Source organism: Oncorhynchus nerka, linkage group LG13, assembly GCF_034236695.1.
Source record: "Oncorhynchus nerka isolate Pitt River linkage group LG13, Oner_Uvic_2.0, whole genome shotgun sequence".
NCBI lineage: Eukaryota > Metazoa > Chordata > Actinopteri > Salmoniformes > Salmonidae > Oncorhynchus > Oncorhynchus nerka.
The window spans coordinates 55,293,867-55,438,045 of record NC_088408.1 but is presented as its reverse complement, the minus strand read 5'-3'; the positions used below and the strand labels follow the sequence as shown (position 1 = coordinate 55,438,045).

At 43.2% G+C, this 144,179-nt stretch overlaps 4 protein-coding genes and 1 long non-coding RNA gene across 8 annotated transcripts; 2 read left to right on the top strand and 3 right to left on the bottom strand.

Moving 5' to 3' along the window:
• The first annotated feature begins 31,489 nt into the window (after positions 1-31,489).
• LOC115139714 (rhotekin-like) lies at positions 31,490-119,938 on the top strand. Of its 2 annotated transcripts, none has more exons than XM_029677406.2 (12): positions 31,490-32,223; positions 97,401-97,615; positions 97,793-97,854; positions 98,519-98,572; positions 104,291-104,408; positions 106,017-106,241; positions 106,518-106,612; positions 107,058-107,164; positions 111,994-112,125; positions 114,126-114,291; positions 114,601-114,705; positions 115,742-119,938. In XM_029677406.2, the coding sequence occupies exons 1-12, from the start codon at positions 32,128-32,130 to the stop codon at positions 116,383-116,385; spliced, it is 2,019 nt and encodes a 672-aa protein (XP_029533266.2). In that variant the 5' UTR covers positions 31,490-32,127; the 3' UTR covers positions 116,386-119,938. The 2 variants fall into 2 exon arrangements, with proteins under 2 accessions (XP_029533266.2, XP_029533267.2); XM_029677407.2 differs by lacking the exon at positions 31,490-32,223 and adding an exon at positions 58,486-58,676.
• On the bottom strand, positions 54,146-58,303 carry LOC115139715 (uncharacterized). Its single transcript, XR_003865146.2, has 3 exons — positions 58,217-58,303; positions 54,529-54,628; positions 54,146-54,366 (listed from the first exon to the last, which is right to left on the bottom strand). It is a non-coding gene; the product is annotated as an uncharacterized LOC115139715 (long non-coding RNA).
• A 913-nt stretch (positions 119,939-120,851) lies between the features above and the next one.
• mblac2 (metallo-beta-lactamase domain containing 2) lies at positions 120,852-126,965 on the bottom strand. The gene is made up of 2 exons (XM_029678864.2): positions 126,389-126,965; positions 120,852-124,044 (listed from the first exon to the last, which is right to left on the bottom strand). Exons 1-2 carry the CDS (start codon positions 126,828-126,830, stop codon positions 123,635-123,637), a joined length of 852 nt encoding a protein of 283 aa, XP_029534724.1. The 5' UTR covers positions 126,831-126,965; the 3' UTR covers positions 120,852-123,634.
• Positions 126,966-127,085: 120 nt separating this feature from the next.
• On the top strand, positions 127,086-135,800 carry polr3g (polymerase (RNA) III (DNA directed) polypeptide G). Of its 3 annotated transcripts, none has more exons than XM_029677405.2 (8): positions 127,086-127,146; positions 128,466-128,621; positions 129,021-129,150; positions 129,587-129,649; positions 130,690-130,749; positions 130,856-130,923; positions 131,158-131,274; positions 135,413-135,800. In XM_029677405.2, exons 2-8 carry the CDS (start codon positions 128,508-128,510, stop codon positions 135,500-135,502), a joined length of 642 nt encoding a protein of 213 aa, XP_029533265.2. In that variant the 5' UTR covers positions 127,086-127,146; positions 128,466-128,507; the 3' UTR covers positions 135,503-135,800. The 3 variants fall into 3 exon arrangements, with proteins under 3 accessions (XP_029533265.2, XP_029533263.2, XP_029533264.2); XM_029677403.2 differs by having other exon boundaries at positions 128,466-128,693; XM_029677404.2 differs by lacking the exon at positions 130,690-130,749 and having other exon boundaries at positions 128,466-128,693.
• Positions 134,890-139,884, bottom strand: LOC115139711 (lysM and putative peptidoglycan-binding domain-containing protein 3-like). The gene is made up of 4 exons (XM_029677402.2): positions 139,759-139,884; positions 137,390-137,653; positions 136,560-137,245; positions 134,890-136,376 (listed from the first exon to the last, which is right to left on the bottom strand). Exons 2-3 carry the CDS (start codon positions 137,645-137,647, stop codon positions 136,565-136,567), a joined length of 939 nt encoding a protein of 312 aa, XP_029533262.2. The 5' UTR covers positions 137,648-137,653; positions 139,759-139,884; the 3' UTR covers positions 134,890-136,376; positions 136,560-136,564.
• Between the last annotated feature and the right edge of the window lie 4,295 nt (positions 139,885-144,179).

The window sequence follows — 144,179 nt, the reverse complement described above, 5'->3', positions numbered from 1 at the left end:
GCACTGTTGCCCATGGAGAGGAAGCACCTTGAGTCATGAATATGGGGAGTCGTATCAAGGAATACAAAAACTTCCCCTGTGCTCTTCTCAAGGCAGCCCATGGCCTGGAGAACAATGGGTTATCTATCACTGAGTGCTCAGGCCCAAAACAAGACTCTTGTCTGGATAAAAAAATGCCAGGCTTAGGGCCGTAAGGGCCTTGAGGGGGTCCAGAAGGACAAAGGACCCCTCTTAGTTTTCCCTGGCATAATGCATGTGTCAGCAGTGACAGGGGTACATTAGAGATGACAGGAGGGCTTTGCCCTCCTCTCAGGCTGTCTCTCTGAAACAAAGCACTGGGCGAAAAGGGTAAATATCAGGGGATATCTTTATCTACAATATATGCGGATATCTGACATTTTATTCGATATAAGGAGTAGACATGCTGCAGATACACATGTCCTTAATTTAATATACGGAGCTAGGATATTCCACGTAATTGGACAGATTTCTACATGCAATCCGGACCGCAGAAATCTACCTGCTACTGTATGAGTCCAGGAAGATATCTGGGGTGTGATGCCTTCAAGATATGCCCCTGATGCAAGTGCATTGCTTACATATTTGTTGAATATTTTAACTTCAGAAATGGTATGTGTCAACATGCTGACATATCTAAGCCTTTATACCTTGGCATGAACGAATCCATATACTTTCAGAAATGTATCATATATGTATGTAGTCCTTACCTGATGTTGTGTCTGGATTATCATTAAATGTGAAGACTGTATATTATCAAATCAATTCTCTAGGTTTAATTATAACGTGATTAAACTCATCATGTTACCATGAATTAACTAGGAAGTCGGGGCACCACGGGAAAATGTTTAGAGTTAGAGTTATAATTCCCCATATATAAATCAATTAGTCTTATATTAAAGATTATAAATTGTTACCTTCGTTAGTCTCATTCTAAATGTCGTAAAATTATTGGTTATCTGCACGAATCCTAGTTTCCATAATGAATCAGAAATATACAAATTGGCTTAATTATTTATTTACTAACTAACTAAACATAGAGTCTGATGAACTGATTAACTTCCCCAGAAGTCACAATGTCCTTCGTGGTTGTAGGTGGTTAGAATGTATACTTCAGAGTACCATTTGGAAATGTTCTCAAAGAATAGATGCTTCGGCGGTTGTCGGTATTCTCATTCTAGATTTATGTCATTTCTAGCTCAGACTAGTAATTATACGTCTAAGATTTGCTCTTATTCTGTAGTGAATCGATTGTCTCAGAGTTGAACCATTTCTAGCCATGTAGCCAAAACTACAGCTGTATGGTCTCCGTGGTCTATAGAATTGTAGCCATTCTGTCCCGGCGTTCTCTGACTTAATGTACATTTTGTATAAAGTGGGTTTTATACTCTGTGGAAAAAGGGGCAGTTCTATGACGCCCAATGTGATGTTTGGGTTTACAGGGGTGTGGCCACTGACTAGTTCATCTTTATATGAAAATCCATACTCACATTTAGAAGGTTAACATCACATTACATCTTTTCACAAAAGGTTTCATGTTTAATTTAGATGTCAACCTGACAGCTGGGAAATGTACACTTTAGGAGATACAGTTATGTGTGTTTCCTGTCCTTCATGAGGTGAGCAAATGAAACACACTCGTCATGACAGTGTCCACGGACCATTCCCACATTCTCAAAAGCAGAAATGACATTTACATTACATTTAAGTCATTTAGCAGACGCTCTTATCCAGAGCGACTTACAAATTGGTGCGTTCACCTTAAGACATCCAGTGGAACAGCCACTTTACAATAGTGCATCTAAATCTTTTAAGGGGGGTGAGAAGGATTACTTTATCCTATCCTAGGTATTCCTGAAAGAGGTGGGGTTTCAGGTGTCTCCGGAAGGTGGTGATTGACTCCGCTGTCCTGGCGTCGTGAGGGAGTTTGTTCCAACATTGGGGGGCCAGAGCAGCGAACAGTTTTGACTGGGCTGCGCGGGAACTGTACTTCCTCAGTGGTAGGGAGGCCAGCAAATACTCGAAAGAAATACTGTTTAATTCTCACATTTTGGGGATTAGGAGTTTGACCAAGTCTCTCTCTGTGTCCCACAGTCACACATTCCAATCTCAATACTACAGACCCAGAAGCAGAGTTTTTACGACTGTCATAAACAGTGGAGGGAGAGAGAAGTGGGGGGATATGACCCTCCCCCCAGGGCACTTTATGAAACTGATTTATGGATTCGTATTTCTCCAATTTCAATAGATATCCTTACATGATAAGTAATATTCATCATCATATGTCTGATGGAAAATGTACTAAATCTAACTCCTGACCAATGTCCAGTGCCCAAATTATTTGACCTGTTCAAGGCATCGAAAATCATTGTGCTTCTTCACATGGTGACATATCTGAGCATACATTTGCACCATATTCAGTAGTAGGCTACAAGGCACGGATACATTTTCAATTTGTCAAAAAGCTTTATGGTGCGTATTGCATTTTTGTATTATTTTTTTTTATCAATTTCAAAACAATATTTCCATTCTATCTTAAATAATGTGAAGAGGGGTTTTTTCTCCGCCCACTTCATTTTATGGATAAAGAATTTTCCATGAAAAATAAACAATCATATAATTGTCCATCATTATTCAATAATTGTTTAACCCAGATAATGCTGTTGTCAAACCAGTTCTGGAAAAACAAAGACTTGTTTTTGTATTTTATGTCTTTATTATTCCAGATTGTATACCTATGTGGGGGAAAATTTTGTCTATACATAAGGTTCCCACTTAGAAGTACTTGTTTATGAAAGTTAGCAAGCTTAATCGGGATCTTACCCACATCGAAGTTGCGTAAGAATTCTAGACCAATCTGTTGGAATATTAAATGATGGATTATATTCCAAATACAATATTTTTAAATAGTTTTGTATATATTTATTAGAGGTGTTAAAATCCAGAGCATTCAACCCTCCCTCACTTTGGGTGCTACATATTACCGCTTTTCTTTAATAATGAGGTTCATTCCTCCATATAAAGTTAAATAATTCAGTATCAACCATTTTAGTTACTTGACAGAGGAATTTCCAAGGAAATTGGAGGTATAATCTAATCTGGACAGACCTTCAGCTTTTGACAAAAGTACACGTGCAGATAAAGAAAGATCTCTTAATAACCAGGAGTTAAATCTCTTTCCAATTTTCTCTACAATAGGAGAGACATTTAAGGTGGCCCTTTTCCTTCTGATCTTTCATTCCAAGATATCTGATCACATCTTGTGATTACATACTGAGTTTAAGTCACTTTTTTGTGTTTTTTTCACCTTCCTCCAACCATCTCATTCTTGATCTTACAAAGTGCCCCTTTTTCTCTCTCTTCATACATTCGGTCCATTTCTTGTTGTAAAGAAAATAACTGACCGTTTCCTTCTTCATCCAAGGTCCTCCATAGAGATTAGAGAAAGTATTTCCTTAACAAGTTTATCTTCCCTCAATCTTTTAAGTTCAGCAATTTCTTTACCTCTCTTAATGGCTGTTTGTCTTATTTCCTACTTCCTTAATTCACAATATTTCCCATCTAGACTTAAATAGTTGGGCTTTCCTCCAAATTTCTTGTATAATATCTTTGGCAACATTCTTGAAATTATCATCTTCCAACAGTCTACTATTGAGTTTCCAATTACTCTGATTCGGGTTTATTAACTTCAGATCCATTCATATTTAAAGATAAGAATATAACTTTATGATCAGTAAGAATTTAAGTTTCATTGGATACCTTGACTACAGTGTTATCTAATGAATTAGAAATCAACTAGAAGCCAATTCTTGACTGTCTGGACATGTCCCTGTTACTCCAAGTGAAGTCCTTTTTATGAAGACATTGAGATCTCCAAATATCGACTAATCCAAGACCAAGACATAGGTTATTAAACTCAGGATTAACAATGCTGGATCTGTTAGGAGGGGGATATCTGTCAATCATCACATTAGATACAGAATTAAAATCTCCACTTAATAAGATCATTTTGATATCCTGAAATACACCTATAACTCTATTAATCTCTTCAAATTCTTGAAACAATATCCTGTTGTTTTGTTTGTTGTTGGAGGCATAAATATTCCTTAATAAAAACATTTCACTGTTGAAATTCACTGTTAAAATGAACCAACATCCAGAGTGGTGATTCTTACTACTGATGACCTTCCCTTTAAATGCACCTCTTAAAACTGCTACACCTGCAGAGTGGTTGTTGCCATGTGATAACCAGATATTGTTACCCCATTGTTTTTTTTCTTCGAAAAAGCTAGATCAGAAGAACAAAGCATGAGTCTCTTGTAGAAAGTAAAAGTCTGCATTAAACCATATGCAACACAGGAAAATAGCCTTTGAGTAAATTACGAATACCCCTGACATTAATTGAACAAAGAGATAAAGACAAACTTCAACCAACAACCTTGTTATGCTAATATAAGCTTTTCCTAAGGAAATGTAACTCAAAAGGATTTCCATCCCATTATTAACCTCTCCAACAAAAAACAAATAAATATCTGTCTCTCTCTCAAATGTTCTGATTTGTCCACATTTCTTTCCCGTCGATGATCCCTCTTGACAATGCAGTTTTCCTGCCTTTCGAGCTGCAGCCACCATCAGCCACATTTCTTTCCCGTCGATGATCCCTCTTGACAATGCAGTTTTCCTGCCTTTCGAGCTGCAGCCACCATCAGCCACATTTCTTTCCCGTCGATGATCCCTCTTGACAATGCAGTTTCCCTGCCTTTCGAGCTGCAGCCACCATCAGCCACATTTCTTTCCCGTCGATGATCCCTCTTGACAATGCAGTTTTCCTGCCTTTCGAGCTGCAGCCACCATCAGCCACATTTCTTTCCCGTCGATGATCCATCTTGACAATGCAGTTTTCCCTGCCTTTCGAGCTGCAGCCACCATCAGCCACATTTTTTCTCTTGTCACTTTGTCTGATGAGGTCAGAACCTCCGTGACCCTTAATTTTTGCTTGATGAGGAATTCACAATTCTTTGCCCGCCTCCAAAGAAGATCCCGTGTAGATCTGTTGGTGAACCGGATGATGTTTGTCCTCGGTCTCTTGTCTTGATCCTTGAGTCTTCCCAAATGATGGACGATGTCTACATTTTCCTGACGTTTGGCTTTTGATTTTGATTTGGGAATGACAGCTCCACAGATGTCAACAACTCTGCATTTGATGTCCTCACCCGCCTGCTTTGGAATTCCATGGAGCCTCAGGTTCCACCTGCGCTGGTATGTCTCCGCCTCGTTCACCTTTTGCTCGAGTTCAATCTCCTTCTTTTCATTTTCCACGTTCTTTATGTCACTTTTGAAGGTTTCAACTTCTCCTTAGATAAAGTCCACAGATTTTTTTAGGGCCTCAATTTTCATCGTATTCTCCCTAACCATGACCTCCAAGCCATTTGCCATTTCACCCATCTTTGCTGTCAAAAGCACAACAATATTGTTTTGCATTTCAAGAAGTGACATACCCTCTTGCTCTCTCATATTTTTCCTCTGGGACTTGACTGGAGTGCCGGGGTCGTAAACTAACGGCCTGAGCCGGGGACTGGATGGGCACAAGTTGTGAGCATTGTTGCTCACCAAATTTCCATCACCTATAGCAGTATTTCCCCCCACAGGTACATTCTGAAGAGAAGTACCCAAAACCATACCATCTTTTGCTGATAATTGTCCATCTGATGATTTCTCCATTTATTTTCTTTTGGTTCTGGTCATACACCTGTTTAGCAGGTGTTATTGCAGGTGTAGCGAAATGCTTATGCTTCTAGTTCCGGCAGTGCAGCATTAAGGAAATAGAAGTCTGTCTCAAATAAGCGCCTGTTGTGTTCAGTGATTTAAGCAAAGTAACACTGTTACTTGAAGTTTACGGTATTCACATATGTTGTAGCTTAGACTCTATTTGACATCATCTGAGGTTTTTGTGTTGTGCCCGCCATGGGTTGAGACACAACATGCTCTTGAATACAGGGTGAGTGACATGTTTTGGCTGATAAATGTACTAATGGGAATAAAATGGAAATGTAGATTTTCAAATGGTACCAAAAAGATGGTTGGAGGTCCACAGATCAGAGAATGTTGACTTGAATGGGAATATCTGTTTAAAAGGATTCTGTAAATCCCCACAGGAAACCTATTTAAATCATAGAAATATAGATAATAGAACAGACTTCCATTTAAGTTTACATTCGACGGTGGGTGGCCCCTCGGACATCTTTATTGTAGTAATTAGAAGAAACATTTTTAAATGTTGATTTTAATGTCGTACTTACTCAATTGCAGTGGTCTGAAGGGATAGGTCCATTCTAGTAATTCCATTTCTAGGCTTGACTCCCGCCCTGTATTCAAGAGCATGTTGTGTCTGAAATGGGTACAACACAAAAACCTTAGATGTAAAGTGGAGTCTAAGCTATAACATATGAGAATATGAAAAGTATCTGAGGTTATGCGTTTTTAGGATATTGACGTTAAAGGTTAAATGTAATTTGTATAAAAAAATAAAAAATGAAATAGTTTGACAACCCTCTGTGTGTGCTTTGTGTGCTTTTAAATCAAACTGAACCATTTGATATTTTCCAGTGATGAAGACATGGATGTCTCATGGTAGGGTAGGGTATGCAAAATGGGTCAACTTTGAGCACCTCTGTCTCCTGAATGTTTTGGCATTCAGGTTCAAAAAGTAACTTCATGACCACTTCTTCCACGGGCAAACCTGCATGGAAAGTTTTCTTTAAATCAGAAGGGATTCTGTCACTTCTTAGAGGCAGGTAGCGCAGTGTTTAAGAGCGTTGGGCCAGTAACCAAAATGTTTTTGATACGAATCCCTAAGCCGACTAGGTGAAAAATCTGTCTGTGCCGTCGAGCAAGCCACTTAACCCTAATTGCTACTGTAAATCGCTCTAGATAAGAGTGTCTGCTAAATGACTAAGATGTACAATTGTCGAATTCAACAAATCAAAATGGCACCGGCATAGTTATAGGGCCAGTTTACCGGACAAAGATTAAGCCTAGTCCTGGACTAAAAAAAAAAACTCCATTGAAAATGACTTTTAGTGCAAGGCTTATTCTGTGTCTGGGAAACTGCTCCATAGAGTCCCGCATAGACTGAAAATAATATAACATAGAGGTTACTTCACTTCGAGGATTTGTCTTGTTATTTGACAAAAATTCAGATAGTCATTCTCAACTCCATTTTCTTCTAAATTGACTGTCTCTGTCCCAACCCCTTGAGAGACATTTTGTGTATCAATGAGCCACAGTGTGTTTTTGGATCATCGGGACTAGTTTATGAAAATGTGTTGTTTTCATAGTTTCTACGCGGTATTCTAATGTCCTGATTTCCTGGTAGTGTGAACTCCTTTGTCTAACTAGCCCAGTTGAGAGAAGGATAGGAAAATACATGGTTGTGCGTCTGCCTCTTAAACGCACACATGCACACTCACAGGCATGCGCGCACAGGCATGCGCGCACAGGAGTATGCCTGGATGGTAGAGATGGAATGTCTGGCATTTATTCATGTTTAATGTCCTTGTGCCTGATGAGCATGTACATAAGAGCTGCTCAACACAACATTCATGTGCTTAGTCCACCAGTTTACCAGGATTAATGTGCTTCATTGTAAGAAGTTATTTGGCCGCTTTAGTTGTGATTACAAACCTTATTAAAACATTTAGGCCTATAGGCAAGGCTACATGAGGTGTGCGACTGTGATTCGAAAAAGTCACAAAAAAAAGGCATTGTTTCTTATAAGTAATAGGCTGATATTGTCACCCATCAGACTACTCTTTATTTAATCGTGTCTTTACATATACTAAATCGTATGTGTGTGAAATGAGTCTTTGATTTAGAATGGATCGTTATCATGCACCTGTATCAAAACAGGGTCAGCGGAGGAAAAATACGTCATCTATGCACTTAAATAGCAAATGGAGGACACTTTCCCCCCGTGGTTTATTTCCACACCAGCCAGGTAGAAACACCGTCGCAACTGTGTTTCTAAGCCTCTAAAGACCTCTATTGTCTTGCCAGAGAGACCGACTGACTGACACTGGTCTAGTCAGGGATGACATGGCAATTCTTGACAGTTTTCTTTTCACCAGTTTCTTTTTGTTGAATATACTAGGATGTCGGGAGCCACTAAATACGGCATTTGTTTGTGCCTCACATATGGTTACTTCCCTGGCATCACAAAGAATATTGACTTTGTGTGGGAGTGTTTGGTTATGTTCTTTTGTTGAGCAAAGTCATTCATTCAAAGTCATTTCGAGTTATCATTGTGTCATTAACCAATGATTATTATTATTATCGGGGTGGCAGGTAGCCTAGTGGTTAGAGCATTGGGTCAGTAACTAAAAGGTTGCTAGATCAAATCCCCGAGCTGACAAGGTAAAAATCTGTCATTCTGCCCCTGAACAAGGCACTTTAACCCACTGTTCCTAGGTCGTCATTGTAAATAAGAATTTGCTCCTAACTGACTTGCCTATTTAAATGAAGGTTAAAAAAAATTATATCCAAGAATCCATTACACATGGTTGTATTCTCTTTGTGTTGCTGCTATCCCCCCCCCCCCCCTGACATAGCATTCTACAGGGACGCTGGCCCATGTGTTGACTCCAATGCTTCCCACAGATGTGTCAAGTTGGCTGGATGTCCTTTGGGTGGTGGACCATTCTTCATACATCTGTTGAGCATGAAAAATCTAGCAAGGTTGCAGTTCTTTACACATTCACCCCCTGAATGGCGCACATACACAATCCTTGTCTCTAGGTTTAGAAATCCGTCTTTAAGATGTCCCCTCCCCTTCATCTACACTGATTTTGAAGTGGATTTAACAAGTGACATCAATAAGGGATCATAGCTTTCACCTGGTCGGTCTGTCATGGAAAGAGCAGGTTTTCTTCATGTTTTCTGCACTTAGTGTATATAAGGTGCCATTTAGGATGCTACCCAATCCTCTGGAACAGGGGAACCAGAGCCCAGTCCATGTCAGTCACTTATATCACCTCTTCTCTCCACCCCCCTCTCCTCGCCTTTGGACAAAGGATCTGTTCATCTCGCTCTCTCCCACAAACATCACATCAGCACCTGACCATTGTGAGAGGACGGAGCCTGGGCCCCCCTCATAGAGAAACCTGTCCAAGTGTACTCGCTGCCTCTGTGTGTTTGTGTACATGTACAGTGCCTTCAGAAATGATTCACACCACTTGACTTTTTCCACATTTTGTTGTTACAGACTGAATTTAAAATGGATTCAATTGAGATTTTGTGTCACTGGCCGACACATACAATAGCCCATAATGTCAGAGTGGAATTATGTTTTTAGAAATGTTTACAAATGAATTAAAAATGAAAAGCTGAAATGTCTTTAGTCAATAAGGATTCAACGCCTTTAAATAATTTCAGGAGTTAATTAACATTTTCTGAACAAGTCACCTAATACATTGCATGGACTCTGTGTGCACTAATAGTGTTAACATGAATTTTGAATGACTACTTCATCTCTATACCCCACACATACAATTATCTGTAAGGCCCCTCAGTCGAGCAGTGAATTTCAAACACAGATTCAACCACAAAGACCAGGGAGGTTTTTTAATGCCTAGCAAATAAGGGCACCTATTGGTAGATGGGTAAACATGCATATCTATTTGAGCATGGTAAAGTTATTAATTATACTTTGGAAGGTGTATAAATACATCCAGTCACTACAAAGGTATAGGCATCTTTCCTAACTCAGTTGCCAGAGAGGAAGGAAACCGCTCAGGGATTTCACCATGAGGCCAATGGTGACTTTAAAACAGTTACAGAGTTTAATGGCTGTGATAGAACTGAGGATGGATCAACATTGTAGTTACTCCTTTATACTAACTTTATTGACAGAATGAAAAGAAGAAAGCCTGTACATAATATAAATATTCCAAAACATGCATCCTGTTTGCAACAAGGTACTAAAGTAATACTGCAAAAACTGTGGCTAAGCAATGAACTTTTAGTCCTAAATACAAAGTGTTATGTTTGGGAAAAATCCAATACAACACATTACTGAGTATCAATCTTCATATTTTCAAGTGCAGCGGTGGTTGCATCATGTTATGGGTATTTACATTTGTATTTTTACTCACCTTTATTTAACCAGATAGGCCAGTTGAGAACAAATTCTCATTTACAACTGCGACCTGGCCAAGATAAAGCAAAGCAGTGCGACACAAACAACAACACAGAGTTACACATGGAATAAATAAACGTACAGTCAATAACAGAATAACAGAACCACTATTTTAATCGTTCCGCTCCACTTTTCAGACCAGCAAAATAAAGTTCTGAAGCAGTTCTGCCCTAAAAAAAAAAAGCCAGTTTACCAGGTAGCCTACACACGCTGGCAAAGATTTTAAGCTTGCAGGCAGACACTGGAATATGTTTCCGAGTGACACACTGAGTGCTTTGCATAGGCGCTTTGTTGCGTTTTTTGTTGTTTCCTGGAACGTAAAAGAACGTTATGAACTGGTTCCCATGCTCTTAAAATAATGGTTCTGTTCCAGAACAATATGGATCACTTTCGTTTCCGATTCCATTTCTGTTCCTTCTTTTCCGTTTTTGGTTCTGCCCCCTGAACTGGTACCAACCCCTGCTGTGTATAGTTATGTAAATGAAATATTTCTGTATTTCATTTTCAATAAATGTACAAAACATTCCCAAAACATGTTTTCACTTTGTCATTATGGGGTATTGTGGCAAAAAATATATTTAATCCATTTTGAATTCAGGCTGTATCACAACAAAATGTGGAATATGTCAAGGGGTATGAATACTTTCTGAAGGCACTGTATGCTTGGGGCAGATTTATAGTTTATAGTGTGTATGTGTGTGTGTGTGTGTGTGTGTGTGTGTGTAGGTGGGTGACTGATTGAAGTCAGTGTTGTGTTTAGAACTGCGCTCCTCCAGGCAGTGTGTGGGATGTTTTAACCCCGTAGGAGGTCAGGGGGGGGGGCAAACAGAAAACAGTGATGTCACTCGCTATTGTGAAATTGGCTTTTTAATGCTTGACAGGTGTTGATTGCTTGACAGGTGCTGAGGTCAGTAGTGATTGTCAGCTTGGAAGAGTGAGAGTGTGGTTGTGCTAGGGGTGTAAAGTACGTAAGTAAAAATACTTTCGCTCACCGTTGCCGCTTGTTATAGACCCCCCTCTGCCCCCAGTTGTGCCCTGGACACCATATGTGAATTGATCGCCCCCATCTATCTTCAGAGTTCATACTGTTTGGTGACCTAAACGGGGACAAGCTTAACACCCCGGCCGTACTACAATCTACGCTAGATGCCCTCAATCTCACACAAATCATCAAGGAACCTACCAGGTACAACCCTAAATCTGTAACCATGGGCCCCCTCTTAGATATCCTCCTGACCAACCTGCCCTCCAAATACACCTCTGTTGTCTTCAACCAGGATCTCAGCGATCACTGCCTCATTGCCTACATCCGTAATGGGTCTGCAGTCAAACGACCACCCCTCATCACTGTCAAACGCTCCTTAAAACACTTCAGCGAGCAGGCCTTTCTAATCGACCTGGCCCGGGTATCCTGGAAGTAGAGGATGCCTGGTTGCTCTTCAAAAGTGCCTTCCTCACCATCTTAAATAAGCATGCCCCATTCAAAAAATGTAGAACTAAGAACAGATATAGCCCTTGGTTCACCCCAGACTTGACTGCCCTTGACCAGCACAAAAACATCATGTGGCATTCTGCATTAGCATCGAATAGCCCCCGTGATATACAACTTTTCAGGGAAGTCAGGAACCAATATACTCAGTCAGTTAGGAAAGCTAAGGTTTTGGGACACTGTAAAGTCCATGGAGAATAAGACCACCTCCTCCCAGCTGCCCATTGCACTGAGGGTAGGAAACACTGTCACCACCGATAGATCTACGATAATAGCTCATTTCAATAAGCATTTTTCCATCTCTGAAGCTGGAGTCTTATATCGCCCTCTAACTTTAAACATCAGCTGTCTGAGCAGCTTACCGATCACTGTACCTGTGCACAGCCAATCTGTAAATAGCACACCCAACTACCTCATCCCCATAGTATTACTTACCCTCTTGCTCTTTTGCACCCCAGTATCTCTACTTGCACATCATCATCTGCACATCTATCACTCCAGTATTAATGCTCAATTGTAATTATTTTCCCTTCTTGGGCCTATTTATTGCCTACCTCCCTACTCTTCTACAATTGCACACACTGTACATGGATTTAAAAAATATATATATATATTGTTATTCTTTTTGTGTTTGTTTATGTGTAACCCTGTGTGGTTGTTTTTGTTGCACAGCTTTGCTTTGTCTTGGCGAGGTCGCAGTTGTAAATGAGAACTTGGTCTCAACTGGCCTACCTGGTTAAATAAAGGTGAAATAAAAATAAATTTAAAAAAAACCTTTTAGTACTACATAAGTCATTTTTACTATTTACTATTTTTTTGACAACTTTTCCTTCACTACATTCCTAAAGACAATTGTGCTTTTTACTCCATAAAGTACTTGTTACATTTTGAAAGCTTAACAGGACAGAAAAATTGTAAATTCACACACTTACCAAGAGAACATCCCTTTTGTAAATGATGTCTGAGTGTTGGAGTGTGCCCCTTGGCCCTGGCTATCTGTAAATAAAAAACAGAAAAGAAATGGTGTTGCCTGGTTTGCTTAATATAAGGAACTTGAAAAGATTTAACTTGTGCTTTTGATACTTAGGTATATTTGAGTAATTATATCTACTTTAATACTTAAGTATGTTAAAAACCAAATGCTTTTAGACTTTTACTCAAGTGGTATTTTACTGGGTGACTCACTTTTACTTGAGTAAATTTCTATGAAGGTATCATTACTTTTACTCAAGTATGACAATTAGGTAGTTTTTCCACCACTGGTTTGCGCACCAATGCATGTACCTAACTGTCTATTTTCAGTTGTCTTTGGATACCCTTTTAGCCCGTAGTTGCTATTGAGTTTCTGTCTCTTTATTGTTCTCTTAATGCCCATTGCTCATTCATTTCCACCCCTCTTCAGGTAATAGCTACAGATAGGATATTTTCACAGTGCACTGACCCCTTTCCCAGGCCTACTGCCTCCGTGGGAACACTGAGTGGCCTCGGAGGCAGTTAGTGACAGTCAGAGGTCTGTGGTAGTGCCAGTAATAAGTATGTGGCATTCCTCTGCTGTGGTTGTCTTTCCCTTCCTGAAGAAGGAAACAAGACCAAAAAGAGCCACTGAACACTGTCTTTCAGCAGTGCTGTGCTCAGCCTCTCCGCCCTCAATCAAGTTGTCAATTCTTGATTGCTTTGTTTGGACAAACACATTGATTCATGGTTTGTTGTGGATTCACTTACTACTTACAGCCTCTGTGTATGCTAAGAGTTCACTTCATTGTGAAATGAGAGTTTCACACCAGCACCAGTATGGAAAGGGAATGCGCTGTTTGCAGTTTTTCCTGTAGAGGGAGCCATTGCGCCATTGTATGATGTCCTGATGTAGCGCACAGCAAAAACTTCTCATTCAGCCTAACCATTGTCTTTGTAACTAAGGAATGTATAATGTGTATACATGCCAATATAGGATAGATCTCTCTTAGTTTCCATCAAAATTAGTCACTAGAGACCAAATGATGAGCCATTGAATTCCAGTTTTATCAAAAAGAGCCAAAACAATGAATTGTCCCAATATAGATGATACCTTCATGAAAGTCAAATCACATTTTATTGGTTGCATAGACATATTTAGCAGATGCTGTTGTGGGTGTAGCAAAATGCTTGTGTTCCTAGCTCCAACAGTGCTGTAATATCTAACCATTCACAACAATACACACATCTAAAAGTAGAAGAATGGAATGAAGAAATATATAAATATTAGGACCAGCAATGTTGGAGTCCGGAGTACATATATATATATATATACACTACATACACTACCGTTCGAAAGTTTAGAGTCACTTAGAAATGTCCTTGTTTTTTAAAGAAAACCACATTTTTTTGTCCATTAAAATAACATCAAATTGATCAGAAATACAGTGTAGACATTGTTAATGTTGTAAATGACTATTGTAGTTGGAAACGGCTGATTTTTAACTTCTGTACGAGGTTAAAAAGAAGCCCATTATCAGCAACTATCACTCCTGTGTTCCAATGGCACGTTGTGTTAGCTAATCCAAGTTTATAATTTTAAAAGGCTAATTGATCATTAGAAAACCCTTATGCGATTATGTTAGCACAGCTGAAAACTGTTCTGATTAAAGAAGCAATAAAACTGGCCTTCTTTAGACTAGTTGAAGTCCACGATCAGTTCCTTTGTTTTGTTGGCGTTGGGGGAGAGTTTATTTTCCTGGGACCACTCCACCAGGGTCCTCACTTCCTCCATGTGGGCTGTCTCGTCATTGTTGGTAATCAGGCCTACTACTGTTGTGTCATCTGCAGACTTGATTGAGATGGAGGCCACTCAGTGTGGCCACGCAGTCATGGGTGAACAGGGAGTACAGGAGGGGCCTGAACACGCACCCCTGTGGGTGGAGGTGTTGTTTCCTACCTTCACCACCTGGTGGCAGCCTGTCAGGAAGTCCAGGACCCAGTTGGGGTTCAGTCCCAGGGCCCCTGAGCTTAATGATGAGTTTGGAGGGTACTATGGTGTTGAAGGCTGAAGAAGATGGAAATCAATAAAGTTGAATTGGCTAATGTGCTCATAAAGATTTAATTGAGGTGCAGAGTGATGAGATCATACCAGATAGTGTATGTGATTGTGCAGAGGCTAAGGGGAGTTGCTGGGAGACTGCCAGAACGTTCCGTCAAGCTCCAGCTGACGTGGTGTTGAAGTGTCTCCAGAGAGATGAGTGTAGAGGAAATGCCTGTGTCAGTGAATATGTGCAGCCTTTTAGCTCAGTGGTGCAAGCTGTGTGTGTGTGTGTGTGTGTGTGTGTGTGTGTGTGTGTGTGTGTGTGTGTGTGTGTGTGTGTGTGTGTGTGTGTGTGTGTGTGTGTGTGTGTGTGTGTGTGTTTTTCTCTATTTCTCTCCTAGTTCTCAGCCAAGAATGTTGCTGCTATGTTACTCTCCTTATGTTACTGATGCTGGGAAAACAGGACATAGGCTACAACTACACACTAAGAGTATTCCTCAAGGGGTCTTTGGGAAGTTAGATGGTTCTATGTGGAACCATAATGACTCAAAGAATCCTTTGAGCCCTTCAATAGTTCTTTGCAGTTCAGAAAAGTGTTTTTTTCTTCTTTTGGTGATAATTAAAATGTGGGGCAGTGGCTCATTAGAATATTTTGCGGCGTGGTTTGCTCACGGTTCTTTTTGGGCAACCGCGTGTGAGACCCGCTGGGCGAAACTGGTTGAATCAATGTTATTTTCATGTAATTTCAACAACAACAAAAATGTCAGCGTTTACGTTGGATCAACGTGGAAAACTGATTGGATTTGCAAACAGTCATCAACATAAAGGAATTTTGTCTTTTTTTCACCAAACTTTTAACCTGAGTCAAATGTCATGGTGACCTTTTTTGTTGATTTTACGTTGAATTCACTTCTAAACTAGACGTTGAACTGACATCTAAGCCCAGTGGGGAGTGTCCTTTCAGTTTCTCTAATCTGTTGTTTTATGTGATTACATGTTAAATACGACTATGCCCAGTGGGGAGTGTCCTTTCAGTTTCTCTAATCTGTTGTTTTATGTGATTACATGTTAAATACGACTAAGCCCAGTGATGGTGTCTTGTGAAAGACTCACGTATGGCCTTCTGTGAATTGAGAGAAGTTGACTAAATCAGTGGTTCTGAATTCTCTCCTCATGGACCCCCAGCAATTCCAGTTAGCACACCTAATTCAACTTGTCAATTAAAACAATAATAACACCTCTGGAATTTTGGCAAACCAGAATTGCAAACTGGCAAACCAGAATAAAAAAACTCTATGGTTATTTATCATAGCAGAACCCTTTTTTGGTGCTATATAGAAGTTTTTATTAATGGTTCTTTATAGCACCAGAAAGGTTCAGTTTAGAACCATATGTGCATGGTTCTTTCTTTCTTTCTTTCTTTTTTATTGGACCTTTATTTAACTAGGCAAGTCAGTTAAGAACAAATTCTTATTTTCAATGACGGCCTAGGAACAGTGGGTTAACTGCCTTGTTCAGGGCAGAACGACAGATTTGTACCTTGTCAGCTCGGGTTATAAAAAAAGGTTAGATGTAAGCACCAAAAGGTATCCGCTATGGTTACAAGCCAAATGAACCTTATTTGGGACTATATATAGCTGTTTGTGTGTGTACTCCCCAGTACCTCTCCAAGTGTGTGGCTCACTGTACTCACTCTAACCGCACACTGATGAGAGAAAACAATGTCCCATGTCTACAGTATTCAAGTCTGCTATGAAGTCATGTACGGGAAGAGAACAGAGAACGAATCCGACCCGACTGAATGTGCTCTGGCATCTGTCTGTCTGTGTGTGTGTGTGTGTTTTCCTCCAGGGCTCTTCTGTATGACTGCCGTCTGGTTTTACAGCTCATCAGGTGAAACGGGTGTGTTGCGTTGATAAGCCTGCCGACGGACTCTCACCAGAACAACAACACACTGAATCACAGCAGACGGTGCACCATACCTGTGTGAAATGGTTTCTCGGGTTGTATTTGTCACGTGCACAAGTACAGTGAAATGCTTAACAAACGTGCAGTATTCAGTATAACTAATCCAATTTAAACCACAGTCCCTGGGTAGGTTATTGAAAACAATTAAAATAACAATACAGACAAACAAAGAGCAGTGAGCAACACGCAGAGCAACATAGGACAAGCACCACGTAGGACATAAATCTACAAAGCAAAAAATACATAAAAGCAACCAAGTCTTTTCACACCTCACAAGCTACAGACAACGGATAACATGGAAAGCGGCAATACACAGCTAGGCATTATGTTCACGAGTCTGTTTGTCCTTTAGGCATGACCTTGTTTTTTGTGAAGGTGCGATAGGTGGGTCAATGAGTGTTCAACCCTTTTGTTATGGCAAGCCTAAATAGGTTCAGGAGTAATAGTGTGTTTAACAAGTCTCATAATAAGTTGTATGGACTCACACTGTGTGCAATAGTGTTTATCATGATTTTTGAATGACTACCTCATCTCTGTACCCAACACTAAGGTCGACTAAGGTCTCTCAGTCGAGCAGTTCATTTCAAATACAGATTCAACCACAAAGATCAGGCAGGTTTTGTAATGCCTCTCAAAGAAGGGCACCTTATTGGTAGATGGGTAAAACATTTTTTTTAAACGAGACATGGAGTATCTCTTTGAGCATGGTAAAGTTATTCATTACACTTTGGATGGTGTATAAACACCCAGTCACTACAAGATAGAGGCGTCCTTCCTAACTCAGTTGCCGGAGAGGAAGGAAACCTTTCAGGGATTTCACTATGAGGCAAATGGTGACTTTAAAAATTAGAGTTCAATGGCTATGATAGGAGAACTGAGGATGGATCAACAACATTGTAGTTACTCCACAATACTAACCTAAATTACAGTGTGGAAAAAGGAAGCCTGTACAGAATACAAATATTCAAAAAAATGCATCCTGTTTTCAATAAGGCATTAAAGTAAAATTGCCAAACAATTGCCAAAGAAATGTACTTTTTGTCCTGAATACAAATTGTTATGTTTGGGGCAAATCCAACTGAACACACCACTGAGTAGCACTCTTCATATTTTCAAGCAAGGTGGTGGCTGCGTCATGTTATGGGTATGCTTGTCACCGGCAAGGACTAGGGAGTTTTTTTTTGTTAAAAATAAACAAAATAGAGCTAAGCACAGGCAAAAACCTGGTTCAGTCTGCTTTCCAACAGACATTGGGAGACAAATTCACCTTTCAGCAGGACAATAACCTAAAACACAAGGCCAAATATACACTGGAGTTGCTTACCAAGATGACATTGAATGTTCCTAAGTAGCCCAGTTACCATTTTGACTTGAAAATCCATGGCAAGACTTGAAAATGGCTGTCTAGCAATGATCAACAACCAACTTTTCAGACCCCTTGACTTTTTCCACATTTGTTACGTTACAGGCTTATTCTGAAATAGTTTAAATGACATTTTCTCCTCATCAATCTACATACAATACCCCATAATGACAAAGAGAAAAACAGGTTTTTAGCAAATGTATAAAATAAAATAAAACTTAACTTATTTACACAAGTATTCAGACCCTTTGCTATGAGACACGAAATTGAGCTCAGGTCCATCCTGTTTCCATTGATCATCCGTGAGAGCTTTCTACAACTTGAATGGAGTCCACCTGTGGTAAATTCAATTGATTGAATTGATCAGATCTTTATGGGAGTGTGGCCAGACGGAAGCCACTCCCCAGTAAAAGGCAAATGACAGCCCGCTTGGAGTTTTCCAAGATGCACCTAAAGACTATCAGACCATGCGAAACAAGATTCTCTGGTCTGATGAAACCAAGATTGAACAATTTTTGGCCTGAATGCCAAATGTCAAGTCTGTAGGAAACCTGTCACCATCCCTCCGGTGAAGCATGTTGGTGGCAGCATCATGCTGTGGGGATGTTTTTCAGCGGAAGGGACTGGGACACTAGTCAGGATCATGGGAAAGATGAACAAAGCAAAGAACAGAGATCCTTGATGAAAACCTTCTCCAGAGCACTCAGGACCTCAGACTGGGTCGAAGGTTCACCTTCCAGGACAACGACTTTCAGGACAACGACTTTAAGCACATAGCCAAGACAACACAAGTGACTTCGGGACAATTTTCTGAATGTCCTTAAGTGGCCCAACCAGAGCCCAGACTTGAACCCGAACATCTCTGGAGAGACATGAAAATAGCTGTGCAGCGACGCTCCCCATCCAACCTGACAGAGCTTGAGATGATCTGCAGAGAAGAACAAAAAACTCCCCAAATACAGGTGTGCAAATCTTGTAGCGTCATACTCAAGAAGACTGGAGGCTGTTATCGCTGCAAAGGTGCTTCAACAAAGTACTGTGTAAAGGGTCTGAATACTTACACTACCGGTCAAAAGTTTGGGGTCACTTAGAAATGTCCTTGCTTTTTAAAGAAAAGCACAGACTGTCTCTCCCTCTCTCTTTCCCTGCCCATCCCACCCTGGGACATTGTCATCATATTTTCCACATGTTCTCCTATTTGATCAAAGATGGGGAACGTAGATGCAGGTATAATAGAAGGGTTCTATAAAGATGAAACAGAATGGTTCTACTGCCACAATTCTAGAAAGGTTATTGGCTCTGTGTTGGCCTACTACCTCAACAAAGCAGAGTCAATATATCTCACTGCCTCATAGCCCTAGAATCACATTATTCCAGGATAAGGCCTTACGCTAATGCCTGATTGGGTAATGGAATGACTTCACACACACCTCCCGTTAGCTGATTAGCATATCGGGCGACACTACAGTCAGCATTACGCCACCAGCTAATTTTCACTCCCTAAATACCTGAGCTCTGTGGCGTCACTGGTGTGTCCAGGTATAATTATAACACTGTACTGGCTGCCAACTAGCTGCCCCCTAGCGCACACTATCATTTAGCTCAGGGGTAGGCAACTAGATTCAGCCGCGGGACGATTTTGGCTGGAGCGGCTCGTCGGGGTCCGGAACATAGTTACGATAATTTGTACAATTATACAACTAAGCCCATAAAGAGATTTGTTATTTTCATAATATATAATAATTTCATACCATGATTACTTGAGACACGTTCAAATATATATATATATATTTTTGTTGTTGTTGTTATTGTTGAAATTATAAATTGCAGGACGGTTTTGGTAGTTGTCTTTTGGTAGTTCCCCTGGCTCTACCTTCAGTCTATTGTAGCTGACCTAATAGGTAGTTGTGGATGTGTTTACACTGGAACTCTAGTGCATTGTTCAGTCCAATGACAGTCCAACCTGGTCTCAGAGCATTTCGTATAATTCATAAGACAGTCCAATCTGTCTTATGTAACCATACCAAACGTAACATATCATACTAAATAGAGTGTCTTGTGTTTACGTACAGAATAACACGAAATGCTCTTAGTCCGGAATGGGACCAGATTGTTCTCCAACCTGGTTTCACAGTCCGTTGTCTGGCTGCAGTTGGTTTGGTAATGGAGACGGGATTGTTGGAAGTGTTTGAATTGGATGTAGATTCATGAAAAATATATGGTCCGATTGACATGGGGGAAACCAGCATTGCTCTGTGTGTGGCTCATTTCATATAAACGCAGAATCCACCATGGTTCTCTTCTCAGCAGAAAGAAGCAGTGCGAGATGAGAATAGCTGTTCTTTCCTGCTTTGGATATCCCTATGTATTTTTGTTTTAACATTGTAATGTTCAGTAGTTTTGATTAAGTGGCACAAGGAGTAGCCTTCACTGTGATTTGTATGAATATATTTATTGTGTATCTATTTATGTAGGATCTTAAATGATCCATTGCTTCCAGACCACCTTCCAGTGAATTGTTTGAATGTTAGAATGAGTGAGCTGACCTCTTGCAAGTCTAAGCTGATTGTTCACCTGTGGCCTCCGGCCTGAAGCCCTTCAGTTTGTTTAAATGGAGGATGACATTCAGTGTGTGAGGGACAGCTGGTATGTCTGCAAGTTTGAACAAAATCAAGCTATCACCATCTGTCTCAACAATGTGCGAGGACATCAGCCAGCTATCTCACAGGGGATTTTCCCCGTCCTGTCGCGGAGTTCCACATGTCAGAGACTTTCAGAGGGGACTGCTGGGGTTTGGGGAGGCTGAACCTCTGAATCTCTGAACCAGTCAGACTGTTTTCATAAACACTGAACACCATCCCAGAGAGCATTCCCCTCCATTATTTGTCTTTACACCTCCACTAGAACAATGCGTCTGTTTTCTTACTGTGTGCAGGCTAACCCAGTGTCTGAGGCCGATTAGTTGGGTAATTCAAACTTCAGGACGGAGGCTTTTCTTGGGGGAAATGACTCGGTGAGCTACTTCTCTCCCTTGTCCTGTTCCTGTGCTCTGTGTGGGGAGGGCTTTGTTCATTTTCTTTTTTTTATGTGGTATGTTAGGAATTCTGCAATTTCATATGATGTCACACAAGTTTTGCAATTCCTGTAAAATGTTACAAATCTGATTGTGCAATATGCTACAGATTTGTCGTGCTTAAGATCCCCGGTGTGTGCATCTTTTAAACCCAGAAGTTTTTCAGAGGAAAGCGAGAGGAACCTTTGGCATGAAGTAGACACTAGAGCGCTTAGCTTTGGGATTGTCTCTGTCCCGGGACTCTGAAGAGCCACTGGTGAAGAGGAAACACACAATACAATAAATAACTAGAAATGGCAAGTTAGAGAGCCAGCGCTTTGAGAGTTGAAGAGTGGGGACCAACATTTGGCTGTGTCAACTGAGACAACGTTGGAAAGTTAAACTGTTTAGCCTACTGTTGATACATTCAGTGATGCTTGGAAAACAGCATTTTTTGTTGAAAACATATAGGCTTAGCATCTTTATTAGGCTACAACTTGGGAATATCCTCCCTTTGATTGCAAGCTCTAAATTGTAGCCTATTTTCAGAGTTTTAAAAACAGTAATAGGCCGAATAGTTTTCAGAATTCTATACTGATAGTCGCTTATTTTCTGTTTTACTTCAATTGGAGAACTCTATCCATTAGAAGAACTGGGACATTTTCAGCTTCCAGGAATTGTATACAGAACCTTGCGACATGGGGGCTGTGCATTATCATGCTGAAACGTGAGGTGATGGCGGCGGATGAATGGCACGACAATGGGCCTTGAAATCTCGTCACGGTATCTGTGCATTCAAATTGCCATTGATCAAATGCAATTGTGATTGTTGTCCCTAGCTTATGCCTGCCCATACCATTACCCCACCGCCACCATCAGGCACTCTGTTTACAATGTTCATATCAGCACACTGCTCATCCACACAACGCCATACACGTGGTCTGCGGTTGTGAGGCTGGTTGGACTTACTGCCATATTCTCTAAAATTATGTTGGAGGCGGTTTATGGTAGATAAATTAACAGCTTTGGTGGACTGTCCATGCTCCCTCAATACTTGAGACATCTGTTTTATTGTGTTGTGTGACAAAACTGCACATTTTACATTTACATTTACATTTAAGTCATTTAGCAGACGCTCTTATCCAGAGCGACTTACAAATTGGTGCTTTCACCTTATGACATCCAGTGGAACAGCCACTTTACAATAGTGCATCTAAGTCTTTTAAGGGGGGTGAGAAGGATTACTTTATCCTATCCTAGGTATTCCTTAAAGAGGTGGGGTTTCAGGTGTCTCCGGAAGGTGGTGATTGACTCCGCTGTCCTGGCGTCGTGAGGGAGTTTGTTCCACCATTGGGGGGCCAGAGCAGCGAACAGTTTTGACTGGGCTGAGCGGGAACTGTACTTCAAATCAAATCAAATCAAATCAAATCTATTTATATAGCCCTTCGTACATCAGCTGATATCTCAAAGTGCTGTACAGAAACCCAGCCTAAAACCCCAAACAGCAAACAATGCAGGTGTAAAAGCACGGTGGCTAGGAAAAACTCCCTAGAAAGGCCAAAACCTAGGAAGAAACCTAGAGAGGAACCAGGCTATGTGGGGTGGCCAGTCCTCTTCTGGCTGTGCCGGGTAGAGATTATAACAGAACATGACCAAGATATTCAAATGTTCATAAAATGACCAGCATGGTCGAATAATAATAAGGCAGAACAGTTGAAACTGGAGCAGCAGCACAGTCAGGTGGACTGGGGACAGCAAGGAGTCATCATGTCAGGTAGTCCTGGGGCACGGTCCAAGGGCTCAGGTCCTCCGAGAGAGAGAAAGAAAGAGAGAATTAGAGAGAGCATATGTGGGGTGGCCAGTCCTCTTCTGGCTGTGCCGGGTGGAGATTATAACAGAACGTGCCAAGATGTTCAAATGTTCATAAATGACCAGCATGGTTGAATAATAGTAAGGCAGAACAGTTGAAACTGGAGCAGCAGCATGGCCAGGTGGACTGGGGACAGCAAGGAGTCATCATGTCAGGTAGTCCTGGGACATGGTCCTAGGGCCCAGGCCAGTTGAAACTGGAGCAGCAGCATGGCCAGGTGGACTGGGGACAGCAAGGAGTCATCATGTCAGGTAGTCCTGGGGCATGGTCCTAGGGCTCAGGTCCTCCGAGAGAGAGAAAGAAAGAGAGAAGGAGAGAATTAGAGAACGCACACTTAGATTCACACAGGACACCGAATAGGACAGGAGAAGTACTCCAGATATAACAAACTGACCCTAGCCCCCGACACATAAACTAATGCAGCATAAATACTGGAGGCTGAGACAGGAGGGGTCAGGAGACACTGTGGCCCCATCCGAGGACACCCCGGACAGGGCCAAACAGGAAGGATATAACCCCACCCACTTTGCCAAAGCACAGCCCCCACACCACTAGAGGGATATCTTCAACCACCAACTTACCATCCTGAGACAAGGCCGAGTATAGCCCACAAAGATCTCCGCCACGGCACAACCCAAGGGGGGCGCCAACCCAGACAGGCCGACCACAACAGTGAATCAACCCACCCAGGTGACGCACCAGGGACGGCATGAGAGAGCCCCAGTAAGCCAGTGACTCAGCCCCGTAACAGGGTAGAGGCAGAGAATCCCAGTGGAAAGAGGGGAATCGGCCAGGCAGAGACAGCAAGGGCGGTTCGTTGCTCCAGAGCCTTTCCGTTCACCTTCCCACTCCTGGGCCAGACTACACTCAATCATATGACCCACTGAAGAGATGAGTCTTCAGTAAAGACTTAAAGGTTGAGACCGAGTTTGCGTCTCTGACATGGGTAGGCAGACCGTTCCATAAAAATGGAGCTCTATAGTGCCTCCAGCTGTTTGCTTAGAAATTCTAGGGACAATTAGAGGCCTGCGTCTTGTGACCGTAGCGTACGTGTAGGTATGTACGGCAGGACCAAATCAGAGAGATAGGTAGGAGCAAGCCCATGTAATGCTTTGTAGGTTAGCAGTAAAACCTTGAAATCAGCCCTTGCTTTGACAGGAAGCCAGTGTAGAGAGGCTAGCACTGGAGTAATATGATCAAATTTTTTGGTTCTAGTCAGGATTCTAGCAGCCGTATTCAGCACTAACTGAAGTTTATTTAGTGCTTTATCCGGGTAGCCGGAAAATAGAGCATTGCAGTAGTCTAACCTAGAAGTGACAAAAGCATGGATTAATTTTTCTGCATCATTTTTGGACAGAAAGTTTCTGATTTTTGCAATGTTACGTAGATGGAAAAAAGCTGTCCTCGAAATGGTCTTGATATGTTCTTCAAAAGAGAGATCAGGGTCCAGAGTAACGCCGAGGTCCTTCACAGTTTTATTTGAGACGACTGTACAACCATTAAGATTAATTGTCAGATTCAACAGAAGATCTCTTTGTTTCTTGGGACCTAGAACAAGCATCTCTGTTTTGTCCGAGTTTAATAGTAGAAAGTTTGCAGCCATCCACTTCCTTATGTCTGAAACACATGGCGAGGGCAATTTTGGGGCTTCACCATGTTTCATTGAAATGTACAGCTGTGTGTCATCCGCATAGCAGTGAAAGTTTACATTATGTTTTCGAATAACATCCCCAAGAGGTAAAATATATAGTGAAAACAATAGTGGTCCTAAAACAGAACCTTGAGGAACACCGAAATTTACAGTTGATTTGTCAGAGGACAAACCATTCACAGAGACAAACTGATATCTTTCCGACAGATAAGATCTAAACCAGGCCAGAACATGTCCGTGTAGACCAATTTGGGTTTCAATCTCTCCAAAAGAATGTGGTGATCGATGGTATCAAAAGCAGCACTAAGGTCTAGGAGCACGAGGACAGATGCAGAGCTCGGTCCGTTGCCATTAAAATGTCATTTACCACCTTCACAAGTGCCGTCTCAGTGCTATGATGGGGTCTAAAACCAGACTGAAGCATTTCGTATACATTGTTTGTCTTCAGGAAGGCAGTGAGTTGTTGCGCAACAGCCTTCTCTAAAATTTTTGAGAGGAATGGAAGATTCGATATAGGCCGATAGTTTTTTATATTTTCTGGGTCAAGGTTTGGCTTTTTCAAGAGAGGCTTTATTACTGCCACTTTTAGTGAGTTTGGTACACATCCAGTGGATAGAGAGCCGTTTATTATGTTCAACATAGGAGGGCCAAGCACAGGAAGCAGCTCTTTCAGTAGTTTAGTTGGAATAGGGTCCAGTATGCAGCTTGAAGGTTTAGAGGCCATGATTATTTTCATCATTGTGTCAAGAGATATAGTACTAAAAGACTTGAGCGTCTCTCTTGATCCTAGGTCCTGGCAGAGTTGTGCAGACTCAGGACAACTGAGGTTTGGAGGAATACGCAGGTTTAAAGAGGAGTCCGTAATTTGCTTTCTAATAATCATAATCTTTTCCTCAAAGAAGTTCATGAATTTATCACTGCTAAAGTGAAAGTCATCCTCTCTTGGGGAATGCTGCTTTTTAGTTAGCTTTGCGACAGTATCAAAAAGGAATTTCGGATTGTTCTTATTTTCCTCAATTAAGTTAGAAAATAGGATGATCGAGCAGCAGTAAGGGCTCTTCGGTACTGCACGGTACCGTCCTTCCAAGCTAGTCGGAAGACTTCCAGTTTGGTGTGGCGCCATTTCCGTTCCAATTTTCTGGAAGCTTGCTTCAGAGCTCGGGTATTTTCTGTATACCAGGGAGCTAGTTTCTTATGAGACATTTTTTTAGTTTTTAGGGGTGCAACTGCATCTAGGGTATTGCGCAAGGTTAAATTGAGATACTCAGTTAGGTGGTTAACGGATTTTTGTCCTCTGGCGTCCTTGGGTAGGCAGAGGGAGTCTGGAAGGGCATCAAGGAATCTTTGTGTTGTCTGTGAATTTATAGCACGACTTTTGATGTTCCTTGGTTGGGGTCTGAGCAGATTATTTGTTGCAATTGCAAACGTAATAAAATGGTGGTCCGATAGTCCAGGATTATGAGGAAAAACATTAAGATCCACAACATTTATTCCATGGGACAAAACTAGGTCCAGCGTATGACTGTGACAGTGAGTGGGTCCAGAGACATGTTGGACAAAACCCACTGAGTCGATGATGGCTCCGAAAGCCTTTTGGAGTGGGTCTGTGGACTTTTCCATGTGAATATTAAAGTCACCAAAGATTAGAATATTATCTGCTATGACTACAAGGTCCGATAGGAATTCAGGAAACTCAGTGAGAAACGCTGTATATGGCCCAGGAGGCCTGTAAACAGTAGCTATAAAAAGTGATTGAGTAGGCTGCATAGATTTCATGACTAGAAGCTCAAAAGACGAAAAACGTCATTTTTTTTTTTTTTGTAAATTGAAATTTGCTATCGTAAATGTTAGCAACACCTCCGCCTTTGCGGGATGCACGGGGGATATGGTCACTAGTGTAGCCAGGAGGTGAGGCCTCATTTAACACAGTAAATTCATCAGGCTTAAGCCATGTTTCAGTCAGGCCAATCACATCAAGATTATGATCAGTGATTAGTTCATTGACTATAATTGCCTTTGAAGTAAGGGATCTAACATTAAGTAGCCCTATTTTGAGAAGTGAGGTATCATGATCTCTTTCAGTAATGACAGGAATGGAGGTGGTCTTTATCCTAGTGAGATTGCTAAGGCGAACACCGCCATGTTTAGTTTTGCCCAACCTAGGTCGAGGCACAGACACGGTCTCAATGGTGATAGCTGAGCTGACTACACTGACTATGCTAGTGGCAGACTCCACTATGCTGGCAGGCTGGCTAATAGCCTGCTGCCTGGCCTGCACCCTATTTCATTGTGGAGCTAGAGGAGTTAGAGCCCTGTCTATGTTGGTAGATAAGATGAGAGCACCCTCCAGCTAGGATGGAGTCCGTCACTCCTCAGCAGGTCAGGCTTGGTCCTGTTTGTGGGTGAGTCCCAGAAAGAGGGCCAATTATCTACAAATTCTATCTTTTGGGAGGGGCAGAAAACAGTTTTCAACCAGCGATTGAGTTGTGAGACTCTGCTGTAGAGCTCATCACTCCCCTAACTGGGAGGGGGCCAGAGACAATTACTCGATGCCGACACATCTTTCTAGCTGATATGCACGCAGAAGCTATGTTGCGCTTGGTGATCTCTGACTGTTTCATCCTAACATCGTTGGTGCCGACGTGGATAACAATATCTCTATACTCTACACTCGCCAGTTTTAGCTTTAGCCAGCACCATCTTTAGATTAGCCTTAACGTGGTAGCCCTGCCCCGGTAAACAGTGTATGATCGCTGGATGATTCGCTTTAAGTCTAATACTGCGGTAATGGAGTCGCCAATGACTAGAGTTTTCAATTTGTCAGAGCTAATGGTGGGAAGCTTCTCAGACCCCGTAACGGGAGGAGTAGAGACCAGAGAAGGCTCGGCCCTCTGACACCGGCCCGCTTTAATGGGGAAAACCGGGAAAGTTTCTGTCGGCTGAATGAGCGACACCGGTTGAGCGTTCCTACAGCATTTCCTTCCAGAAACCGTGAGAAAATTGTCCGACTGTGCCAGGGGATTTATACTACTATCTGTACTTACTGGTGGCACAGACGCTGTTTCATCCTTTCCTACACTAAAATTACCCTTGCCTAACGATTGCGTCTGAAGCTGGGCTTGAGTACAGCTATCCTCGCCGAGGCGAGGCGGCTGCAATTAGAAGGCATCATGTTAATGTTACTACTTAGCTTCGGCTGTTGGAGGTCCTGACGAATCGTGTCCAGATAAAGCGTCCGGTGGTAGGGAGGCGAGCAGGCCAGAGGTGGATGAACGCAGTGCCCTTGTTTGGGTGTAGGGCCTGATCAGAGCCTGGAGGTACCCGTCCCCTCACAGCTCCGTGAGGCAAGCACCATGGTCTTAGAGCGGATGCGAGCTTCAACTGGAAGCCAGTGGAGAGAGCGAGGAGCGGGGTGACGGAGAACTTGGGAAGGTTGAACACCAGACGGGCTGCGGCGTTCTGGATGAGTTGTAGGGGCTTAATGGCACAGGCAGGGAGCCCAGCCAACAGCGAGTTGCAGTAATCCAGACGGGAGATGACAAGTGCCTGGATTAGACCTGCGCCGCTTCCTGTGTGAGGCAGGGTCGTACTCTGATGTTGTAGAGCATGAACCTACAGGAACGGGCCACCGCCTTGATGTTAGTTGAGAAACGACAGGGTGTTGTCCAGGATCACGCCAAGGTTCTTAGCGCTCTGGGAGGAGGACACGATGGAGTTGTCAACCGTGATGGCGAGATCATGGAACGGGCAGTCCTTCCCGGGAGGAAGAGCAGCCCGTCTTGCCGAGGTTCAGCTTGAGGTGGTGATCCGTCATCCACACTGATATGTCTGCCAGACATGCAGAGATGCGATTCGCCACCTGGTCATCAGAGGGGGAAAGGAGAAGATTAATTGTGTGTCGTCTGCATAGCAATGATAGGAGAGACCATGTGAGGTTATGACCGAGCCAAGTGACTTGGTGTATAGCGAGAATAGGAGAGGGCCTAGAACAGAGCCCTGGGGGACACCAGTGGTGAGAGCGCGTGGTGAGGAGACAGATTCTCGCCACGCCACCTGGTAGGAGCGACCTGTCAGGTAGGACGCAATCAAGCATGGGCCGCGCCGAGATGCCCAACTCGGAGAGGGTGGAGAGGAGGATCTGATGGTTCACAGTATCGAAGGCAGCCGATAGGTCTAGAAGGATGAGAGCAGAGGAGAGAGAGTTAGCTTTAGCAGTGCGGAGCGCCTCCGTGATACAGAGAAGAGCAGTCTCAGTTGAATGACTAGTCTTGAAACCTGACTGATTTGGATCAAGAAGGTCATTCTGAGAGAGATAGCGGGAGAGCTGGCCAAGGACGGCACGTTCAAGAGTTTTGGAGAGAAAAGAAAGAAGGGATACTGGTCTGTAGTTGTTGACATCGGAGGGATCGAGTGTAGGTTTTTTCAGAAGGGGTGCAACTCTCGCTCTCTTGAAGACGGAAGGGACGTAGCCAGCGGTCAGGGATGAGTTGATGAGCGAGGTGAGGTAAGGGAGAAGGTCACCGAAATGGTCTGGAGAAGAGAGGAGGGGATAGGGTCAAGCGGGCAGGTTGTTGGGCGGCCGGCCGTCACAAGACGCGAGATTTCATCTGGAGAGAGAGGGAGAAAGAGGTCAGAGCACAGGGTAGGGCAGTGTGAGCAGAACCAGCGGTGTCGTTTGACTTAGCAAACGAGGATTGGATGTCGTCGACCTTCTTTTCAAAATGGTTGACGAAGTCATCTGCAGAGAGGGAGGAGGGGGAGGGGGAGGAGGATTCTGGAGGGAGGAGAAGGTTGCAAAGAGCTTCCTAGGGTTAGAGGCAGATGCTTGGAATTTAGAGTGGTAGAAAGTGGCTTTAGCAGCAGAGAGAGAAGAGGAAAATGTAGAGAGGAGGGAGTGAAAGGATGTCAGGTCCGCAGGGAGGCGGTTTTCCTCCATTTCCGCTCGGCTGCCCGGAGCCCTGTTCTGTGAGCTCACAATGAGTCGTCGAGCCACGGAGCGGGAGGGGAGGACCGAGCCGGCCTGGAGGATAGGGGACATAGAGAGTCAAAGGATGCAGAAAGGGAGGAGAGGAGGGTTGAGGAGGCAGAATCAGGAGATAGGTTGGAGAAGGTTTGAGCAGAGGGAAGAGATGATAGGATGGAAGAGGAGAGAGTAGCGGGGGAGAGAGAGCGAAGGTTGGGACGGCGCGATACCATCCGAGTAGGGGCAGTGTGGGAGGTGTTGGATGAGAGCGAGAGGGAAAAGGATACAAGGTAGTGGTCGGAGACTTGCAATGAGGTTAGTGGAAGAACAGCATCTAGTAAAGATGAGGTCGAGCGTATTTCCTGCCTTGTGAGTAGGGGGGGAAGGTGAGAGGGTGAGGTCAAAAGAGGAGAGGAGTGGAAAGAAGGAGGCAGAGAGGAATGAGTCAAAGGTAGACGTGGGGAGGTTAAAGTCGCCCAGAACTGTGAGAGGTGAGCCGTCCTCAGGAAAGGAGCTTATCAAGGCATCAAGCTCATTGATGAACTCTCCGAGGGAACCAGGAGGGCGATAAATGATAAGGATGTTAAGCTTGAAAGGGCTGGTAACTGTGACAGCATGGAATTCAAAGGATGCGATAGACAGATGGGTAAGGGAGAAAGAGAGAATGACCACTTGGGAGAGATGAGGATCCCGGTGCCACCACCCCGCTGACCAGAAGCTCTCGGGTGTGCGAGAACACGTGGGCAGACGAAGAGAGAGCAGTAGGAGTAGCAGTGTTGTCTGTGGTGATCCATGTTTCCGTCAGTGCCAAGAAGTCGAGGGACTGGAGGGAGGCATAGGCTGAGATGAACTCTGCCTTGTTGGCCGCAGATCGGCAGTTCCAGAGGCTACCGGAGACCTGGAACTCCACGTGGGTCGTGCGCGCTGGGACCACCAGATTAGGGTGGCCGCGGCCACGCGGTGTGGAGCGTTTGTATGGTCTGTGCAGAGAGGAGAGAACAGGGATAGACAGACACATAGTTGACAGGCTACACAAGAGGCTACGCTAATGCAAAGGGGATTGGAATGACAAGTGGACTACACGTCTCGAGTGTTCAGAAAGTTAAGCTTACGTAGCAAGAATCTTATTGACTAAAATGATTAAAATGATACAGTACTGCTGAAGTAGGCTAGCTGGCAGAGGCTGCGTTGTTGACTATGTAGGCTAGCTGGCAGTGTCTGCGTTGTTGACACTACAGAGTGGCATTTTATTGTCCCCAGCACAAGGTGCACCTGTGTAGTGATCGTGCTGCATATCAAGAACCAGCTTCTTGATATGCACCTGTCAAGTGGATGGATTATCTTGGCAAATGAAAAATGCTCACTAACAGGGATGTAAACAAATTTGTGCACAACATTTTTCAGAAATAAGCTTTTTTATGTGGGTATGGAACATTTCATGGATATTTTATTTCAGCTCATGAAACATGAGACCAGCACTTTAAATATTGCATTTATTTTTTTATTCGGTGTATTAATTAAGATTGTGTTCTGATCTCATTCCGTTGTCAGCGTTTTGCTTTGTTGGGCCGAGGTTTTCGAGGTTCATCTTTAATTTGCTGTTAGGTTAGGCATCTTTTCAAACCGTGATAATGCGCTGTCTGGTACAGTTTTAATTTCGTCATTTGTTATCAAGTGTCTGAATAGATCAATGCTTTCTGACCCGCCACAATCCCTTTTTAAATGCCCTTTTTATCTGCTATTTCGTAGAACTATAATTTATTGTTTAAGGACATGGAGACAACAATATTCTCCCCTTTGCGTACTTTGTATTTTTATTTTATATGTAATGCTCGGTTGCGAGAGGAGCATTGTATGGGTTAATTTAGCGTAACGTCCCTCGGCTACCGTGGCAAGTACTGCGCACATTTGAGTTGTTGTGGTGTTCGCTCCCGCGGAGGCAATGCCCTTTTGTGGAGAGGTCTTATCACAGCCGACAGACAGCACTCTCAATCAGGACGCAAAGAGAAGAATTGCATTTAAAAAAGGACCATTCTTTCCCATACTGCCAAGGAGGGGTGTTCACTGTGGGTGTTTGAGAAGCCCTTTGTTGCTTGAAAAAAAAAAAAAGGTAGCCAAGAATATGCACTGTGGACTAGCTGTATGTTTTATGAACAGTGTTACTGTATGCTGTTAGGGCTCTCACACACGTCTCTTCTTGCGTTCGGAGAAGTCAGTGTATTGTGGACTTTGGAAGTTTTAACACAGCGAAACTGGTCTGGATATACTTCAGAAGACGAAAAGGTTACGGTGTACGCTATTTTGCGCATTGTTTTTGGAGACTTGTGCGTAACGCGCCACCTGTACTTTATCTACCAGCAAATTATCGAAACGGATCTACAGTACTGTCTCTTCATGTTTGTTTTCATCTGCTACCATGAGCGTTCTTGGAATTTTTTCATGAGGAATTTGAGTTCGCAGCTCCCATAAACGCTTTTAATTTGCAACAAATTAAATTTAATTTGAGGGGTGGAAGTGAACATTTTCAAGCATATGCTACCTCAATTTGTGGATACTACTTCGTGGGATGCCAATGGACAGATACGCAGACATGGAGGACAAACTGCGCATTTTGGAGGACCTGAACATGATGTACATCCGACAGATCGCCCTCAGTTTACAGGTAATGTACCTTATGGAAGCTCTGTCAGTCATCATTAAGTCCCTCCACAGACTCTCTCACTGGCTTTGTCTGATATCCTCTCTTCTTTCACCGGCCATTCAATGTGCAGTTTTGTCATGTCATATCTTTGCAGTGCATGTCAGTGAAGTGACATTTTCAAGCTTAAGTGTACAAATCATAGGGTGTCAAAAGTCGGGGAGAGCTGTAAAAGCTGTTTGGCACGCCGTCTGAGTGTATGATGTGGCAGGAACCAGGTAAGGTGTACAGGCTCTCACTTCCCCCTGAGCTGTTACAACTGCGTGAGCCGGTTTACTGAGTGAGTTCACTGCTTTTTTACAGGTTATGTTAAAAGTTGAGCGGGTGTGGCTGAAGAATGTCTCTGACAAAGGGGTTATGCATACTCCGTTGTGGTCTCCTTATGGCCGAGCTAGCTCTCAGTGAGAGAAAATAGAAAACACGCCATCTACAGTAAGTAAAGTCGGGTTGGAGAATAACTAAGATTGTCTCCAGCTGCACATGTGGGACTCGCAAGTCCCCAAAGGGGCAAACGTGTGTGTGTGTGTGTGTGTGTCAGAGGGAGGAAGAAATAATAATGATGCAATGCTTATATCAATACCTAACAAAGTGTGGTGTCATTGACGTGAACACTATGCATAACAGTCCACGTCTCTGTTCCTTTGACAAGCGGAGGAAATAGCTAGAGCATCTCAATGTCTTAGTCTGGGGAGAGAGGCAGGAGACGCATGGTCATTGGAAGTGATACGGGAAATATGTCAAAAGGACATTTTAATGCTTACTTTCTTGGGCTTTTGGCTGCTCTGTTGTAAAACTATGTTGGCTCTGCAGCTGTTGTGTGTTAGGATGTTGGGGGTGTGTTATCTAAGTGACAATGGGAGTGCCAGCCTCTGCCACTGCTGGGCACTGTGTTGGGCACTGTGTTGGACAGTCCTATCACCATAGCACAGGTTGGCAGCTCACTTCCAGTGTCTTAGTTCATCTGTTCCAAACAGACAGCCAGGTGGTCCATGTGGCTGTCTAATGGGCACATGATGGGCAACTTGGCTTGGTAATAGAGCAATGAATGTCTAATGGATGCACGCATATACACACACACACACAATGTGCCAACCCCTTTTCAGACCCCATACATATACTCAGTGGAGCTGGCTAGAATAAAGACACCAGCTAGCGGGTTGTACCAGCTAGCACTCTGGCATTTAGACAGAAACTAGATGTGTCTCCACTGTGTGTTTTTCATTTAACTAAGCAAGTCAGTTAAGAACATTTTTTTTTATTTTTACAATGACTGCCTACCCCGGCCAAACCTTCTCCTAACCCGGACAATGCTGGGCCAAGTCGGACTCCCGAACACGGCCGGTTGTGGTACAGTCCGGGATCAAACCAGGGTCTGTAGTGACGCCTCGAGCACTGAGATGCAGTGCCTTAGATCGCTGCGCCACTCGGGAGCTATAGTACCCCTAACCAGAACAGAGTTTAGAACGCTGTCTTTCCCCCTGGCGTTCCCTGTTGAACCCCTAACCTATCAACCGCTCAGATATTACCAAATCATCATTGACACTCTCATGAGTTGTAACCTTTTTAATTCCAGCCACCAAACCATTCAATTATTCAATTATACTCTAGGAAAGAACTTGCTTTAAGACACTGACATGTTTACTGACAAACTGGAAGCAGCCAGTCAATGTACATGCTGAATCTGTGTTCTATGCTGGCAGAGAACGGTGGCAGATACTCTCTCAACGAAGAGATCCTAATTGGGTTGTCAGTCTGTGTAATATCTCAGTAAACAGTATTGCTTGGACAGGCTTGTTTCTCTTCAGTGCCCCCCCCTCCTTCCCTGCCTGTGTGGGTTGCTGGAACAGCGATTCTTTGTATGTGATGGGGCTGTGCAACCCACTGGAGATCCAGGATGACGACTTCTCTGTCTGCTGCAGAGAGGCCTCCATTCAGCCGTAGCATCATTTGTCTTTTGCCCTAAAGGTCATTTAGAAGAGTGCTGTGGATGATCCAGTTGCTATGATCTAAAAACACTGCCAACTTCCCCTTTGTTGTCACTGTTGCTGACGGGGAGGACTGTGCCTGTCTAGTGTGCAAACGTGAGTTCTACAGGTAAGACATCTGTTTGCTCATAGAGGGGCAGCTGTTCTGAGCTTATGTGGTTACATAGAATAACCATGGCGGGGAAGCAGCAAAGCCAGCATTCCAGACAACAAACAAGTGTCAGTGCACCACTCGCAGAATTTTAGTCTCTCAGTATTTCCCTTCTATTCATTTAGTGAGGGTCACCGCCACCCCAAAAGATGCGAGTACATACAGTACCAGTCAAAGTTTGGACACACCTATTCATTCCATGGTTTTTCTTTATTTTTACTATTTTCTACATTGTAGAATAATGGTGAAGACATCAACACTATGAAATAACACATATGGAATCATATAGTAACCAAAAAAAGTGTTAAACAAATAAAAATATATTTTTGATTTTTGATTCTTCAAAGTAGCCACTCTTTGCCTTGACAGCTTTGCACACATTTTTATTATAAGGTAAAGTCCTCCCAGATTGCAGATCCTTGGGCTTCCACAAGATGTCAACAGTCTTTAGAAAGAGTTTCAGGCTGTTTTTTGGAAAAATGAGCCAGAGATTGTAGTTTTTCTAGGTGGCTCCCATTTTGGCTGTAGTGTTTCCATGCGTGTGGATGAGAGCGTGTTCTTTGGTATTTTTCTCCAGTAAAGACTAACGATTCTCCATCTTAAATTTTTCAATGTATTTACGTACTAGCTAAACTGAGTTTTTATAGATATAAAGGACATTATCGAACAAGAGGACCATTTGTGATGTATCTGGGACCTTTTGGAATGCCAACCGAAGATCATCAAAGATAAGGCATTTATTTTATCGGTATTTCTGACTTTCGTGGCGCAACTGCCTGGTTGAAATATGTTTTTCATGCTTTTGTATGCGGTGCTCTGCCTCAGATAATCGCATGGTGTGCTTTCGCCGTAAAGCCTTTTTAAAAATCTGACACAGCAGCTGTATTAACAAGAAGTTAAGCTTTATTTTGATGTACTACACTTGTGATTTTATGAAAGTTATAAATATTTAATTCTGTAGTTTGAATTTCGCGCACTGCAATTTCACTGGCTGTTGTCAAAGCGGGTCGCTAGCGGAACGCCTGCGCTAGAAAGGTTAATGTTGTAAATAACTATTGTAGCTAGAAACGGCAGATTTATCTACATAGGTGTACGGAGGCCCATTATCAGCAGCCATCACTCATGCCTGTAATCAAACCCACAAATACTGATGCTCCAGATACTCAACTAGTCTAATGAAGGCCAGTTTTATTGCTTCTTTAATCAGGACAACAGTTTTCAGCTGTGCTAACATAATTGCAAAGGGGTTTTCTAATGACCAATTAGCCTTTCAAAATGATAAACTTGTATTAGCTAACACAATGTGCAATTGGAACACAGGAGTGATGGTTGCTGATAATGTAGATATTCCATAAAAAAATCAGCTGTTTCCAGCAACAGTAGTCATTTACAACATTAACAATGTCTACACTGTATTTCTGATGAATTTGATGTTATTTTAACGGCCAAAACATTTGGTTTCCTTTCAAAAACAAGGACATTTCTAAGTGACCCCAAACGTTTGAATGGTAGTGTAGAGTATACAGTTGAAGTCGGAAGTTAACATACACTTAGGTCATTAAAACTCGTTTTTAAACCACTCCACAAATTTCTTGTTAACAAACTTTAGTTTTGGCAAGTCAGTTAGGACATCTACTTTGCAAGACACAAGTAATTTTTCCAACAATTGTTTACAGACAGATTATTTAACTTATAATTCACTGTATTCTAATTCCAGTGGGTCAGAAGTGTACATACACTAAGTTGACTGTGCCTTTAAACAGCTTGCAAATTACAGAAAATTATGTCATGGCTTTAGAAGCTTCTGATGGGCTAATTTACATCATTTGAGTCAATTGGAGGTGTACCTGTGGATGTATTTCAAGGCCTACCTTCAAACTCAGTGCCTTTTTGCTTGACATCATGGGAAAATCAAAAGAAATCAGCCAAGACCTCAGAAAATAAATTGTAGACCTCCACAAGTCTGGTTCATCCTTGGGAGCAATTTCCAAATGCCTCAAGGTACCACGTTTATCTGTACAAACAATGGCACACAAGTATAAACACCATGGGATCACGCAGCCATCATACCGTTCAGGAAGGAGACGCGTTTTGTCTCCTAGAGATGAACGTACTTTGGTGCGAAAAGTGCAAATCAATCCCAGAACAACAGCAGAGGACCTTGTGAAGATGCTGGAGGAAACGGGTACAAACGTATCTATATCCACTGTAAAACAAGTCCTATATCGACATAACCTGAAAGGCCGCTCAGCAAGGAAGAAGCCACTGCTCATGGGGACAAAGATCGTACTTTTTGGAGAAATGTCCTCTGGTCCGATGAAACAAACAGAACTGTTTGACCATCGTTATGTTTGGAGGGAAAGGGTCAGGCTTGCAAGCTGAAGAACACCATCACAACTGTGATGCACGGGGGTGGCAGCATCATGTTGTGGGTGTGCTTTGCTGCAGGAGGGACTGGTGAACTTCACAAAATAGATGGCATCATGAGGTAAGAAAATTGTGTGGATATATTGAAGCAACATAGCAAGACCTCAGTCAGTCAGGAAGTTAAATATTGGTCGCTGATGTGTCTTCCAAATGGACAATGACCCCAAGCATACTTTCAAAGTTATGGCAAAATGGCCTAAGGACGACAACAGTCAAGGTATTGGAGTGGCCATCACAAAGCCCTGACCTCAACCCTATAGAAGGTTTTGTGGGCAGAACTTAGTGTGTGTGTGTGCAAGGAGGCCTACAAACCTGACTCAGTTACACCAGCTCTGTCAGGAGGAATGGGACAAAATTCACCCAACTTATTGTGGGAAGCTTGTGGAAGGCTACCTGAAATGTTTGACCCAAGTTAAACAATTTAAAGGCAATGCTACCATGTGCTAATTGAGTGCATGTAAACTTCTGACCCACTGGGAATGTGATGAAAGAAATAAAAGCTGAAAAAAATCATACTCTCTACTATTATTCTGACATTTTACATTCTTAAAATTAAGTGGTGATCCTAACTGACCTAAGACTGGGAATTTGTACTCTTAAATGTCAGGAATTGTGGAAAAACTGAGTAGAAATGTATTTGGCTATGTAAACTTATGACTTTGTGTATTTTATTTATTTATAGTTTGATTTTCAATCAATTTTTATTTTGATGATTGTTAGGTCTCAAAGAAATTTTCTCTCAGCCCCATGACAAAATGTCACTGCTGCTGAACAAAAACATCCGAGAGGAAACACTGGTCCCTAACTCCTTGGTTTGTTTTCAGTCATCTAGAAAGACTTTCTTCTACTCCTCCTAACTTCCCCGTTTTGTTCAGGTTTTAACACGTCCCTTTTTGAACAGTCGTGACCACATTCTCGGCTCCTCTTTGAGCTGTGTTTCTTGCTTCCCTTTATTTCATGGCTGCCACTCACCTCCGTTACGACGCCCATTATGGCCACAGTAAAACGCCTCATCAGTGACAGCGCTGTGAAACACTCTGGAATGCAGGGATTCCGAGCCCACGCTGCTGCTGGCTGATGGGAACAGGAAACAGTCCAGTGAAATGCGTGGTTCCCAATAGAGGGTCAGCATAATGTCATAGCACAGCCTGGACGGGCACACGCACGAGCACACGCACATACACTACTTAACTGTATATTATTGACCTATATAGTAGATATGCCTCATGTCTGAGTGACTAAGTAGTGCTCTCCAGTCTCCAGGGTCTGTCCAACATGTCCTATGCTCCCTGTCCGCTTACTGAGAGATCACAGGCAGAAGGGAGGGCCCTAGATGACCACTCTCTCCCATGGCTATAATTAGTCTGGAGGCTGTGTGTTCTGGAGAGTGGCCCAGAGGGCAGTCTAAGATTGTGTACCAATGTGCATTGGTCATGTATTGATGAAGCTACAGTAACAATAGTGTTTCTTACCACCGGAGTGAGGAGAGGAGCGTGCCCAATTTGACTGAAGCTCGGAGCGAGATTCCCCAGGGCTGTAGCCTTGGCCTTCTTGGCCGCTACCAATTTTGCTTCAGTAGCGCTCACTTAATGAGCTCAGGGCATGCCCGGCCCAGCATGCATTTGTTGTCTACTTGTGTGCTGCTATAGCCCCTTGCTACTGTCATGGAGGTGGCACAATATTTTCATGAAGAAACCGATAAAACACACCGGTGCAAAAGATGAGTAAGCAAGGGAATGCGGTGATATAGTGTCCACAGCTGAAGAACATTGTGGAATCTGAAAAGACATGTATCCCGAAAGCATGAAGGTGTACTTACTAGGTGCCTATGCTAAAAGAAAGGAACGAGGTGGGTAGTTAAGTGTGTCATTGTAGCAAAGTACTTACAGTGGGGCAAAAAAAGTATTTAGTCAGCCACCAATTGTGCAAGTTCTCCCACTTAGAAAGATGAGGCCTGTAATTTTCATCATAGGTACACTTCAACTATGACAGACAAAATGAGAAAAAAACAATTCAGAGAATCACATTGTAGGATTTTTAATGAATTTATTTGCAAATTATGGTGGAAAATAAGTATTTGGTCAATAACAAGTGTTTATCTCAATACTCTGTTATATACCCTTTGTTGGCAATGACAGAGGTCAAACGTTTTCTGTAAGTCTTCACAAGGTTTTCACACACTGTTGCTGGTATTTTGGCCCCTTCCTCCATGCAGATCTCCTCTAGAGCAGTGATGTTTTGGGGCTGTTGCTGGGCAACACGGACTTTCAACTCCCTCCAAAGATTTTCTATGGGGTTGAGATCTGGAGACTGGCTAGGCCACTCCAGGACCTTGAAATGCTTCTCACGAAGCCACTCCTTTGTTGCCCGGGCGGTGTGTTTGGGATCATTGTCATGCTGAAAGACCCAGCCACGTTTCATCTTCAATGCCCTTGCTGATGGAAGGAGGTTTTCACTCAAAATCTCACAATACATGGCCCCATTCTTTCCTTTACACGGATCAGTCGTCCTGGTCCCTTTGCAGAAAAACAGCCCCAAAGCATGATGTTTCCACCCCCATGCTTCACAGTAGGTATGGTGTTCTTTGGATGCAACTCAGCATTCTTTGTCCTCCAAACACGACGAGTTGAGTTTTTACCAAAAAGTTCTATTTTGGTTTCTCATCTGACCATATGACATTCTCCCAATCTTCTTCTGGATCATCCAAATGCTCTCTAGCAAACTTCGGACGGGCCTGGTCATGTACTGGCTTAAGCAGGGGGACACGTCTGGCACTGCAGGATTTGAGTCCCTGGCGGCGTAGTGTGTTACTGATGGTAGGCTTTGTTACTTTGGTCCCAGCTCTCTGCAGGTCATTCACTAGGTCCCCCCCCGTGTGGTTCTGGGATTTTTGCTCACCGTTCTTGTGATCATTTTGAGATCTTGCGTGGAGCCCCAGATCGAGGGAGATTATCAGTGGTCTTGTATGTCGTCCATTTCCTAATAATTGCTCCCTCAGTTGATTTCTTCAAACCAAGCTGCTTACCTATTGCAGATTCAGTCTTCCCAGCCTGGTGCAGGTCTACAATTTTGTTTCTGGTGTCCTTTGACAGCTCTTTGGTCTTGGCCATAGTGGAGTTTGGAGTGTGACTGTTTGAGGTTGTGGACAGGTGTCTTTTATACTGATAAGTTCAAACAGGTGCCATTAATACAGGTAACGAGTGGAGGACAGAGGAGCCTCTTAAAGAAGAAGTTACAGGTCTGTGAGAGCCAGAAATCTTTCTTGTTTGTAGATGACCAAATACTTATTTTCCACCAAAATTTGCAAATAAATTCATTAAAAATCCTAGTGTGATTTTCTGGATTCCCCCCCCCCCTAATTTTGTCTGTCATAGTTGACGTGTACAAGTGTACAATAGGCCATAATTGTTTTTAGCCCAATATTCCTGGCATTATCCAACTTTCAAGGAGCTTTCCGTTTTCATTGGGTTATTTTGCCTAAACCTTTAGGCCTACTTTTAGAAAAAACAACTCTGCATCCCTGACCAGCCTGGCAAGAGTGGCCAAAAGGGTGTTTAGCATCTCCAGTGGCTCGGCAAGCGCTCTCCAGGCACCATCACATGAGCCTGAAGCTACAGACTCGTTTCTAAAAAATGTTTTCAAAGGCACTGTTTAATTTGTCTTTCATTCTAAGTCACGGCGTATATGCACAATTTATAGACTAACAATGATTTACAACAAAACGTTGTTTAAATGTTGAGAGCTTAATGTCCCTGACTCCCTGTGTGTCGCACTCGCAAATGCTTCACAATGTATATCTCTGTAGATTGTAGCCTAAATAAATCATTTGCTTTCTTTAGACTCTGTCTGGCTCCTGACCTACACTACATGACCAAAAGTATGTGGACATCTGATCGTCAAACATCTCATTCCAAAATCATGAGCATTAATATAAATTGGTCCACCCCCCCCCCCCCCCCCCTGCTGCTGTAACAGCCCCCACACCACTAGATGTTGGAACATTGCTGTAGGGATTTGCTTCCATTCAGCCACCGGAGCATTAGTGAGTCGGGCACTGATGTTGGGCGATTAGGCTTGTCTTGCAGTTGGCGTTCCAATTCATCCCAAAGGTGTTCAATGGGGTTGAGATCAGGGCTTGGTGCAGGCCAGTCAAGTTCTTCCACACTTTCGACAAACCATTTCTGCATGGACCTCGCTTTGTGCACAGGGGCATTGTCATGCTGAAACAGGAAAGGGTCTTCCCCCAAACTGTTGTCACAAAGTTGTAAACATTGTCTAGAATGTCATTGTATGCTATGCTTTAAGATTTCCCTTCACTGGAACTAAGGAACCTAGCCCAAACCATGAAAAAACAGCCACAGACCATTATTCATCCTCTATCAGACTTTATAGTTGACACTATACATTATACACTATTCTACTGACAGTGTGTCTATGGAGATTGCATGGATGTGTGCTCAATTTTATACACCTGTCAGCAACACGTATGGCTGAAATGGCTGAATCCCCTATTTGAAGGGGTGTCCATGTACTTTTGTGTATATAGAGTTTATATGCTGTTTAAGATAACGTGGCCTATTTTTGAAATGATAAGAGCTTCTTACAATACTTTTTCATGTTTATTAAAATACTTTCATTCAAATCATATGGTTTGGTTTCAATACTTCAAAACCAAGTGGTAAGTCATTAAAAAAAAGATGGTTGTTGGTTGAATTGTGATTTTTTAAAAATAATAAATGGAGCTAATTTGGAGGCAGTTTATTTTTCTGCCTGTGAGCACGAAGCATTTTTTTAGCAGAGTGGTTGGAAAGGATGTGAGCGATGAGCGGGATTTCCGACTCCACTCGCATATTCTCTCTGTGTGTGCGTGATACTACACCCAGCTCTCACACCGGGGGTGCCCTTCCCCACTCAGCAGGGGTCCAGACTGGAGCATGGCAGGATGCTACCGGGCTGCTGAACCCCTCCCCTCTTGTTGCTCCTGACGCCGCCGGCGCGCTGCTGCCTCTGATTGGCAAGTGATTAGACAGATCACAGATCATCTGCTCAGGATTAGTTAACCCAACAAGTAACACCCTAGTAAGACCCAGCCAGCCCTACCCAGGCTGAACAACACTGGCATGGCTTCTTTTATATCCACAGTGACGATACTGACAACTGTTGTGTGCAACAAAAGCATCAAAGGGATTGAAGACTCAATTTATTTCAATGATATTTTTGGGTTTGAATGTGTGGTCGTGAAAGGAATGTAGGCTCCTTATTGTACCTGTACAGTAATGTAGACTAACAAGGCAGATGTGAATGCCATCACTGCTTGAGTAACTTGCTGCTGATCCTGGCACGCTTTTTGCCATGGTAACTGAGCTTCTGACCCCCCGGCCATGACCTCCATAGGGTCAATGTTTGGATGCTGCCAGGGCGGTCTAGTTTGACCTTTCGCACAACCCTAAACTAGCCATGGCCAGAGTCAGTTTTAGTTCCACTGACCTGCTCTGGGTCTTGAAAGGTGACTGGAACAAGTTAAACTGCCTGAGTACCTACTGCCTACTTCAGACAGGCTGCCATCACATACTTAGCTCAATTCTGATTTTGTTCATTTACTTGTTTAAGGCACAGATGACCAGAAGAAATAGTGTACATTCAAAGGTACTGCAAGGGTCCATCCACCCATTCATTGAGTCAGCAGGGAGATCCAGGGTCTCCTCTCCCACTGTTGGTTCAGCAGTAAGGTTGTTGAAGTAGACTAACTGATCACAGACCTGCCTTCCACAGAGAAGGTGTGCAAGCCAACCCAGATAGGCCTGTTGAGTAGCTGAATATACAGTCCTACATGAGGCCAAAACATTCCTACACAACGGGTCACTCCACTCCTCCCATGTATGTTTTTGAAGAGTAGTAGCTATGTCAGTAAGCCTTTATACAGAATCATGTTGTTTCGGTGAGGGACACTACATGTCTGTATCCTCATCCTGATCTCTCTGGGTTCTATCGTAAATGGGACTCTGTCTTTGCATCTGTCTCTTTGTAACTGTGCCACCAATATTCCCTGCAGTTGTGGAGAGGGAGTGGGCATGGGGGAGGTGGTGGGGAAAAAGGGGGCATTGTATATGGTCGCCCAGCCCTCCACTGGCCCCAGCTTGGGTCCTGGTTTGGTTAGGACTAGGAGCAGGCCTCGCCTCAATGGGCACTCTGTGTGTGCAGGAACCGGTGAAATGCCTCGGCTTGAGCCAGCTTCCTTTGATCAACACTAGCCAGGAGGGTGCAGGAGGAGCCTGCCAGCCCAGCAACAGTAGCTGGGCCCGACCCAGCCTCTCCAACCCCTCTTTCTCTCCCCTCTTTTGCCTTGCTGCCCACTCTCTCCTTCCACTCGAATGTCCTGCTCTGGCCTTCCCATGCACTCTCTAACAAGTGTAATTCCCTCTATTCTCATCCACACTCCTTTTGGAAAATCTCTATCATGACCTTGCTTTCACTCTTCTTTCTCTATTTTCTTCCTAGCCTAGCACTCCTCACACAAACCTAGCACTATGGCATGATAAGATATACATCAATACAGTGATAAAGCAAATCAAATCAACCTGATTCAAATTGGCACTGAGTAGAAAGTTGTACATTCAATCCCTCCAAAAAAAAGCAAAAACGGAAAAATCACACTTTTATAGTGTCAACAACCTCATAAGTAACTGGATTGCTCAAGCGGTGAAATTTAAAACACAAGCCATAAACTCAAAAGTTACTCTGGAGATGCAGCTGGCTGTGGATGTTGTTTTTACAGATGGTGGCGATCTTTGAATGTATATAAATGTACTGCTTGTGTGTGGAAAAAGCTTTTAATGTTTTTTTTTGTTTTTTTTTGCTCTTAGATGTTTGCTTTTCTATTTGTACATGTCATTTACATATGTGTTAATTCTGTTTGTGTACTTTGAGATTACAGTATGCACATTAATGTGTTTTATCTTTTGTGATTATATAAGTGAATTTTGGCATAGAACAGAAATCCATGCCCATGTTATTATTTGTGTATTTCTATCTGTGTGGGAATGTATACATTGGGGAAGGCATCAGCCAGGGGACCAAGAACCACCGGCCTGAGGAGAGAGAAGTGAAAAGAGGGTGAGATCCGGTAGTTATTGGGAAGCAGTAAGTTACCTCATCCTCTTCGGAGGACTTTGAATGGTCCCACAAACTGGGGGCTCAGCTTCCGACAGGGCAGGCGGGAGGTTCCTGGTGGAGAGCCAGACGCAATCACCAGGAAGGAAAACGGGTGCCTCACTGCGGTGGTAGTCCGCCTTCTCCTTCTGGTGACAGGCGGCATGTTGGAGCCTCACGTGGGCAGCTTCCCAAACATCCTCTGCGCGCCGGGACCACTCATCCACCACAGGGGCTTCGGTCTGGCTCGGGTTCCACGGGGCCAGGGCCGGCTGGTACCCCAGGACGCACTGGGAGACAACCCGGTGGAGGAGTGATGAAGTGAGTTCTGTGCATGCTCTGCCCAGGGAAGGAACCGGGTCCACTCCCTCTGCTGGTCCTGGCAGTAACTTCTCAGGAACCTCCCCAGCTCCTGGTTGGTCCTCTCCACCTGCCTGTTGGACTGAGGCTGGTACCCGGATGTCAGGCGTGACCCCCCCAGGTTCTCCATGAAGGCTCTCCATACATGCAACGTGAATTGGGGACCACAGTCTCCGACCATGTCCTCCGGAAGGCCATAGTGCCGGAAGACCTGCTGAAACAGTGACCTCAGCGACCTGGAGAGTGGTAGGGAGACCAGAGAGAGGGATAAAACGGCTTAATTTAGAGAAGCAGGTAGCAGCACTTGGTGGTGATTTTGCATTGAGACCTCTGGAGTCAATACACTGATGAAGACCCCCTCCCCTCCTCCTTGGCCACACAGAAGAAACCTGCCGATACAGGGGAGGTGGATGGGCGGATGAAAACCTGTTGGAGAGCCTCCTGGATAAACTCCTCCATCGCCTCTGCTTCAGCCACCAACGGGGTAGATGTGGAGGCACATTGTCTCTTAGCAGGTCGATGGCACAGTCCCAGGGACGATGAGGGAGACGGGTGGCGCGACCCTTGGAGAAAACCTCCCGGAGATCCTGGTAAACCTCCGGGATGTTGGCCTGAATGGTAACCACAGGACTCTCAACCGACGTGGAACAGGGTTAGGGAAAGCAGGTCTTCCGGGTGCCCAGGCTGTAATCTCCATCCTCGGCCAGGAGATGTTTGGGTCATGGCTTTGGAGCCATGTGAAGCTGAGGACAACATTTTTCTACGGGTGCCTGGATGATAAGGAAGGAGAGGCTTTCTTGGTGTGTGTGACTGTGCCAGATCCCAGTGGTCGGTTATCCAGTGCTTGAACCGGAAACGGAGAGGAGAAAGGGTATGATGTTGTCTTCAGGGAGGAGGCAAAGGCCTGGTCAATAAAATTCCCTGCGGCACCTTAATCCACTAGAGCTGGATGGAATTCCGTCATTTATCTGTAAGGGACACATGGGCATCGCTGACCTGGGCAGACTGCTGAATGGGCTGGGGTGCTAGGTCGACTCATGGTAGAGGATTATCCGCTCGTTGGGGGAGACTCCCCTTGAGAAGATCTAGACATTGAAGAACGCGAAGGACCTCATCCTTCGACGTCCCCAGTTGCGCCAGCTGATCGTGGAGTGGGCAAAGAACAGTACCAGTCAAAGGTTTGGACACACCTACTCATTCTAGTTTTAATTTGTATTTTTTTTACTATTTTCTACACTGTGGAATAATAGTGAAGACAAACTGAAATAACACATTGAATTATGTAGTAACCAAAAAAAGTGTTCAACATCAATATATTTTAGATTCTGCAAAGTAGCCACCCTTTGCCTTGATGCCAGCTTTGCACACTCTTGGCATTCTCTCAACCAGCTTCACCTGGAATGCTTTTCCAACAGTCTTGAAGGAGTCCCCACATATGCTGAGCACTTGTTGGCTGCTTTTTCTTCACTCTGCGGTCCAACTCACCCCAAACCATCTCAATTGAGTTGTCAGGTGATTGTGGAGGCCAGGTCATCTGATGCAGCACTCATCACTCTCCTTCTTGGTCAAATAGCCCTTACGCAGCCTGGAGGTATGTTGAGTCATTGTCCTGTTAAAAAACAAATGATAGTCCCACTTAGCGCAAATCAGATGTGATGGCATATCGCTGCAGAATGCTGTGGTAGCCATTCTGGGTCAGTGTGCCTTGAATTCTAAATAAATCATTGACATTGTCACCTGCAAAGCACCATCAAACCATCACACCACCACCTCCGTGGTTCACGGTGGGAACTACACATGCGGTGATCATCCGTTCACCTACTCTGCGTCTCACAAAGACACGGCGGTTGGAACCAAAAATCTAAAAGTTGTACTCATCAGACCAAAGGACAGATTTCCACCGGTCTAATGTCCATTGCTCGTGTTTCTTGGCCCAAGCAAGTCTCTTATTGGTGTCCTTTAGTAGTGGTTTCTTTGCAACAATTCGACCATGAAGGTCTGATTTCACAGTCTCCTCTGAACAATTGATGTTGTCTGTTTCTTGAACTCTGAATCACTGATTTGGTCTGCAAATTCTGAGGCCTGTAACTCTCTAATGAACTTATCCTCTGCAGCAGAGGTAACTCTGGGTCTTCCTTTCCTGTGGTGGTCCTCATGAGAGCCAGTTTCATCATAGTATTTGATGTTTTTTGCAACTGCACTTTTAGAAACTTTCAAAGTTATTGAAATGTTCCGTATTGACTGACCTTCATATCTTAAAGTAATGATGGACTGTCATTTCTCTCTGCCTATTTGAACTGTTCTTGCCATAATATGGTCTTTTAGCCCTATTTGGTATCTGCCTGGTGGGTGATAACAACAGAGTGCTAGATAAAGGGAAGTAATCAGGGAGGTGATGATGTCCAGGTGTGCCTAATGATGAGGCGCAGGTGTATGTTAGGAAGGTTGCCAGGTTTGAGTAAAGATGGGTTGCCAGGACCGATGGTTAGTAGACCGGCGACATCGAGCGCTGGAGAAGGAGAACGGGAGTAGATGTGACGTGTGTGCACACGGCTATTTTGTGTTGAGTGGTTAACAAAGAAACCTGTCGTCCTATATGCTTAGTTGAGTTATTTTTGTAACTTTAGTTGTGATACAAATGTTGGGCTATCATTTTTTTTAGACATTAAGGCTGTATGATCAAATACCATTTTATTTGTCACATGTGCCGAATACAACAGGTGAAATGCTTACTTGCAAGCCCTCAACCAACAATGCTTTAAGAAGTTAAGAGGACAAATGTGTAAAGTAAAAAATAAACGTAACAAATAATTAAACAGCAGCAGTAAAATAACAATAGCGAGGCTATATACAGGGGATACAGGTACAGAGTCAATGTGGAGGCTATATACAGGGGGTACAGGTACAGAGTCAATGTGGAGGCTATATACAGGGGGTACCGGTACAGAGTCAATGTGGAGACTATATACAGGGGGTACCGGTACAGAGTCAATGTGCGGTGGCACAGGTTAGTGAAGGTAAATGAGGTAATATGTACAAGTAGGTGGAGTTAAAGTGATCATGCATAGATAAACAGAGTAGCAGCAGTGTAAAAGAGGGGTCTGGGTAGCCCTTTGATTAGCTGTTCAGGATTCTTATGGCTTGGGGGTAGAAGCTGATAAGAAGCCTTTTGGACCTCGACATGGTGCTCCGGTACCGCTTGCCGTGCGGTAGCAGGGAGAACAGTCAGGATTGTAGGCCTCCTTGCTCGCACACACTTTTTCAGTTCTGCCCACATATCTTCTATAGGATTGAGGTCAGGGCTTTGTCATGGCCACTCCAATATCTTGACTTTGTTGCCCTTATGCCATTTTGCCATAACTTTGGAAGTATGGGGTCATTGTCCATTTGGAAGACCCATTTGTGACCAAGCTTTATCTTCCTGACTGATGTCTTGAGAAGTTGCTTTAATATATCCACAATATATTTTCCTACCTCCATGATGCCATCTATTTTGTGAAGTGCACCAGTCTCTCCTGCAGCAAAGCACACCCGCAACATGATGCTGCCACCCCCGTGCTTCACAGTTGTGATGGTGTTCTTTGGGCTTGCACGCCTCCCCCTTTTCCCTCCAAACATAACGATGGTCATTATGGCCAAACTGTTCTATTTTTGTTTCATCAGACCAGAGGACGTTTTCCCGAAAAGTACGATCTTTGTCCCCATGTGTAGTTGCAAACCGTAGTCTGGCTTTTTTATGGCGGTTTTGGAGCAGTGGCTTCTTCCTTGCTGAGCGGCCTTTCAGGTTATGTCGATATAGGACTCGTTTTACTGTGGATTTAAGACATGAAGGTTATTCGATCTGGAAAATACACTGCTCAAAAAAAAAGGGAACACTTAAACAACACAATGTAACTCCTAGTCAATCACACTTCTGTGAAATCAAACTGTACACTTAGGAAGAAACCCTGACAATAAATGTCACATGGAATAGACAACAGGTGGAAATTATAGGCAATTGGCAAGACACCCCCAATAAAGGAGTGGTTCTGCAGGTGGGGACCACAGACCACTTCTCAGTTCCTATGCTTCCTGGCTGATGTTTTGGTCACTTTTGAATGCTGGCGGTGCTTTCACTCTAGTGGTAGCATGAGACGGAGTCTACAACCCACACAAGTGGCTCAGGTAGTGCAGCTCATCCAGGATGGCACATCAATGCGAGCTTTGGCAAGAATGTTTGCTGTGTCTGTCAGCGTAGTGTCCAGAGCATGGAGGCGCTACCAGGAGACAGGCCAGTACATCAGGAGACGTGGAGGAGGCCGTAGGAGGGCAACAACCCAGCAGCAGGACCGCTACCTCCACCTTTGTGCAAGGAGGAGCAGGAGGAGCACTGCCAGAGCCCTGCAAAATGACCTCCAGCATGCCACAAATGTGCACGTGTCTGCTCAAACGGTCAGAAACAGACTCCATGAGGGTGGTATGAGGGCCCGACGTCCACAGGTGGGGGTTGTGCTTACAGCCCAACACCGTGCAGGATGTTTGGCATTTGCCAGAGAACACCAAGATGCCAGAGAACACCAAGATTGGCAAATTACGCCACTGGTGACCATATGCTGATGCTCTTCCTCCTAATGCAAGACAATGCTAGACCTTATGTGGCTGGAGGTTCACAGTTCTGAAAGAGGAAGGCATTGATGCTATGGGCTGGCCCGCCTGCTCCCACAGTCTGGGACATCATGTCTCGCCGCCATGGAGACTGTCCAGGATTTGTGCTCTTGGGAGGAGATCCTGCCTGTATCAGGAGCATCCCAGGCGTCCAGCATGACCAGTTTTTGACGGTTACATCAAAGGGTCAGCCTCATGGTGTGACTCCAAATCCAGGGGTGGATTTCATTGATCATTTTTGTGTTTTTGTTGTCAGCACATTAACTTTTTGAATATTTCATTCATTCAGCAGTGTATTTTAGTTTTTAATTTTTTTGAGCAGTGTGTTTAACACTTTTGGTTACTACATGATTCCAAATGTGTTATTTCATAGTTTTGATGTCTTCACTATTATTCTACAATGTAGAAAATAGTCAAAATAAAGAAAAACCTTTGAGTAGGTGTGTCCAAACCTTTTGTGTTTGTATTAAATTACACAGGCATAGTACAAAAACGAAGAAGCTCATCGCTCAGGTCTTCAGTTGTGAGGATAGACTAAAATAAGTAGGCTAAGCGGGAAGATGCTAATCTTGGCAAATGATTTCATTGGCGTGTACATTGTGGGTGTTAACTTCAGATGCTTTGAATTTGATTCCCTTTTTGGCTCTGTTGGGCGTCAACCAGCCGAAGTATGTGGCTTTTAACGTCCATGTCCTTTTTCACTGGCCAGTAAATTCACACTCTGAAACGTTGACCTCTGGACCTCTTGCTGCTGCATAAAAAATATGTATTTCAGTATTTTCAGTATTTGTATTGGTACTGTTCAATTAATGACATACCAGTAGATGTATACATGTCTCAGCACAATTTCCCTAGGTAATAGCAAAAATAGTACACTGCTCTCTGTGGTTCTCAATCTATTGCAGTTGTAGAAGACCTGGTGAGTCCCCTTAACCCTTTATACTTGTACCCATATATGGGTTGAAAATAGCATAAGGCGCCTAAATTGGAACGCAGAGACTATACAGTAACATGCTATAAATGACATCAGAGCTCAGGTTCTGTGCATCGCAGCGCTGTATGGGTCTGGCTGACGGACGTTTTGAACTTGAGCACTGCACGTGACAAGACATTGCCTCTTCCCTCCCGCTACTTGGGCAACTTTTGCACATTTGTGGCTGTCCGAGCGAGGGGAAATGCTGTAAATTAAGAAGACTATGTATTTTGAAAGATGTGACATTGAGGATTATAATAAATACCGCTTTGATGTCATACAAGCAAGCCGAACACACGTACACGTAAGGCGCTTCACTTGTTTGTTGCTGCGGCGGCACACGTACCTGAATGCACATGACTCCTTTCTATGCACTCGGATAATTCGGATTCTCTGAATTGCCCTGTGAATGCATAACACTGTAAGATCGTATTTGATAATTTAGCTAGTCCTGTTAGCAATAGAACAAGCTTTCAAATGATGCCCACCTGATCCAGATTGCGATCTATAATGGTCCGTTTTTGGATTGCGTAAACAACATTGTGTGACGGCGGGGATGGATGCAGGGTTGGGTTCCAAACAAACAAAAAAACTACAAGTGTGCTTGCTCTAGTTCCTCAACGGCTCATCTAGGAGAGCTAATAAAAGCACCTTTATAGTTGAGAACTCTTCTTTGAGTCATACAAGTGCATTGAAATGAATTAGGAACAGTCCACACTTTCGGAGATTGCATGCGACTTCTATCAGAATACAAAGATCACATTGAAAAGACTGGTCTAGATGGACCACTTCAGGGACGTGGTCAGGGATGCATCGTATGTGGATCTCTTCTCAATCTGGACGCAATCAGGCTACCGAAAAGTGGATACAGTGTGCGACGTCATCAGCACTCCTCCCACAAGTCTCCAGAAAACCCGAGAGGCACCTTTTCATTATAATGTTGGAGGAAATGCGTTCCTAGCGTAATATTTATAATCATTTTTTTGTTTTTTGTTTTTGGCTAGAGTTTTTCTAACCTGTTTGCAATTTATTTTTTGTGTTGCTTGCTGGCTATCTACAGAGGTTTGCTGGCTTGTTAGCTACAGTAGTTAGCTACAGGCATCAGTTGTTGCTGTGTGATCATATTTAGCCAATTCCACAGTTTGTAGAATGCATACTTTTTATTTATATATTTATTTATATGAATGAGCACAAATGGTAGACGCAGGACGAGTTCAGAACTCTATGATCAGAATACTAAAGCTGCATGAACTGTAAAGTCTAGACATGGGCCATCGGACGATGTCACACAAACCCTTGTCATTTTTTTGTTGTCTTATGTTGCACCTTCCCCACGTTTTCATAACATCATGTTTTGGATTCAGTATTGTGTCAGGTGAACTGTTGTCATCAACTTTGGACTAAATAATTTCCCCATATTCTCCAAACTGTTGCCTTTCAATTGCTACCATGCTTATGCATAGCATATTTCTTCTGTAAGAAACATTTTAAATGTAGCATTATCCATATAGGACAACTCCCACAAGTGCAAAGGATTAAGGTTATACTGGAGGTTCTGGCTGATTCCTGTTGATGGCTGTGTGAATACCTATTGGTGTAAATTCCCCAGAGAAGACTGTGGGAGCTGAGACTGTCAGAGGCTCTGGGCTGGCAGGACTGGACTGGACTGGACTGAGGTTGGCCGGGCCGGCTGTTGAAAGGGGCCTCTGTTGCTGAGAGAGGTACTGAAAGGCCTGGACAGCCTGTTCTCCCCTCTGCCTCCTGACGATGATGTCAGTGGAACAAACCCTCAGACAGGGTGATGTCACGCTACCCCTTACCCACCAGCTCGTGATTAGGGGTCACTAGCACAGGGTCACAGAAGGAGTGGGGGTCTGGGGTGTTGAAACGGTGCCCTTTTTTTAAGTTGGCTGACTTTGACTCTGGGACTGCTTCCCATAAGGCTGCCTGTCTGCCTGTTGTGTTGTGAAACTCTTATCCTGCACCTGCTGCATGCAGGCACATTTTTCTCTCTTTCTCGCTCTCCCACTCTCTCTTGTGGATCATACCTCTAAAAGCTGTGAAAAAGCTATTGGAATCTCCCCCTTTTGGCTCCTGGACAATTTTTCACTTTCAAATTAAATTTGCTGCTTTTGGGCTGCCGATGGACGACAGCCCAGTTAACACTCGGCTGGAGAGGGAGGGGAAGAGGGAGATGGAGAAAATAGGAAATTGGAGAGGGAGGGTCAGAGGGAGATGTGCAGAATGTACAGCAGAGGAGAGGAAAAGTACCCCACAAAGCACTGCACAAAAGTCTTCCTTGTGTGAAGAAGCAGATTGCCATAGCCTTCCTCCAGCAGGGGAACCGTATGGGCGTCTAATCTCTTAGTCACTGAGAGACAAAGGTTAAGCCCGTTTTACTGTAGTGCTGGAGGAAAGAAGCAGCGGGGCAGAGGAAGGAGCGCAGCAGACCTTTTTCATTGGCTCTGGGAAGCACACAGCTCAGTCCCCATTGGCTGAGCAGGACACTTGTCTGTCACAAAGACCCCTTGTTAACCCCTGCTCAGCCAAGACCCTCTCAAAGTGTCATTGGTCAGTGTGTCAGGTCACCGGTCGTGTTCCTTAGATAATGTGTCAGGGACACTTAGTCTGAATTTAAGCCCCCTTGAATCCACAGTTGTTGACCACGGCTGTCTAATGCCTGTTGCTGAGAGAATCTAGAAGGATCCATTTAGGATTCCATGTACTACAATAGTTGAATAATATGAGATCCAGTGTGTGTCATTATGTATAATGTCATTCACTTCTTGCAGTCCAAGCGGTTTACTGTTCGTACACTCACAATGAGTGTTGTTAAAAAATTTAAACCACTTTTCCTGACTGAAATGTGCCCTTGCCACTAGGAAGGAAATAGGCCACGTCATGTCTCATTAATAAAATTGACTATCAAAGACGAAATCCATCAAAAGTTGCACAAGCACAGAGCGTTGGAGAACGATGGATGGATGGATGGGCGGACAGAAAGCAGGACGGAGAGAACTAAGACGGGAGACTTGGCTCTTGATGTGTATGATGATGAGGAAGGAAGGAAGGGAACTCTAGGGACTAACTGCTTAGAAAGGAAGAGAGATGGTTGTTTGTTTGGAAAGCATTTTTGCCAGTGAGAGAGTAAATAGGAAGGAAGAGGTCTCAGTGGGACACAGCTAGAGAGTTTAGGCAGACCAATGGAATTGCCCACAGTGGAATGCAAGGCATCAGACTATGATTTGCGTCCCAAATGGTACCCTATTTCTTTTATAGTGCACTAGGGCTGATCAAATGTAGTGCCCTGTATAGGGTTCCATTTGGTATGAAACTTAAGTCCTCTGTTGGCATTTGAGCACATCAAACGTGACCATTTATTCAGTATTGACGTAGTATGGTGTCATTTGAGGACCACAACTCATTCGTGGTCCTTTTGGTTAGACTCTCCATTTTATCACTTACTGTATGCTGTCAGTGTGCAGTTATTTGTTTTATGTTTAGTTTGTGTGTGTGTGTGACCATACACGGTTTGTCTGGTTGTTGTTATTTAGTGTGTATGGCAGTGTAGTCTGCTTTCCAGTACCTCAGTGTTCCGAGGGTAAAGGGAAGTGGGGCAGGGAACGCTTGGTAGGTTGTCCTCTCTGGCCATGTGCCCACTGCTTCCTGGAACTCTAATCCTATTAACTGCAAGATATTTACTGCTCTAACTCAGTTGTCCTGGCCTATCTACGCGCGCGTGTACACAGAGTAACAATGTTTCTTTTCTTTTTCTCCCCATTTCGATGTTGTCTCATCACTGCAACTCCCCAACGGGCACGGGAGGCAAAGGTCGAGTCATATGCGCCCTCTGAAACATGACCCTCCAAATAGCGCCTCTTAACACTTGCCCGCTTAACCCGGAAGTCAGCCGCACCAATGTGTCGGAGGAGGAAACGCCGTTCAACTGACGACCGAGGTCAGCCTGCCGGCGCCTGGCCTGTCACAAGAAGTCGCTAGAGCGCAATGAGTCATGTAAAGCCCCCCCCCCCCCGGCCAAACCCTCCCCTAACCCGGACGATGCTGGGCCAATTGTGCGCCGCCCCAATGGGACTCCAGATCACTCCCGGTTGTGATACAGCTCGGGATCGAACCTGTGTCTGTAGCCTTAGACCGCTGGGAGGTAGGTTTCAAGCTTTTTATAAACAGTCTTCTGTCTCTTGTTGTTAACTGTCTTTAATCCTACATGCAATCCAAAAGCATCCTTCTGTGTTGTTGATGATGCTACAGTAGACTCGTTGTCGACGGCTGTTTGACCATGCTGCCCCTGGCTCTTAGCTGTGTGTGGGAGTCGTCATAGTACTCAAAGTGAAGAGGTTACCATAACAAACCGTCACAGGACAGCCTCCTCCGCAGTCCTTAGCCAGAGGTGAAGAGCTCTGTTGACAGAATAGATGTGGAGATGGGTTATGCGTGAGTTTATTTGTGTAGAAGCAAAGCCAAAACAGACCCACTCTTGTTCTGTCCTATCCTTTCTACACCTCATCATTAATATCTTCATCTGTTCTTCATTCCCTTTCGTTGCTCAACCATATACTTACTCAACCACGGCTCTCCTCTCCGTCACCCATCCTATCCCACCCCATCCATCCAGGTTGCCATCCTTCGACCTCTCCTCCCAGTGCCATTTTGTTTGTCTGTCTGGGTAAAGAAGGAAGGAACAGTGTGACTGACAGGAGGAAGTCAGGCCAGGCCTCCCCTGTAGTAATTAAGACCTGTTGGATTGGCTATAAAAATAGAACCTCTGATTCACTTAATAGCTGCTTAAATCTGATGGTAATACTTGACTTAAAGGCTGCAGGTAGGCTATAATGCAGTTATAAAGCATTGTACGACTTGTCTTTAGCATGTATGACGATCATAAGTTTTATCTCATAATGATCCTGAATTTACAGCCTATTATAAGCCATATAATGTATGCTTATAACAAGTTATATAACATTATTATATAGGCAATACCTAAAGTATTGTATTGATGGAATGTTTTTTGTCTTCAGGGCACCATTTGCAAATGAGACACTGGTCACAATTGGGTTCCCCTGAAATATATAAAAGTTGATAAAAATAAATAAAATAAATGACCAATCTGATATGCTTCCTGACTGATCCAATAGTTAACCAGTGCCCATAATCAACTAGAAATATTGCTAGTTGATGATGGGCATTGGAGACGCCATTGCCTTTAGGTGTGTATAGGCTCATAGACATTCATTTATGATTAGGCCTAAACAGGGCTGTCCCCTATTATTAAAAAAAAAATAATAATAATAATCTTGGTCGACCAAGAGTCTTTCGACCAATCGACTGGTCGAAATTCTTAAACGTATATTTTTCCATATACTGTAGACACACCGTATGTGTTTTAATGAAATCAGCTATATGTAAGCTACTGAGCTTGTCTGATGCTTTAAGCACACTGATTAAATTATTAAGACACACCCATTACTCGAGGGAGCCAGAGATAGCCTAACCAGAAGAACAAAAACTTGTCCCAAACCACCACCTCCCACTGCTGCTGGCCTTCACAGATTTTGCCATTACACTCCCGAAGTTGTCGGTTTTAGACTACACCAGGGGTCAGCAACCTTTTCCATTTGGAGTGTCAATTTATCTTGCCATTTCTACCAGTCTACGTGCCAGTTATGATTTTCATATGCACATTTTCATGGAGCAGTTTAATTTATTTTATAATAAATTTGTCATGTCTCAAAATGATAAATTATACAAATCTAAAAGTAACTTATATTGCCATTGCCAACTATGCCATTGCCAACTAGCCTACATAAAGCCAACAAATAAAAGAAATTGCAGCCTACAGGTAGAAAATAAGTCACATTGGATTTTGCATGGCCAGGTTGCCATACCTCCAAAATCGCATTGTTGTCACAATCCTGCAATAAGGAGGGGAAGGGGTTCTGTCTATGATGTTTCTGTATTGTGTTCTCAAATGAACATTTTCCTTTTTGTCTAGTTGTAAGCTCTCCAATGTGTTTTATTTGATTGTCACTCTCTCAGTATACAGTGCATTCGGAAATTATTCAGACCCCTTGACCAACCGGCTCGATTCGGACTTATGTAGCAAATTATGAAACTTATTATTTTTTTTATTGGATAAAAGTACAGACTCGAGCTAGAAAATGATATGTACACTACAGTTGAGGAACAAAAAGGATTCACATGTGAGGCTGTGTACTAAAAACCAAAGATTAAGACTTAAGGCTGGTTTAATCTACATGTGTTTTGTACATTTTAATCTGGAGTGCCAGAGTGCACTGTACAGACTCGAGCTAGAAAATGATATGTACACTACAGTTGAGGAACAATGGGAAAGTAATTATGCTTTGAAAATTTATTTAATTTGTAGCCTCAATTTTGAGAAAATGGCATCTCTTTAAGGATTCACATGTGAGGCTGTGTACTAAAAAACCAAAGATTAAGACTTAAGGCTGGTTTAATCTACATGTGTTTTGTACATTTTAATCTGGAGTGCCAGAGCTAGCTAACATTACACTTTTACTGGAAATGAAAATGACTTACTGGCATGGTTGCCCTTAGTTTGAAAATCTATCCGAAGACAGTTTTATTTATACAACAGACTGTTCAACTCCCTCCGTGTATTTGCAATCAAACACCAGAATTTTCTCCTTAGCTGTCATACTCTGCTTCCGCCGGGCATTCCACTGATGTCAAAACTCGGTCCTCCAGAAAATGGAGAGCATTATCAACACTTTTGCAGTTCTTCGTGATATCTTTTTTTTTAAAGCCACATTAGAAATTATTACCTACATCTACTGGGCAGCTCATCTTATAGACAGAAGCGCACTACATGGCAGACCAATCCGAACTCCTCTCTCGGCATGTCCAGCCCATCCATTATTTCAGCCAATCATGGCTAGCAAGGAAGGTTCCTGGCTTTTCCCTTGGCTAAACCAACTAGGCTCGTAATTTAACAATTGTTTTCATATTAACAGATGGCATACAAGTTTGTTATTAAGGCACATGAAAGTTCACATGTTGCAGAAGGCATTTCTGTCAAACACATTTTGATAAAAATACATGTTTACGATCAAATGCCTCCCCTGTGAAGTAGTAATGGCTGAGCGATTTCTGCATATTGCACCTTTTTTTTAAAGGTTTAAAAATGTAATATTTGTTCTAAAAGATTAAGAAATAATACAATTGTTTGATAACTTTAAGGTTTTAAATTGTATCATACTCATCTGTTTTATCTTTTCTGGTGAAGACATGGATTTCCTATGGTGGGTTATGCAAAATGTGTCAACTTTGAGCACTTTTTAGCTTCTTGTTGGCATTCAGGTCCAGAAAGTCAGTGTCTGACCACTTCTTCCATGGGTAAACATGTATTGAAAGTTTTATTTAAATCGAAAGGGATGCTGTCAAAAAGTGATTGAATTCAAATGGATTTGCTCTAAACGTATGTCAGCGCATGCAGTCGCTGTATTTGAAGCTTGTTTGTTCTCACATTTAATTATGTAGTGCTCATCCGTTTACGCTGTTCTCATTTCCAGCAGGCTGCAAAACGCGTCCGTCCATCCATCACCAGCCACCGCGCGATGTGCATCAGCGCACACCAACTTCCCAGTGCACCCACAGGGCCATGCAATTTAGCAAAGACCAGGGAATTCAGGCGGATGTTTTATTTCTAGAGTAGGGTTGGTTTAAATATAGTTATTTGTTTGAAATGTCAAACAACTATTTAGATGTTTTTATTTGCATATTTCGCATGGTATTGAGGTGAAATGTCACAGTGCCTGATTTTAAATACGGATTTTGATTTGGATATATTATAGTAAGTGTCATACTTTCCAAACAACCTACAACAGGTTGATCATTTTTAGACACATTCCAGGCAATGACGGGTCCAGAAACTCACACAACTGCCACACCAAGTCTCCAAATCGCAAACAGGCGATGGAATCTCGAAATGTATTTGATTGAGCGATAGAAATTTTGGCGAGAGATTTCAGGGATTTACGGTACTGTGGTGGCAGTAGTTTAGCTGTGGACTAATGCGCCGTAAGAAAACAATGCAAACCTACCTTTTTAACACATATACGATTTGAGTTATTTGGTATTGCTCGGGAAAAGTGACTGTTTCATGTGTCACTATTTCGAAAACTGCACACGCAGTCTCTTATTTAGGATGTCATTTTCCATAGGTGGACGGATATAGGCACAGTCAGCAACGGATTTGACATACACGCTTACCTTATTTTCAAACCTTGCCCACGCTCCAGCCTTCTTTGCCGGTGTGCGCACACAGCACACCCGCCTCCTCAGCCGCCTCTCCGGTTAGACCTCCCGGCAGTCAGTCTTTACTCGTCCGGTGCTGAAGAGCGAGTCGGAGGGGCTTCGGATGACAGCGCCGAGATGAGGTCGGGCAGATGACCGCCACATTCTCCGCTGGTCCTGCGCAAGCCAGGGGTATCCGTTTTTTGGGAACGGACGACAATAATACAAAAACAGGTTGTAGCCTAGGCTACTACAGTTTCCCCCAAAAAACTGATTGATTTATTATTTCCTGAGGAATCAGAGTTCTGGATGTGCGAGCTGTTTGGGACGTTGCTTGTAACCTGGTATTGCATAAGTGTGTTGCTTGTTTGGATATTAGGAGAGTCTTCGTCTTTGAACTACCATGGCCAGCGTGAATAACTCAAAGAATCTGCGGGTAAGTGTAGTGGCTTTATGTTAACCTAAGTAGTTAGGCAACATAATAACCATATATGGTTATAATTTCATAGGTGTTTCTAGAGGAAATGTTGCAATGCTTTGATTTAGAATAATTGACAGAGGCTACACCATTGTCTGTCCTTCTGCCATAAAATCAATGACAACAGTCCGTCATTACATAAATACAAGTGGCAAGTACAATTGTTGTAGCTCATTGTACAGCAGTGAAAGCCCATTAAGTATTTTTTTATGGAGAAACCCCATTGCGACTAGGACGTGCGTCTCTCATAAGGCATAGAGACTCATTCAGAACATGCACCACCATGCCCCATTGGCGATTGTTCTTGGAGGTGACATTAATAGCAGAGTAGATCATTTTCTATGAATGATATATACACACACACAGAGAGTGTCTGGCTGTGGCATAGCTCTCATGTGGTTGGGTCACAGGGTATATGGGTTGTCATTGGGATACTCTGGTGTTCAGTGGGACATTGTCTGACATTCTTTCAAGTGGAACAATGCAGCTACTATGCTTTTTTTTTTTTTTTTTTTAACTACATTTGTCATCAATGCATTTCCGGACTGTGGAGAGCTTCTCTAGATGCCTTGAGCTTCCGGAAAAGGCAAAGGCTTGTAGCTGTGGCAGAATCTCTCACTATTTCTCATTGACCACACTGTGATAAAGGACATGGTCATCTGTATTCTGGACCTGTCTAGTCATATCTCAATGTTAACTTGTGGTGTCTGATGATCTGCTAGGTTGTCTGGGCTCCAGGCACATGCCAGCATCACTGGAGAGCTACAGCAGCATACAACTGTCTAGGGTTGCTGAAACACATCTGATGCCTTATTAGCCAAATACCCTATTACAGATCATTTTGGGATTGCACCTTTTCCTCAATGACAGACTCCTTCCTGCAGTGTGTGTGTGTGACATAAGCACATTTCTTTGTGTGCGCTTGCATGTGTGTGCGCGCGACCATACTTGTGTGTGTGTCCGGGATGTCTTGTACTTTAATATGGAAAGGTCACTTGCGTTCTGATACACAGAGGCTGCGACGGCGAGTCTGCTCTTTTCATCTTGTCATTCTAGCAATCTCTCTACATCTCCATTTCCTGTTCTTGAGAGAGGGAGGCGATCATCTCTCACAGAAAATAGCACTGTTCCCTGAGATGCATCCCTGACTCCCATGGCACATCTTCCTTAGGACGGAAAGCACTATCTTGTAGAAGTGGACAATCATTCTGGTTGTTTTTTTCCTGGGCTGCAGAGTGCCATACAGGCAGTGTGATGGATGTGTGAGAACCTGCAGGGGGATAGATTGATGTGTATGTAGATAATGACTCCATCAGCCAGTGGTATACTGTAGACAGACAGGTAATGCAGTGTTGGCATGCATCTCTGCTAGCAGACATGACTTGTGTTACACAGATCTGTGTCTGTTTTGAAAGCTGCTTTCCTTTCTCCTGCCATTAGATTGTATGTGTGTTAATGAAGTTACTCCTGTGTTACTGTTGTTTTTGAGTAGTGGTGAGAACATATGCGCGCGCGCGCGCACACACACACACACACACACACTCTGGTGTAGACTGAATTAGGTCAGCACACACGAACATCATACCAAAGTCGTCATTGGTGTCCCTGACCCAGCAAGCACACTGGGTCTATTAAGGTTCAGAGATATGATAGGAATCTGGAGAGGTTTAATAGTGCACGCCTTCAGCACTATGTCTCCCTGATATTAAAAGCCTGGCCACACTGAATCAATACTAATATTATCACAGGCTGTTCTACACACACACACACACACACACACACAGCACTGACCATACATATATACTCATACACTTTTACAGAGTACATAGGAGGTATTCAAGTTCGAGAGTGGGGCTGTGTGTGTGTGTGTGCACGCACATCGGTGATTCTGAAGGAGAGCGACCCAGAGGGACCCTCCAAGCCAGCCTCGCCGCCTGCTCCAATGCGGAGAATGTGAATCAGCCATGGCCACACACATTCTGTTAGGCATCCGAGCCAGTGGTCATCTACTGTTACAACAGGCGGCAGTAGGACATTACCTAATTTTTGCCTGCATAGGCCTTTTATACCTCCAGTGCGCATGCCGGTCACAAGTGGTTGTAGTGGTTTGCAGATGTGGGTGGGCATCTATTTTAATAAGTCAATTGAGAATATACACCATCAAAAATAAATCCATTACTAATTAGTTTAGGCAGGTCATGAGAAACATAAGACTAATAAAATGTATTTTCCAAAAAATAGACTAGCATATTTTGAGTTTAATTAGGCGTATGTTACTGGTCTGTGCAGCCATGTCTGTGCCATCCAAATTAAATCAATAATTTATTTTGTTCATTAAACAGACGACACGCCTACCTGATCAGTCAACACACAGCCTATATTTTATAGTAAGAATATAACAGAATATAACAAATAAATATATATACAGTACCTGTCAAAGTTTGGACACACCTACTCATTCAAGGGTTTTTCTTTACTTTTACTATTTTCTATATAGAAGAATAATCGTGAAGACATCAACTATGAAATAACACATATGGAATCAAAAAAGTGTTAAACAAATAAAAATGTTTTATATTTGAGATTCTTGAAAGTATCCACCTGCCTTAATTGCAGCTTTCACACTCTTGGCATTCTCTCAACCAGCTTCACCTGGAATGCTTTCCCTACAGTCTTGAAGGAGTTCCCACACATGATGAGCACTTGTTGGCTGCTTTTCCTTCATTCTGCGGTCCAACTCATCCCAAACCATCTCAATTGAGTTTAGGTCGGGTTATTGTGGAGGCCAGGTCATCTGATGCAGCACTCCATCAATCGTCTTCTTGGTCAAATAGCCCTTATACAGCCTGGCGGTGTGTTGGGTCATTGTCCTCTTGAAAACAAATGATAGTCCCACTTAGCACAAACCAGATGGGATGGTGTTTCGCTGCATAATGCTGTGGTAGTCATGCTGGTTAAGTGTGCCTTGAATTCTAAATAAATCGCTGACAGTGTCAACAGCAAAGCACTCCACACCATCACACCTCCTTTTCCCATGCTTCACTGTGGGAAAAACACATGCGGAGATCATCAGTTCACCTACTCTGCATCATTCTAACACTGTGGTTAGAACCAAAAATCTCCAATTTGGACTAAAGGACATATTTAAACCGGTTTAATGTCTATTGCTCGTGTTTCTAGGCCCAATCAAGTCTTCTTCTTATTGGTGTCCTTTAGTAGTGGTTTCTTTGCAGCAATTTGATCATGAAGGCCTGATTCATGCAGTCTCTGAACAGTTGATGTTGAGATGTCTGTTACTTGAATTTTGTGAAGCATTTATTTGGGCTGCAATTTCTGAGGCTGGTAACTCTAATGAACTTGTCCTCTGCAGCACAGGTAACTCTGGGTCTTTTCCTGTGATGGTCCTCATGAGAGCCAGTTTCATCATAGCGCTTGATGGTTTTTGCAACTGCACTTGAAGAAACTTCATGTCTTAAAGTAATGGACTGTCTCTTTGCTTATTTGAGCTGTGCTTACCATAATATGAACTTGCTCTTTTACCAAATAGGGCTATCTTCTGTATACCCTCCCTACCTTGTCACAACGCAACTGATTGGCTCAAACGCATTAAGGAGGAAAGAAATTCCACAAATTAACTTAACAAGGCACACCTGCTAATTGAAATGCATTCTAGTTGACTACCTCATGAAGTTGGTTGAGAGAATGCAAAGAGTGTGCAAAGCTGTCGTCAAGGCAAAGGGTGGCTACTTTGAACAATCTCAAATATATTTTGATTTGTTTAACACTTTTTTTTGTTGGTTACTACATGATTTGATATGTGTTATTTCATAGTTTTGATGTCTTCACTATTATTCTACAATGTAGAAAATAGGAAACATAAAAGAAAAACCCTTGAATGAGTAGCTGTGTCCAAACATGACTGCTACTGTACAATGGATTTATTGTGATTGCGTGTATTACATTTATTTATTTGATTTTAAATTTAGATGTTCGAACGGCACACATCAGCAGCTTGTATGCGGTTTGTATGCATTGAGACCTAGAGATGCTAAATGTGTTTGTTAATTAACTGTAGATTACCATGAGACCGGCAGTCTTTTGCATGACAATAACCGGCTGAGAAAATGTCATGACCACCACAGCCCTAGGCAGAACTTTACCGAAATGATTACTAGGACATTTGGCAGCAATACAAGTTTTGACTTTGATACCAGCAATACCTTTCAGATATAAAGGTGTGAAAAAGTTGGATGTATGGTTAAAGTTGGTGGAAAAGGGGTTAAGACAGACTCACATGACCCAATTTATTTTATTTTCTCTCTCGATCTTCACACACACGTAAACAAAAAGAGACGCAGACTCTGACAGACAGAATACAAATGTGTTTGTATGCATGCCTTCAAGTTTGCATATGTATTTTCTGCAAGGATGTGAAATGTGTAATTGAGAGATGAGTAGGAAAAAGAGGACAAAAGAGGAGACTGATTGGTTTGCAAGTGCAGACACACACACACTTAAGAGTGTGGGCCATTAGTAACTAGAGAGGTTCCTGAGTGCTCTGAAGTGCCACGGAGTAATAGATACTTGGAGCTCATTTTGCAACTATATACTTCTGCAATATTTGACCTAAAACACTTGTCATGCCCTGACCTTAGTTATCTCTGTTTTCTTTCTTATTTTGGTCAGGTCAAGGTGTGACTAGGGTGGGTATGTTAGTTTAGTTTTGTCTAGTGTTTTTTTGTATATCTAAGGGTTTTGTAAATCTAGGGATATGTATGTCTATGGTGGCCTGAATTGGTTCCCAATCAGAGGCAGCTGTTTATCGTTGTCTCTGATTGGGGACCATATTTAGGTAGCCATTTCCATAGGGTATTTGTGGGTTCTTATTCTATGTTTAGTTGCCTGTCTGCACTACTCATATTTGCTTCACGGTTAGTTTTGTTAGTTTATTCAGTGTTCTTTCTTTATTAACGAAGTATGTACGCTTACCACGCTGCGCCTTGGTCTCCTCCTTACAACGACCGTGACAACACTGATGTGAATGTTGACCTTTTATTGGTGATGGATACAGTTCTATATATATCTTACATTTTTTGTTACTGGAAGTAGTGTTAACTAGCGCTAGTCTGCTGTACATGCCCCAACACTCCGGTATTTTTCATCCTAGTGTTTGTTCTGCATCTTCTTTTTAAAGGTGCGCTATGCAGAAATCACTCAGCCATTTACTGGTTGCTTAAATTCTAATAGTTTGGCAAGTTTATGTGACATAACAATCAAGTATAATGTAGAGAATCATTGTACCATTAAATATTTTCCCGTAACATAACCAAAAAATGTGTATTTTCAGCTGTTTTGATGCTGCTGTAAAAAATAAAGTAAGACGTAAAAAAGAAACTTAAGAACGGAAAGCATAGAAATAGTGCACATAGAACCGATCAGAAGTTTTGAGATTATGCTGCGGGACTTAGAGGTAATTTGTGGTTTAGTACGGTACCCTGTGTCACTGCTTCCTTGCTTCAGACCACTGTAAGTGGGAGTTAGAGCACTGATTATGCTTTTGGGTCCCAAGGCGGAGAGCCATATAGATTGCAAAATAGTTGTGAAGAGATTTTCGATGGCACGTGGTCTATGTATTGACAGGCAATTTTTCGTTCCTCTTGAAAATAGTGTAAGAATTGCTATTCCTCTGTCCTGCATGCACACCCCCAAAAAACACTTTGTTTTGTTTCTACTTGATCAGAACAAGCTGTAACTGGACTGTAGCATATTACTTACTAAAACTGTTGTTACACTGAGGTTTTTATTCTAAGAGAAACTAAAATGACTGGGACCTGGATGCCACGTACAGTATTAAAGTCTCTAAAAGGAAAAATATTACCACCGTTTTCTGCGCATGTCACTTTCCTTTCAGAATTTATCCTTACAAAGTTATTATTATTTATTTTTAATGTTCTCAAAGTGCACATCTGTAAATCCCAAACTCTAAAAGTAATTGGAAAGGTAGATGCTGTGTTTTTTGAAATGTTTATTTACAGTTGTGATGGACAGATTTTCACAAGTGTACTGTAGCAGCTGTAGCCCATCATGCAAACAATGTTTCCTATTAGCAGGATAATAGACTCGTCATAGCCTGTTGGTGTGAAAATCCCCAGTTTGCAATGTATTCGATGCTTAAGTCTCTAAAGTGTTAGTGCCTTGCAAAAGTATTCATCCTCCTTGGTATTTTTTCCTATTTTGTTGCATTTCAACCTGCAATTTAAATAGATTTTTATTTGGATTTCATGTAATGGGCACACACAATAAATAATGAATAAAAACATTAAACGTATTTTTTTTTTAAATTAAAAAAAACGGAAAAGTGGTGCGTGTATATGTATTCACCCCCATTGCTATGAAGCCGCTAAATAAGATCTGGTGCAACCAATTACCTTCAGAAGTCACACAATTAGTTAGATTGCACACAGGTGGACTTTAAGTGTCACATGATCTCAGTATACAGTGGGGCAAAAAAGTATTTAGTCAGCCACCAATTGTGCAAGTTATCCCACTTAAAAAGATGAGGCCTGTAATTTTCATCATGGGTACACTTCAACTATGACAGACAAAATGAGAAAAAAAATCCAGAAAATCACATTGTAGGATTTTTTATGAATTTATTTGCAAATTATGGTGGAAAATAAGTATACAGGGGATCTGAGGACCCATGCCAAATATTTTTCAGTGGGATGTGGGAGAATAGGTTATGTAGTTTCTCAATACTTTGTTATATACCCTTTGTTGGCAATGACAGAGGTCAAACGTTTTCTGTAAGTCTTCGCAAGGTTTTGACACACTGTTGCTGGTATTTTGGCCCATTCCTCCATGCAGATCTCTTCTAGAGCAGTGATGTTTTGGGGCTGTTGCTGGGCAACACAGACTTTAAACTCAAATATTTTCTATGGGGTTGAGATCTGGAGACTGGCTAGGCCACTCCAGGACCTTGAAATGCTTCTTACGAAGCCACTCCTTCGTTTCCCGGGCGGTGTGTTTGGGATCATTGTCATGCTGAAAGACCCAGTCACGTTTCATCTTCAATGCCCTTGCTGATGGAAGGAGGTTTTCACTCAAAATCTCACGATACATGGCCCCATTCATTCTTTCCTTTACACGGATCAGTCGTCCTGGTCCATTTGCATAAAAACAGCCCCAAAGCATGATGTTTCCACCCCCATGCTTCACAGTAGGTATGGTGTTCTTTGGATGCAACTCAGCATTCTTTGTCCTCCAAACATGACGAGTTGAGTTTTTACAAAAAGTTATATTTTGGTTTCATCTGACCATGTGACATTCTCCCAATCTTCTTCTGGATCATCCAAATGCTCTCTAGCAAACTTCAGACAGGCCTGGACATGTATTGGCTTAAGCAGGGGGACACGTCTGGCACTGCAGGATTTGAGTCCCTGGCGGCATAGTGTGTTACTGATGGTAGGCTTTGTTACTTTGGTCCCAGCTCTCTGCAGGTCATTCACTAGGTCCCCCCGTGTAGTTCTGGGATTTGTTTTGTACCTATGATAAATATTAGAGACCTCTACGTGCTTTGTAAGTAGGATACACTGCCGATTTTGCAGGTTATCAAATACTTGTTCTCCCCACTGTATGTGAGAATGCTATTCATTGACTTCAGCTCAGCGTTCAACACCATAGTGCCCTCAAAGCTCATCAATAAGCTAAGGACCCTGGGAGTAAACACCTCCCTCTGCAACTGGATCCTGGACTTGACGGGCTACCTGATGGGCTGCCCCCAGGCGGTAAGGGTAGGTAACAACACATCTGCCATGCTGATTCTCAACACAGGCCCCTCAGGGGTGCGTGCTCAGTCCCATCCTGTACTCCCTGTTCACTCATGACTGCACGGCCAGGCATGACTCCAACACCATCATTAAGTTTGCCGATGACACAACAGTGGTAGGCCTGATCACCGACAACGACGAGGCAGCCTATAGGGAGGAGGTCAGAGACCTGGCCGTGTGGTGCCAGGACAATAACCTCTCCCTCAACATGATCAAGCCTAAGGAGATGATTGTGGAGTACAGGAAAAGGAGAACTGAGCACGCCCCCATTCTCATCGACAGGACTGTAGTGGAGCATGTCGAGAGCTTCAAGTTCTCTGGTGTCCACATCACTAACATGGTCCAAGCACACCAAGACGGTTGTGAAGAGGGCACTACATAACCTATTCTCCCACATCCCACTGAAAAATATTTGGCATGGGTCCTCAGATCCCCTGTATAATTTCTCGCTATTGTTATTTTACTGCTTACTTTTATTTCTTTATCTTATTCATGATTTTTAAACTGCATTGTTGGTTAGGGGCTTGTAAGTAAGCATTTCACTATAAGGTCTACCTGTTGTATTCAGCCCATGTGACTAAAATTAGATTTGATTTGCCTACCGCAGGTGATGTCTTTTTTAATTTGTTTATATTTATTTTACTACATGAAGGTCTTCTTACTCTGCTGGCATCTTGACCCAGTTTATGCCCTTATTTGCAATGCAAACCTGGGCGGCAGTGTGTTTTGGTTCATTGTCTACATTTGGAGAAGAATAAAATACATTTAGCCTAACAGCCAACATTAGGTACAATACTAGAAATATACATGTAAATAGGACTGAACATAATGAAATATTGCTATAATCCTACCTCGAAAAAAACACCTTTCTGACATAGGGTCCAGCATATCTCTTGATTTCTTCCTCAAAAAAATCTCGAGCCATGATACCTGAAAAAGGAGGCAAGAGTGAACTATTGTTCAACACATAACGGTCCGTGAGGTGTAGGCTACAATATTTTATGTAGCTTTTGCTTTGTAAATAGCTAAACTTACCATTTTAAAAATCAAATATGGGCCTGGTACTTGGTGAGAAATCTTCTTCCTTTTTTTCTGTAGCAATTTTAAGCAAATTGCTCAAGGGCCATTGTTGATTCATCTTGGAAGATGGTATCGTTGAATGTCTCGCCAGCTTTGATCCATGCCTGGGCCTGCAGGACGCAAAGTTCTTTGTTAGTCAGACGAATCATTGGGTCGAAACTACAGAACCGTACAAAACAAGAGGACACACACATGGTTAATGCTCTGAAAAAAATGATATGTCTTACTGAGCCTTTCCATAAGTCTACGCATGTTTCTTCAACTGTCTCTTGACTGTGATTAGAGCGATGTGGATGTTGTGCTGTGATGCCAGCAGATTACAGATGGCCTTTGCCGAGTGCTCTTCATCCTTTAGTGAGTCGGTCTCTTGAATAGTCTTGCTGGAAATGGAATACAATGTAAAAATGTGTAGCATTCAGTAAAGACCAGCAGTCAATTTATTTAAACATTATTTTTGGCATTATTAGGCCTACTTTACAGTATTGTAGTCTACTGTACCTGTTAATTTCCCCTGTCTTTTGCGTTCGGCGTAACACAGGCATCTGATGATGGTGTTTGCGAATAGCACTGTCCGTGACCCAAATCCCCAAGTCTCCCAGTATTTTTGAAATGTCTCCAGTAGATGTTCCATTCCTCCTGAAAGCCCTAATCTGCTCACTGAAATGAATAGAGATCCTAGTCATGGTGCTACATTGTTGTTACAGCATAATCAAAGTGAGGACAATCGGCAATCTGCTGTATACTTATGGCCTATTGTAACCTGAAAGTCACACCTTTCCAGTACTCCTCACGCAACCCCAAACTTCACCCTAGACACAGTTACAATTAAAAAGCAAGCTGTTTATCTAAATTTAAAATGACACTGCAACCAAAGAGAACAGACGAAATGGACATCGTTTTCTTCAAGCCAGCTTCTTTCTATGGTGCTACCCAATCGCCCACTTTCGGGTATTTAAAAACAAAATCATCTCAAAAATATCCTCTTTTTTTTAAAAACAAGCCATAGAAAGTTGGTTGCAATTTCAGTTTAATCCACCAGAAAATATAGAACAAGTAATACAACAAATATTGTGGTTAAACTGAAATATACTAATTGATCAAAAAAACGATCAATTGGAACCTTTTAACAAGTGGGAGGTGGAAAAATAATAATTATTATTAACCTTGCATTATAATATTATAAAAGCCCTTAGATATTCTTTGTTTTTATTTACAGTGATTATGGACAGCTGGAGGCATTTTTTGTTTTTCACAAGCGTAGCAGGCTGTGAATTCTACAAACAGGCTGGGCTGGGCTATTAGCAGGACAATATATTTTGGTCATGGCTCCTGAGTGGCGCAGTGGTCTAAGGCACATCATCTCATTGCAAGAGGCATCACTACAGTCTCTGGTTCGAATCCAGGCTGTATCACATCCGACCGTGATTGGGGGTCCCATAGGGCGGCTCACAATTGGCCCAGCGTCATCCTGGGTAGGCCGTCATTGTAAATAAGAATTTGTTCTTAATTTGTTCTTAACTGACTTGCCTAGTTAAAGGTTAAATCCACCAAATCTGGTGGATAATTTGTCCCTTAGCTGTTTGATGAAATCTTCCATCACCTCTGTGACGATGCTGCGGCCTGGTCCCTCTGCCCGTCGTTTCTTCAGTGTGCTGAAGTGCGGTAGTCTTCCCGATGACAAGTCCACAACTGTTTCCCTCTTCCTTGTAACTGCAGATTTTAACCCGTTTAAGTTACAGAATATGTCCGCAAAACAAACTGTGTGCAGCTTGCAGTTAACGATTCAATGTTTCTGCGTCGGGCCTCTATATGAGGCGGGAAGGCCACTGAATGTTCTGTGCTTAGATTCATAATTAGTCTGAGATTTGAATTATTTGCCAACAGCGACATTTTCATTGCAAATAAGACACACTGGCTTGGCATTGGGAAAAGATGGAGAGATGAACGCATATCTCTCTGTACATTCTTCTCTGAAACTTCGATTTTCATTATCCACCTTCCTATCTTGATACTTTTTAAGAGTGACATTTTATCTTGCTATCAAGCAAATTGTTCTGAACCAATGTTGATGTTTAAAAAAGCAGTGTAGCCTACAGTAGGCTACGTAGACCTGTTTTTTCCCCATCAATCAACGCACAGAGAAATGGACAAAAATAATCATTGAAAAGAGACAGTGATTTTATGAGCGTAATCAGATAAAAATGATCTGATTGTCACTGAATTTATTATGTACTAATATGTGTTAAACATATTAAATTGGTAGTTTAATTGCACTAATATTGTATACTTATGATGTTCTGGCCCGCTGTCATCCAGTTGTTTATAATAGGATTTGAAGCAATACCTTACCAGGGTGTGGTCAACTATTTCAGCACCGTTTCGCGCTGCTCTGAGACGAGTATGGCGACTGGTTTTGGTAAATCAATGAGATTTTATTTTGGTATTGGTTATCCGATAATTAGGTGGGGAAACGGTCACATTGTACAGTGTCATGTTTTTTACGGTTTTGTTTTTCATTTTACTTGAAATAGAAACACCGTAATATTAATCAAATTAATTAAGCTACATTTAAAATCAATCCAATATACTATGTTCTTACAAAAAAAAGGTTTTAAATTCTCTCGTATAGCCAAAGTTACAAAAAGTAAAATGCTTCTCAAAGATCCCCTCTGGTGGTCAAACTTGCATTAACTAGCATTAATGGCAACAATGGCTGACAATTAAATAACGTGCCATATAATTCTGCGGCAGCTCGCAAGTTGTGCTGCAGTATGACGCAAATTTTACAGGAAGAACTACTGTATCTATAACACTTCTTTGTGAAATTAGTTGGGTCGCCCGAAAAGTTGTTTTCAGCACTTTTATTTCCCTGGGTGATCAAAAGACGTTTTCTGGTGCTCACACGTCTCTCTACAGCAGTGAGCAATATGTTTGGAACATTAAATTGCCTTAAAATCGCAGTAAGTATTGTGACGTCCCTGGCAATTCCCAGCCCTACCTATTATCATAATGGGCATTCACTAAAACAAATAAGTTAAATTCTGAAAGAAAGAAGAATGGAGAGATGAAGAGGGTGCAGTGATGGTAAAGATGATGAAGAGATGTACAAGACTGTGCTGAACTATTGTCCTAGATGTCAAATCTACTCTGGACTTCAGTAAGGATACTCTCTCCCTCTATTTTCCATGCCTCTTCCATACCGTTAGTCTTTATCAGTGTTTTTACCCAGCAGGCTGAGGGTGTGACTGACGAGTGATGCTGTAAAATCAGAGGTAGAGCTCTGGGCTCACTGGTCCTGCTGCTGCCGGCTCATAGATATGATGATGAACCCTAACCCTAAGGGCCAGTTAGGCCGGCTCATCTGATTAGACCTGATTTCCTCATCCAGATTCCAACACAGAGAAAAGTGTTGTTCAAGAGGTTACAAAGACCTGTCTTAACAGTTCCTCTCTTTTCTCCCACCTGCCGTTAGCTTCCAGGAAAGTCCAGCTAACGAGCCAGCGCTCTGAACATGTGTAGTAGTCAAATCAAATAACATTATATTTGTCACATGCACCGAATACAACAGGTGTAGACTTCACCGTGAAATGCTTACTTACGAGCCCTTTCCCAACTATGCAAAGTTTAAAAGTATGAGAATTTGCGAATAAAAATAGAAAATAGGAACACAATGGATAACAATAACAAGGCTATATACAAGGAGTACCGCTACCGAGTCAATGTGCAGGGGTACGAGGTAGTTGAGGTAATATGTACATGTAGGTAGGGGTAAAAGTGGCTAGGCAATCAGGATAGATAATGAACACAGTAACAGCAGCATACACTACATGACCAAAAGTATTGTCTAACATCTCATTCCAAAATCATGGACATTAATATGGAGTTGGTCCACCCCCCCCCCTTTGCTGCTATAACAGCTTCCACTCTTCTGGGAAGGCTTTCCACTAGATGTTGGGACATTGCTGCTGAGACTTGCTTCCATGAACTTCTTTCGGATCAGTGGGACGCTAGCATCCAGTGAAATTGCAGAGCGCCAAATTCAAAGTAATTTACTATAAATATTTAACTTTCATAAAATCACAAGTGCAATACATCAAAATAAAGCTTATCTTGTTTTTAATCCTGCCGCCATGTCAGATTTCAAAAACACTTTACGGCAAAAGCATACCATGCGATTTATCTGAGGACAGCGCTCAGCACACACATTACAAACAGTAACGAGCCAAGTAGAGGAGTAACAAAAGTCAGAAATGGCGATTAAAATTAATCACTTACCTTTTGATCTTCATATGGTTGCACTCACAAGACTCCCAGTTACCCAATAAATGTTTGTTTTGTTCGATAATGTCCCTCTTTATATCCAAAAACCTCCATTTCGTTAGCGTGTTTTGTTCAGTAATCCACTGTCTCAAACCACATCAGGTGACATTGCAGAACGTGGAACTCAACAAAACAGAAATTCTCATAATAAACATACATAAAAGATACAAGTGTTATACATCAGCTTAAAGATAAACTTCCTGTTAATCCAACCGCTGTGTCAGAATTCAAAAAGGCTTTACAGCGAAAGCAAACCGTGCGATTATCTGAGAACAGCACCCAGCAGACATCATTACAAACAGAAACCAGCCAAATAGGAGTAACAACAGTCAGAAATAGCGATAAAAATGTATCACTTTGATCTTCATATGGTTGCACTCCCAAGACTCCATGTTACACAATACATGTTTGTTTTGTTCGATAAAACCCCTCTTTATATCCGAAAACCTCCATTTTGTTGGTGCGTTTTGTTCAGTAATCCATTGGAACAAAGCGCGGTCACAGCAGGCAGACGACAAATCTAAGAAGTACCATAAAGATTTGTAGAAACATGTCAAACAATGTTTTTAATCAATCCTCGGGTTGTTTTTGTCATAAATAATCGATCATGTATCAACCGGACAATAGCTTCGTCAATAGAAAAGGAAAAACAAGAATGGCGCGCTTCCGGTCACACGCAGGACTCATGTCTGGAAATTTCCACTGTCCTCTCATTGAAAGTGGTGTTTCTCCCTCATTCTTCAGAGTAAAAGCTTGAAATAATGCCTAAAGACTGGCCACATGTAGTGGAAGCCATAGGGATCGTGAACTGGGTCATAAGTCTTTGTATATTGGATAGGCTTTCAATGGAAAAACAGCCATTTCAAAATAATAGCATTTCCTGGATGGATTTTCCTCAGGTTTTCACCTGCCACATCAGTTCTGTTATACTCAGACATTATTTTAACAGTTTTGGAAACTTTAGAGTGTTTTGTATCCAAATCTACCAATTATATGCATAGCCTAGTTTCTGGGCCTGAGTAGCAGGCAGTTTACTTTGGACATGCTTTTCATCCAATATTCCGAATGCTGCCCCCTATCCCCCCAAACGTTTTTAAGCCACGAGTATTAAGGTCAGGCACTCGCAGTTGGGGTTCCAATTCATCCCGAAGGTGTTCGATGGGGTTGCGGTCAGGGCTCTGTGCAGGCCAATCGAGTAATTCCACACCACACATCTCAACAAACCATTTCTGTATGGACTTCTCTTTGTACACGGGGGCATTGTCATGCTGAAACAGGAAAGGGCCTTCCGCAAACTGTTGCCACAAAGTTGGAACCACAGAATAATCTAGAATGACATTTCCCTTCACTGGAACTAAGGGGCCTAGCTCGAACCATGAAAAATGGCCCCATTATTCCTCCTCCACCAAACTTTATATTTGGCACTATCCATTCGGGTAGGTAGCGTTGTCCTGGGATCTGCCAAACCCATATTTGTCCGTCGGATTCATCACTCCAGAGAACGCGTTTCCACTGCTCCAGAGTCCAATTGCGGTGAGCTTTACACCACACCAGCTGACGCTTGGGATTGCGCTTGTGTGCGGTTGCTTGGCCATGGAAACCCATTTCATGAAGCTCCAGACGAATAGTTTTTGTGCTGACGTTGCTTCCAGAGTCAGTTTAACTCAGTACTGAGGACCACCGATTTCTACGCTCTATGCGCTTCAGCGTTCGGCGGTCCCATTCTGAGCTTGTGTGGCCTACCAGTTTGCGTCTAAGCCGCTGTTCCTCGACGTTTCCACTTCACAATAACAGCACTTACAGTTGACCAGGGCAGCTCTAGCAGGGCAGAAATTTGACGAACTGACTGGTTGGAAAATTGGCAGGTCTTCAGTAAAGGCCATTCTACTGCCAATGTTTGTTTATGGAGATTGTGTGTGTGTGTGTGTGTGTGTTGGAGTGTAAGTATGTGTGGGTAGAGTCCTGTGAGTGTGCATAGTCAGCGCAAGAGTTGGTGCAAAAAAGGGTAAATGCAAATAGTCCAGGTAGAGGGCCTCTCAAATGTTGCAGCGGCCTAAGGCACTGCATGAGGCATTACTACAGACCCGGGTTCAATCTTAGGCTGTGTTACAGCCGGCTGTGACTGGGAGACCCATGAGGCAGCACACAATTGGCCCAGCGACGTCCAGGTTAGGGGATGGTTTTGGGATTTCATTGTCCCATCGCACTCTAGTGACTCCTTGTAGCGGGCTGGGACGCCTGCCAGCTGACTTCGGCCAGCTGACATCGGCCACCTGCCAGCTGACGTTGGGCGCCAGCGTTGCAGTGATGGGACAGGACTGTAACTTCCAATTGGGGAGAAAAAGGGATTAAAAGTACAACAGGAAATTGAAGCTTTCGACCCCCTCCACTACAGCCCTGTGGATGGGAGTGTGCTCGTCCCTCCGTTTCCTGTAGTCCACGACCAGCTCCTTTGTCTTGCTGATGTTGAGGGAGAGGTTGTCGACCTGGAACCACACTGTCAGATCACTGACCACATCCCTATAAGCTGTCTCATCGTCGTCGGTGATCAGCCGATGTGTCATCAGAAAACGTAATGATTGTGTTGGAGTTGTGTGTGTGGACAGGGATTACAGAAAGAGACTGAGCACACACCCCTAAAGGAGCCCCTGTGTTGAGGGTCAGCGTGCAGATTAGTTGTTGCCTATCCTCACCACCTGGAGGGCGGCCCATAAGTCCAGGATCCAGTTGGAGAGGGAGATGTTCTGTCCCAAGGTCCCGAGCTTTGTCATGAGCTTGGAGGGCACAATGGTGTTGAACGCTGAGCTGCAGTCAATAAACAGCATTGTCACATAGGTGTTCCTCTTATCCAGGTGGGAGAGGGCAGTGTGGAGTGCATTAGAGAGAGCATCATCTGTGGATCTGTTGGGTTGGCATGTGAATTGAAGTAGGTCGAGGGTGTCTAGGATGATGGTATTGATATGCGCAATGACCAGCATTTCAAAGCATTTCATGGCTACATATGTGAGTGCTACGGGGAAATAGTCATTTAGACAGGTAACCTTGGCGATCTTGCGCACAGGGGCTATGGTGGTCTGCTATGTAGGTATTACAGACTCGGTCAGGGAAAGGTTGACAATGTCAGTGAAGAACATTGTGTATTTCTCAGTACATATGTGGCAATTTATTTATTTCAGGAGCAAAACTAGTACTCTGTGCTCTAGGTCATTGGACACCATTAGATCTGCACCTGTCGGTTATTCTTGTAACTGTTATGGCCAACTATGGTTACACCTCCTGGGTCTTTTCCAGAACAGGGGTTCCCCTTTCAGTGGAGTCAGCAGGATGTCATGTATTGGTTAATCCTGTAGAGTGCCACCATCTGTTGCTATGGTCTTACATGCATGAAACTATTTCTATGACTCTACAGGTTGCATGTCTTATTATCAAGACAATATGATAACGGTGGCTAAATGCCAGAGGTGATGAGCCATTAAGAGGAGTTACTGTGAGTATGACGTAAGGAGGGCAAATGTATAGGAAGTCTGTGCCAAGACTGGAAGGCAGTTGTATTCATGATTCAGCTCGGCTTTTATTATGAAGTAATAAAAAGTCTATTTGAAATCACATGCTCCGGTATTTGTGAAATATGATTGACCAAATATTTCCACGATAAGAATTGGTCAGTGCATGCTCTGAGTACGCGTGCTGGTGATTTGTCTGGCCTTGTGAATGTTGACCTGTTTAAAGGCCTTTCTCACATCGGCTATGGAGAACGAGATCCCGCAGTTGTCCAGAAGAGATGATGCTCTCGTGCTTGGTTTAGTGTTGCTTGCATCGAAGCAAGCATAGAAGGTATTTAGTTAGTCTGGTAGGCTCACGTCACTTGTCAGCTCGCGGCTGGGTTTCCTTTTGTAATCTGTGATAGTTTGCAAACCCTGCCACATCTGACGAGTGTCAGAGCCGTCGTAATAGGATTTGATCTTAGTCCTGTATTGACACTTTGTCTGGCTCTTTGGTCATATGCAGCATTTCTTATAGGAGTCCAAATCGGTGTCCCACTCCTTTTAAAGCGGCAGCTCTAGCCTTTAGCTCACTGCAGATGTTGCCTGTAATCCATGCCTTCTGGTTGGGATATGTACGTATGGTCACCGTGGGGACGATGACGTCGATGCACTTGTTAATAAAAACATTGACTGATGTGGTAAACACCTCATTGTTATTGGATGAATCCTGGAATATATTCCAGTTTGTGCCAGTGAAACAGTCCTGTAGCTTAGCATCCATTTCATTGGACAACTGTTTAGAATTTTTTCAGGAGGATGGAGCTATGGTCAAATTTGCCGAAGGGAGGGTGAGCTTTATATACATTTCTTTGTGTGGAGTAAAGGTGGTCTAGAGTTTTGTTGCCTCTGGTTGCACAGGTGGCATGCTGGTAAAAGTGGGGGTAAAATGGATTTCAGTTTCCCTGCCTTAAAATCACTGGCCACTAGGAGTGCCGCCTCTGGATGTGCATTTTCTTATTTTCTTATGGCCCTATACAGCTCGTTGAGTGCGGTCTTAGTGCCAGCATCGGTTTGTGCTGGTAAATAGACGGCTATGAAAAATATAGATTAAAACTCTCTTGTTAAATAGTGTGGTCTGCAGCTGATCATAAAGGTATTCTAACTTGGGCGAGCAAAACCTTGAGACTTCCTTAACATTAGAGATTGCTGTTGTTAACAAAGAGACACACCCCTCCACCTTAACCTTATCTGACACTGCCGTACGGTTTTGATAATGCATAGAAAAACCAGCTAGATGTATCTTATCCATGTCCTTGTTCAGACACGATTCTGAGAAAAAAGATTTTACAGTTATTCAGATCCCATTGGTTGGATAGTCTCGAACGGAGCCCGTCCAGTTTGTTCTCCAGTGACTCTACGTTCACCAAAAGAACTGACGGTAGGGGTGGTTTATTTGCACACCAATGTAGGTTCATCAGTATGCCCGCCCGTCTGCCCCTTTTGCAGAGCTGCTTCCTGTTTCAAGTCTGGCGGATTAGGGCAAAACATCCACAGCAGCTGACTCTTTGAAGTAGAATTTGTGGTCCAAATCGAGGTTAGTGAGCGCTGTTTTGACGTCCAGAAGCTGTTTTCAGTTAAAAGAAATGATGGAGACATTGTGTACAAAAAAAGTCAAGACCAGTTTAGAAAAACTGAATTGGTTGGGAGCCCGTAAAATGGCTGCTATCCACTGCAGCACCATCTTCTACTTCCAGTGGCTCTGTGCCAACCTACAGTATAACGCTGCCAATGATCTGGCCTCTTCTGCTGTCTATTAAGCGCATGTGTGTAAGCGCTCAGATGTGAACAATGGTCTTAAGCGTGTGTGTGTGGGTTTGTAATGAATTGCTCCCAGACAGTCAGTTCCACCAATTACTCTCATTAGGTGTTTCCCATTCCTGTGAGATTGGCAGATGATGGAACGTCGTGGAGTACAAACTGTTCACCCGTCTCATTAGATCAGAGCTGGACAAAAACTTCTTTTTTTTCCAGGCTTATCTCAATTGTATTCATCCTCACACCTTTCACTCATTCCCTCACTGTTTTTTGAGGTATGTTCCAGAGCAGCTAGTTCTCCCAGGGTTGCGCAATTCTTAAAATCCTGCTTGGTTTCTCTGGATGCATCTCAATAGTCCAATGTGTGGCTTCCTCTCTTTGGGTCTTTCCCTTCATTTACAGGGATCTGAGAACATGGGGTAGGTGAAAGCAAGGTGGTTGAATACTGTAGGTTATTTCCTTTTACCTGTCCAGTTATTTCAGATTATTGCTGATGAAGGGAAGGAGATGAGGCCAGTGTAGACTATTGAGACTCAACCTTTCTTTCCAAGGGGGCAGGAGAAGTAGGAATGTTGTATTATTGGACTTCCTGTCTCTGTGTTTCCATTATAGAGTAGTATTCTGCAGTTCATGTACAGTGATCTTAAGACCATACGCTTATTTATGGCCAGGCTTGGTCTGTTCTGTACCCACCATTTCATACATCTTCTCTCTTTGGGTCTGGTGTGTGCTGAGACCACACACAGATGCACACACATGCTCATACACACACACACACACACGCACGCACACGCATGCCCCAGACTCTAGCGTAAATGTTGTATCACACACACTAGAAATAATATGGTACGTTATTGAAAGTCCATGCCTTTACTTTTCTGTTTGTCTCAAAGCTGGTTTTGATGAAGGACCAAAAGCTTTCCCTTGGATTTTGACAGATCATTTTTGGAATCTTCTTGACTTGTCCTACCGTATCTCCAGCTATGTGTGTTGACGTGACGTCTGATCCAGCTGAGAGATGGGTTTACAGTCAAACCGGAATCTAATTAAAAGAATCTGGAGTTAACACCCTCAATGTTAACGCCAATGAATTAATTTGGCAGGTTCAGTAACTTCTCTGAGCCTACTTATTTTAGTCAATTCTCACAACTGATAACCTGAGCACGGCAAGCGGTACCAGAGCGCCAAGTCTATGTCCAAGAGGCTTCTAAACAGATTCTACCCCCAAGCCATAAGACTCCTGAACAGCTAATCAAATGACTACCCAGACTATTTGCATTGCCACCCTACGGTGCTGCTACTGTCTGTTATTATCTATGCATAGTCACTTTAATAACTCTCCCTACATGTACATACAGTGGGGCAAAAAAAAGTATTTAGTCAGCCATCAATTGTGCAAGTTCTCCCACTTAAAAAGATGAGAGGCCTGTAATTTTCATCATAGGTACACTTCAACTATGACAGACAAAATGAGAAAAAAATCCAGAAAATCACATTGTAGGATTTTTAATGAATTTATTTGCAAATTATGGTGGAAAATAAACTTTTGTTATTGACCAAATACTTATCTCAATACTTTGTCATTGCCAACAAAGGGTATATAACAGAGGTCAAACTATTTCTGTAAGTCTTCACACACTGTTGCTGGTATTTTTTCCTCCATGCTGATCTCCTCTAGAGCAGTGATGTTTTGGAGCTGTTGCTGGGCAACACGGACTTTCAACTCCCTCCAAAGATTTTCTATGGGGTTGAGATCTGGAGACTGGCTAGGCCACTCCAGGACCTTGAAATGCTTCTTACGAAGCCACTCCTTCGTTGCCCTGGCGGTGTGTTTGGGATCATTGTCATGCTGAAAGACCCAGCCACGTTTCATCTTCAATGCCCTTGCTGATGGAAGGAGGTTTTCACTCAAAATCTCACGATACATGGCCCCATTCATTATTTCTTATTACACGGATCAGTCGTCCTGGTCCCTTTGTAGAAAAACAGCCCCAAAAGCATGATGTTTCCACCCCCATGCTTCACAGTAGGTATGGTTTGGATGCAACTCAGCATTCTTTGTCCTCCAAACATGACGAGTTGAGTTTTTACAAAAAAAGTTATATTTTGGTTTCATCTGACCATGTGACATTCTCCCAATCTTCTTCTGGATCATCCAAATGCTCTCTAGCAAACTTCAGACGGGCCTGGACATGTACTGGCTTAAGCAGGGGGACACGTCGGGCACTGCAGGATTTGAGTCCCTGGCGGCGTAGTATGTTACTGATGGTAGGCTTTGTTACTTTGGTCCCAGCTCTCTGCAGGTCATTCACTAGGTCCCCCCGTGTGGTTCTGGGATTTTTGCTCACTGTTCTTGTGATCATTTTGACCCCACGGGGTGAGATCTTGCGTGGAGCCCCAGATCGAGGGAGATTATCAGTGGTCTTGTATGTCTTCCATTTCCTAATAATTGCTCCCACAGTTGATTTCTTCAAACCAAGCTGCTTACCTATTGCAGATTCAGTCTTTCCAGCCTGGTGCAGGTCTACAATTTTGTTTCTGGTGTCCTTTGACAGCTCTTTGGTCTTGGCCATAGTGGAGTTTGGAGTGTGACTGACTGAGGTTGCGGACAGGTGCCTTTTTATACTGATAACAAGTTCAAACAGGTACCATTAATACAGGTAACGAGTGGAGGACAGAGGAGCCTCTTAAAGAAGAAGTTACAGGTCTGTGAGAGCCAGAAATCTTGCTTGTTTGTAGGTGACCAAATACTTATTTTCCACCATAATTTGCAAATAATGTGATTTTCTGTATTTTTTATTTTATTTTGTCTGTCATAGTTGAAGTGTACCTATGATGAAAATTACAGGCCTTTCATCTTTATAAGTGGGAAAACTTGCACAATTGGTGGCTGACTAAATACTTTTTTGCCCCACTTTATTACCTCAATTAATTCGCCTGCACATTGACTCCGTACTGGTACCCCCTGTATATAGCCCCTGTATTTACTGCTGCTCTTTAATCATTTGTTATTCTGATCTCTTACCTAAAAAAAAAAAGTATTTTCTTAAAACTGCATTGTTGGTTAAGGGCTTGTAAAAGTAAGCATATCACTAAGGTCTTCACCTGTTGTGCTGGCTAGCTTGCTAGCTACTTCCAGACACAAATGAGGGAACAGCTCACTCTGACCATTTTACTCATCCTAGCAGAGCTGGTTTGGTTATCCAGAGCGTTGGTGACTGTAACTGTGCTGCTGGCAACAACTTATGCTTTTTTGCCAACGTTTACTGACACCGGTCATATTCAACGGGTGTTGAGCTGGGTAAATTTGTCAGTTATTCTGTGCTCTGCCACACTAAGAAGAGGATGCTCTGAAATCTGAGTAGATGGCCAGAGATAATTTACCAGCTATGTCTATGTTAAAGGAATTTAAGAAAATCCTATATGTGTTCATAAACCAATTTAAATCACAATTTGTACGATCCTTATTTGCATAAAATAGACAGAGACCAGTCTGCCAAAATTAGCCAATAGCATTTATTCTCGAGAGCGCTGATGATAGTACCATGTACATCAGTTTATATATTACATATGACGTCATAGGTTTTAAAATGTCCCTCCTCTCCGACCAGGACAAAGCAGCTACAAAAGTTAATTCCAACTCACTAGCACACATACATGACACACTATATCTGGATTAACTCCTGAAGTCTCACCATAGTTTATTACCCCTTAGCAGACAGTTCCAGTCCCCCCCAGATACGGAAAACCTGGAGGGGCTCTCACTGTCTTATTCTATCTCCACAGAGTTATAGCTGATTCGGTTCAAACATAGGTTAAGGATCCTCTTTGCTTACTTTAGACACACATGCATTCCTCTCTTTCGCCCTACAACCTAGTTGGAACGGTGTTTATTATTTTTAATTACTCCTTGTTCATGCTACATAACCTCTAATCCCTAATGGTTAAGTTTCTGAGTAGAATTATTTAATCATTTATCTTAAACCTTGATAAAATATATTAACAGTTTATCGACCGTTGTCGCAGTGATGACATGAACATTCTATTGAAATGGTTACTTGCATAGTGGAGTCTTTTGTTTGGACATGTAGCTAGCTAGCTAAACAATAAACCATAATCCCAACTCATAACGTTACTACCCTACATGAATCTGCAGGTAGCTAACCAACCAGGTTCAATGTTAGCTAGCTAGCTAATATTAGACTATAACTATCAATGAAAATGGCTCTGAGATACAAAGAACATTACTACACATAACATTAGCTAGCGAGCCAGCCAGCTAACGTTAGCTACATTCAAATGGCTTGCCCTCCTGTGAAATTGTGATGTTGGACATACGCCTAGTTTCCTGAAATGAGTGACAAATGTGAGATTATGCATGTAATGCCATCATTATAAAGGTGAATTTTTATGGTGAACATTTTCTTCCCCAAACTTGAAACTCACACGCTGCGTATGTATGCCAGGCTCTACACCGGTTTATAAAGCGGATTGTGCTTAATTTTAAGAATTTATTTGGCCAGCTACGTCTACAGATACAAAACATATATGCCTAGGGGCTAGGCTACAGTTGTGGCCAAAAGTTTTGAGAATGACATAAATATATATTTCCACTAAGTTTGCTGCCTCAGTGTCTTTAGATATTTTTTTGTAAGATGTTACTATGGAATACTGAAGTACAATTACAAGCATTTCATAAGTGTCAAAGGCTTTTATTGACAATTACATGAAGTTGATGCAAAGAGTTCATATTTGCAGTGTTGACCCTTCTTTTTCAAGACCTCTGCAATCCGCCCTGGCATGCTGCCAATTAACTTCTGGGCCACGTCCTGACTGATGGCAGCCCATTCTTGTATAATCAATGCTTGGAGTTTGTGGGTTTTTGTTTGTCCACCTGCCTCTTGAGGATTGACCACAAGTTCTCAATGGGATTAATGTCTGGGGAGTTTCCTGGCCATGGACCCAAAATATCGGTGTTTTGTTCCCCGAGCCACTTAGTTATCACATTTGCCTTATGGCAAGGTGCTCCGTCATGCTGGAAAAGTCATTGTTCGTCACCAAACTGTTCCTGGATGGTTGGGAGAAGTTGCTCTCAGGATGTTTTGGTACCATTCTTTATTCATGGCTGTGTTCTTTAGGCAAAATTGTGAGTGAGCCCACTCCCTTGGCTGTGAAGCAACCCCACACATGAATGGTTTCAGGATGCCTTACTGTTGGCATGACACAGGACTGATGGTAGTGCTCAACTTGTCTTCTCTGGACAAGCTTTTTTCCAGATGCCCCAAACAATCGGAAAGGGGATTCATCAGAGAAAATGACTTTACCCCAGTCCTCAGCAGTCCAATCCCTGTACCTTTTGCAGAATATCAGTCTGTCCCTGATGTTTTTCCTGGAGAGAAGTGGCTTCTTTGCTGCCCTTCTTGACACCAGGCCATCCTCCAAAAGTCTTTGCCTCACTGTGCGTGCAGATGCACTCACACCTGCCTGCTGCCATTCCTGAGCAAGCTCTGTACTGGGGGTGCCTCGATCCCGCAGCTGAATCAACTTTAGGAGATGGTCCTGGTGCTTGCTGGACTTTCTTGGGTGCCCTGAAGCCTTCATCACAACAATTGAACCCTTCTCCTTGAAGTTCTTGATGATCTGATAAATGGTTGATTTAGGTGCAATCTTACTGGCAGCAATATCCTTGCCTGTGAAGCCCTTTTTGTGCAAAGCAATGATGACGGCACGTGTTTCCTTGCAGGTAACCATGCTTGACAGAGGACGAACAATGATTCCAAGCACCACCCTCCTTTTGAATTTTCCAGCCTGTTATTCGAACTCAATCAGCATGACAGAGTGATCTCCAGCCTTGTCCTCTTCAACACTCACACCTGTGTTAATGAGAGAATCACTGACATGATGTCAGCTGGTCCTTTTGTGGCAGGGCTGAAATGTTTTTGGGGGGATTCAGTTCATTTGCATGGTAAAGAGGGACTTTTCAATTCATCTGATCACTCTTGATAACATTCTGGAGTATATGCAAATTGCCATCATACAAACTGAGGCAGCAGACTCTGTGAAAATTAATATTTGTGTCATTCTCAAAATGTTTGGCCACGACCTTACATGAGGTGTGAGACTGAATTGAAAAAGTCTCAAAAAAAGGCGCGCCATTTTTTTCTCCTTACTGCACACAAGCTGGGCATCATTCACAAGTGATAGACTAATATTGTCACCCATCACACTGTTCTTGATTTAATCTTGTATTTACATACAGTGCCAGTCACTGTATTAGTGTTTGGACACACCTACTCATTTCAGGGTTTTTCTTTTTACTATTTTCTACATTGTAGAAAATCTTTTTAAGAGGCCATCACCCTGTTTTCTCCCACAATTGCATAGCCTATAGAAATGTGGCGCAACATCAGCTCATGGGCTCTCATGAAGTGCTTGATTCGATTTGACGACATTTGCATTGAAGTCAGTGATTAGAGGGACAATAGAGTGTGGGGCAGTTAGCAAATTTGGTAGGCTACTAATGACCATCAGAGCTTGGAGAAGCCTAATTACCGTGACTGAACGATCACGTGGAATTTGACTGCCGTCATGACTCGTGACCGCCAATGTGGCAGTAATACGGTCACCATAACAGCCCTAACTAGGGGTACTAGGCCTGTGTAATTGACTACAAACCAAGGTGTAGTGCATTAGGGTGAGGCTAGTCAGTGCCAGAAGGTCTTATTGTGTCTGTAAGCAAGGCTGGGCTTGGCTGCCAGTCTACACTCGTAATGAAGGACCTTGTTGTTGTGCCTCTGATGTGCACTTTGAAGATGTTAGAATAACTGTCCACATTTACTTTTCCTCAGCCAACAAGACGAGTAACGAACAGCTAAATCACTAGCCCATGTCAGTCGTCCATCCCCCATAGTAGAAAAGTTGACCTTATTCTGTTGGTCAGCTTGTCGATAAAGAACTAGCCTGTTCCAAACAGACTCTAGGATAGTTGTGGGATGATGGGTAGACAAAGTAGTAAGCTACGTGCGAAAGTTCCGTAATGTAAGTAGCGGGAAAACACACAGTTGTCAAAAGTGCACTGCACACGCCAGCAGTTTAATTTAAATGTTTAAATTGAACCTTTTATTTAACTAGGCAAGTCAGTTAAGAACAAATTCTTATTTACAATGAAGGCCTACACCGGCCTAACCTGGATCACACTGGGCCAATTGTGCACCGCCCTATGGGACTCCCTGGAATCGAACCAGGGTGTCTCTAGTGACTCCTCAAGCACTGAGATGCAGTGCCTTAGACCGCTGCGCCACTCGTGAGCCCAAGGGACCTTCATGTGACAGAGATGAAAATATCCCTTAGAAAAACAGGAGATCTAATGTGCAACAACTAGTTACTAATATGACCAGGATTGTGTCTTTGGCTACTGGACAATGAAAGATAGTTTAAATAAAATAATTGCCTCCACGGATATGGTCTGATTTTGGCTACTTTGAAGCAAGGTAAGACATTCCTCATAACATGTATCTAAACGTTCTGGTTTCAAACATTTTAAATGTGTCCATTTTCAAAATGTTGTGTGACTGTGCTGATTAAGCCGGCCTTCCATTGCCTATGCATTTTCTGTTTGAGATCCTGGTTGTCTGCTCAAAGGCTCTGTATTTGTATGCTGTACTGGTGTGATAAATAAGTTGCAGAAGAAAGATACGGTGCACACGCGCCAATTTAATAAGCATGACCAGTCAAATGTATTTCCATCGACTGGTATTTCCATTAATGAATAGGCAAAAAAAAGAGCATTATTTCGCAATGGGATTTTCTTCCTCTTCTTCTGGACGGTTGGCTGAAGCCAAATGTATTCATCGGCTTCAGCCGAAAGCAGGCTATTACTAGCTATTACCGGCTAACGGAAACCCTGCCCTACACACACATCCACCAACACCACCATGAATCCAACCCCCCAGCTAGCAAAATACAATTTTTCAAAGAATGAACAGTGCTATGTGAAAACCCTAGGCTTGTAGCTCAGCTCCAAATACCATACACACACCGCCCCCCCCCTCCTCCGAGCTGGGGCTCAGCTGCACTGTAACACTCTGCGCCTTTGTGTGAGAACAGCTGGCTGCAGAGTGACACGGTCACACACTGCATATCATACTCCCCCCAGACAAACATGCGTGCGCACACACACACACACACACACACTGCACCACGTAGAACTATAACAGTCTATTGTTTGTGAATAAATTTGAATACATTTGATGGTTGTGTTCAGTTCTATATGTATTGGAACAAAGGCCTCTGGCTTTCCACCATCAGAAAGTGCAGAGTCCATTCAGGCCCTGGTGACGACAGAGCTCTGGCAGTAGCCTGGGGAGGGGAGAAGTATGCGCCTTGGCCCGGACCATGGTTGGACCGCTTTGTAACCGTCTCGCTCTCATTAATGGAGGCAGGCTAACACCCCACCCAGTAACTGCCTTGCCTCCTAATCCCCGGTACCAGAACCAAACCACTACAGTATGCCCTACACCTGATCAAGATATTTATTTGGGTTCATTTAGTGTTTGTGTTGTATATTTGCATTTGGTGGAACCTGTTTGTTTGTTAGCCTATGCTAACACATACACTACAGAGGCAATGTCTATCTTTGTGTGCAGGATAGATAGACAGACAAAAGTCTGAGGCTGTTTTTGTGCATGTCATGAAATTATAGTGTGTGACTGTGTGCATTTGTGATTGTGACTGAATGAGAGAGACACAAGGCCCATGCTTTTTGTGTGTTAATGACAGTCTGCTGATGTACGTTCCTCTCGCCCCTCGTGACCACATCCCACAGCTCCCTTGGGCCTCTCCAGGCCCTGCCCCTCCCTCCGTCCACCGCAGACATGCCCCGGGTGTGGGAGAGAGGGAGCAAGGGAAAGCAGAAGAGGAAGAAAGAGGAAGGGATTTGGGTGGAGTGGGCAGGCACATAGTTGTGGCTGACAAATTAAAAGCCAGCTAGCTTTGGTCACTAAAACCCTGATGAATGGGAGTGGTCAGGAATTCAGCTCACTCTGTGTATGGTGTTTGTCTGTGTGTGTGTGTTCCTTTGGGTGTCAATGAAAGATTGTGCAGTGGGGAAAATGAACCCTAAAGTATTTTAAAGAGGGCTGCTTATTTACTCTATGCTGATTGGTGCAGATGGTCAGCGAATGAGGATGTCTATGTAGCTCATAGTGGAGGGGTCTCTTCCACACCTCTCCGGTCCTGTGCCTCTGTGATTAACTCTATAATAAAGGTAACCCTCCCCCTACAGCCGTGGGTTAAGCTCTTGATACTGGTGCTGCTTTCCCTGCTGTCACTCCTCTTTCCATTGTTCTCACTGTCTTTTCCTCTTTGCTCTCTCTCGCTCCCTCTCCTTGGTAATCTCGGCTGCTCTAAGTAGTCAGTCGGTGCTTATGTCACAGACAGACAGGATACTCGGGCAGCAAGGGCAGGAAGTGACCTCACAGTACTAGTACTGGAAAAAACTCTAGTAGTAGAAAGCACAGGGGGAAAATGGCAGCTGTTTGACTTCTAAAACACGGCAGAAAGACGTTATAAGATATCTGATGGCAAACATTTAGTAATGAATTGCATACAAGTGTAACTTCATCACCTTGTGTGCCGCACTACAGAGACTCGCCGATTTTAGAATGCTATTGACTCACCAGCTCCCGCTTTTTTCTGTTGTGCTCTTTCCAACGAACACATGACTGGCTCAACTGTTCTGGGGAACTACGGTAAACTTCATAATGTGACGGGTAAAATGAAGAACGCAATCTGCTTTATTTCCTAACGTTTTGCACAAGTTGACTGCAGGTATTTGGCAGCTCCCCCGGCACCTCTCTGATTCAGAGTGGTTGAGTTAAATGCCGGAAGACACATTTCAGTTGTTGTACAACTGACTAGGTATCCCCCCTTTTCCCTTTAACTAAAGTAGCTACAAATATTCACAATTATTGGAAAACAAAGAAATAGTATTGACGGTAGTGAAAAACCATCCCATGACATTTTTCCAAATACCCAGGTATACGGTACACTGCCCAAGCCTAACGCACACATGTGATTCATGTGTTGAACTGTCAATCACATCAATAGCAGACTAGAAGCTCCCACACTGTGCCTGCTCCTGAACTGGTGCTGTTGAACTATCCTTCCATCTGGGGTTGGCGAGTCCATGATCCTGGGTAGGGTTCAGGGGTCAGAGAGGAAGCCTAACCAAGCAGAACAACACAATGTAAACAAGGCCGTGTGAAATCCCCAGTGTGATGACCCAGGCCCAACACATCACACTGATCACAGAGAGGCTGCCAACACTCTACTTACACCAGGGGATCACCAGCACACACACGCATCCATGTGTCTCCTGTCTGTCCCTCTAAGCCTCACAGACAGACAGACCAGAAGATTCCATCTCCCTCAATTATTCCAATCTGGGCTCATTTTCAACACTCACGCTTCATTACCTGGGAACAGACTGGTCCCTGTAACCCCGCTGCCCCCTCACCCTTCCATCTTCTCGCTCTTTTTCACTGTCTCCCATCCAACATACTCCCATCTTGCACTCACTCTCACTGCCACTGACGGGCACCCTGGCATGGGGCACTGTATTGACACCAGACATACAAATGGGGTGGTCTGAAAAGAACTGTCTGTTTGGCGGTGCTAGGTGTGCTCCTTTTGTGTGTATTATATTGTCCTTTGTGCATTCAGCCTCCGCTTGTAATGAGATAAAGCTGTTTTTATATTAGGAACCGTAGCGAGGGAAAACAATTGCATCACAGTTTTAGATATGGTGTGTACGTACTGTAGATATCAGACTTCATCACACTCCTCAGACATACCTTATCCCTGTTAGAATGCCAGAGGAGAGCTTGACCATGTTTTCCTGTGTGCATTCGTTCATTTGTGTGGGTGTGTGCGTTTGTGTGTGTGTGTGTGTGTGTGTCAGGCATTGGCACGGAGTGGGATTAATAACAGAACTAGGTTGAACGTATCATTTTGGGAAAGCCCCGGAGGAGAAGGCTGCTAATTTCATCTCTATAAGTACAGTGAACCTGACTGGCATGTAGGGCAGCAGCACAGCTCCTGTACATTTTGTGCAGTTGAGTCCGTTTCTACGGTAACCTGGACTCTTTACAACGTCATGAAACGTTGTTGCTCCTTGCTGAAACAAGCACGGGGTTGTAGCGAACGAGTATTCGGTTGCCTATGCATCGTCCCTCATCCATGCAGCAGCAGCAGGCATAGAAGTAGAATGATTGGAATGGGCTTGGAACCTTTAACCGTGCATTGTTTTACATCAGATAGCGCTTCGATTCCATCATCATAGATCAAAAGTTGTCCGGCTACGATGGGCTGCCATGACATTTGGAACATTTCCTCCTCAAAACTGATTTGAATTCACCTAAGCTAAAACAAATGTCAATAATGTTGATGTTTTTTTGGTCTTGGAGTCTTAGTCGCCCCATTTTACATCTAGCTAAAGATTATTGTGCTTCAGTTGCTAGATTTCCATCTGCATGGCGACATACTTTAATGAGAATATTCATAAATCCATGTAAAGAAAGTGTTTCCATCAAACAAACTTAAAAATGTGTGACGTAGTGCGGCCAAAATGTTATTTTTCGCTTAGATTTTATTCGGTACATTAAACTTAAAGTTGTATGTCTCAACTCTCTCGATTAGTTTTGTCACAAAAACTGTAGGAAATATGCCTACTCTGGTTTTGGCATGTGTGCTCTAACAGCTCGCAGATCCCGTGTGGATAAGTTGTGCGGGTAGTAGGGGTGGGCGATACGGCAAATAAATGGTCACGATATATATATATTTTTTTCATTCGATAACGACAATTATCAGGATATTAATCAAATAATGTTTTAAAAGGTGCATATCTGCTTCAGACTTAAGAATGCCTGAACAAACTTCTCCGCAGGTAGCCTTGTGGTAAGTGCATTTGGCCAGCATCCGAAAGGTTGCTAGATTGAATCCCTGTCCTGACAAGTTAAAAATCTGTCATTATACCCCTGATCAAGGTAGTTAACCCACTATGCCCCGATTTAGTCTGTCATTGTAAATATAAGTTCTTAACGGACTTAACTAGTTAATTTTTTTAAATGTAATGATGTGAGCTACACAAAATTATACTTTAAGGAAAATTGTTCCATGTTTGTGGCCAGGGAGCACATACCTGGGGTCAATTAAATTGATAAGCCTCTTGAAACATTCCTTTTCGACTGTGCTAATTGGTAGCATGTCCTAAGCAATGCAATGCATGATAGCATTTGTGATGTCTTTTTGCTTTTAGGGCATAAACACTGTCAGTGTTGACTACTTCGGGCAAACATCCCTAGATTGGCTGGTGCTTGAGGGGCGTTGATCAATACCGTGGCGCAAACTCAAACTGCTTCCATGTTCCAAAGAGTGATTTTGCTTCAGATGTTGAAAAAGGTTTTTGTCGTATTTACCAGACTTCGTAGCCACCTGTCTACGGCACAATTTCCACCGAACATTGCTTTGCTCTTTGTCGGACTTCAAAAAGCCAAACCACTTCCAAATATCTGAAACAGTTGAACCCTTTTTATCAATAATTTCTTAGTTAGTTTCTGCTCCTTCTCCATGGCTATCACTGCCACTGTTTTCGCCTACATCACTCATTGTTCGTGGTTAATAGTGGCTACTCCATCACTAAGCGGTTTTTAGTGCGCGTATACCTGTCCATGTGCATATTGTCACTTCTCCGCACGTTCCTGATGCGTTAGAGGTGAAATGGACTGCTGTACCTAAATATTCTATATCGACATTATCGAAAATTAATCTAAACGTTTTTATATCGTTATTGAGGGAAGTAATTACCTCCTAATTATTAATATTGATTTATCGCCCAGCCCTAGTGTAACAGTATAACTTTAGACCGTCCCCTCACATCAACAACAGTCACCCACGAAGCATCGTTACCCATCGCTCCAAAAAAGCCGCGGCCCTTGCAGAGCAAGGGGAACCACTACTTCAAGGTCTCAGAGCAAGTGACGTCACCGATTGAAACGCTATTTAGTGTGCACCACCGCTAACTAGCTAGCTGTTTCAAATCCGTTACACTAGCGGGTAGGCTACATGATGATATAATTATGTACTGTATAAGAGCGAAAATATTTGTATTTGTTAAACCGCAGTCAAGCATTGATTATCATGTCACCAGAATAAAACCCTAGATATTTATTGGAAATGAGCATCAAGATGTTGCAGGAATTAAATTCCTCTGTTTTAATACACAATTAAAATGAAACACTCTGTCAATTCATAAGAATTTGTATGACTCTTATTTGTATAAAATGGACAGAGCCCAGTCTTAAAGTCAATCAGCAGCGTTTATTCACGAGAGTACTGCCCATTATACATTTTACCACAGGTTATAAACTGAAAATTACGTCATTAGTTTCAGTACTAGCCCGTCTCATCTCCGCTCCAGTACGATGGCTGTATGGTTCTCACATAGTCTCTCCCTATTAAGATAATTTATGACCGAACCAAGGCCAGCCTGTGTAGATAAGCCTTCTAGCCAGTCTGGCTATAAGTTCATTAATTTCTACCAAGGTACAGACAGTCATTGTTCTAATTCTTGATTATATTTACACACGTTATATTCAGTACTAGGATTAAAAATAAAATTCATACATATACAGTAACATAATAGTATTCTGATTAGTACATATATAGTAACATAATAGTATTCTGATTAGTCAGTCCTGATTGAAATGTATACATAATTAGTCATTATTGATTAAAAAAATTCCCTTAACACAAGATCACCGTTCAAGTTATTTCATCTGTAGCCTAATAAACTACATGGTTTTCAGAGTTGTAGTGGGAGGACCACACAACATATCATTGTGTAACTCCAAGTTTACTTCGATATGATGGTTATTATATCAACATTTTGCACATAGACGTTTCCACTGCCATTTACCTACACAAAAAGATCCCATCATGTTGTAAATTGTACCGAAACTTCCTGTTTATTTCAAAGCTGTCATTTTTTAAAATGTGATATGACTTTACTCGCATAAAAATAGAAGATGGAAACGTTTGACTGGGCATGCATAAATTTGTCCAACAGCTGAGTCATTCACTGAAATCATCTTTGATTGCAACGATGCTGCTAACCAACCAGCTACCTACTTAGTGCTGCACACACACGATGTTGAATCTTCCAACAAAAGCTAGCTAGCAAGCTACTGTAGCGAGTAGTGATAATGCTTACATTATTATGAGTTTTCATGAAGCAGCTGCTCTTTTGCCATAACCTCCCGAGTCAGCTGCTGTGCTCAGCTGACCCAACAATATGACCGCGGAGAAACATGCCGATCTACGAACTGAGTTCTGATAATCAGTTCCTCTTAATTGTGGGCCTGCATGTTTACAAATTAAGGGTAACATCGCCTTGGTCCGTACAATTGCCCTTATTTTTAGCGCCCCAAAAACATAAATCTTCCAGATCAACTGTAATGTCAATACCATTGTAAAGCACAATTTCTCCCCTTTCCAACAGAATCAACTACACGACCTAAACGCTGCCCGTTTCTGCATAATTCAAGAAGACAATGAGCCCCGTCAGGTCTTTTTAAAAATGGCGGGTGGGGAAGCTAAACTAATTTGTGATAGTGAGAAGGAGAGATGTTGTGTGGGAAAATTGCTTTTTTTCCCACTCGATCTGTCCAACTCATCACCTTATCACTTTAAATGTAAATAAAACACTAAAGAGTTTGTGTCATTACATACCTATTTGAAGGTTTGTCGAATTTGAATCGGGTTTTTAGGGCGGTGCTAAAGTTATCTTCAGAAGTAAACAGCGGCATTGAGAGTCATGATCGCTTACAGTGACGACGCAAAAAATTACCCGTCACTGTCCATTTCTTGTTTTTAAACGATGAAAGAAGTGCTACACCTGTTGGAGAGATAGTAAAACAGAAATAGTTGCTTTATGCATGCTGTACGTTACGGCATGACGCGTCACGATATAACGGAGGGTCCGTTTCTTTCAACTTTTCTCCAATACTATAGAGCCATTACCATGTCGATCAACGCTTGAATAGAAACGTAGTTCACACCCCAGATTTGGAAGTCAACACAGTCGCTACAGTCCCATTAGTTTTCTTTGTAGCCTCGTTTGAATGTTGAGGTTGCGCACATTTGTACGGAATGGGGTGAGTTTACGTTAATTTAAACATGCTAGGCAAGCTTTTTATGTCAGTGAAGGAAGAGCTGGCGATGTCAGTAAGCTAGCTAGCTACAACCGTTAGCTACAAAGTTGATCAAGTCACTGCATTGGCGACCAACATCCTTGCACAGAATTTGTGCAGGAGATAGCCAACAGTTTGTTTTTATTTTCTCACAATTGCAAATATTAGATCACTGTCACAATGTTTAATAATTGAGCTATCTAGTTATTCTGCCTATTTCATGAAGTCATACAAGAGCGCAGTGATATAAATGAGGGACTATGGTATGTTTTCATGTTTTGTATGGCGGATGCTGATTATTCAAATTTGAATGAGTTCCACGTCCTACGAAACCGATCGGTTCATGGACAAGTGAGGCAGAGGAGTGACGCCGTCTGATTTGATACAATGATAACCCAGGCAATTTGATTGATAATGGCGACAGAGAGGGATGGCTGCTGTTTTACGGGCTCTTAACCAACTGTTATTTTGTTTGTTTTTTCGCATTGTGCAACTAATTTTGTTCATAATGTTGCTGCTACCGTCTCTTGGTTCTCGACATCAGAACAGCAATTTTCTCACCTCGAACTGGACAAAGATTGACATGAGTCCAATGTGAAGGATATGCTGCAGAGACAAGACCCAAATCTCTGTCATCCTGGTGTGGAGAAAAAGGGGGAGGAGGGTGGGGTGCCTTGTAAGAATTTGCCGACAAGTAGGTAAACCACCACAACCCTGCGTATTATTGGCCAATGTGCAATCATTGGAAAATAAACTGGATGATCTACAATTAAGACTATTCTATCGACGGGACATTTAAAAACTGTCATATCTTATGTTTCACCGATACGTGGCTAAACGACGACACGGATACTATAGAGCTGGCTGGCTTCTCCCTGCATCGGCAGGACAGAGCAGCTACGTCTGGGAAGACGAGGGGCGGGGGTGTGTGCATTTGTCAACTGCTGGTGCCCAATGTCTAAGTTCTCATCTATTCGTAGCAGTCTATTTACCACCACAAACCAATGCTGGCACTAAGACTCTACGGCCATAAGCAAACAGGAAAATACTCATCCAGAAGCGGCGCTCCTAGTGGCCGGGAATTTTACTGCCGGCAAATTTAAAAGCACATTTCTACCAGCATGTCATATGTGCAACGAGGGAAAAAACTCTTTACTTCACACACCAAGACGGATATGAAGCTCTCCATCGCCCTCCATTTGCCAAATCTGACCATAATTCGATCTTCCTGATTCCTGCTTACATGTTAAAATTAAAGCAGAAAGTACCAGTGACTCGCTCAATACGGAAGTGGTCTGATGATGCGGATGCTATGCTACAGGCCTATTCTGCTAGCACAGACTGGAATATGTTCCGGGATTCATCCAATGGCATTGAGGAATATACCACCTCAGTCCCCGGCTTCATCAATAAGTGCATTGACGACATCGTCCCCACATTGACTGTACATACATATCCAGATATACATATCTAAAATATAATCTTATTTAACACTTTTGTTTGTTTAGTACATGATTCCATATGTGTTATTTCATAGTTTTGATGTAGAAAATAGTCCAAATAAAGAAAAACCCTTGAATGAGTAGTTGTGTTCAAACTTTTGACCGGTAGTGTACATGGGTACACTTCCTGCTTTGGTCCTACGGGGTACAACTCAATTTACTTTCCTCCCTGTCTCTAAACACACACAAACACACTCTTATACACACACTTTGACTACACAAACTGACATAAAAGCACACATAAACACACACACTGCTGCCTAAAATTCATTCTGTAGTGCTGTTCTCCTTTCCCTCTTTGTTCAAAAAGACAGCATCAATATACCTTCATCTTTCTGTCTTCATTTCATGTCAGCTCTGCTCTTGCTTTACCTCTAACATTGTATGCATATTTTATATATATATATCACATATGGCACAGGCATCTTTAATAGAATATAATAAAACTTTGTCAATCCAGAATGGACATTTTTCATTGGCATCACCTTACATTGAAAGGATACATTCTCACGTCACACATTTTAAAACAGTCCATCATACCACATAGACTAAAAGCATATAGGTCATTGATACGTTTACTCCCACCTGACCGCTGCCCCAACTGCACTGTTCAAATAGATAGGTCCATATACTGATATACAATTTACGTTGCATTGAGGAGTCCAACAGCACAAGGAACTAATTGTTTTAAAACCTTCTTCTTAGCCATGGGCATTCTGAAGCACCGGCCTGAAGGAAGCCTCTCGAGCTGAGGGTGTAGAGGGTGGGAGGGATCGCCTACGGTAGCCAGTGCCTTCCTTTTTGGCTGTTTTGTGGAACAGACTGCTCAACTGTGCCTCTGGCTGACCAATTTCTTTGCTGGCTGTGTTTACTATTCTGGGCAGTTTGCTTTTGCTCCTCGCGCTCAGATTGCCATACCTGACTGTCATATTGAACGTGAGGATGCTCTCCACCAGACTGCGGTACATCCTCTCCAGAACATCCTGGCTGAACCCCAAATCCCTTCAATATCCTGACTTGAAAACACACGCAGGCTTGCTTTAAAAAAAAAAAAAGTGTCTGCATTCTCTGTAAAACTCAGCTTGTCATCAATTTGTGTCCCTAGGTATTTGAAACAGTCAACCACCTCCACTGGTTGATCGTTCAGAGAGAGTGGTTGGGACATTGGCAGGTTGTAGCCATTGATGATTAGCTCCTTTGTCTTGTCCACATTTGATGTGGCACTTGACCTGCACCATTCTTGAAGGTTATTGGCCCAATTAAAAAAAAATAAAAAAATAAAATTACAAATACCTTTTTAAAAAGCTGTCCCCATCTGACGTGGCTCTGATGGGATTATTTTCTTAAGATGCTGTGTCATCCGTGTACTTGAAAAACCTCACGTTGTTTCCTCGGATCTTCATCTCGTTAGTGTAGATGGAGAACAACAACTGTGAAAGGACACACCCCTGTGTTCAGGGTCAGTTTATCAGAGAGGACCCCATTTTAATGAGAACCCTCTGTGGCTGGTCAGTTAAGTCCAACCTGCGAGGCCTCCGGTGACATTCAGGTCCAGTAGTCGTTTCAGCAATGTGTTTATTTGTATTGAAAGCTGAACTAAAATCAATGAAAACAATTTGTGCATATGATTTTGCATGTTAATAGTGACTAGCTGTCATATTCACCAAGGGTCAGGGTAGCATCCTCAGTCCCCTCATTAACAATGTAAATGTTCTTTATCAGACTTAAACATGTTGGTCTGACAGTATTCCACAGGGAGAAATCTGTTAGACTTTAGAACCCCTTTGAACGTTAAATGATGTAATTGTTTTTGGAGATGATTTGAATTGATGATAATGTATTACTGTACTCTTGAACCAAAATGGCTGTATTAAAACAATATTGGTGTAGGCCCACAGCTTTACCCTGCTTGGTTTGGCTAGAGGACAATATATTTGGATGTGTTTGATTTAGAGCTGTTAGTGTATTTAGTGTTCCCCACCATGTCAAGCCAGTGTGGTTTTGTCCTAAGCTGTGCTATTTGTTCAAAGGGCATATTAGTTTACACTATACAACCCTGTTGTCTCTGTTACTGCCACAAGAGAGCTGTGGGCCACAATGCATAACAGCACTGGATCCAAAGAGCCTAAATGACTCCACATGTAGGCAAATGAGTCCAAGCCACATTCACTCCCATCCACCCCACTGCCCTTTTGCAGTGCTCTGTTTGGAATGGATGGGAGGAGAAGAGAGCGAGGCTATTTGAAGACCGTGGCGTGAAAAATGGCGTGAGAGAGACGGAAGGCGGGGAGAATAAAATACAGTGGAGAGGGAGGTCTGTAAGACCGTTATCACTTTGGAGTGGTATAACAAAGAGATTGAGTGTGAGAGGCAGAAGCGTGTGTGTGTTCATATTAAACATGTTTAATTGGACACAAAGCAGCAGATGAGATGTGGGTGGTTGTCATAGCAACAGGGGAGGTCAGTAGCTGGGACTAATTCCAAAACCCGAGAGAGGTAGAATAAAGGCTATGGGGGATCCTCAGTTCAAAATGAAACATGCGAAGAGACCAGTCCCATTTGTGTTTTCACCTATTTCTTTGTCTCGTCTCTTTCCTGCTTGCTTTGTCCTCCATGTTTATGTTGCTCTTTCTCTTCATCTCTGTGTTGGCATTCTGCTGGCGTCATGAAGTGTGTTGCAGTGATTTAGGCTCTGTTAAACCATGTTGAGTGTTGCATCTTCTAAGTCTCTCTCTCGCTCTCTCTCCATCTCGTCTCTTCATGATCAACCGTACTTTAGACCCCTTGTCCTAGATAAGCCACATCAGATTCACATTTTTTTAATATTTTTTTTTACAAACTTGTGATGGGAGCAGGAAGGGGTTTGGGGGTTGGGACTGAGGGGTGTGTCTGGGTGTTAATGTCTGGCGTCTCTCATGGTGGAATACAGGGCTCCACTGTTTTGACAGTTCCACTCGCTACGCCCTCCTGGGTGAGCTGCTCCCAAAGGGTGTGTGTGCTGTGCACGCAGGGAGGTGTTAAATGATTCAGCATCTTCGTGTCTGCGTGCCGGGGGGGGGGCACAAGGGCATATTTACAGCTTCTGCCTGACTAGCCTCTGTGCCCCAACCGACTGACTCTTCACCTCAGAGACACCAGAATGCTTTCAAGGGCATGCCCCACTAATGGGCCCATGAGAGGGCTTCATCTGGCCTACACACACTTTTGCCCTCTCTTTCTCTCTCATACACACAGACATGGCACATAACACACACTCTTACTCAGTCATTGTCTTACATTATAAATAAAATGTCCCTCTTACAGTCTCACTCCACACTCGAAGACCAAACCTGTTCCAGTCAGCACCATCTCTAACCTTTCTCTCTGTCTCTGTCTGTGTGTGTGTGTGTGTGTGTGTGTATAGGACAGTGACATCCAGAAGAAGATAGACCATGAGATCCGGATGCGTGACGGGGCCTGTAAGCTATTGGCTGCGTGCTCCCAGAGAGACCAGGCCCTGGAGGCAGCCAAGAGCCTGCTCACCTGCAACACCCGCATCATGGCCTACATGTCAGAGCTGCAGAGGATGAAGGAGGCCCAGGTCATGCAGAGGGTCGCACGAAGGTCAGATGGCACAAGGTAAGGGGACAGGGCATGGGAGTCGGGTTTTGGGCTGTATAGGAACTTATCGCTGCCAAAATGCTACTATCCCCATAGGATAAATGTCTAAATATGGTCTGGGTTGGCAATCGTTTAGGGTTTACAATTATAATTCCATTGTTTTCACCCCCCCCCCCCCATTTCTGTCTCTCCTAGATCATCAGATGCAGGGCCCATGGACGACAGACTACCCTGTAAGGGTAAGGTGGCCATCTCAGGTAGGCCCCGGTGATGTGCGTGTGTGCACAAATGTGAACGAGCGAGAGAGTCTGCGACAGACAGCTAGCGTGAGACCGGGTCCCCCTGTCTACCCAATAGCTGAGCTCCGTCTAGCCCACTTCATCAGCCTCTTCCTCATTCTTGGCCGCGTCCATGGCGACCTGCAGACGCTGTCTGTCAGGGCGGGGGGGGGGGATAGGGGGGTGAGGGTAAACAGGGCGTAGAATGAAGGAGGACTAAGTTAGGGGTGGAGGGGGAGAGAATGGGGGGGTTCAGTGAAAGCAGTAATTAAAGAATTATGATGAACTGCCCTGGTTCAGTGGGAGGACAAGAGGACAGTCTATCTGTCTGGGACTGCTCACAGCTGGAGGGCATACACAAAGGTTGTGATTAATCATTGATTGACTAAGTAGACAGGAAGCCATTCTCAGCTAGTGGCTCCAGTGCATAGGCATACACAAATTCAGCACACACACACAGATCACACACCGGGTATGACAGTGACTACCTGGTGGGAGGGTATAGGTCAGAGGTCTTCTACAGTTCGACCTGAGTGTGTGTGTGTGTACGTACGTGCGTGCGTGCATGTGTATATGCTCGTGCGAGTGTATATGTTACATTTGTGGTGGATTTCACTCGTCTGACTCTCCTTTGCCATTACAGACCTGCGGATCCCACTCATGTGGAAAGACACCGAGTACTTCAAGAACAAAGGAGGTGAGGAATCGGTGTGGTAGCACTGGTGTGAATCAAATCCTGTTATATTACCCATCGCTCTGAGTTTGTGACGTGAGTTGACTGAGGTGAAGTGAATCAAATTGAATGTGGGTAAAGTGGTGTGAAATCAGGTGCACATAACTATTTCAACCTGGGCCCATACCCACAAAGCCTCTCAGAGTATAAGAGTTAGGCCTGGGACGATACCAGTATCGCAATATTTTTTTAAATAAAAACACGAAGCAGACCAAACTCTTTGGTCCTGTAAAACCTGCTCTGTGTAAAAATATTGTTTGCTATAGCTTGGAAAATAAATACATGTGACTCTGGATGACAACATAATGGTGTTTGTTTCCAACATTAGGGCTGTTTTTCCTCAAGAAGTTAAAGCCGCTTCCTGTTTTGTTTCCTTGCCACGATACAAACAAGTATCGCTGTATTGGTATCGTCCCGGCCCTGATAGGAGTGCTGATCTAGGATCCGTTTCGCCTTTTACATCATAATGAATAACATGATATGGAACTGATCCTAGACCAGAGAACTCTAAAGAAAAAGAACTGAAGTAATGAACATGTAAGCGTAACAGTTCTGCTCTTTGAAAAGGACTTGTAGATCTGAAGAACTATACAGCTATTGAAACAATGCAGCTCATTGACAAGCAGACATTCCTACAGTGAGTCATTTGGGATGATGGCCACTGGCATAGAAACCTGCTGCACAGACAGCCCTTTTTCTGTTGTCTTTGGCTGTGCTACTGCAGCTGTGGTATGGTTTATGTTGACTGCTACTAGGGTTGCAGATTTGGGGGAATATTCAGAGGTGGGAATTAACGGGAATATATGGGAATTAACAGGAATATATATATATACAGTGCCTTGCGAAAGTATTCGGCCCCCTTGAACTTTGCGACCTTGTGCCACATTTCAGGCTTCAAACATAAAGATATAAAACTGTATTTTTTTGTGAAGAATCAACAACAAGTGGAACACAATCATGAAGTGGAACGACATTTATTGGATATTTCAAACTTTTTTAACAAATGAAAAACTGAAAAATTGGGCCTGTAAAATTATTCAGCCCCTTTACTTTCAGTGCAGCAAACTCTCTCCAGAAGTTCAGTGAGGATCTCTGAATGATCCAATGTTGACCTAAATGACTAATGATGATAAATACAATCCACCTGTGTGTAATCAAGTCTCCGTATAAATGCACCTGCACTGTGATAGTCTCAGAGGTCCGTTAAAAGCGCAGAGAGCATCATGAAGAACAAGGAACACACCAGGCAGGTCCGAGATACTGTTGTGAAGAAGTTTAAAGCCGGATTTGCATACAAAAATATTTCCCAAGCTTTAAACATCCCAAGGAGCACTGTGCAAGCGATAATATTGAAATGGAAGGAGTATCAGACCACTGCAAATCTACCAAGACCTGGCTGTCCCTCTAAACTTTCAGCTCATACAAGGAGAAGACTGATCAGAGATGCAGCCAAGAGGCCCATGATCACTCTGGATGAACTGCAGAGATCTACAGCTGAGGTGGGAGACTCTGTCCATAGGACAACAATCAGTCGTATATTGCACAAATCTGGCCTTTATGGAAGAGTGGCAAGAAGAAAGCCATTTCTTAAAGATATCCATAAAAAGTGTTGTTTAAAGTTTGCCACAAGCCACCTGGGAGACACACCAAACATGTGGAAGAAGGTGCTCTGGTCAGATGAAACCAAAATTGAACTTTTTGGCAACAATGCAAAACGTTATGTTTGGCGTAAAAGCAACACAGCTCATCCTGAACACACCATCCCCACTGTCAAACATGGTGGTGGCAGAATCATGGTTTGGGCCTGCTTTTCTTCAGCAGGGACAGGGAAGATGGTTAAAATTGATGGGAAGATTGATGGAGCCAAATACAGGACCATTCTGGAAGAAAACCTGATGGAGTCTGCAAAAGACCTGAGACTGGGACGGAGATTTGTCTTCCAACAAGACAATGATCCAAAACATAAAGCAAAATCTACAATGGAATGGTTCAAAAATAAACGTATCCAGGTGTTAGAATGGCCAAGTCAAAGTCCAGACCTGAATCCAATCGAGAATCTGTGGAAAGAACTGAAAACTGCTGTTCACAAATGCTCTCCATCCAACCTCACTGAGCTCGAGCTGTTTTGCAAGGAGGAATGGGAAAACATTTCAGTCTCTCAATGTGCAAAACTGATAGACATACCCCAAGCGACTTACAGCTGTAATCGCAGCAAAAGGTGGTGCTACAAAGTATTAACTTAAGGGGGCTGAATAATTTTGCAGGCCCAATTTTTCAGTTTTTGATTTGTTAAAAAAGTTTGAAATATCCAATAAATGTCGTTCCACTTCATGATTGTGTCCCACTTGTTGTTGATTCTTCACAAAAAAATACAGTTTTATATCTTTATGTTTGAAGCCTGAAATGTCGCAAAGTTCAAGGGGGCCGAATACTTTCGCAAGGCACTGTATATATATATATATACACATGCATGCAAATGTATATTAATACCATTTAAATGTAGATGTATTTTGCATTGGATATATTTACCATATCATATGGAGACAGAAACATAAACCTTTTACCTTATCATAAGTAGACACAATTGCAAATGATTAAATCCTTCCAATAGAAAAGAAACTTTTTAGTTACGAATTGAACTTTAATTAAATGAGTTGACTCTTCACATGGGATGATTTCACTGTACAACAAAAGAAAAGGAATATTGAATGATCCCCAAGGATCCATTGCATCTCCCAAAAACATTTTCAACATACATCTGTAAAATGATAGTCTAGAAACAAAATCTCTGGTTGTCTTCCTCTCAGGCTTCCATGTCTTCTCCCTGGACCTCCTCAATGTCCACCTCTTGAACATCAGACTCTGAGGCCTCATCTTCACTGTCACTTTCCAACCTAGTTGAGGACGGCTCGTTGTCAGCCTCAAATTTGTCTGGATGGACCCCAATTTTTCAACCCGTATTGGTCAGTCTCTTGGTGTGTGTGTTCCCAAACACGGACCAGTTGTGCTCTGAGGCAGCTGATGTTGGTGTGATTTGGATGATGATGGAGGCAACAGCGGAAAGAGCCTCAGATCCACCAGGTGGCTGATGAGATATGTTGGCACGACTGCCATATTGCATCTCCATCCCAAAGCCCTTGCTTGGAAGTGTACTTTGCCAGACTGCCAAGAACCTTTCCCTCATCCAGGCCAAGGTGGCGAGACATGGTAGTGATGACACCATTGGCCTTGTTGATCTCTGCACCAGACCGGATGCTCTTGACAGCATACATGGGGTCCAACATGTAAGCTGCGGTGTGTATGGGCTTCAGGCAGAAGTCTTCACGCTTTTTGATATATTTCAGAACTGCAGTTTCCTCTGCTTGGAGCAACAGTGAAGTGGGCAGGGCAGTACGGATTTCTTCTCTTACATCTGCAAGCAGAGTCTGAACATCATACAGGATGGCATTGTCTCCTTCAATCCGTATCCATTGTTTTCAGTGCCATGATGTCATTGAGAAGCAGATTTAATGCATAAGCAGCACAGCCAATGGATGTGATGTGAGGGTAGGACTCCTCCACTTTAGACCAGGCAACCTTCATGTTCGCAGCATTGTCTGTCACCAGTGCAAATACCTTCTGTGGTCCAAGGTCATTGATGACTGCCTTCAGCTCATCTGCAATGTAGAGACTGGTGTGTCTGTTGTCCCTTGTGTATATGCTCTTGTAAAATACTGGTTGAGGGGTGGAGATGACGTAGTTAATTATTCCTTGCCTACAAACATTCGACCACCCATCAGAGATGATTGCAATAGTCTGCTTTCTTAATGATTTTCTTGACCTTCACTTGAACTCTGCATCCAGCAAATGAGTAGATAAAGCATGTCTGGTTGGAGGGGTGTATGTTGGGCGAAGAACATTCAGAAATCTCTTCCAATACACATTGCCTGTGAGCATCAGAGGTGAACTAATTGCATACACAGCTCGAGCAAGACGTTCATCAGCATTTCTCTGACTACGTTCTTCCATTGAGTTAAAAAAAACTTCTGATTCCAAGAGGACCGTGAGCTGTGGCTATCGATAAGGTGTCTGATTCATAATTTTCACCTCGAATAGAAGTAGAGGGACTTTAGTCAGAGGTTTCTTGTTGTGAGTGTTGAGGGAACTTTGTGCACTTTGGCCAAAGGATTCTGCATTTTTGTTGCATTCTTCACATGATTTGGCACAGTATTTGCAAATGTACACAGCTTTCCTCCTACATTAACTGCAGTGAAATGTCTCCACACATCAGATAGTGCCCGTGGCATTTTCCTGTAAAGATTAGAAAAAACAAATACAATTCCATGTAGAGATAAATAGTTAAGCAGTTAGATTAAACATCTCCTTTGTAAGATAAATGTTTTAACATGAAACATGTATGGAAACAGGTGAATTAACACTCCTCAGTTAGCAGACTCAAGCAAGCTAAAACCCACATGGTAGAAAAAACTAACTAGCAGAAATTGTTAACAAGTAAGACATTATTTAAACATACTTTGCTGTAGGCTACTATTTACTAGTTAACAAAAAATCATGGATGTCGTATAAAATTATATTCACCCCACCCAGTATTGTAATCAAAACTTACCAGAAAGCACATACTGTAGTTCCTGGCTCAGTGTAGTAGTGTGGGCTCAATAGCATCTCATTAGTGTGCAAGATCTTGAGAATCAGCTGTTTTTATTTAACCTTTTATTTAACTAGGCAAGTTGGTTAAGAACACATTCTTATTTACAATAACGGCCCTACCAAAAGGCCTCCTGCGGGGACGGGAGCTGAGATTAAAAATAAAAAGATATTTGTGCACTTTGGCCAAAGGATTCTGCATCTTTGTTGCATTCATATAAATATAGGACAAAACAAACATCATGACACGAGAGAGAACACTACATAAAGAGAGACCTAAGTCAACAACACAGCATGGTAGCCGCAACGCATGACAACACAGCATGGTAGCAGCACAACATGACAACAGCATGGTAGCAACAGAACATGGTAGCAGCACAAAACATGGTACAAACATTATTGGGCAGAGACAACAGCACAAAGGGCAAGAAGGTAGAAACAACAATACATCATGCAAAGCAGCCACAACTGTCAGTGTGTCCATGATTGAGTCTTTGAACATGTGATGGAATAGTGCACTGTGCATGCAGAGGGTTGCAATTCCATTGAATTGGGGATAGTTTAACCAAAATATGCCACAAGACTTAGAATTGCCTTATGTGTATCCCTCAAAAAAGGTTCACTATTATAAGCTTGCTTTTTTGATGAATTTAAGCTAAATTCCCAGGCTTAACTTCCCATGGAAAATTTCAGACACTTTGCAACCCTAACTGCTACGTGTAAGGGTCTCGGGTCACCACCTAATGGTAAAAAAAAACAAACACAGAAATCTTTAGTATGGTCTGCCCCTCCCCGACAACTGGAATGAATTAATCTGCATGACCTAGTAGACCTATGCACATATAAATTAACTCCAGGAGGGACAGGTAGTAGGAGAGTCTAGGTGAAGTTTTAATGAGGCAATTTGTCAAGGTCATTAAGTGCAGTGGGAAGATAACTGAGGGCATGGACACAAACTCGCACACATACTCACACACCGGCACATGCACTACACTCATGCACACGCTCACACACATACTCTCTCTCTCTTTTCCTCAGAGCTGCATCGGTGTGCAGTGTTCTGTCTGCTTCAGGTGGGAGGGGAGATCCACGACACAGACATGGTGATGGTGGACCGGACACTCACCGACATCTGCTTTGACAACACCATCGTCTTGTACGTCTCCCCTTTCTGTTTGGCTTGTGTTGTCTTGCGCTGCGTTTACACAGGCTTGCTCGATTTTGAACTTTTGCTCAATTATTAGCAAAAGAGCTAATCTGATCGGTCGAAAGATCAATTCGTGGGACAGGATCCGAATTTGGTTCTCTGTGTAAACGCAGCCTGATTCTTTCATCTTTCCCATGCTATAAGTGTTTGGTGTTTATGTGCATGCTTAAGGTCATGCTTGTAATTGAGAGAGATTTGATTTATAAATGTATCAGTACTTGATTCTGTATATAAAGTGCATTCAGAAAGTATTCAGACCCCTCGACTTTTACCACATTTTTTGGTTACATTAAAGCTTTATTCAGAAATGTATTCAATAGTTTTTTCCCCCTCATCAATCTACACACAATACCCCATAATGTCAAAACAAAAACAGGAAATATCACATTTACATAAGTACACCTGTATTTGGGGAGCTTCTCACATTCTCTGCAGATCCTCTCAAGTGCTGTCAGGGCTCTGGCTGGGCAACTCAAGGATATCCAGAGACTTGTCCCGAAGCCACTCCTGCCGTGTCTTGGCTGTGGGCTTAGGGTCATTGTCCTGTTGGAAGGTGAACCTTCGCCCCAGTCTGAGGTCCAAGTTTTCATGAAGGATCTCGCTCTACTTTGCACCGTTCATCTGTCCCTCAATCCTTGCTAGTCTCCCGGTGCCTGCCACTGAAAAACATCCCCACAGCATGCTGCCACCACCAATGCTTCACCGTAGGGATGGTGCCAGGTTTCCTCCAGACGTGGCGCTTGGCATTCAGGCCAAAGAATTCAATCTCGGTTTCATCAGACCACAGAACCAGCGGGCTGTCATGGTTGTCCTTCTGGAAGGTTCTTCCATCTCCACAGGGGAACTCTGGATCTCAGAGTGACCATCGGGTTCTTGGTCACCCCTCTGACCAAGGCCATTCTCCCCCGATTGCTCAGTTTGGCCGGGAAGCCAGCTCTAGGCAGAGTCTTGGTGGTTCCAAACTTCTTCCATTTAAGAATGATGGTGGCCACCGTGTCTATGGGACCTTCAATGCTGCAGTCATGTTTTGGTACCCTTCCCTAGATCTCTGCCTCGACACAATCCTGTCTCGGAACTCTATGGACAATTTCTTTGACCTCATGGCTTGGTTTTTGCTCTGACATGCACTGTCAACTGTGGGACCTTATATAGACAGGTGTGTGCTTTTCCAAATCATGTCCAGTCAATTGAATTTAGCACAGGTGGACTCCAAGTTGTAGAAACATATCAAGGATGATTAATGGAAACAGGATGCACCTGATCTCAATTTCGAGTCTCATAGCAAAGGGTCTGAATACATTTTGAATACATTTGCAAAAATTCGAAACTTTTTTTTTCTTTGTCATTATCGGGTATTGTGTGTAGATTGAAGAAGAAAAACATTAATTGAATCAATTTTAGAATAAGGCTGTAACATAACAATATGTGGGAAAAGTCGAGGGGTCTGAAGGCACTGTAAAAAAATGTGTTTGCTGTGTGTGCATGTGTACGTTATTTTTCCTTTACACTGTTACACATGCTTTGAATATCTATGTGTGTGTCTTTGGCTGTGTGTAGCAGCGAGGCCAGCCCGGGCTTTGAGCTGCGAGTGGAGCTATACAGCTGCTGTTCGGAGGAGGACTACTCGGCAGGGAGCGCGCCCAGGAAACTAGCCAGCAAACTGAGCAGCTCTCTGGGCCGCTCGGCAGGAAAAAAGCTCCGTGTTGCCATGGACCCTGGAGCCTACAGCCCCACCAGCAATGCAGGGGCAGCCACACTGCTGCTACCTGGACCCGCAGTGGCGTAAGTGGGTTTGGTTGTATCACATCATGCTGACACACTACTATAGCTAGATATTCACATAGACACACACTGATACGCATGTCCATGCATACATTGTTGCGTTTACACAGGCAGTCCAATTCTGCTCTTTTGCCCAATTAGAACAGTTAGTGGAAAAATAATAAGAATTGTCCTGCCCAAAAACAACCACACAAAGACACTGGCAGACACACAGAGACACATGTGCATTTACTCCCACAGTCACACAGCTCACCAGTGTATCTGTTCTGTCCACAGGGGACCTAAGTACCACCTCCTGGCCCACACATCCCTGTCACTGACACATGTCCAGGACAGCTTCCGCACTCACGACCTCAGCATCTCAGGCAACGGTAGGTCACAGTCGAGAGAGTGGTTTCATCCATGTACAGTACTCATTTTCTTTCTTTCTTTCCCTCAGTGTCAGTCTCTCTCTCTCTCTCTCTGTGTCTCTCCCTCCCTCCCTGTCTCCCAGCAGGAATCTAGCTGACAGCCAGTCAGAGTCAAGGTCGTAGTAATAAAGCACTCTAGCAGGGTCAGTGCTGTGTAAAACTCTCATGATGAGGGCTACAGGGGACTAGACACCCTGACATGTGCTGCTGTTTCATTCATTGCCCCTTACGGCTCTAATAAAGTTTGATGGGCACTTCACTGTTGTTCACAGTTCTCCCTGCAGTGGTGAGACTTTTATTCCCTGCTATTACTGTTGGTGTGTGTGTGTGTGTTATATGTTCATTGTATTTATCTTCTCAACCCTCATTCATTCCTTTCTTTCTCCCTCTCTTTCTCTCCCTTCAGAGGAGTGTTCGTACTGGGTGCCTCTCTACGGCAGTGTGTGTTGTCGCCTGGCTGCCCAGCCTCACTGTATGACCCAGCAGATGATGAGTGGCTGCTTGAAGGTCAAGGTGAGTGTCTGTGCGCGAGCGTTTGTGTGTTTGGCAGGAAAGCAAGACATAGGGCTCTAAAGTGCGACAAAATATTTTGTTGTGCGACCCCCATTAAATCCAATCTACTGTATATGTGTTTTAGAAAATAATTGTTGTAATGATAAGGTTTTGCTTTTCCCCAGTGCAGATTCATTAGCGTCATGCTTGCACCATTACTATAACAAAAACAGCTTGTTTCTAGTCCAAACTTAGCACAACTCAGGATATGACCCAGATGTTGACACGGGAGGCGGATAGTACAGTTCTCAGATGATTTATTAGAAACAAAGGGCAGGTCGAGGGCAGGTTGTGATCAGGTCAGAGTCGGGCAGGTACAGGACGGCAGCCAGGCTCGGGGTCAGGGCAGGCAGAGGTTCGTAATCAGGTCAGTCAGACAGGTACAGGAGACAAAGGGCTGTGAGACAGGTCTAATCCTAGACACATGAAAAGTGGGATGTATACGGAGGGTACGGGGCGAAGGATCTTGGAGATGGGGAAAGGGCCGATTTAAAACGGGGGGACAGTTTGCGGGACTCTACCTGGAGGGGCAGATCCCAAGTGGACAGCCATACCCTCTGCCCGAGACTGTCGGGGTCCGGTTGTGGTCCGCCTGACGTTGATACCTGGAGGTGAAAAGCCGACCGGGCTCTCTCTCCAGGTACGGCGGACGAACATCTGGGCATAGTGTATGCTGAGCAAAGGACTGTGTTGTGGGCGTACTCTACCACACGAGCTGCTGACTCCAGGTGGTGGGGTTGGCAGAGAGCAGGCAGCAAAGAGTCGTCTCCAGGTCCTAATTGGCTTGCTCCGACTGGCCTTTAGACTGGGGGTGGAACCTGGAGGACAGGCTGGCCGACGACTCAATGAGCGTGCAGAAAACCTTCCATAACTGGGATGAGAACTGAAGACCACGGTCGGGGACCATGTCCACCGGAAGTCCATGGATCTGGAAGACGTGCTGCACCATGAGCAGGTGGTGTCTCCTTGGCTGAGGGTAGCTTGGGGAGAGGGATGAAGTGGGTGGCTTTGGGAAATTGGTCCACCACGGTAAGGATAACCATGTTGCCATCAGACGGGGGTAGACCAGTGATGAAGTCCAGGGATATATGTGATCAGGGACGGGAAGTGGTTGGAGGCCAGCCGGAGCTTGCAGAGGAGTCTTATTCTGGGCACACAGTGCAGGCGGCAATGAATGTGGAGAGGTTAGGAACCTATGTGGGCCCCCAAAAACGTTGTCATACAAAGGCCAGGGTCTGATGGGAGCCAGGATGGCAGGCCAGTCGAGAGGAATGACCAGATTCCAGAACCAAGGAACAGTAGAGTCTGGGACAAACATCCGGTTAGCCGAGGAGGATGGTCTCGGGGTCTGATGGTGTAGCAGTGGGGCTATAGAGGCGTAACAGAGCACCAGGCTTCACATTCTTGGACCCCGGGCGGTATCAGATGGTGAAGTTAAATCGGGTGAAATGCAGGGCTCATCAAGCTTGCCTTGGAGTTGAGGTGCTTGGCCTTGCGGAGATATTCCAGGTTCTTGTGATCTGTCCATACTATGAATGGGTGTTCCGTCCCCTCTAACCAGTGCCTCCACTCTTCTAACACCATCTTCACCGCCAAAAGTTCCCGGTTACCCATTTCGTAATTCATTTCCGTGAAGATGAGACGATGGGAGAGGAAAGGAAGGATGCAGCTTTCGGTCTTGGGCCGAACGCTGGGACAGGACAGCCCCCACTCCGATGTCCAAGGTGTCGACCTCCCCCACGAACTGCCGAGACGGATTTGGATGGATTAGGATGGGGCCAGTAGTGAATTGGTGTTTGAGGTCCAAGAACGCCTGGTCTGCACCTGGAAACCATGTAAACGGGACCTTTGGATAGGTGAGGACTGCAAGGGGGGAAGCCCGGGTGCTGTAGAAATTGGCGAACCCCAGAAAGCGTTGCAGCTGCACTCTGGTGGTGGGTTGCAGCCAATCCACCACCGCTCTCACCTTTTCAGGATCCATAAGGATGTTGCCTGCAGTTATGATGAACCCCAGGAAGGAGATTCAAATGTTTCCGCTTTGACGTACACCTGGTTCTCCAGAAGACGCTGGAGGACATGTTCTTAAGTCGAGTGGGAAAGCACAAGGATCAAGGTAGACGAATATGAACCAGTTCAACATGTCCTGGAGAAGTTTGTTTACCAGGGCCTGAAACACAGCAAGAGCAATGGTCAGTCTGAACGGCATCGCCAGGTATTAGTAATGCCCGCTAGCCATGGTAAAGGGGGTCTTCCACTCATCCCTTCCCGGATCCTTACCAGATGGTAGGCATTCCAGAGGTCCAACTTGGAGAAGATGGTAGCCCCCTGGAGAGGCTCGAAAGACGAGGCAATGAGTGGAAGCGGGTAACTGTTTTTAACCATGATGACATTCAGGCCCCGGTAGTCTATACATGGACACAGGGTTTTGTTCTTCTTCTCCACAAAGAAGAGCCCTGTGCCTGCAGGGGAGGCAGAAAGACAGATACCCCCTGCAGCCAGGGAGTCCTCAATATACGTCTCCATCACCTTAGTGTCCAGATCTGACAGGGAAAAAGACGCCCGGGAGAAGGTCGATGACTCAGTCATAGGGCCGATGCGGAGGAAGTGCAGTGACACGGGCCTTGCTGAAAACCTCCCGGAGGTCCTGGTACTCCGCGGGAATGGCGGAGAGGTCTGGGGCTTTTCCCAAGCCCGCAGGAAGAGGTCCCGGAGCAGGCAATGCCCATGGCAAAATAGGCTCCAACCCAGGATAGAACCAGTAGCCCAGTCGATCAGGAGATTGTGCCTCTGGAGCCAGGAAAACCCCAAAACCATGGGTGCATGATGGGATTTGATAGGCAGGAACTGCATAAACTCACTGTGATTACCCGACACTCTCAGGTTGGTGTGGGTGACTCTGCCAATAGAGCCCCCATCCAACTCTGACTTCCATGGGAATGGAGAGGGGTTGTGTGGGGATTCCCAGCTCCAACACCAGGGTAGCGTCCATAAAGCTGTCATCGGCCCCAGAGTCTGAGCACCCGGAGAGATTTGGACCGGTCACCACACAACAGGGTAGCACGGAGAGGAGTACGAGCAATGGAAGATGGGAATCTCCCCATACATCTCACCAGTGTACTTGTACAAGTACCTCCTTGATGAGCCTTGTTCTTAAATGGGCAGGTAGATTTTAAAAAATCTTACTCCACAATACAGACAGTTCTGGGTGGTAAGTCCACGTAATCACTCAGCAGGAAACAGTTGCATGGGCCCCGGAGGAGACAACACAACAGCCCTCTGTGTCATCCGAGAGACTTCGGCTGCCATCGGATCCACTTGGAAATGTTGGCTTTGTGGATTTCCAGGATTCCTCGGAGGCGAGGTAGAAATCGAGGACGAGCATCGGCGACAGGGAACAGACTCCGTCTCCCTCCTACATTCCCGTAGCCGCCCATCGATCGTCAAGGCTATGAGTGAGTCGAGGTCAGCCGGGGGCAGCTCCCGGGCTACGAGCTCGTCTTTAATCACCTCCAACAACCCGTGAAGGAATTTGTCGAACCGGGCTTCTGGGTTCCAGGCACTCTGTCACCAACATGCGAAAATCCAACACATAGTCACACTACGGGAATCCTGACATAGTTTTAGCAGCTTACGAGCCGCCTCTCACCCAGACAACGGAGAATCAAACACTTTCTGTACGTCCTCCACAATCTGAGGCAAAAAATGGATTGTTGCTCCCACACCGCCGTAGCTCAGGCAAGAGCCCTCCCGGATATCAGCGTTATAACATACGCTATTCTCGAGCGATCAGAGGGAAATGAAGAGGGCTGTAGCTCAAAGATTAGAGAACAGTGAGAGAAAAGGCCGGCAGGATCTGGGATCTCCAGGGTAGCACTCCGGAGGAGATAAGCGGAGTTCTTGGGAAGTCGGGGTAGATTGCGGAGAAACACCGCTGGTAGCGGGGTAATTTTACAGTGTGGGGGGTTACTGTAGTGGTGGGCTGCCTCACAGACAATCCGCAGAATTGCTCCAGCAATGTGTTGAAGGCACGGTCCTGGCATTCCACCAAGGTGTGGACTCCTTCCATAAGATCTTGAAGTAACTCCTCGCGTCTTCCAATGGTGGCTACCTGGGAAGAGACGGCATTGTGGAGCTGGTCCGAGTCTGCTGGGTCAATCATGGCCAATTCGTACTATCACGACTCAGGATATGACCCAGAGGCGGATAGTACAGTTCTCAGATGATTTATTAGAAACAAAGGGCAGGTCGAGGGCAGGCAGAAGTTTGTGATCAGGTCAGAGTCAGGCAGGTACAGTAACGGCAGGCAGGCTCGGGGTCAGGGCAAAATGGTCAGAACCGGGAAAAACTAAGAAACAGAACGGCGGGAAAGAACGCTGGTAACACCTGATCAGATGGACTGGCAACAGACCAACAGAACACAGGTATAAATACATAGTGGATAATGGGAAGCTGGGTGACACCTGGAGGGGGAGGGAGACAAGCACAAAGACAGGTGAAACAGATCAGGATGTAACAAAACTGTTCAAAGATCTGACCCATATTACTGGAGCAACAGTTTTTTTCCTTCTTGTCGAGGATTGGGGGCCCGTATTTTACATTCTAAAACTATTTGGGAGCCTTTAACCTTTTTTGTTTTACACCTTTTTTAGTCACATTTGTTTCCTCAGCTAGCTAGCTAACAACCTGGTAACTTTATATAATATTCCACAAATGACTTTTGATTTAAATGATTTAAAAACATTTTAGCTTTTTATAATAAACGTCTGTCTGTCTCTCTCTGTCTCTCACAGCAGTTGGGAGGTGACCCTCAGAGTTGGACGAATGTCTACGGCGTCCTTAAAGGGACAAACCTTTTCTGTTACCACCGGCAAGAGGATATGGAGGCTAACGTCGAGCCAGCATTTACCATCGCCATCAACAAAGTCAGTCTATTTAAAAATTTAAAAGTACATTACCAGATACACACACACTCAAAAACTGCATGCTAGCTACGGATATAGGGATTATCTGATCTTTTAATGCCACCTCTATTATTATTTGTGATATCTTCTTAACCTCTATGGGATCGGTGTCCTCCCGCGGGATAGTTGAGCTAATGTGATTAGCATGACGTTGTAAGTAACAAGAAAATTTCCCAGGACACAGACATTTCTTATATGGGCAGAAACTTTAATTCTTGTTAATCTAACTGTACTGTCCAATATACAGCAACTATTACAGTGAAAACATACCATGCTATTGTTTGAGGAGAGTGCACAACAAAAACTGGTTTGATACATTCACCTCTGAAGGTAAATATTGTACTTACATTCAGTAATCTTGCTCTGATTTTTAATCCTGAGGATCCCAGAGATAATGTTGCATAGTTTTGTTTGATAAATCAATTTTTATATTAAAATGTGGGAACTGGGTTCTACAGTTTGAACCCCTGCTGTGTCCTGGTCCTGAGCTAAAGGCAGTTACAGTTGAAGTCGGAAGTTTACATACTTAGGTTGGAGTTATTAAAACTTGTTTTTCAACCACTCCACAAATTTCGTGATAACAAACTATAGTTTTGGCAAGTCGGTTAGGGCATCTACTTTGTGCATGACACAAGTCATTTTTCCAACAATTGTTTACAGACAGATTATTTCACTTATAATTCACTGTATCACATTTCCAGTGGGTCAGAAGTTTACATGCACTAAGTTGACTGTGCCTTTAAACAGCTTGGACAATTCCAGAAAATGATGTCATGGCTCTAGAAGCTTCTGATGGGCTAATTGACATAATTTGAGTCAATTGGAGGTGTACCTGTGGATGTATTTCAAGGCCTACCTTCAAACTCAGTGCCTCTTTGCTTTACATCATGGGAAAGTCAAAAGAAATCAGCCAAGACCTCAGAAAAAAATTGTAGACCTTCACAAGTCTGGTTCATCCTTGGGGGCAATTTCCAAATGCCACTTTGTCATTATGTGGTATTGTGTGTAGATTGGGGGGTTATTTGATCCATTTTAGAATAAGGCTGTAACATAACAAAATGTGGAAAAAGTCAACGCATCTGTAAACTTTCCAAATGCACATTAAATGCTCCGTACATAATTGTCTTTCTTGATTCTTGAGATACAGGTATTTGGAATGTTGTGCAAAAATATATATTGAATTAATTTGATTCATTTGATTATCGCCAAGCCCTAATACAACCAGACGGTCTCTCATAAGAGAGAGTCCAGTTGTCCCCAATGTTTCAAGGACAGAACTTATTCCTCTTTCCACCCTGTCTATTGTTGATCCCTGCTGGCCTTAATCTTTCTGCTGTGGCTCATTGAGTCGTGGTGACCCTTGACCCACAGTACAAAGCCCTGTTTTAGCTTCAGGCAGAGATCATTAAATCAGCGGGATCATCATGTATTAGTCAGCAGCTCTGACTGCTTTGCTCTCAGGATCAACGTGAACCCAGAGTGAGGCTGAACAGGGCGCTGCTACCATCTACTGGTGGTGATGAGGAAACACATTGCAGTACTGTCATTTTAGTGCGTACAGTCATTTTAGTGCGTCCCTATAATATTGCCTTTCTCCTGAAGTGTACCCTCGTTCACTACTTCCCAAAGCATTGGTGGAGGTATTGGCTGTAGGTTATTTCCACCTCTTATACCAGTAAGTTCCTTTCAAATCATTGAAGGGTAGTGAACAAGTGCACACTGGGAGGACAGAGAGATAATTGGGACGTAGCTGATAACTGGGACAGATTAATGCTTGAGGCTGAGTCTACTGGGCTTGACTGTCAGTGACCGCTCTTTGTGTCAGTAAGTGCATTCACAATCTGCGTTGACAGATGTTAAAAGGACGATTTCATGCTTAAATACTTATTTTTGGGTGGGTATTGAAACATTTGGTTAATTCAACGTCAGTAGCTTATCATGTGTCTGTGTCTGTGTGTTAGGAGACGAGAATACGTGCGTCAGAGAAAGACCCCCACAGTAAGGCCCAGAGCATCTGCATCAGTAACCAGTACGGGGGAGAGGAGATTACACACACACTCTCGGCAGACAGTCGCGAAGAGACACACCGCTGGATGGAAGCCTTCTGGCAACAGTTCTGTGACATGAGTAATTAAAAATAATAATAATGACTTAACAATAATATTTATTTTATTTGATAATATAAACTAATAATACATCTGTATTTTTTTACATCAGTAAGTTTGTTCTGATCACATGATTCGGGCCCTAGGTTCTTCATTGGTGAGGTCAGGAGGTAAGAAAAAACTCCCGACCCTCCTGGCCTTAGACATGATTTACACTCTAGGTCCTCATATGCTCTTGTTCATGTGCTCATTGGCTCCTGATGTGTTAGTGGTTTTCTCAGCTCTTGATTGGATGTTTGAAGGTGATTGACGGCTTCCTTCTTCCCTGCAGGCCAATGGAAGCAGTGCTGTGACGACTTGATGAAGATTGAGCTGCCATCACCCCGGAAACCAGCCCTTGTCGCGTCAAAACAGGGTTCTCTTTACCACGAAATTGGTAAGACAGCAACCCAAATGGATTCAGAAACGGTTTACTATATTGTCCAAAATACGTTTATATGATTCAGCAAGACGTTTTGGAAACTTGAGTCTCTTTCTGCTTTTATTCATTTGTTTTAAATCTAGAACATACAGTAGGGTAACATTATAGTTTGTTTAGGTTAGTGTAAATAATAGGTTAATAGGTTTATAAACACAAATAAATCCATGAACGATATATCCAGAGGAGGACGGCCCCCTTTCCGTAACTGCATGTGTGTGTTTCTGACTAGTTCTTCTAACAGTGGCGTGGTCCACCATACGCATGAGCTCTCCATCCGACTACTCTGAGCTACCTGCTACCTCACTAGCACACCAACCAACCTCTGTACTTGACTATGGATGGAAGTGTTCCTTTCTCTGACATGCTGCTGACTCACTTTCTTTCTCTCTTCCTTTCTCCCTCTCCTTGTGTCTCTCTCAATTTTTGTCCCATCTCCCCTCCATGCCACTCACCCTTGTTCCTGTGATCAAATTACACCCCCTCCCCTTCCCCCCCCCCCCACTAATATCATTATTTATCCTTCATTATTAATTGTACACTCGAATGCTAATCTTCATATATTCCAAATGAACGTACTTTTTCCTTGTCGCGCACATCATTTCATTCCCCAAACGATAATATCGCCATTATATTTTACTGCCTGTCAATGTACATTATACCTGCCCACCACCCCATGGGTTGCCCCCCTCCCCCTGGATCCTAGCCCCCTCACCACCCCTCTTGCGAGGGTCTCTTGCTGCAGGATAACGCCGTGTCTGCTGAGATTCGTGCTCTGCTCTCCTCCTATTACAACGACAGGTGAAGTACCAGTGGGGTCCACCCCCCCCCCCCCCGTACTGGGCTCTCCTACCTACTGAGGAGTGTTAAAGCTGACATCCCTCCTCAACTACCACCACCAAGTCTAGGCCTGCCCTTCTCTAAACTTTCTCAACTTTATTAGCATAGTCTGTCCTTCCACAGTGGAGTAATGACTTTCCTCTGCTCCTTCTAGTTATTGACACCTCTGATGACATCAGCACGGTGACGGACATCCTGACTCGGCAGATGCAGGAGCTGGAGCTGAGGAGCCAGCTGGGGACCTCTCCTCCCTGGATGTCCCTGTTCGAGGAGTCTCCTGGTGGCCCCCGCACCCCTCGGCTGGTCCGCCACAGCCCCCGCTCCCCCCACCGCCTCCCCCACAGCCCACTGAGCTCCCTGCGCTGCCCCTGGCCAGGCCTGCTCTCCTCAGATGCCAGCCTGACCTCTGACAGCGACAGCCCCTGCAGCACCAGCCCCTGCTCCCGCCACCGAGGCTGGGCCGAGCCCCTCTCCCTCTCCTCCCCCCGCTTCCGCCCCCGCACCCTCTCCCTGGATGCCAAGCTTAGCACTCTCAGGGGCAGGGGGTATGGGGGGGTGTTACAGTGCTCCTGTCAGCCCCCTTCCTCCTCCTCCCTTGCCCCCATCCCGGCGCAATGCGTCCCCCAGGCCACCTTGTCCTGCTCCAGCTCCACCTCCAGTAACAGCTCCAGCGAGGGAAGCCACAGCCCCTCCTCATTGGACGGTACCCCTTTCTCACGCCCCTCCTCGGCCCGCCGGAGCCTCAGGAACCTGAGAGCCAAACTGGACCCCCGAAATTGGCTCCAGAGCCAGGTATAACCCACCTCAGACCCCCACTCATCTAAACCGTCTCCAATAGGCAGCCCACCTGCAATAGGCAACCCACCTCAGACCCTCACATTAAACCACTGAGCCAGGGATAAGCCACCTCAGACCCCCATATCATCCAAAGTCCTGGTAAGAACTGGCGGGAAGGAAGCCAGTCCCACAGTTGAAAGAGCCCTGGTATTAACTGGAATTACTTTAGACTAAGGACAGGAGACATTCTGCATCAGTATCAATGGTCCACAGAACATGGGAGTCTTCTGCTTCCCTTTCGAATGGTAATGCTGGTTAGGAAATTGAAGAGTTTTTTTGTTTTTGTTGATGACATAAACGCAATATCTCTAGGCTCTGCGCATCTGAAATCTCCAACTGGAAAGGGCAGCATCTGTCAGTCAAAGACGAGAGTTTCCTCGTCAGTCATCCAAGCTATTACACCCCTCAATATGACCATGATTTCATAGCATCTTGTTAGTTCAGCTGCGGTATTTACTTACTATATGTGCTGTATTTGTGTTTGCAGTGTTTGGGCAGGGCAGTGAGCGTGTGGCCAAGTGAACTGTCAGTGTATGGGAATGTTTAGTGTCTATGTGGTCATGGGGTTGTTGTTACCTGTACCAAAAAGGCTCACTGTGATCTATCCAAATGACTAGACCCATCACTTGTATTATGAATTCATGCCTAGAAGGAACAAGTATATTTATGTACCGATTTGCTTATTGCATGTTTGTGCTCAAAGACGCAAAGAATGCGTTGCCGGAGATCTTAACTGCTCAGACGGTGAATGAATTGAAAGCTCAACTTAATGCACCAGTTCTCCCAATAATTTACTGTACTACTTGTTCCTACTGTGATAACATCAGGGTCACATTGAGCTTCTGCAAGGTTCCTAGAACCTCCCATGCATTCATTAACACGTTGTAGGCCTACTATACAAGAACCAATATTTAAGATTTATGTTAATCACTTTTGGAGTAAATTATAATGAATTGAAGTAAGCCAAAGGTAACGTACTACATAATCACGAGAACTCATATTAACTTGTTACACTGCCTCGTTGCAGTATTGCTTGCAAATGTACTGACTTTGAAATCTGGGCCAGCCCCTACAAAATACCATAGAGTTAAGTTGAAGGCCTAGATGGTTTTTGGAATGGAGAGGCATACGCTTTGGGTGTCCTTGTTAATCTTTAATACGCCCCTACTAGCAGGCAAGGATTTCCTCACAAACGATACTCTGTTGATGAAACAAATACTCTGCATGGAGAACAGTGTTGCTAGGGGGTTTAAATCCCATGCTACAGCTCGTCTCAGTTCAAGGGTATTTTAATGTCATCCAATTCAGTTACGTTGGCAAATGTTATGTATTTGAGAATGTAGAAACTGGGAATGCACATACATGGGTGAAGAGTTTAGATATCCCACCTTTGACCTTGTGGATTTATAGCATAGTTTGTGGTACAGTCGTAACCTTATGGCCTGAAAACCGGTCCCAGAATTTCACACACACACACACACACAGTACCAGTCCAAAGTTTGGACACGCCTACTCATTCTAGGGTTTTTATTTATTTGTACTATTTTCTACATTGTCGAATAATAGTGAAGACAGCAAAACTATGAAATAACACATGGAATCATGTAGTAACCAAATCAAATATATATTTTAGATTCTGCAAAGTAGCCACCCTTTGCCTTGATGACAACTTTGCACACTCTTGGCATTCTCTCAAACAGCTTCACCTGGAATGCTTTTCCAACAGTCTTGAAGGAGTTCCCACATATGCTGAGCACTTGTTGGCTGCTTTTCCTTCACTCTGCGGTCCAAATAATCCCAAACCATCTCAATTGGTTTGAGGTCATGCGATTGTGGAGGCCAGGTCATCTGATGCAGCACTCATCACTCTCCTTGGTCAAATAGCCCTTACACAGCCTGGAGGTTTGTTGGGTCATTGTCCTGTTGAAAAACAAATGGTAGTCCCACTGAGTGCAAACCAGATGGGATGGTGTATCGCTGCAGAATGCTGTGGTAGCCATCCTGGTTAGGTGTGCCTTGAATTCTAAATAAATCACTGACAGTGTCACCAGCAAAGCACCCCCACACCATGACACCACCTCCATGCTTCACGGTTGGAACCATACATGAAGAGATCATCCGTTCACCTACTCTGCTTTTCACAAAGACACTGCGGTTGAACCAAAAATGTACAATTTGGACCCACCGATCTAATGTCCCTTGCTCGTGTTTCTTGGCCCAAGCAAGTCTCTTGTTATTATTGGTGTCCTTTAGTAGTGGTTTCTTTGCAGCAATTAGACCACGAAGGCCTGATTCACGCTGTCTCCTCTGAATAGTTGATGTTGAGATGTGTCAGGTACTTGAACTCTGACGTATTCATTTGGGCTGCAATCTGAGGTGCAGTGAACTCTAATGAACTTATCCTCTGCAGCAGAGGTAACTCTGGATCTTCCTTTCCTGTGGCGGTCCTCATGAGAGCCAGTTTCATCACAGCACTTGATGGTTTTTGCAACTGCACTTAAATGTTCCGCATTGACTGCCTTCATGTCTTAAAGTAATGATGGACTGTTGTTTCTCTTTGCTTATGTTGCTGTTCTTGCCATAATATGGACTTGGTCTTTTACCAAATAGGGCTATTTTCTGTACACCACCCCTACTTGTCACAACACAACTGATTGGCTCAAACGTATTAAGGAAAGAAATTCCACAAATTAACTTAACAAGGCACACCTGTTAATTTAAATGCATTCCAGGTGACTACCTCATAAAGCTGGTTGAGCGAATGCAAAGCTGTTATCAAGGCAAAGGTTGGCTACTTTGAATATAAATATAAGAATATAAAATATATTTTGATTTAACACTTTTTTTTGGCTACTACATGATTTCATAGTTTTGATGTCTTCACTCTTATTCTACAATGTATAAAATAAAGAAAAACCTTGGAATAAGTATGTGTCCAAACTTGACTGGTACTGTATATACAGAACATTGCAATCGATTATGCAAGTAGGCAATACAGGAATTACTGATCTATAGCAAATATTGTGTTGAGCTTTTTCTTAAGATAGTGCAGTCTTTTACCTACTTAGAAATACCAACCAGGTGATTGTAGTAGTTGTTAAATTATGATAAGGTGGGCAGGGGTAAGTGTGGTTGGCCCCCCCCTGGTCTATGCATTTAAGCCTATCAATCCCTCCATGTCTCTTATGATGGACTGTAGGCTATGATATGTTACTGTGTTCCAAGGGCTCACGGCTGGCTCACTCAGTTTCTCATTAAAACAACTGTAAATGCTTCAAAGTGGCATTTGTTACTGTAAAGTTTTTTTGTAAGTTAACAAAACTCCTTTCTCTTTTTTGTTAAAATATATTTTACATGATTGATTTTGTTATAAATACAGCTCTATTGATATTACTTTAACAGTCGATTTCAGATCTATAACTGCATCTGGTAGATAACATTAAATGTTAACCATGCAAGTGTCCTGTGTTTAAAAATGTAACATAACGATAATAAATGATTTGTCAATTTAGAACAGCCATTGTTTTCTTGTCATGTCCGTCTCATGTTAGTGGAAAAGAGTATAATTTGATATGTAGAAAATAAAAGCTATTAGCTAACTAGAGCAGGGCTGTTCAATTCCTTTCCTGGATGACTGAAACACTTCTGGTTTTTGTTTCTACCTGGTAGTTAATTGCACTCACCTGGTGTCCCAGGTCTGTATCAGTCCCCGATTTTATAATGAGAGCCATCCAGGTCCAACATTGAACAGCCCTGCTCTAGAGCAAACAAGCTTTTTGTCAATGTTGAACAGAAAGGCCCGCACACTGAATATGCTCCCAATTACCACTTTTATTGACAACGTTTCGATCCACAAGAATCTTTGTCAGGTCAAATAGATACACATTCCATAGAATAGCATGCTATTCACCTATTAGTTCGAGGTGGAGACGAATAAATGAAGGTGTGGCCACAGACGCTGTATTCTGACTGACATAATTCCATCACCTTTACGTTATAGTAAACCATGAGTAAGTTCTAGTGAATCTACCAGTTCCAAGTGGAAAAAGCATTTACTTCCCCCTGATAGATATAACATCAATCTCCATGCACTGTAATTTACAACTTCATAAGAGCTAAGTAAATGAGTAATCTGTTTGGTTATTAAGGGAATTGTGAAAATATATATATTTACCTTCTAATGTCTGGAGACAAATGTGAAACCAGTCATATGGAAGTATATCAACATGTGAAGTTTATAAAATGCTGTGCTATTATGCAGAATTGAAATTGTATGGCCTTTTAACTTGCAGGGATGGGCACTACATTATCGTTCCATTTAATTACCTTGTTTCCTTTACCTTACCTCAAATCACTTATGCATAATCAGAACTGGAAATAAAAGATGATGTGATGTAGGCAAAGGATTAATAACAAATCGAGCCGAGTTAGACAGACACTTCGTTTTTTATTTTTTTACCTTTATTTAACTAGGCAAGTCAGTTAAGAACAAATTCTTATTTACAATGATGGCCTACCCCTTTAAACTCTTGTCAATTGACCCAAAATGTATGCAGACATAGTGCATGCCAACGCAGTGTTCTGTTTCATAGTTTAGGGACTGAATGAATATTTTATCCATTTAAAGTTGAAAACTGCTGTAGCGTATTTCAGCTATCCAGACAATGTACTGCAAGAGCCATTGGTGACCCAGTTATCCTTGTCATTCTCTGCACACAGGATCCAAGCCTGCGTGCCAATTCTCCACCCGTCTCCCAAACTGTGCACTTCCAGTCATGAATTTAAAATCATTGGATTAGTGAAATCATTCGCTAGAGGGATTTTCCACCATTGTTAAATCTATGATGTGGAGTGGAGTGTGGAAGGGCACAGAATTGGTATTTGCAGCCAAACTATCACATGAATCTTTCCAATGGGAATTTGTGCTGTTGAAAATGTCCTTTTCCTCAGTGTTGAAAGTAAAAGAAAAAGCAACACAGTAACTGGAATGTCTCATTTCAGGAATGTGCTAATACTTGTGATGGCTTTATGCAGTGTTACAAAATATATAGTCTCGTCCACCAGCCGCCTTTTCTCTCTCTTGTTAGCCTGGGGACGAGGTTACAAAGATCTAGACGGTCATGCTCTGTGTGTGTGAATGTGTCTCTGTGTCTCTCTCTCTTTCTGTCTGTGTTGAGGTCAGTAGGTGGTGTGCTGCCTGTCACCTTATTTCCCCTATGGCAGTGTTACTCATCTCTGATCCCAGAGCCTCCTTAAGGTTGCATATTTGACTCGACAACTAACTATCTAGCTCTTCATTAGTTATTCCAGCTGGGCAAATACAAAAATATGCAACTGTGAGTACTGGGGTAGAGAAACACCGCCATAAGAGATGCTGCCTAACGTGAAAGCACATTCCAACAATCACACAACTTGTCAAATTCTTAATATTATATTAAAATATATATATACACTGCTCAAAAAAATAAAGGGAACACTTAAACAACACAATGTAACTAAGTCAATCACACTGTCCACTTAGGAAGCAACACTGATTGACAATAAATTTCACATGCTGTTGTGCAAATGGAATAGACAACAGGTGGAAATTATAGGCAATTAGCAAGACACCCCCAATAAAGGAATGGTTCTGCAGGTGGTGACCACAGACCAATTCTCAGTTCCTATTCTTCCTGGCTGATGTTTTGGTCACTTTTGAATGCTGGCGGTGCTTTCACTCTAGTGGTAGCATGAGACGGAGTCTACAACCCACACAAGTGGCTCAGGTAATGCAGCTCATCCAGGATGGCACATCAATGCGAGCTGTGGCAAGAAGGTTTGCTGTGTCTGTCAGCGTAGTGTCCAGAGCATGGAGGCGCTACCAGGAGACAGGCCAGTACATCAGGAGACGTGGAGGAGGCCGTAGGAGGGCAACAACCCAGCAGCAGGACCGCTACCTCCGCCTTTGTGCAAGGAGGAGCAGGAGGAGCACTGCCAGAGCCCTGCAAAATGACCTCCAGCAGACCACAAATGTGCATGTGTCTGCTCAAACGGTCAGAAACAGACTCCATGAGGGTGGTATGAGGGCCCGACATCCACAGGTGGGGGTTGTGCTTACAGCCCAACACCGTGCAGGACGTTTGGCATTTGCCAGAGAACACCAAGATTGGAAAATTCGCCACTGGCGCCCTGTGCTCTTCACAGATGAAAGCAGGTTCACACTGAGCACATGTGACAGAGTCTGGACACACCGTGGGGAACGTTCTGCTGCCTGCAACATCCTCCAGCATGACCGGTTTGGTGGTGGGTCAGTCATGGTCTGGGGTGGCATTTCTTTGGGGGGCCACACTCCATGTGCTCGCCAGAGGTAGCCTGACTGCCATTAGGTACCGAGATGAGATGTGTCCTCAAACCCCTTGTGAGACCATATGCTGGTGCGGTTGGCCCTGGGTTCCTCCTAATGCAAGACAATGCTAGACCCCATGTGGCTGGAGTGTGTCAGCAGTTCCTGCAAGAGGAAGGCATTGATGCTATGGACTGGCCCGCCCGTTCCCCAGACCTGAATCTGGGACATCATGTCTTGCTCTATCCACCAACGCCACGTTGCACCACAGACTGTCCAGGAGTTGACAGATGCTTTAGTCCAGGTCTGGGAGATCCCTCATGAGACCATCCGCCACCTCATCAGGAGCATGCCCAGGCATTTTAGGGAGGTCATACAGGCACGTGGAGGCCACACACACTACTGAGCCTCATTTTGACTTGTTTTAAGGACATTACATCAAAGTTGGATCAGCCTGTAGTGTGGTTTTCCACTTTAATTTTGAGTGTGACTCCAAATCCAGACCTCCATGGGTTGATACATTTTTATTTCCATTGATAATTTGTGTGTGATTTTGTTGTCAGCACATTCAACTATGTAAAGAAAAAAGTATTTAATAAGAATATTTCATTCATTCAGATCTAGGATGTGTTATTTTAGTGTTCCCTTTATTTTTTTGAGCAGTGTATATATTCATTTTCCAGTCTTGAATGCATCCCATAATGATGGGAATCTTGATTTTCTGTCAATCATTGCCTGATGTAAAGCGTGGGGGCATTTTAATTAATGATGTAAATTAACATACATTGGATCACAGCAGTTTCTGATTGACAGTACAAAGAATTCCTGATCATTGAAGGGGTAAATTATCTCCCGCATATCCCCAGTCTACCTGTGCGACTCTAAATGCTAGCCTGTCCCTTGGCTAGCAGATGCCCCGCCCCGTGTGTTGGAGGCCCGTAACGCCAATCCGGCCAAGGTCCTCCAGGCGAACGTGGAGAAGCGTGCCGGGCAGGTGCCAGCTTTGTCAATGTACCCCGAGGCGATGCGGTGGAGCTGCTTCGCGCCAAATGTGTGATAGTGTCCCGGCATTACCTGGTCCACCTGCTCGCTGTCCACCAGCCCCACCAGGCGCTCACAGCTGCTGATGTAGTCGCTGACCTGGCTAGTGGGCAGCCAGTCGATCATGGCTCCGTCGTAGACCACGTCCCCACTGAACAGCATCTTGTTGTTGCCATCGTGCAAGCAGATGCTGCCCCGGGAGTGGCCGGGCATGTGCAGCACCGTCAGCTGCCTGTCACCCAGGTTGATGACATCACCTGAGGGAGAATGAGGAGAGAAAGGTGGGGAAAACAGACACATTGAGCAATAAGATATTCCAACTGCATTGCAGCACTGACGCAGCAGAAGTGTATTGACCAGTGCTTAGATTACACAGGGATCGGATGCTGGCTGGGGGAGTTTGAGCCAACTTTTTTAAGTGTGCGGCAATGCGTGAACATGTGACAAGACGGACCAAAAATCTGCCATAATTAAGAATATGGATCAGGAGTGTGTGTGTGTGTCTTCAAAGCAAGAATATAACTTGTGTTGTGGTCTGATCTCTGTGGATGGGATTGAATATGTGTACATTCTCCCTTTCAGGCTCTGTCGTAATTCAGTATGGCCGGGTCTCGTCTGCTGTATTTCCTTGGCTAAAATAAAATCCATCAAAGTCATCAGCTGAGTATGAAAATAGCATATACAGTGCCTTCAGAAAGTATTCACACCACTTGACTTTTTCCACATTTTGTAGTATTACAATGTGGGATTACATTATTTTAAATTATTAATGGAAAATAAAACGTAAGTATTCAACCCCCTGAGTCAATACATGTTAATATCACTTTTGGCAGTGATTACAGCTGTGAGTATTTGAGTAAGTCTCTAAGAGTTTTGCAAACCTGGATTGTACAATATTTACCCATTATTATTTTTTTCATTCTTCAAGCTCTGCCAAGTTGGTTATTGATCATTGCTAGACAGCCATTTTCAAGTCAAAACTGTAACTAGGACACTCAGGAACATTCAACGTCATCTTGGTAAGTAACTCCAGTGTATAATTGTCCTTGCATTTTTGGTTATTGTCCTGCTGAAAGGTGGATTTGTCTCCCAGTGTCTGTTGGAAATCACACTGAACCAGGTTTTCCTCTAGGGCTTTGCCTGTGCTGAGCTCCATTCCGTTTCTATTTTTTTTTTAAACAACTCCCTAGTCCTTGCCAATGACAAGTATATCCATAACATGATGCAGCCATCACCATGCTTGAAAATATGAAAAGTGGTACCCAGTTATGTGTTGTGTTGGATTTGCCCCAAACATAATGCTTTATATTCAGGGCAAAAAGTATATTTATTTACTTCAGTATTACTTCAAGCTTATTGCAAACAGGATGCATGTTTTGGAATATTTTTATTCTGTACAGGCTTCCTTCTTTTCACTTTGTCATTTAGGTTAGTATTGTGTAGTAACTGCAATATTGTTGATCCATCCTCAGTTCTCCTATCACAGCCATTTAACTCTGTAACTCATTTAAAATCACCATTGGCCTCATTGTGAAATCACTGAGCGGTTTCCTTCCTCTCCGTCAACTGAGTTAGGAAGGACTCCTGTATCTTTGTAGTGGCTGGGTGTATTGGTAAACCATCCACATTGTAATTAATATCTCTAAAGTGCTAAAAAGGATATTCAATGTCTGTTTTTTGTTCATTTTACCCATCTACCAATAGGTGCCCTTTTTGCGAGCCATTGGAAAACCTTCCTGGTCTTTCTAACCTAGTGGTTAGAGCATTGGGCCAGTAACCGAAAAGTCACTGGTTCAAATACCTGAGCCGACAAGGTGGAAAAAATCTGCCGACGTGCCCTTGATCAAGGCACTTAACCCTACTTTTCTCTAGGGGTACCGTACTACTATGCTGACTCTGTAAAATTAACACGTCACTGCACCTATCCAGTTCTTTCCTATGGGACCCATTATAAGGGCTATTGAGTGGTGCAGTGGTCTAAGGAACTGCATCTCAGTGCTAGAGGCATCACCACAGACCCTGGTTCAATTCCAGGCTGTATCACAACCGGCCGTGATTGGGAGTCCCATAGGACGGGCGCACATTTGGGTTTGGCCGGGGCATGCCGGGGCATGCCATCATTGTAAATAAATAAATGTGTTCTTAACTGACTTGCCTTGCCTAAAGGTTAAATAAAATAAGCAACAACATTGTACAGTTCCTGTAAATGAGTCAATAGACTTATTTAGGGTGTGGAACCTCATCTCAAGAATGCGCAGTCAGATTTTTAACGCTCTGACTTCTATTGAGAGTGTATGATGGGATACAAAAAAAGGGAGGGGTAATGCAGGTGTGTGTGCGCGTGCGTGATGGGAGGTCAGTGTTGGTGCTCTGCCAAGTCTCTGCAGTATAAATTTCCCTTGGGATGCAGCCTAATGTGAAAGTGTATTCCAACGCAAAGTCTGTAACAAGGGTTGCAGACACATCCTTTAAAGGGCTGTGTAATTACATTCATATTGACCATATCTTTATCTCAACATCATACAGCAAATGGTCTTCTAGATTTCTGTTAAAACAATTATGCCACCACATTGGTATCTCTATAGAATGTTTGGTTCTTACCTTCTTGTAGTATATGTGTTGGTTGTACAGCTTTGACTCTGTATTGCCTGGCCCTCCATCCCGGCCAGGGAGCCTGGACTATCTCTCTATCGGACAGCCAGGTGACCGTCTCGAAGTTGTCTCCGTTAGCCAGCGCATCGACCTCTGCACTGTGGACCCCGACCTGTTGGAACTGATACAGACCACCTGAGTGGTCGAAGTGGGCGTGGGTGGCGATAGCCAAAAGGGGGTTCTTTCGCTGCGGGTCGTCTCCAAGCAGACCTTTGGAGTTAATGTAGTCAGGTAAGCTCCTCAAACCCAAGCCTGTGTCTATCACTACGTCTTGGTGAGATCCTCGGAGGAGCCAAATATTAGCTCTGTTTGACGATTCGAAAAACTTCTCCTGGATCCAATATAGTCCTTCCCCGAGGGATTTATGCGCGTACCAGTCCGTGGCAGACATGCCAGGTCATTCACTTGGCGACGCGTAAAAGCTGCAGTCAATTGCCGTTGTTCTGCTACACACATGTAATATCACTGTATTTGAATGTCTAAGATTTTAATACCCAGAAATAATGGTGGCCACCGGACACACCCTTGTGGGAGGAACGCATGTTGACTGGACGGATAGATGTATGACGGCACTGTGAAAACCAAAAGCTATTGGCTAGAACACACCTACCCATGTCGTCATATAAATAATGCCCAATGTATGCATCGCTAAGTAACAGCTGTGCGCAAAGGAGAAAGACGAGGACCTACAATTCACCGGTGGCGTGGTAATTAGGTCCTACTTTTAACTCCATGACATTCGACTATTTGATTTCACCCACACAGAACACGCTATTCTAGTTCAACCGAAAAAAAAAACAACATGCAGTGGATTTCAATTCACAACATGGGCTGACTGTAGCTAGGTTTCCATCCAATTTGTGACAGCTTTTTTCATGCGAATATTCAAAAATCTGCCTAAAACAATATGCGCATTTTCCCACCAGATATTTGTTTCCATCAAACTGACTTTCGCGATTTCAAATATGTTTCAACTCTACTGATGGTTGTCATAATACCGTTGCGTTATATAGCAAATATGCCCACTCTGGTCTTTACACATGTGCTCTATCAGGCCAACAGCTCGCAGAACAGTGCTGGTAGGCTACATTATGAGAGTATTGTGGATCAACGATATTATTTGTATTTGTCAAACGGCAGGCAAGTATCGATGATCATGTCACCAGAAAATGACCCTCGTGCATCACCTTGCACATTCACCATCCTGTGAAATGCATCAATGTATTTCATCTGTAGCCTAAAAACTGCTTACTTTCCCGAGTCATAGTGGGAGGACCACACAACATAATCATCATCGCATGACTCCAAGTGTACTTCGATATGATGGTTATGATATCAATATTTGAGCAAAGGCGTTTCCACCACCATTTCTCGCATAATTAATTTTACCGGCACAAAAAGATCCCACCATGTCGAATGACAATTGTCAGCATTTATAAACTTGTACCGGCATTTAATGTTTCCATCATACATCAGTTTTCTCATACATCAGGTAATTCATGGGGATGAAAGGGTTAGTGATGCGTTGACATCCAACCTTTTTATGCGAGTAAAGTTCATGTCAACGGGTGTCCTTTTCCAACAATGCGGGGTTAAAAAAAAAACAAAATAGAAATAGTGGCACCCGGAATAAAGACACGGTGAAAAACGAGTAAAAAAATAACATTGCTATATACAGGGAGCATATATATACAAGGGCTTTTACAAACAGACCCACGTTTGGAAAGTCTTTAATTTATTTTCTATTAGATGTTTTTTTTTTTTTTGCAAGCTACTTCCTAGCGATGCTAGTGTGTAAATACTAGCATTTCTAAAAGCAGCTAGCTTCTTGTTAGCTAGTTATGAGGTTAGGAAATAGGTTCCCAATCTGGGCTAGCTCAAGCCAATTTCATAAAATTGCTAGGTGGCTAGTACTATTACAGCGAAACAAGCAAAGAAGTTCATATGTATAAAACATTTTTACAGGACATCTGAGGGGGCATGTGTGCATGAGAATGTGAACATCACTATGTCCTCTGTAATATAGGTCATCGCGTGTTGGAAGCAGCAGCCCACTCATAGTGCAGACATGGCTGGTGGTAAAGGCCGTGGTATAGCTGCCTTCAGCTTCAACATCGAATCCCTGGGCCTCAGCAGGGGGAATATGCCTCAGACCAGAGAGGGGCCCAACAAGCTGTATCCAGTGAGTAGTATTATACTGACTGCATTTACCGGGCTTATGGTCTCTGTTTCCTGGAAGTGGTCTCTGTTTCCAGTAAGTGACATTTTCTTGGGAGGAATGGGCTTTATAGTACATTTACGTCATTTAGCACAGTGTTACCCAACTCCAGTCCTCCAGTACCACCAATAGCACACATTTCAGTTGGAGCCCCAGAAAAACTCTCATCATTCAACTGATTCTCATGATTCAACTGCTTGATGATTTGTTAAGTTGAGTCAAGTGTGCTTGTTGGGGGTTACTGGAGGACTAGAGTTGCGAGACACTGATTTAGCAGACGCTCTTATCCAGGGGGACTTACAGGAGCAATTAGGGTTAAGTGCCTTGCTCAAGGGCACGTCAGCAGTTATTTTCCCCATTCAGGATGTGGAGTTCAAGCCTGTGCCCTTGAAAGAGGGAGAAGATGAGGACTACATGCTAGCCCTGAAACAGGAGATAAGGGGAACCATGAGACTACTACCCCACAACATCAAGCCTCTGGCTGGGAAAGGAGGTGAGAGCGTGCATTATCAGCAATGGTGAGTGTATCTCATCATCCATTAAAACAATGGCATGAGGTGAGGTAATGTAACACTCAGGAAATTAGCCATTTAACCATACCTTATCTGGAGACCGAGAAGCTGATCTAGGAGAGAATATTGAGTTAGAAATTCCTGGCCTGACTAAGCTTGGATTTCGAGCACATTATTTTCTGGGGTAAGATGATGTATCCGTATCAAGTGCCGCCTTACCATAGCTTATTGATGTATAGTGGAAATGACTGCTTTATCTGTATGTTTGAGTTCACTTGGTCATATGCTTAATGTACTACGGGAGAAATAAGTATATAGATACTTCCAGCAGATATAAAATGTGCTTGCTGACTTAATTGAGTGTTTAGTTTGTGTGAGTATCCATGTAATAACCTTTACTGTTTACATATCAAATAGATGTGGAAAGATACAAGGAGAGGTATCAGAGGCAAAACATGTTGGATGAGGAGTGGACTCCAGGTAATTGGTCAATTTGGTCATTATCAGATTAAAGTCCCCATGCAGTCTTTTTTTTAAATGGCATTTTAAAATCATCACTGTGTCTGATAAATCACGCCTTTTGCTATTGAACTGCTCAGTCTGATCGTTTGGGCGAGTTGATAGTTTAAAAATATTTACATACAGTGCTGATTGGCAGCTGGGATTTTCTAGAGCAGGGTTCTCCAAACCTGTTCCTGGAGTGCTATCGTACACGTTTACACTCCAACCCTCATCTAGCGTACCTGATTCTAATAATTAGCTAGTTTAAAAGCTGAATCAGGTTAGTTACAACTGGGAGGGTAGCGCTCCAGAGGATACATATGCAAATAAAAGATGACTGGTCATTGGTCAGAATTATCAGATCAGATTGATCTGTGGGCCAAAAACTATTTTTATTCAAAAAGCTCTTGCATTGACCTCCCGGGTGGCGCAGTGGTCTAGGGAACTGCATCGCAGCGCTAGCTGTGCCACCAGAGACTCTGGGTTCGCACCCAGGCTTTGTCACACCCGGCCACGACCGGGAGGTCTGTGGGGCGACGTACAATTGGCCTAGCGTCGTCCGGGTTCGGGAGGGTTTGGCCGGTAGGGGTATCCTTGTCTCATCGCACACCAGCGACTCTTGTGGTGGGCCGGGCGCAGTGCATGCTAGCCAAGGTAACCCGGTGCACGGTGTTTCCTTCCTTCGGGTTGGATGCGCGCTATGTTAAGAAGTGGCTTGGTTGGGTTGTGTTTCAGAGGACGCATGGCTTTCGACCTTCGTCTCTCCCAAGCCCGTACGGGAGTTGTAGCGATGAGACAAGATAGTAATTACTAACAATTGGATACCACGAAATTGGGGAGAAAAGGGGGTAAGAAAAATTAAAAATAGCTCTTGCACTAAAAGGGAATTATCAACATTTTCACAATTTCAGTGTTATTTCAACCTCATTGTGGAAATAAATATCGTAAACAAAACCTGAGTCTGATTCCCAATATTATTAATTTTATTTTAATATAACTTCTCACTTGTGTGTCATTAGACTGGCAGCTTTTTCCAAAAGAGCTCATGCCTCAAAAGAAAAAGTTGAATGTAAAACCAGGTACTTAAAGTTTGTGTATTGATAATCAAACATATATATTTTTTAATTACAATTATGTCATTATGATTTTGCTAATATCTATATTTCCTAATGAACGTAATATTAGTAGGCGCAAAGAAGAAACCCATAAAGGTGTCAAGCAAAGAAAAAGCAGATGTACTCAGTAAATTAGATGTAAGTCACTTTTACCTTTATTCCTCTCACTTCTTATAAATTGATTTATTATTTTAAAACAAGCAATCTCTGGAGGGGTTGGGATTATCTGTACATTCAGATTTGACATTCTAATAGCCTGATAACATTGACTTGAATAATGATTTTAAAAATGAACATGCCCATCATATAATGTTTTATGTGTGAAAGCTGTTTGTATGTCTGGATAATCATACAAAATGGCTATTTCTTCAGGAACTTGAAAAGAAAGATGATGTAAAGTCAGATGAGGAGAAAGAAGAAAAGAAAACTTCAGAGGAAGGAGAGGAGGAAGAAATTGAAGGAGAGGAGTTGGAGGAGGAATTAGAAGAGGTAACCCCCCCACCCCCCCACGACCCACACCCCCGACTTCCCCTAGTTGTAATATAAAGCCAAATTTGGATCTAAATCATCCTTAGTAGTCAACTTCTATCACACAATGTATTGTACTTCAAGTTGTTCGCTGACACACTTCCATACAATCAACTTGGTATTGAGACATCTCCGATGATAAATGACACGTGTATGTAATGTCAGAAGGTCACAATACGCAATATACACGGGACAAAAATAGAAACGGAACATGCAACAATTTCAAAAATGTTAGTTACAGTTCATATAAGGAAATCAGTCAATTGAAATAAATGAATTAGGCCCTAATCTATGCATTTCACATGACTGGGAATACAGATATGTATGTGTATCAGAGAACCAGTCCGTGTCTGGTGTGACCACCATTTGCTTAATGTCGCGCGACACATCTCCTTCACATAGACTTGATCAGGCTGATGATTGTGGCAGGTGGAATTTTTGTCCCACTCCTCTTCAATAGCTGTGCGAAGTTGCTGGACATGGGTGGGAACTGGAACACGCTGTCGTACACATTAATCCACAGTATCCCAAACATGCACCGTGGTTGACATGTCTGGTGAGCATGCAGGCCATGAAAGGATTGAGACATTTTCAGCTTCAAGGAATTGTGTACAGATCCTTGCGACATGGGGCCTTGCATTATCATGCTGAAACATGAGGTGATGGCGGCGAATGAATAGCATGACAGTAGGCCTCGGGATCTCGTCACGGTATCTGTACATTCAAATTTCCATAGATAAAATGCAATTGTGTTCGTTGTCCGTAGCTTATGCCTGCCCAAACCATTACCCCACCATGAGGCATTATGTTACAATGTTGACATCAGCAACTGTTCGCCAGCAATCTGCCCGGTACAGTTGAAACCGGGATTCATCCGTGAACAACGCACTTCTCCAGCATGCCAGTGGCCTTTGAAGGTGAGCATTTGCCCACTGAAGTCGGTTACGACACCGATCTGCAGATGGGTCAAGACCCTGGTGAGGACAATGCAGATGAGCTTCCCTGAGACAGTTTCTGGCAGTTTGTGCAGAAATGATTAGGTTCTGCAAACCCACAGTTTTATCAGCTGTCAGGGTGGCTGGTCTCAGAAGAAGCCAGATGTGAAGTTCCTGGACTGGCGTGGTTACACAAGGTCTGCTGTTGTGTGGACGTACTGACAAAATCTCTGAAATCAACATTAAATTCTCTAGCAACAGCTCTGGTGGATATTCCTGCAGTCAGCATGCCAACTGCAAGCTCCCTCAACTTTAGACATCTGTGGCATTGTTGTTTTACAAAACTGTACATTTTAGTGGCCTTTTATTGTCCCCAGCACAACTTGTTTTAGTTTATTAATTCGACCATTTAAAAAAAAAAAAAAAAAAGCACACTTAAAAGCCATACATGCACATGAGTAAAATCATCAAGGATAACACAAAGTCTGGGACTTATTTCCACTGTGTCCTCTCGAGACAAGATGGCTAGGCAAGATCAGACACGGTTGAACACAGTATGGCGGCGAGATGATGATGATGATGATAATAAAACATAAAAACAAAGAACTTCTATCTCATTGTGGTTACATCGTAGGGTACAGAAGAAATCAAACTGTTTTTTACTTTATTTTTAAAGCTGCCAAGAGATGACGTTGTTTTTATGGGTAGAGGCAACTCATTCCATTCTGAGGCGCCAGTATACAAGAAAGTACCTTTCCCAGCATTACTCCTGAACCTGTATACTATAAGCACACATTAGTAACACCTGATCTGGTGCATCCCTAACATGGGGAAAGTAATCAGTCATATCTGGGTGCAGAACTGTAAATATTCCTGTAAACCAAACACTGTCTAATCTGGGACACTTTAGCATCAACAAGCAGCCAGTTGAGTTCCTGAAAGCAGCTACTGCCTATGTGAGTATGTGGACTCACCTTCAACAGACTTTCAGCATGTTTATAGGGAAGGCCAATCAACAAGCACAGCACTTACAAAAATGACTGGCTGAGAGAAATTGAAAATTAAAAGATTGTGGGGGCTGTTTTGTTAGACTTCAGTGCAGCTTTTGACATTATCAATCATAGTCTGCTGCTGGAAAAACGTATGTGTCATGGCTTTTACACCCCCTGCTATATTGTGGATGAAGAGTTACCTGTCTAACAGAACACAGAGGGTGTTCTTTAATGGAAACCTCTCCAACATAATCTAGGTAGAATCAGGATTTCCCCAGGGCAGCTGTCTAGGCCCCTTTTTTTAGTCTACTAACGACATGCCACTGCCTTTGAGTAAAGCCAGTGGTCGACCGATTATTATTGTTCAACACCGATACCGATTTTATTGGAGGATCAGAAAAAGCAGATTAATCTGCCAATTTGTTTTATTTATTTTTATTTGTAATAATGACAATTACAACAATACTAAATGAACTTATTTTAACTTAATATAATACATAAATAAAAATCAATTTAGCCTCAAATAAATAATGAAACATGTTCAATTTGGTTTAAATAATGCAAAAACAGTGTTGGAGAAGAAAGTAAAAGAGCTAGGTTCCTTGCTTAGAACATGAGAACATATGAAAGCTGGTGGTTCCTTTTAATATTCCCAGGTAAGAAGTTTTAGGTTGTAGTTATTATAGGACTATTTCTCTCTATACCATTTATATTTCTTATACCTTTGACTATTGGATGTTCTTATAGGCACTTTAGTATTGCCAGTGTAACAGTATAGCTTCCGTCCCTCTCCTCGCCCCTACCTGGGCTCGAACCAGAAACACATCGACAACAGCCACCCTCGAAGCAGCGTTACCCATCGCTCCACAAAAGCCGCAGCCCTTGCAGAGCAAGCTGAACAACTACTCCAAGTCTCCGAGCGGGTGACGTTTGAAACGCTATAAGTGCGCACCCCGCTAACTAGCTAGCCATTTCACATCAGTGACACAATTTCCCTAGTTATAAGATATTCATGTTAGCAGGCAATATTAACTAAATATGCAGGTTTAAAAATATATACTTGTGTATTGATGTTTACGGTTAGGTACACATTGGTGCAACGACAGTGCTTTTTTCACGAATGCGGTTGTTAAATCACCTGTTTGGCAAAGTAGGCTGTGATTCGATGAAAAATTAACAGGCACTGCATTGATTATATGCAACACAGGACACGCTAGATAAACTAGTAATATCATCAACCATGTGTAGTTAACTAGTGATTATGTTAAGATTGATTGTTTAAGTTTAATGCTAGCTAGCAACTTACCTTGGCTTCTTGCTGCCCTCACGTAACAGGTAGTCAGTTAATCATTAGCTTGACAACACAATTTCGAGATCTTGATAGGGCGGCATGTAACACACCCCCAACAAAATCTGCTTGGTTTTGGGAAGGCAGATATCCATCTCCAGATCGATTACATTCGATCTGATGTTATAAGCAATGTCCAATCTTACCAAAGTGCATGTGTAATGATCATGCTGTTTAATCAGCTTCTTGATATGCCACACCTGTCAGGTGGATGGATTATCTTGGCAAAGGGTAAATGCTCACTAACAGTGATGTAAACATTTGTCCACAAAAAGAGAGAAATAAGCATTTAATGCATATGGAATATTTCTGGGATATTTTATTTCAGCTCATGAAACATGGGACCAACACTTCATGTTGCGTTTTATATTTTTGTTCAGTATAAATGACAAATGTAATAGCTCAAGTACATTTAACATAACATTTAAGTCATTTAGCAGACGCTCTTATCCAGAGCGACTTACAAATTGGTGCGTTCACCTTAAGACATCCAGTGGAACAGCCACTTTACAATAGTGCATCTAAATCTTTTAGGGGGGGGGGGGGGGTGAGAAGGATTACTTTATCCTATCCTAGGTATTCCTGAAAGAGGTGGGGTTTCAGGTGTCTCCGGAAGTACCTATGCACATAGCACCCTTACTAAAAAAGATTGCAGTCCAATTGCAAAATGCTGAAAATATTGCATCCAAAATAAGTGGTTTACAGTCATGTGTAACTGCAGTTATTCTGCAATTACTGTATCCAAAATACCAGCCGACTACAGTTACATAAGGGCATTCACACACCAATGGGGAATGTCACAATTAACACTTGCCTTTTTGTAGGAAAATGACTACATTGCCAGCTACTTTGAAGATGGTGATGATTTTGGTGCTGGCAGTGACGAGAACATGGATGAAGGAGCCACATATTAACCCCAACTGTATGTATGTTATCTCAAGAGCATACAGTATTTAAAAAGCCAGAAGAATGTTGACTGTCACTCTTCCAAATGCATTTCCCCCTGCAAATCATGATTTATTGTTTACCAAATAGCTGTTGGCTATATGACTAACACTGTCATCAAGTTCACATATTTTGTTTGAACCTACATTTACAATGTGAGAATCATCAAGATGTGCTTGTGTGATTTGAAGTGAGTTTGAGTTTAAATACTGTAAGTGGCTCTGTTGTAAATAAGTGTATAAACAAATTAAACAAACATGCAAAGTCTGACCAATAATTTATTCAAAATATACTAATTTTTCAGCCTTTTGTAGTGTCCCACAAGTTGAAGGCACATACTGTTTGTTACATGATTTTATGAAATGGACATGAGGAAAAGGAACTAAAATAACATTTCACTAGAATATAGCTAGCTAGTGTTTGGGAATATTGTGCATTTCCTGTTTTGTCACCATGCCCTAAGTAGAAATATAGTTTGAGTCAAAATGCAGTTCTCCCTAGACAGGCAAAAAAAATATACAAGCAATGTTCAAGATTTGTAACACATTTTAGACAATACTAAAAATATAAGACCAATATTCCTCAAATTACTGTCATTGATAAGTGGCAGCAATCAGTACTTTTCTGACCAGGAAAATAACCCTCACTTTAGACAGACAGGGTCATTGGGATGTCCAACTGACATCAACCCATTAAAGTTGAAACCTCATATGGTAACGTAGGGGTTAAGGGGGTAGGGACATCCCAAGGATCCCAGATAGCACAAACCCTCAAACCCTTTAGACAGCGTTACAGAAACAGTTCCAACAGCTGACAAGGGGGACAATAAGCAGTTGGGTACCTCTGTGCAACAAAAAGAAAAAGTGCTTTAAAAACTTTTAAAAAACATACATACTGTATGTCCACTGAAAATTATTCCCCTCCATAATTTTCCAATGGATTCTGTTCCCCATAAAGTTACTCTCAGAGAAATTGTACCATATAGAACTGCTCAGAAATATCTCCCACTCCTTAAGTGTGACTCACCCTCACTACGTTTTCTCTTTCTTGGGGCCAAGGTGGTCATCCACATCATTGTGTCCATGTGAGTCTGGTTTAGGTACGTTTCCAGCGTGGGGTCTTGAGTTGGGCCCTCCATTGATTGCCACAGGCTCAGGCATCTGGGCATTCTGCATGCCATTTGGGTTGGCCAATGGCGTGGTGGTGTGATGGCTCACATCCACCTTCATCAGCACCTCGTAATACAGCAGGTAGAACACTGGTGTGACGATGCCAACCACCACCATGATGGCCACCGCCATCCACCACCTCATGCCCCAGTCTGCCCCATGGTAGGGGTCCTTCCTGAGGATAGGCTTGAAGTCAGGCTCCCCCAGTAATAAGGGCTGCTGGAGGGTCAGGGAGGAGACCACCTCGTTCAGGCTGCTTCTGGAGGTGCCAGTGGACTTGACCAGCAGCTCAATGTCCTTGTCCTTCTCCTGCAGGAAGCTGCCCACACTGTCTGTGGACGAGGAGGAGGAGTCTGTGCAAGTCTCTGTGGAGATGGGGGGCTGGTGGATGCGTCGGTGGCCTGTGTGGGAAGCAGCTTTGAGAGGAGCAGTGTTGTGGGTCTCTGTCAGCACGCTGAAACGTTTCACAGGGATCTTGATGGATCTCAGCGCAAAGAAGTTCTGCTCTGTCAACAGGTTGTTGGCCCTCTTGATGTCTGCTACCTATGATACACAGACAGATACATAACAAAGGAGTTGACTTTACTTATGTGTTGCAAAAAGGTAGTGAGAAGTCAAAGCTACATGTCTGGTCTGTCTGAAAGGGCTTGTCATTAGAGAGTAAGACCGGGATTAAGGTTGACTTACTGAGCAGTGGTACTGCAGGGAGAAGCTATTCAGAGTGTCCCCTTCTTTAATGTCTCGGACCAGGTGGACAATGTCGTCTGACTTCTCCCTGGAGGTGCTCCTCCGGTCCCGGCCTCGGGTGCGCAGCTCGTAGCTCTCTCCATCCTCCTCAGCAAGATCGTTCTCAGCGCTGTTCCCAAATAGGTAGGCATGTCCTCCATTGGCAGGCTGCATCGTCGTGGCTGACTGGAAACCATAGTGCTGGCTTCTCCCAGTCATTTTTCACTTCAAAGAGAAGAGCGAGACATTATTATTGAAAGCTATACAACAGCTTCAGTTACAAGTTTCAGATGCATTACCAAAGTATATTATATCAGCTTGTTTTTTTTAAGGTACACCTAGCTAGTTAGCCTACATTCATTTACATTCAATATAGACAAGATCTTACATACTTCAAAACGTGCAATAGTAAATGTATCTTGCATGTGAAGCACAGAGCATTCAGTCCAACTCTTCCAGTTGAATGATCCTCATAGGGGTGATTAAAGTCCATCAGTCTTGTAGGTTTAGTCAGTGGTACTGACTGATAAGATTGATGCCTGGGAGACTGCAGTGTACTGAAGCTCCTTGTTTATATAACGTTGGCATTTGTTTCCATTTGACAATCAGAGAGGAACATAAGCTGCTGATGTGACAGCTTTTTGTCAGATAACATCTAGATAAACTTTGGCTAACGTTCAGAGGGCTAAAGCACAGAACAAAGACATTTCACAGGACGTATAAATGTGAAGCATCCGTTCTGCCTTTCCACTCACTACCAAATATGGCAGTGAGAGGAAGCCCATTGGCCGGCAGTGGGAGAAAATGGAACAAATTCTCAATGAAACATTTAATCTCAATAGTTTTCTGTTCCCAAAACTAAAATATGTGCTGAACAGAGTGGACAAAGTTTTGTAGACTGTACCCTTTACCAAAGTTTATTTTTTAAATTGCGTTGTTTAGGAGTGCAAAGGCAATTTGAGTTATTGCCACTTCAAAGTAGGAGTTCCCTAACGGAAATATGCAAATGTTTACTAGAACGCGCCAATAGGATCACGCTAGCTTGTGCTTGTTTCTGCCCACTATGACTAATTTGTTCCCATTGGAAACAACAGGCTGTGGTCTAATTTAGTTATAGAAAATCTTTGGCTAAAGTTTAAGCAGAAGTCACAGTTAGCTAAGTAGCTAAGTTAATAACCGTCACTACAAAATAACAATACTAAAGTAAATTCACTATCACTCATATACTGACCAAAGATAAACGCAACCATGTCAGAGACTTTGCTAATTTGGATTTCACATGACGGCACAGGTGCAGCCATGGGTGGGCATAGGCCCACCCACTAGAGAGCCAGGCCCAGTCAATTACAATTTGTTCTTCCCTACAAAAGAGCTCTATTAAAGAAAAAATACTCCTGAGCCCGATCCCGCAGGTGAAGAAGCCGGATTGTGGAGGGCCTGGGCTGGCGGTTGTGAGGCTGGTTGGACGTACTGCCAAATTCTCAAACTACATTGAGGCAGCTTATGGTAGAGAAATGAACATGACATTTTCTGGCAACAACTCTGGTGGACATTCCTGCAGTCAGCATGACAATTGCACGCTCCCTCTACTTGAGATAACTGCACATTTTAGAGTGGCCTTTTGTCCCCAGCACAAGGTACACCTGTGTAATGATCATGCTGTTTAATCAGCTTCTTGATATCAGGTGGATAGATTATCTTGGCACTAACAGGGACGTAAACAAAGTTTGAGAGAAACTTTTTGTCCGTATGGAACATTTCTGTGATATTTTATTTCAGCTCATGAAACATGGGACCAGCACTTTAAGTTACATGTTGCGTTTTTGTTCAGTATTATAATGCAAATGCATAACGTTACGGAACATGGAGGTAAACGCTAGCTAGCTCTCTGAATAACCTTAAACTAGCTCTCTGAGAACCCAAGTGGGGTATACCCAGTTTACAGCAGTCCTCCCTAACGTCTAATAAAGTTTACCGTCTATTTGAATGGGCTATCCCATCCATATGTAAGCTAACACGTTAGCTATCTGCGGGAAAACAACTTGCCAGCTAGCTAGTTACGTACATTGTGCTCACCACACCAGTTAACTACATTAGTAAAACGCAATCAAACACTTTGTTGTCCCAACTGACTGAAGCAGCTGCCAGATAGCTACGTTAGGTAGGTTTCTAGTTAGCTAGCTTTCCTGTCAAGCTAACGCAGAGCTAGCTTACCTAACATCTGTACCCTAAGTGTCTTAGCTATCTATAGTGCATTCGCGATTATTGTTGCTGGAACAAGTCCGTGTTCATTTTTGCAAATTATAAGCGAAGAAACACCCAGACTTTACCTGAAAACATGAGCACTTTTCCGTCGACGACCTAAGCCACATCCATTCTTCCCCCGGTTTACTGGCGTTCGTTTGTTTAGCTACGCCACGTCAACAGAATACTAACGTGATGACGTCCGTGGATAGGCACTCCAATTCTTGCATTGACCATTAGATGTTGTCCCTAGTTACCAAATCCACAAAGTCATCAAATCAAATTTTATTTGTCACATACACATGGTTAGCAGATGTTAATGCGGGTGTAGCGAAATGCTTGTGCTTCTAGTTCCGACATTGCAGTAATAACCAACAAGTAATCTAGCTAACAATTCCAAAACTACTACCTTATACACATAAGTGTAAAGGGATAAAGAATATGTACATAAAGATATATGAATGAGTGATGGTACAGAGCGGCATAGCCAAGATGCAGTAGATGGTATCGAGTACAGTATATACATATGAGATGAGTATGTAAACAAAGTGACATAGTTTAGTTTAAAGTGGCTAGTGATACATGTATTACATAAAGATGCAGTAGATGATATAGAGTACAGTATATACGTATACATATGAGATAAATAATGTAGGGTATGTAAACATTATATTAAGTAGCATTGTTTAAAGTGGCTAGTGATATATTTTACATCAATTCCCATTATTAAAGTGGCTGGAGTTGAGTCAGTGTGTTGGCAGCAGCCACTCAATGTTAGTGGTGGCTGTTTAACAGTCTGATGGCCTTGAGATATGAGCTGTTTTTCAGTCTCTCGGTCCCAGCTTTGATGCACCTGTACTGACCTCGCCTTCTGGACGATAGCGGGGTGAACAGGCAGTGGCTCGGGTGGTTGTTGTCCTTGATGATCTTTATGGCCTTCCTGTGACATCGGGTGGTGTAGGTGTCCTGGAGGGCAGGTAGTTTGCCCCCGGTGATGCGTTGTGCAGACCTCACTACCCTCTGGAGAGCCTTACGGTTGTGGGCGGAGCAGTTGCCGTACCAGGCGGTGATACAGCCTGACAGGATGCTCTCGATTGTGCATCTGTCTTCTTAAAAAGTTATTTTAAACCTAACCCTAACCTTAACTGTAACCTAAACCACACTGATAACCTTATGCCTAACCCAAACCTCAAGTTAAAAAGCACATTTTTGTTTTCATACATTTTTACGATATATCCCATTTTGACTTTGTGGCTGTGGTAACTAGTTAAAACCACTAGATGGCGCAAGTGCTGTTCCTTACCAGATGCCACGGGCTAGGCCCTATGATTGGGTCCAATTAGTTTGGCCTCTATCATAGTAGAACCTATTGAGCGTAATTGAAAACAATTGATAGGGCTATTATTTTTGTTATAGTTATTCCTATCTATGGTATTTAAAAGGTTAGGCCTAGGCACCTACAAATTATACTTAACTATTTTTCTTCTGAAAATGAACAAGTGCAAGTGTCCACAATTGGAGAAATTTGATAATTTTGAGGTAAGGCTAATGAACGTGATCTGCAGCAATCACTGTGCCAACTAGGGGCTGTTAGGCTATAGGAACACATTTTAGAAGTTTCTTAGTGAACATTTCAGAAGTAAATTAATAGGAAGAGACAAATTACGGTACATCTCAATCTACACATCATTCTAACAATAAACTTGAATCCCAAACGTAATTGTCACTTTTCTTTATGGTGAACCTCAGGTCATTTTGAGCATGCACTTCTAGGCCTATCGAAATAGCTGGGTGTAAGGACAACGGTTCGCTGGGTGGAGCTGTCCGCTACTCCTGACGAGCTCCCCGAGGCAAATGCGATTAAGATTAGCACATTTCGCCTTCTCTCGACATGCGGGGAGTCCGCATAGTAGTTTTGTTTAGACAGTAGTGAGGCTGATCGACATGGCTGCGTATGTTCTTTCTCTCAGCGAACCCTTAAGCAGTCAGATGGATTGAACAAAAAACGATTGCACTACACCGTTTTGTACACAGAGGAAATACCGTTAGTTATTTGCCATATTCCGTCACGAGTGTGACGCTTTATGTGTGGTTGTTCGCTGGGGGTACCGAGAGCTGTCAAGAGCACCCCAAGAATTGGAGTAGGCTACGAGTATCAAGATGCATTCATTGACCAATAACGTAATCTGACAGAAACTTTGGGAGATTATTGATAGGCGTTATCGATGCTATCATCAACAGTAGTGGTATTTCTATAATTTATCTTGGACTGATAGCCAGCAAGGTGTCAGGTAAGTCTGGATACATTTCATAATTTTGTGAACAGGTGTTTGAATTAACTATACAGCAAGTTGACTAATAAAACCATTTTTCCTGCAGGATTCTTGGCCTTATACGCGCACCTTTCATTTGGGCAATTTTATAGAATCTTGTAATGGCTCGAATTTCTCAATTTGTCACATAAGATTGTATTTGTTTTTCTTCATGCTACGTTAGGTTAGTACTCTATAGTAATCAGAAGTACCCTATGTCAGAGATAGTCCTATATGAATTTGTGCCCCTTTACTGTCATCACCTGACAGCTCATGCAGAGGGATTGTCTAACACTGTAAGAAAACAATTAAAGTATTGAGCCACTACTAATTTAATGTTTAACAGTGCCAAAATCCCCTCGGAGTGGCTAATATATTTGAAAAGCCTAAATATCGATACAGTAAAATTACTAAATGAATGGCCGGGTAACCCATTGAAGAGTGAGACAAACGGTTCCATGGTTACTCTCTGGATCTTCAGTGTGGACACTGTGCTTTGTGTGTTTCCTCTCTCTTCCATTGAAATAAAACAACAATCCGCGGGGAACCGCCACACATGGTGCGCATGAGCTCGGACCCGCTCATAAAGGCCCTGTTGACTAATCTTACACTGGGGTCATTGGTAATCTTGGCTCACATTGAGTTACGCATATGCTACTGTAGAAGCTCGCATTGTGCAAGTGTGGCCATCAGTAAAATAACTGCTTTGCGCCACTTTTGCAGGGCATGTACATTTTTTACACGATGTTTTAACATTTAGAAGTGCCTGTCCGGTTTTCTATATATTTAAACATATCCACACCATCTTTAATTGATTTGACGTGATGTCATATTGGTGCGTTTAAGTCTCCTTTGTTGCTTCCTCTATGGTGCCACAGCTGAGTTAAATTCATTTTGTCAGTGGGCAGTGAACTACTTCTATATCCATTCAGCATACACCTGCTCCTTCTTTTTGGGATAATAATGCTGCTTCTCTATTAAGCCCTGTCTGTCAGTCTTTGAACAGTAATGCTTCTTTCCATAGTTAAGCAGACATTTGGAGGTTTAAGTGTCGAATCAGACTGATTTGCACTTGCAGCAAACCTAGAATGGTGTTTTCTCAACTCATTAATTTACAGCATTTGTATTAAGGGCCCAGTGCAGTCAAAATCCTGTTTTATATCATATTGTAAAACAGCTGATGAAACTAACACTGTAAAAGTGAGAGAGAAAAAAGTGTCATTTAATGATAGTTGAAAATACAATCGGCAAAGCAACTTCTAATCGGCAGGTTAGCATGGGTGGGAGTTTTGGCTTTCCATGGTGACATCACCATGTAGACCAATAACAAAGACAGTTCCAAACCTCTCTGCCAATAATAGCTAGTTTTCAGCTTTCCCCTTCCCACTCAGACAACTCCCAGACAGTCCTAGCAAATTTCTTGTTTGAGAAATTTTTGTTGTTGCTAAAAGGCCGTTTTTGGCCATTTTAATGGAAATCTAATACATTAACCACATTTCCTTCCAACGATTTCATACTGATTTAATTACCTGGCGCATGATAAAAAGTCTGGGCTGATGGAAACATGAAATTCAGAAACAATTTTATAAATGGCGACAGACAATTTGTTCGTTCGAGTGGGATCTCCCACGATGACTCGGGAAAACACGCAGTTTATTAGTTTACAGATTAAATAAGGTATGATGAACTTCAGGGTGGTAAATGTGCAAGGTGATGAGTTTGATGCTCCTTCCAAAAATATTGAGGGTCTTATTCTGGTGACATTATGATCGATGCTTGGCTGCCATTGGACAAATACAAATAATATTGCTCTTATCCATAATAATCTCATAATGTAGGTAGCCTATGTAGGTAGCACTGTATCTGCTAGCTGTAATGTAGGTAGCACTTTATCTGCTAGCTATAATGTAGGTAGCACTGTATCTGCTAGCTATTGGCTAGAGTACATGTGCCAAGACCGGAGTGTGACCAAACCATCAGTAGAGTTGAAAATGCGATGGAAACTCATTTATTTAACTTGTATTTTTCATTCGGTACATGGTAATTTAGAGGTAAAAGTAATTTTTATGTGCACTACGTCATCACGCATGGCCTTTTATCAGCAAAAAGTCTGTTTTGATGGAGATATCTCTGGTGGGAAAATGCGCAGATTTGAGAATTTTCGCATCAAATTCTGTCGTAAATTCGATGGAAAT

Excerpts from the sequence above, each read along its gene's own strand:
- LOC115139714 (XM_029677406.2), top strand. The coding sequence starts at position 32,128 with ATGCCAATGGACAGATACGCAGACATGGAGGACAAACTGCGCATTTTG. Across the intron at positions 104,409-106,016 it reads TTTGACAACACCATCGTCTT|CAGCGAGGCCAGCCCGGGCT; the intron begins GTACGTCTCCCC and ends GGCTGTGTGTAG. Across the intron at positions 106,613-107,057 it reads CCTCAGCATCTCAGGCAACG|AGGAGTGTTCGTACTGGGTG; the intron begins GTAGGTCACAGT and ends CTCTCCCTTCAG.
- mblac2 (XM_029678864.2), bottom strand. The coding sequence starts at position 126,830 with ATGTCTGCCACGGACTGGTACGCGCATAAATCCCTCGGGGAAGGACTA. Across the intron at positions 124,045-126,388 it reads AACACATATACTACAAGAAG|GTGATGTCATCAACCTGGGT; the intron begins GTAAGAACCAAA and ends ATTCTCCCTCAG.
- polr3g (XM_029677403.2), top strand. The coding sequence starts at position 128,508 with ATGGCTGGTGGTAAAGGCCGTGGTATAGCTGCCTTCAGCTTCAACATC. Across the intron at positions 130,750-130,855 it reads AAAGTTGAATGTAAAACCAG|TAGGCGCAAAGAAGAAACCC; the intron begins GTACTTAAAGTT and ends ACGTAATATTAG. Across the intron at positions 130,924-131,157 it reads ATGTACTCAGTAAATTAGAT|GAACTTGAAAAGAAAGATGA; the intron begins GTAAGTCACTTT and ends CTATTTCTTCAG.
- LOC115139711 (XM_029677402.2), bottom strand. The coding sequence starts at position 137,647 with ATGACTGGGAGAAGCCAGCACTATGGTTTCCAGTCAGCCACGACGATG. Across the intron at positions 137,246-137,389 it reads CCCTGCAGTACCACTGCTCA|GTAGCAGACATCAAGAGGGC; the intron begins GTAAGTCAACCT and ends TGTGTATCATAG.